At 43.1% G+C, this 144,179-nt stretch overlaps 1 protein-coding gene across 6 annotated transcripts; it reads right to left on the reverse strand.

The window, feature by feature from the left end:
- Nucleotides 1-15,009: 15,009 nt before the first annotated feature.
- TRPC4 (transient receptor potential cation channel subfamily C member 4) lies at nucleotides 15,010-85,276 on the reverse strand. Of its 6 annotated transcripts, none has more exons than XM_053371547.1 (11): nucleotides 85,116-85,276; nucleotides 70,369-70,773; nucleotides 48,783-49,301; nucleotides 33,517-33,685; nucleotides 29,614-29,753; nucleotides 26,650-26,963; nucleotides 23,642-23,837; nucleotides 21,929-22,123; nucleotides 20,018-20,059; nucleotides 18,038-18,127; nucleotides 15,010-17,148 (listed from the first exon to the last, which is right to left on the reverse strand). In XM_053371547.1, exons 2-11 carry the CDS (start codon nucleotides 70,744-70,746, stop codon nucleotides 16,453-16,455), a joined length of 2,739 nt encoding a protein of 912 aa, XP_053227522.1. In that variant the 5' UTR covers nucleotides 70,747-70,773; nucleotides 85,116-85,276; the 3' UTR covers nucleotides 15,010-16,452. The 6 variants fall into 6 exon arrangements, with proteins under 6 accessions (XP_053227522.1, XP_053227521.1, XP_053227520.1 ...); XM_053371546.1 differs by having other exon boundaries at nucleotides 26,650-26,819; nucleotides 33,349-33,685; XM_053371545.1 differs by having other exon boundaries at nucleotides 33,349-33,685.
- Between the last annotated feature and the right edge of the window lie 58,903 nt (nucleotides 85,277-144,179).

Raw genomic sequence — 144,179 nt, forward strand, 5'->3', positions numbered from 1 at the left:
CTGGAACAGCAATGGCAGGAATAATGGCAGCAGGGACTTGATGGACTTGGATAAGGATGCTGAAGAACATCTGGCCTGCAGTAGAAGAGAAGAAGAAGAAGAGTTTGGATTTGATATCCCGCTTTATCACTATCCAAAGGAGTCACAAAGTGGCTAACATTCTCCTTTCCCTTCCTCCCCCACAATAAACACTCTGTGAGGTAAGTGGGGCTGAGAGACTTCAGAGAAGTGTGACTAGCCCAAGGTCACCCAGCAGCTGTTTGTGGAGGAGCGGGGAAGCGAACCCGGTTCACCAGATTACGAGCCTACCGTTCTTAACCACTACACCACACAGCAGCTCTTTCACTACCACTGTATTTGAAGGGAAGCAGATTCTGGAGCCCAGGTTTGTTTGATACCATGAAAAGCATGTAGTCTTGAGAAGACACAGAGCTCAAAGAGGTGGCTCGTTCCTCTCATCTTGGGAATGTCCTCAGATCATCAGGATACCACTATTAGGAATGTAGCTTCTGAATACCAGAAGACATTTCACAGGATCTTTCACTGTGAGGGCAATATCACCCACCGATAAATCTGACTCAGTTATTGTGAATGGCTTCAATCGTTATGGTATATAAAAGTTGGGAATTGGACTCAAGAGGGCGAGACGGATGAGGAATGGTGGAGATGACCCTCCACTTCTCCTGATGCTGTGGTAGAAGAGGAATGCAGCATCAATTTACAGCAGGGGTTTGAGGAAGGTCACAGCTCAAAGATAGATGAACAAAAGAGTTGGGAAGTTTTAGAAGAAGGGAGGGGGGGAATTGCAACAGGGCAGCCAGCTGACACATTGTCACTGGACTATTTCTGATCCCCCTTCTCCCAGAACACGGCGTTCATTAAGGGTACAGGAGCAACGGAATCAGAGACATTTGACCATAAAGAAGGCCGATCGCCGAATAATTGGTGCTTTTGAATTATGGCGCTGGAGGAGACTCTTGAGAGTCCCATGGACTGCAAGAAGATCAAACCTATCCATTTTGAAGGAAATCCGCCCTGAGTGCTCACTGGAAGGACAGATCCTGAAGCTGAGGCTCCAATACTTTGGCCGCCCCATGAGAAGAGAAGACTGCCTGGAAAAGACCCTGATGTTGGGAAAGATGGAGGGCACAAGGAGAAGGGGACGACAGAGGACGAGATGGTTGGACAGTGTTCTCGAAGCTACAAACATGAGTTTGACCAAACTGCGGGAGGCAGTGGAAGACAGGAGTGCCTGGCGTGCTCTGGTCCATGGGGTCATGAACAGTCGGACACGACTAAACGACTAAACAACAACAACAACAGTCACCGTAAAGGGAGATGCTGTTGTTAGGAAAGAGGGAGGAGGAGCCCAGTTTGGAGCAACGCCATTGTTAAGGTTCGTTGCATTCTTTTGTCTCTCGCTATTAGGATTGACTAAAACTCATTAAATAGGACTCTGCCTTGTTTACTCGGCTCTTGCTGCAACGGGGGAGGAATAGCTGTCCCGAAGCCTTGGCAGAGCCTTGGCAATAAATTTCTGCATGATAAATCAAAAATGAATCCTCACCACGTCCAACCCAGCCTGTTGCTCTCCTTTCGCCATAAAGCCTTCTTGTGATTCTTTCAGCAGTCGTACTGATCGATCCACACCACTAATTCTCAGTTTGTGTGATGGACATGACAATACACCTGCCAAAAGAAATCAGTTACAAGATGCTGCAAGCTTCAGCGCTTGCCCACAATGGATGGCACCTGTTACATGTCTGAAGGAAGCTCTGTTCTGGCCTTCTTTCTTCCCGCACAGCCTTTGCCCTGGGCATGTGATTCTGCCTCATTTACTACATCTGGAATCACTGAATCATTTTTTAAAACAGCAGAACTATCTGCCCTCAGAAAATGTTGCCTGTCCCCTTTGTTCATAAGCCCCTGCTCCAGACTTGTTTTGTGGCTGATGCTTTTGTTTTTGTAAGAGTAACATCTGGGTGTAAGCAAATGGTTTACCTTCCATTGTAATTCCGGGTTGGGGGGGGGGGAGGATGGTGCCTCAGCTATCAGAAACCGGAGGTGTGTGTGCAGTGGGAGGTGCCCTTAGCAAAAGTGTGCCTCAGGATAAGAAAGGTTTCAGCTTAAGAACGGACCTCCAGAACGAATTAAGTTCGTAACCAGAGGTACCACTGTTTATATATATTTAGTGGTATTCACACAATCTAAAAAGCCAAGTTGTTCACGATATGTGACTATCTGTGGGCTAGAGGTCATTAATAGGCAACAAAGATAGAGTTTATTGAAGAGCCTCTACAGTCGTACCTTGGAAGTCGACTGGAATCAGTTCCGGAAGTCCATTCAATTTCCAAAATGTTTGGAAACCAAAGCACGGCTTCTGATTGGCTGCAGGAAACTCCTGCAGCCAATCAGAAGCCATGGGACGTTCAGCATCTAAAAATAGTTTGCAAACCAGAACAGTCACTTCCGGGTTTGCTGCGTTCAGGAGCCAAAATGTTCAAGAACCAAGCTGTTAAAAAACCAAGGTACGACTGTGTTTGTACACAGTGTTAGTGCAACTGTGTTAGTCCAAGCTAACGTTACCTGGATCGGGGCCTTTATAGGCTTACTGCATGATTTCAACAGCCTCACTTTACCTTACTATGAAATGCAAATATTGATGAGCTCAATGAATTATTTGCGAATCATATAATTGTAGGGTTGTAAGGGACTATCATCTAGTCCAACTCAATATGCAGCTGTCCCATATGCAGATTGAATCTGCAACCTTGGCATTAACCAACTGTACCAAGCTAAAGATTGCAAAGCCCTTCACTGCAGAATTTTGTCAGTCCTTCGGCATAGCAGAGGGGTGCACATGACACTCTTCACACAGGTGTGAGGGAATTGTGGGGTTGTATTTGGCAGGTTCCCCTCCTCCTGCGCAACGACGCATGTGCTAAGCCCTGCAGTTGGCACAAGTATGAACGGGTCCTTCGCACAACCACCACACGTCCATTGTTTGGAAGATAGCCCCAACAGCTGCCAAGCGTATGGTAGGTCATGAGAGCAGCCGATGAGCACATTGCCATGTGGGGTGAGACTAGCCCGCAAGATCCTATGAGCTGCCATACATGCTTTGCAAAGTACAAGACAGTTTCCTCTAGAAATGTCCCTGAATGCATCAACCTTAGCATCGGCAGAACATTGTGGGACCAAGCACGTAACTGCTGATTTTTAAGCCTACGCTAACCTATTTTGCAATGGTAATTTCAGATATACGTACATATACATGGAACAGCAACAATGCAAGCTTATTATTTTTAACCTTTGCCTTAGGAACCTTTAAACCTGTCCTATTTTGAAGCTAATCATTTATGAATTTAATTTAACTAGACTTAAGATCTTGCTTAGAAAACTTCGTGCCCTTTCTAAATATATTGCAAACCTAATTCTAAAGCAGGTTGTTTTCCTAAGGTGGGGATAGAACTATCACACATTCGTATTATTTTCAAAATTTTCAAAGAAACTTCCATCTGGAGCATTGCTGGGGAAAAGAACGTTGGAGAATTTTGAAAAAAGTGGGAAATGCTCCAGTTCTTGTGTTTGCATCTGGTGAGGAACAGAAATCAGTCAAGCCAATATGATTGATAGTTGTTGTTCACATCTCTGCAAATAATACATAATTTTCTTTTGGGTTTTTTACATTGTTTTGACATTCACTTTACAGCCATTGGAATGGATTTAAGTTAGCTAAATAGTTACATAGTGGGCAATGAGAGGAATAATGTAGTATCTGGCAGAAACTGAACTGCAGGCAAAGTGGAAAGAGCGCTGATTGTGATGAATACAGGTCAGAATGGAAATCTCTGCCTTCTTAACATCCCTAGCTGGGGATTCCACATTCTCATCCTATGAGAGGAGGGAAACCAAGGGAAATCAACTGCAGTCATCCATTCCTTACCATTTAGATCAGGGGTCAGCAACCTTTTTCAGCAGGGGACCGGTCCACCGTCCCTCAGACCATGTGGTGGGCCAGACTATATTTTGAAGGGGGGGGGGAGAACAAATTCCTATGCCCCACAAATCACCCAGAGATGCATTTTAAATAAAAGGACATATTCTACTCATGTAAAAACACGCTGATTCCCGGACATTCTTGCGGGCTGGATTTAGAAGGCAGTTGGGCCTGATCCGGCCCCCGGGCCTTAGGTTGCCTACCCTGATTTAGATTTTGCCCCCCAGCTGTCTTCCAACAAACGTCAAGCTTAGAGCTGGGCTCAATGGGCTACTCCAAATTTACTACCCCATTTTTCAGGAGGTGAATATGGGTACCCATTTCTGGCGATTTCTTCAGAGAAGAGGTTGGGCGGCTATTTTTGTGGAAGGGGTTTATGGGGAACAATGGTAGTGGCTTTTTCTTTTTTAACCTTCATTTCAAATAATTAAAGAAAAAGACCCTAGTTGTTTGCTAAGCACTGCAACCGTGAGGAAAATCAATGTCAGTCAACAGCAGACAAGTGACTGTAGGAGTTTTGAACTTCTTTTATTTTCTATTGTAAAGGCCTTTGAATGTATACAATCAAAAATGACTTGACTATAGGAGTGTCTTCACTGCTATTTGCAATGCCTGTTAAGTAAGAAACCAAAGTTTTTATAACCTATTAAAAAGTTTTTGTTTTGTTTTTTAAAGGAAAAGTTGCTACCTTCTCTCAAAAAATTGTAACCTCCTCCCGCAATTGGCCACTAATTTTCAAGCCCCCTTTTCACTGCCCCCAGTCTCCTTTAAAAGCTTATCTGAGGGGAAACAATCAGATCAGCACTCCTTTGGATAAAAAGTACTGCATCTTCTTTTGCATTTCTCTGGAGACCTCTAGTGGGGAAAATCTTGTAAACATTTTTGTTCACCTTTCTAAAAAGGTTTGCATCTATTGCGATACAAAGCCAGCTTGCTTGAGTTTTTTTAAGTTGAGTTTCAAGAAAAAAATACAATATAGTAAAAAAAGAAAAGAAAAGTGTGATACAGCATGTTTGCAAATGCTCAAACGTTTGCAGCAAGGATTCTCATACAGTATTGGATTCCAGTTTGGAATTATGGTGCTGGAGGAGACTCTTGCGAGTCCCATGGACTGCAAGAAGATCAAACCTATCCATTCTGAAGGAAATCAGCCCTGAGTGCTCACTGGAAAGACAGATCCTGAAGCTGAGGCTCCAATACTTTGGCCGCCCCATGAGAAGAGAAGACTGCCTGGAAAAGACCCTGATGTTGGGAAAGATGGAGGGCACAAGGAGAAGGGGACGACAGAGGACGAGATGGTTGGACAATATTCTTGAAGCTACCAGCATGAGTTTGACCAAACTGTGGGAGGCAGTGGAAGACAGGAGTGCCTGGCATGCTCTGGTCCATGGGGTCATGAAGAGTCGGACACGACTAAACGACTAAACAACAACATTGGATTCCAGACAAGAATACTCGTGTTTCAGTCAAGCAGCATGACTGGCCTCCTCTATCAACTCATGCAGCTTTAAGGAGTGATATGGAGTTTGACTGAGTTAATACCAGCCCAGCCTTTCTCTTCATGCTTGGCTAGCTGATGGTTCCCTGATTGCTTTGCTTAGTGTTTGTTTATCCATGTGTTATGGACTATATATTTGTGGGAGAATTCCCATTGCCTACTCATTTTGCTCATGAAAAAATGGATAGGTGCACACACTCTGAGGTTGTTGTTGTTGTTTATTTCCTTGCTTGCTTTCATTTGCTATGAAAAGTGTTATATATAGCCTCTTTCTAGTGTGCTTTCAAAATAGATTTATTATTCTTACCTTGTTGTCTGCTTACCTTGTTGTCTGTCTGGCTGGATCTACATTGACCTTTGTAACATTATTAGAATAGTATTAGATATATTGTTCTAAAACGTTGCATACTGGTAAATTGAAAACATTCCTTACCTTATTTTGTCCGTCAAAAGGCGGTTCCCCTATTGCCGGTTCCTGGTTGTTCTGCAGCACCCTATGGTGTCACGTTTTAATAACTAATAATAATAATAATAATTTTTATTTATACCGTGCCCTCCCCAGCCGAGACCTGGCTCAGGGCGGCTAACACCAAGTATAAAAACAATTGATTAAAATACAACTTAAAAACAAGATTAAAATACAACATTAAAATGCGCCTCATTTCAGTAGAACTCAAATAAAAAAACTTTTTGGGGATGAAAACGTCAAATCTACACCAAGGCCAGCTATCCAGACTGGTCCTACGTGGGCCAGAAAAAAGAACATTATGAACGTTAAAAGCGGGACGTAATGTGTCCATCCACGCTATGAAAACCCTTCCTTAACATTATAAACCATGCTGCATCGCACTCATGACGTCATGCATGTGCAATGCGCCCCTCCCCCAATCTTGGGCGCAAGACAGCACCTCTGTTCCATGCTAGAGATTCTCAGGAAAGAACTGAAAATAAAACTGTTGATATTATAATGCTGTTACATAAATCCATGGTGTGACTGAATTTGGAATATTGTGTACAGTCCTGGTCACCTCACCTCAGAAAGGATCTGGTGGAGATGGAAATGGTTCAGAAAAGATTTTAAATGATGAAGGGGATGGAGTGGAGGAAAGGTTGCAGTATTGTGAACTTTTTAGTTTAGAGAAAAGGTGATGACAAGTCGACATGATAGAAATGTTTGCAATTATGGATGACAGGCAGAAAATGGATAGAGAAAAGCGTTTCTCCCTCTTTCATAACACTAGAATTCAGGGACACCCATCAAAGCAAAATCTTGAACAATTCAGGAGAGATAAAAGAAAGTGCTTCTTTGTGCAAACTATGGAGGTTCTTTCCCACATAAAACTGTGGTGACTACCTGTCAGGGACTGGACATTGGAGGACAAATGGTGGAGACCTCCTCCCCCTTCTCCAAACATCTGACAGGGCTTCCGCAGCTTCAGGAGCTTCCGCAGCTTCAGGACCTTCCTGCAGCCAATCGGAAGCCGCGCTTTGGTTTCCGAATGTTTTGGAAGTCGAACGGACTTCCGGAATGGATTCCGTTCGACTTCCAAGGTACGACTGTCTTCTGCACCCCACATCCATGCACCTTCCAACCATGCATCTATCTCTGTTACAGGATTGATTAATTAATGCAACATTTTAATAGAATTTTGCCCCTCCGAATGCAGCTGCAAGTGGGAATTTTCTTTATATGGAATGGATCGGGGCAATAATTTGTAGAGAACTTCATGAAAACACACAGCCTGAATCTTGTGCTTCTGGAGGTGAATGTATGAGATCAAAAGAGCAATTTATATCTGGGGTTGGGGCAAAGGGTTTAGCATTTTTCTTCGAAATGGAATCTTACCGCATGTGTGCATTACAAGCAAGGAATGGAAGTACACGTGGTCCTGTTCCTTCTCCACTGGTGGCAGCCTGCTGTCCAAGGTAATTAGCGTTGCCATTTGTGTGCAGCACAGTGGCATTTTCAGCAGAGAGATCTTCAGGCCCAGGTTGCTTTCCCCAGCATGCCTCGGCATTAGAAAAAAACAACACCTGCTTTTAGGGAACTGCGAGGAGAGGAAAATGGGAAAATATTCTCGCTTTTATTGACAAGTTAAGTATTCTGCACTTAGATATGTTCAGAATCTGGATCATACAGTGTTCGAGCTCCTGTGGAGTTAATTGGGCTATTTCATTTGGATATGTTAAAAACAGCAGAAGGCAACTAAAATAAGTCCACTTTCTTTTTAGCATTACAAATGGCAATCATGCAGCGCAACTATTCAGAAGTCAATATTAAGAAGGTGTCATTGCAATTACTTTGCAACAGGGGCTGCTGGGGGGGGGGTTTCTTCCATAAGGAAGGGCTGAAATCTCTCCCACAAAAGTATATTTTAAAAAATGAAACAGAATAATCTGAACATTTACTTTCTCCTCATATATTGTGCATTGCCTGGACACAGATACTGTGACCTGTGCACTGGCAACCTCACAACTGGACTGCTGAAATCTCCTCAGTGTGGGGCTGCCCTTAAAGTTGGATTGGAAACTGCAGTTGGTGTATAATCCAGCTGCTATACATAAAGAAGTTGCACCGGCTGCCAATAAAAACAGGGTTAAGGTTTTTGTATTTACCTACAAAGCCCTAAAGGGACACGGGTGGCGCTGTGGGTTAAACCACAGAGCCTAGGACTTGCCAATCAGAAGATCGGCGGTTTGAATCCCCGCGACGGGGTGAGCTCCCATTGATCTGTCCCAGCCCCTGCCAACCTAGCAGTTCGAAAGCACGTCAAAGTGCAAGTAGATAAATAGGTACCGCTCCAGCAGGAAGGTAAACGGCGTTTCCGTGCGCTGCTCTGGCTCGCCAGAAGAGGCTTAGTCATGCTGGCCACATGACCCGGAAGCTGTACGCCGGCTCCCTCGGCCAGTAAAGCGAGATGAGCGCCGCAACCCCAGAGTCGGCCACGACTGGACCTAATGGTCAGGGCTCCCTTTACCCTTTACCTTACAAAGCCCTGAACAAATTTTGAACCATAATACCAAAGGCAGCCCTGTATGGGGAAGCTTTTTAAGCTTTAATGTTTTACTATGTTTTTATGTATTCTGGAAGCTGCATCATCACCATCATCATCATCATCATTATTATTATTATTATTATTATTATTACCTGAATGCACCTGTCTGTCTAGAAGTGTGTGTTCATGTGTGCTAAGCACCTGGCAGGCAAAACAAACATGACAAACTTCAGAAGTTACTACAGTGGTACCTCGGGTGCTGCCGCGCTGCCGGAGCACGATTTCTGTTCACATCCTGAAGTAAAGTTCTTAACCTGAGGTACCTCTTTTAATGGTGTCAACATGGCGCCCTCATCCAAGTGGCAGCCCACACACACACACACACACACACACCCTGCAGATAATCCGATAGCGGAAGAAAATAAAAAATAAAACCACAAATTAGCGGACCCTAGATGTACTGAACTGTATTGTGCTGATAGACTTTTTTACATGTGTGTTACATACCAGCCCAAAGGACAGGATGCAGCCTGCCCCTTTCCATCAGTTCTTGCTGTTTTGGCACTTGTATTTTTAAAACAGCAGAACTGCTCTTGCAGAAGACAGCTGTGTTTTAAGAGAAAATAAAACTTGCCCTTGCAGGTACAGGAGGTGTGAAAGGAAAAGGGAAGTACAGTGGTACCTCGGGTTAAGTACTTAATTCGTTCCAGAGGTCCGTACTTAACCTGAAACTGTTCTTAACCTGAAGCACCATTTTAGCTAATGGGGCCTCCTGCTGCCACTCCGCTGCCGGAGCACGATTTCTGTTCTCATCCTGAAGCAAAGTTCTTAACCTGAAGCACTATTTCTGGGTTAGCGGAGTCTGTAACCTGAAGCGTATGTAACCTGAAGCGTATGTAACCTGAGGTACCACTGTATTCTCAGTATGTGTAAGACGTACATCACAACCAGATTATCTTTGTAAAGTAGCTAAAAACACGGCTGTGAAACATTCCTGAGCCTGGTCACATTTTTTTTGTCATGTTTTCTGCATTATGCGCTCCCACAGTTGAACTGGTCAGGTTGCAGTAGGCATGTGTCAATCTGAATTTTTCTGTGTTTTCTTATTGTAGATGATGACATAGGGAAGAAAAGTAACATAACCTAATATAGCAAGAGATCCCCGCCCCACACTGGTACCAGTCAGACCCCAGCCTCATCTCCTGGAAGGCATTCAGGAAATTCTGAGTTCCTCACATTTTGCATAGAAGTCAGCACATGCAAATTTAGTTTCCAAGTGAAGTCTATTCACTCCCTGAATGGAGACCATCAAGAAGATAATGTTAGATGATTTGAAGGCAGAGAGCAGAGAAAATGTAACCAGTTCAGTCACAGCCGACTGGAATGCTAGACTTTCAAATGCTTAATTTGCAAGAAAGGCAAGGTGAGAAATGGGCAAGAACTCTGGAGGAAGACAACAGAAACTATAGGAACTGGTCATCTCAAAGCCCCCTACCTAAAATTTGTAGTCAGTGGCTCTCTTAGTTTTAACAAGGACCTTCATTCAGCTCAGAGTCACAAGGAATGAACACACACGTGCTTAAGGATAGCTATACTCTTCCTCCCTTGCCGTCCATTTCTTAGCTTACTATTATTGTGAGTCCTGCTCAGTGGCGTAGCGTGGGGGTGCAGGGGGGGCCGGCCGCACCGGGCGCAACATCTGGGGGGGGGCGCGAAGAAGAGACTCGAGTGCTAAAATCCACGGGTTAGAGGGCGCAAATTACTTGCCTTTCCCCGGGTGCTGACAACCCACGCTACGCCACTGGTCCTGCTGACAAAACTGCCACACTAACTTCTGTAGGCTTTTGAGACTAGATAGGGATTATTCCACTCTTTAGATCAATTTGCTGCTTGCTTAAATTGTAATTTCACTGTCTGAAACAGCATTTATGTCTTCTGCCATGTTCATTCATATAATAAACCAAGCTTCCTTTGTTGACGTGTTTCTTGAGAATCTAATAGTAAAACTATTTATTTGCCTTTAAACATTACTGGCTTGCCCAGCTGATAGTTAACAGGGTGTTAGGATCACCCACCCGGGACAAAAAATATATCAGGTGTCAGGAGTTTTACTTAGGCAGGAATAGAAGCAAACATATATTCATAAACAGTCACAAGTTATAGCTCTAGCAAAAGATCCCCAACCCCCTGATAGTGTGTGCATGGCTACATGTGAGTGCTGGACACATATGTGAGTTCAGACATGTACTGTGACAAATGTCATCCATTTGTTTATTTAAAACATTTTAATTCTGCCCTTAAGACGACTGATTCCTCAGCTTACAAGAGGAAAAAGAAAATACCTAAAATCAAGCAACAGCTAGCAGATCAAAGATCATCAATATGTTTCGATTGTTGCACTCAAATAGAACACGCTCTATGGATGTGGAGATCACGATAGTCCTTTTTAATCAGCATCAGTTTGCCATGTTCTCTGCAAGAATGCTGCAAGGTGAGAGTGATTCCTATGAAAATCAATTGGAGCTGCTTCCCCAGGTTCCAGCAGAACTCTTGTTAAGAGCAAGATAGGCTCTTAAAAGCTTAAAATAAAGAACAGAGTCCTCTGACAATGATCTGATTTACAAGATTGGGTGCATCATCCTTTTTGTGTGAAGCTTTCCAGACCCCTAATAATAAAGGAGGCCTGCTAAAAATTGTTTTCATTTTAACCACATTACTAAACATGTGGTGTTGCCAGATTTAGTTTCGTGCTATCATAGCTGTCAAGGGTAGGTGTTGGATTTTCGATGTGCTATAAACAAACAAAACAATATATAGTCTTCTGGATCAGGCATATTGCATTGAAAAGCAGGATTCCTGGTGTTCGGGTGAGATTATCTTAATGATGAGACATTAAGGTCTTCCTGGAAATTGAAACACACAGAGCTGTGATACTGTGAAAGCTCCATCTGTTTCTTCATCAAACCCAGAACACTTCAGTGCACCTTGAATGCAGTGCTAAACTGTTCTGAGAAATAGAGCAAAAAGGTTACTGGAAATGTGAGACAAAACTTGTAATGTGATACTGAAGTCTGTGAAGTGATAAGGCCCTCATTCAAGAAAAAGCTTTAGGTTCAACACACTTCTGGCCACCTAGTCAGTCCAACCCCAACCCCGCTTATAAGTTTTAGGATGAATGACATGCGGCTGTGCCAAACTGACAAGGACCATTTCTCAGACATTTCACCCCTTGGTTACCAGCTGTTTTGGAGGCAAAATCCCTCTGAGAATGAATAGAATCAGAATGACTACTATCCCCTGCTCCCCAAAAGCCCCCTTTGAATGCTGGGAAATTCAAAATGGCGGTCGCCATAAAAAACGGCCGCTCAGTGATGGCTGCCATTAGACTGGACAACAGCTGAATATAAAGGTCATGTTGAATTGCTGTTTTCGGGGTTGTTTTTAAAAGTCTGGAACGGATTAATCTGTTTTGCATTACTTTCTATGGGAAAGTGCACCTTGGTTTTGGAATGCTTTGGTTTTGGAATGGACTTCCGGAATGGATTGAGAACCAAGGTACCACTGTATTGATTTAGAAGAGTGGTTTGCAGAGGGGCATAGCCCAGAGGGGAAAAGCTGGGAAAGACTGGGTGAGGAACAGCTAGAAGAGAAAACACCAGGAGACAGCTGGCAGATTCATTGTCCTTGGACAACATTCCTGACCCCAACCCTTCTTCTTAAGACTAGACGGGCTTTGAGAGTGATAGAACAGAGAGCGCAACAGCAACAAGCTCAGATTACCCGACATAGGTGTGATGTAGATTAATGGGGATGGATTAACTGGGAGCAACACCATTTCTAGAGAGATATGCATTCCTTTGTCTCTCGCTGTGATCATTAAAGAAACTAACTGGTAAGAACACTCCTTTGATCTGCTCATTTACTGCCACCAGGGGAGGGATCCAATTTCCCTAAAAAGGAGAGAAACCCTTGGTACAGTTCAGTGCTGTGTTTCTATAACACGCCCTAACCTGTAGTCTTTTCAAAATATAGAAGAAACACCATCAGGAATGAGCTCTGGATTTAAATAATAGGTGCTGATGATTTGGTTTTTTTGTTGCAAGTACGAGCCATTCTGTACTCTGGAAGCTCCCCAAAGGACAAGCCTGCTGAGCCACATTGCAAGGTGTGTTGGTCAAGATCTGCAGCGCCACAGGTAACTGGGTGAGTCAGTGTAGTGGGAGGATGCAAAAGAACATGGCTCTTTCTCTTCCACCTCCAGTGAAATGGGCCCGTTTCATTCATTCACCGCCTTAGAGCTACATGCATATTATTCCATTTTTGTTCACACTGTGAAAAATATTAAGAGAGAGAGAGGAAAAAACCAACTACAATGTCCTTTCAATACAAAGCACAGTTGCAACTGATACAGCTGAAAAGCACTTTTTCCATTACAGGAACTGTAATTGTTACTTCATGTGGTTTTCGGATATGAAAAAAACTGTATCACTACCATGGGAATGTAAAATTAGTCTTTTAGAAATGCATTGTAAAAACATATTTCATTAGCGTGGATTCACACGGAACCTTTGAGGGTACAGTACATGATCCCAGGCGGGAGCACTAGACTTGCATACACTTCAACGTTTTCTACCCCAAACCCCAGCAGGCTGCTGCTGCCTGCCCACTGACACCCACCCACTTGCTGCCAGAGCCCAGGGGCACCTTCCCCCCAAATGGGGCTGTTCCACTTAATACAGGGCGCTTAGCACCTAGGTACAGGTGTTGGGGGGAAGAAAACGAGACATTATGATGCCCATAATGAGCTCCCCATCAAAACCACACTCATTGACTTTAAATGTGTGCTGAGTGTAGCATTTCTGTGAGTGTAGTAATGTGGCAGCTAGACTGGTGATTGGGAGGGGCCGCCGAGACCACATAACACCGGTTCTGAAAGACCTACATTGGCTCCCAGTACATTTCTGATCACAATTCAAAGTGTTGGTAAAAGGTAAAGGGACCCCTGACCATTAGGTCCAGTCGTGGACGACTCTGGGGTTACGGCGCTCATCTCGCTTTATTGGCCAAGGGAGCCGGCGTACAGCTTCCGGGTCATGGACTAAGCTGCTTCTGGCAAACCAGAGCAGCGCACGGAAACCCCGTTTACCTTTCCGTTGGAGCGGTACCTATTTATCTACTTGCACTTTGACGTGCTTTCAAACTGCTAGGTTGGCAGGAGCAGAGACCGAGCAACGGGAGCTCACGCCGTCACGGGGATTCGAACCGCCAACCTTCTGATCAGCAAGCCCTAGGCTCAGTGGTTTAGACCACAGTGCCACCCACGTGCTGACCTCTAAAGCCCTAAACAGCCTCGGCTCAGTATACCTGAAGGAGCGTCTCTACGCCCATCGTTCAGCCGGGACACTGAGGTCCAGCGCCGAGGGCCTTCTGGTGGTTCCCTCACTGTGAGAGGCGAGGTTACAGGGAACCAGGCAGAGGGCCTTCTCAGAAGTGGAACACCCTCCCACAACTACCTGCCCTGTTTAGGGAAGTTTTTAATGTTTGATGTTTTATTGTGTTTTTAATATTCTGTTGGGAGCAGCCCAGAGTGGCTAGGGAAACCCAGCCACATGGGTGGGGTGGAAAGAAAGAAAGATAGATTAGGTTTTGTTCTGAACAATTATCCATATAACACACACACACACTCCACCCTGGGATGTCCGCCACTGAAGAGACACAATATCCTATTTGGGCATATCAGAGGCTGGCAAGTGACACAGATTGGGAATCTCTTCTTGTTCAAGAGAGAACTATGGAGAGATAAACTTCAGTGCTCCCATTCTAAAAACAATTTAGATTATATGGGATTGTATTTCCGGATGTCTGGTGGAAGAGAAGTGTCTCCTCAGTATTTTTGAGCTGAGACCTAATGCCCTGTTACCAACCACTAACATGAGAAAATCAGATCATTGTGTGTTGCTATGGCAATCCCAGGCACAGAAAGCACAGTCATTTGCTACGCTGCCAATGAGGAAGACCTTCCTTCATCTAAGAGAGGGAGTCTGCAACAACAGCACAGAGCATCGTGCTACATGTGGTGTGGGCCTGGTAGCAGGTTAATCATAACATTCAGCATAGAAGGTGCTGCCTCAGGTGTAGTGCGGACCAGAACTACATGAACAGATTTCAGGAAGGGTTGCCAGATCAGGAGTCTAAACCTGAATCCTAGGGGCAGCCCCTGGTGATGTCATAGGATACGGCCCCCAGTGATGTCATAGGGTGGGCTCTCATGATGTCATTAAGAATGATGCATTAAGTGTTAACCACAATGTCTAACCAATGAGAAACTCATAGAATGGTATAATTTTAAAGTTGGAAGGAAACTCTACAACTCTGCAAGGGAACTTTTGCTTTCAGTTGTCTATGCTCTCTGCCTTACCACAGCCATGCTTTATCACATGGTCAATTTACTGGAACAGATGTTCAGATATGAATGTAGTGTATATTAGTCTTTTTATAACATAAAACACCAGTCGTTGATGAGAAAGAAACAGACTGTTTAATTTCAAAAATTATTTTGGCTGACAGTAAAACACTTGTTTATGAAAATACTCTCAGATTAATAATATTGTACATTTAAAAGCCAACGGGTGGCATTCAACTTAGTTTTAGTCAGAGTATACCTACTGAAATTAATGGGGATAACACAGTCATGTTCACTAACTCCAATATGTCTACTCTAAGTAAAACTTAGTTGAATACCAGCCATCGTATTTATTGTGCAAAGAGTCAGAAAGGAGGCCACCAACATCTCGGAAAGGAGACTGATTCTGTTCAGATTTGTCTTTAGAAGATTTTGAATGATTGTCATAATTTGATAGCACATCAATTAGATTATTCTGAAGCACTCTTGTGTTGCTAGTGAAATACACTGGGATTATGAATGCAGAAGTGAAAAGAGACTTCTCGAAAGAGTACGGCTCACAGATTAATTAATTAATTAATGTGGAGAGTCAGAACTGCTTCCAGGTTATCATTCAGAGACATTTCATAAAATATGCTCTCCCACCCCCCCAACCCAGACCACCGAGGGGTATGTGTGTGGCTTGGAGAGGCTAAGGATGGATTAACCCATTTTCCATCAAAATGCATGTGCAAAGTTGCTTTGATATGGGCATCTTCCACTAAAGAAGTCTTAGTATTTTATTTTGCTGCAGGGTTATATCTGAAGTTTTCAAATTTAAAAATTTGGTTGCAACATTTTTTAGGCATGGAAATGGTGGTCGCTAATAGGGTATACATAAATAACAAATTTACGCTATTTTACATAAATAGCAAAATGATTACTAGTAAATTATAGGCACTAACAATTTCAATAAATTATTTCACTGTTTAAAATTTAATTTATAAATAAGATTTCTAACTAGTTAAATAATTTTGGGTAAAGCCAGCTAAATCATATTCAGAGCAGACCCACCAAAATCAATTTATTTAAGTTGTCCATTGCTTTCAATGGGTCAGAGTAGATATCCGACATTAATCATAGAGTAATATTGGCTATCACCCTTTGACAGAAAGCACTGACGATTCTCTCTCGTCCATTTTTAGGAATCCTAAAAAAAGGTTCATAAAGGCTCGCACCTTTGTTAAGCTACATTTATTTGCATAGAAAAATATTTACCATAGGCAATTAACTATCACAGGAGAGAAATGGCATTTATTTCAAATTGAAAAAGATAGCTAAAAAGTATCTGTGGGTTATTGCAACAGTACAAGAATACAAGATGCTCCCATTTAATAAAAAATGTAAAAGAAGCTGTGAAAGCTAAAGCAGGCTACAAAACAGAAGGCTCCTCCATTTCCTCTTCTTCACTGAGCTATGTTACAGCTATGTTGCCTCTGAATGCTTTGATTCTTTATTTTCTGATTTAAGCATCACCATCACCAAGTGTGTTTCTATAGGCTTCTGCCTCCGCTCATCACAATCTTGTTGTCAGGTAATTGTCCTGAACAATTGTTTCTTGTTTCACAACAGAGTCACTACTACTGAAGTCCTGCTCATTGTCCGGAGAATCCTTTGGTGTGGGCAAATTAGCCTTCTTCATTTCAGAAGCAGCAACTTTCTCATCCACCTTTGAGTCCAGCGCCTCATTTCTGGCCTGATTATGAGTGCCTGCGGTGCAGCTTTCGCTGAGATCCCGAATGTTGAGTTCACAGTTCACAACCAATGCTTTCACTCCCATTTCAGGAGTTTTCTCACATTCGTCTGCTTGTTGGCGGGAAACTTCTTCAGAAATCGAGTAAATACTGGTCCTTTGCTCAGCACTTTTGGATTGTCTATGAAAGAACCCAAGCTTCTTCACGTCACTCACAAAATTCACTTTCCTCTGCTTTTCCTTGGAGGAAACTCTTGTCATCATGGCTGACCCATTGCTGTGGCTGTGGGCTTCAGAGGCTCTTGCCACTGCTTTGGGGTGAATCATTGAAGTTATGTCAAAAAGGCTAAGGTTTCTCTTCTTAATTTTCTCGTCTCCTCCATTTTCATTTCCTTCATCAGATTCCGGCAAAGAGGACTCTTCTCTGCTGACTTTTGAGGACTGTAAGTTAGACAGCTTGTTTCCTTTTAACAAACCCAGGACTTCAAAGCGGAAACTGGAAATATCTTGCTTTAACTCCTAAAACATTAGAAGAAAAATGCTATGCTTAACATGAAAGGAATTGTAAATAAATAAATAGCCACCCTTCATCCGATGATCTCAGGGCAGTTCACAAGATAAATGCTGGAATATCATTAAATTGCAATTTTAATAAGTATCTTGCTATTTACGAGTAGCAGAAATGTTTTCGGCTGCTGAGAATTGACTATAGGGATGTCAGAAAGAGAGATAGAAGGAAGTCTAAGCTCACTTTGAGCAAATAATATAAGCTGTGAATATGTGTATTGAATTAAATGAAATATGGGAAAATTTAATAAAAAATTATGTTTAAAAAAGAGAGAGAGAATTGAAACTTGGGTTTGGGGATGCAGTGTGGGTTTTGGAGGGGGAAGGGGGAAATAAATAAAAGTTCACTTGAGGCCATTTATAGTATTCTAAGTTCTCCACACCCCCACTTAGTGAATTGTTTCACGCAAGGTGAATACAGTCTGCCTATGGAAAGGTGAAAGAGACGTCATAAAGTTTAGCTCTCACGATTTTTTCACAAACCCCGGCTATGTTATGAGATCATTAAGTGACAGTGTGTGGATTCCTGTCATGTTTTCCTCACAAGGCATCCAGATTTCATGGGCTGGCTATGCTTCTAGGTCTTGGTTTATTTCTACATCCAGTAAACCCTACAGACTCTCTGTGTTTCTATTGTTAATGTTTCATATTTGATATTAGACACTGTATTTGAAAATTGAAAATAGTTGCATTACAATGTATTTCACGTACGTTTTTATGTGTAAATGCACTCAACTTTCAGTGGCAAATATCTTAGATTATTCCCCACCACCACTACCACGTGAAGCTATTTAATGTTTTGATTCATTGTTATTAAGGTGTCCAACATAAGAACAGTCACCTTAAAATTCTCTTCGGTCAACCCCTCTTCAGTTTTAGCATCTCTTATCATTGCAGCCACGTATCTCTTAACCAGATTTCTCATGACCTCCTGGAAGATAAGAACAGTCCAATTTTGACATCACTTCTAACTGTGCTGCTTGCCATTTGATGAATCAGAAATTTCATCACCTTTTGCTTTAAATTATGCCATTACAAAAAAGGACTAAAAAAATCATTGCGTGTCGAGGTCCCCAATCCACCCCCCAAAATAACTCACAACGGACATGTAATTTTTGTTTAAGATTTTTGGCATGATTTTGGCCACAACTTTATTAAAATACAAACAGTGAGTGGTTGTTTAGGCATTGGTTAAGACTATCTGTCCCCCCGCCTGGGGACAGAACTGACTTCGGGGCACCACCGAAAGACAGTGCGGGGGAAAGCAAGTCGGGGAGAAATGGAGCTGAGTCACAGACCCTCAATTCTCACCCGCCTGCTCCCCGAAGGCTTGCCGGCCCTAGTCCCATTCCAGGGATTGGACGAAAAGATGGCAAGCCCCAGGATTCCTTTAACAGAATTCCCTTTCCGCAGCAACCATGGAGGGGCAGGCCCAGCCTATCCTAACCCCTCCTCCACCAGATTTATAACCAATGCCTAACCACAACCTTACAAGTTGTGACGATTTGCTACGCAGTAGGCAAAAACCACCCAGCCAGCCAATTTGCCAGGTGGAAAAATTCCTACCAGGCCCCTGCTCAAAGGCAGACGACCCCATGACAGGCATAGCAAGTCAACGCAACAACCCCTTACTCTAGGGCGGGTGGGCGGGTGATCCGTTGCACGCAGCAAAAGAGAAAGTACAAGGCTGCGTGCAGAGTATTTAAACCTTTTACCCCTCCCACCAAAATTGCAACATAACTTTTGCCCCAGCAACTCAGCAATCCAATCATTGCCCCCTGGCCATCTTGGAGAACTTACCCAGCAACAAAGGGGGTGGCTCAGTAGACCCCACCGCAACACGTGCTCTCCCTGAAGGAGAACACGCTTTATATGTAGAGTAATTGCCAGCTGGTCACTTTTCTGGGAAACAGATTCTGCCACACAGGAATTGTAGGGATCCAGGGGAACCTGTCTTCATTTTGACCCTTGTTTATAGAAAAATTAAATTTGTGCAGGTGCCATGTTTTGAACTGAGCTGAAGGGCCACAACAGCCCTTAGCTTTGGCCCCGACTTGCTCTAGCACAAGTTGAGACATCGGCAAAAATGTCATTAATTCTCACAGTGAATGGCACTGCTCACTCCCATTTACTTGTGATCTGACAAATGCCAGGAGCTGAGATGCATAAGGGAGGCAATGTTACATAGACACAGTTGATCTTCACACTTTACTTGTGTTAACAGTTGGGAGAAAACAATTGAAGTAAATACATTTGAAAGTAGCTTGCATTAGCCCAAAGGTGGATGCTGTCCATTACTTTCCATGAGATGATCATCTGGCTGTACAACCAGATATTCAAGCAAGTGGGGATGCCTTACTGGCTTTCAATGAGATGTGCACCTGCATATACAGTGGTACCTTGGTTCTCAAACTTAATCCGTTCTGGGAGTCTGTTCGATTCCTGAAATGGTTCGAAAACCAAGGTACAGCTTCCGATTGGCTGCAGGAGCTCCCTGCACTGAATCAGAAGCCGTGTCGGATGTTCGGCTTCCAAAAAACGTTCGCAAACCAGAACATTTACTTCTGGGTTTGTGGCATACAGTACCAAGATACCACTGTATATTCATTTGCAAATTCCCCAGGCACTAAGGTTTGCAGCTGCAACTGGAAGCATTTATTCTTGGACAGCTTTGGGCAGAAGATAAGCTCGAATAATTGTATCCAACAATGGAATGGCAATATCTATGTTGGAAACTAAATCGGTATCCTATCTTGAGTGACATCCTGAGCAAAATGCTCAATTCCTTCTGGTAAAAAAAGTAAAAGATGAGATTGGTTACCTGATACTGATTATGCCTTCTCAAATTATCAGCTGCACGCCTCTGAAAATAAAGAACATAAATTAGCTGGAATGATATTTGAAAAGCAATTATGTCTGAATAGCAGAAATGTCCACCATGCCCAAAATCATCCACAAAAGGTCTGCCTCAAAATTAGGCTTAATTTGATGCAAACCTTTTGTTAAAAAGATAATATCCAAGGAAGAATATGAATGGTGTTACATCTTACTGTGAAGTCCATGTCAATTTTACAGGAAAGACCCATTCACAAGAGCTCCCAAATTAAACCTTTTACTTCAAGGAAAGTAATACTTGGCTAAGAGTGATGGCCAAAGAAGAAGAGAAGAAGAAGATTGATTGCTTAAGACAGCTGCAAAATGATGAGTAGAAGTGAACATGGATCAAATTGAGTATCCAGGAAAGGCATTAGGATTTTGAAAACAGAGGCCACATTCAGACTACAGTGATACCTCGGCTTAAGTACTTAATTCGTTCCGGAGGTCCGTCCTTAACCTGAAATTGTTCTTAACCTGAAGCACCACTTTAGCTAATGGGGCCTCCTGCTGCTGCCGCGCCACCGGAGTACGATTTCTGTTCTCATCCTGAAGCAAAGTTCTTAACCTGAAGCACTATTTCTGGGTTAGTGGAGTCTGTAACCTGAAGCATATGTAACCTGAAGCGTATGTAACCCGAGGTACCACTGTACTTCTTGGATCTAGCCCTGGCTCATGGAAATTGGACAGTGTAGGCAGAGCATATATGAGGCAGTCAATAAAGAGAAACTTTGACTGAAAATTTTGTGTGTGTGTGTGTTAGGGGTGACATAAGACCTTATGGAGAATGTGCATATAATCTGCCCATGAAGAAGGAATTGTGTTCATTTCCTGGTCAATATACATAAACCAGCATGCATGTATCAATTGCATTTTGTACATTCTCCAGTCAGTATGCATAGCCTCCAAGAAACATGCTCTTGTCTTTTTTAATCTATCTCTTGTTCAGAAGTGTGAAATCTGTGCTCCCCTGCCCTCTGCTTCTTGCCCACTGCCTAATCTTACATGGCTTACAACATGCCTTCCCTGTGACCAGCCAAGCATTGGAAAGAGGGGGTAGGTCTGCAGATAAATATTTATTCTGTTGGGGATTGTGCAGAATGGCCAGAGAGTGCACAAAATGCAGTTGGAGAGATTTAATTTTCCCAAAGGCCTATTGGGGTGGGGGGTGGGGTTGCATTTATTGACCAGGAAAGCTGCACAATTCCCTCTTCATGGGCAGATTCTTCAGGAGGTCTAGTGAATGAGCACAATGGCCAGTTCTTATGCATATTAACTGCTCATCTTACATTGCACCTAACATATACATTTAGGAAAAATATCCTTTATAATGGGGAAAAGAAAGTGGCAAAATAGTGACTTGGGAGACGCAGGACTACAGCTGTGCTGTGTGTGCATGCATGTGTGTGTGCAATTCCACACTTTATATGGCAATTAACTCAGGCTACTATTGAATGTCCAATCCTGATTCCCTAATGTGTGTATTGCTATGATACACATGCACAAACATTACTAATTCATCCATAGCTTTTTGGTAATTAAAACCATCATTGGGGATTGTTTGGGGGAAAGTTATTTTAAGATGTCAAAGTTACGGTATGTCTTTCCAAATTCGTAACACCTGACTCATTATTTTGGTGGTGATAGGCAACACTGATCAGTTCTGGTTTCCCTTAACCAGAAAAGGGAAGGGGCGGATATTTTCATTTTGTGCTTGTCTCCCAACAGTAGTATGAGCTAGATGAAAAATAGTAGTGCCCAGGCTGGCTTTTGCCCAACATGCTGGTGTCTAATATCTATGGTAACATCTAAACATAAAGAAAGGCAGGTGGCGAGGAAAATGGCAATTTTTGCTTACCCCAATTGTTCCAAAACTTTCAGGTTTCTTTCTGATTTTTTTCCTGAACACTTGTCTCCACAGCCATCTGATCAGGTACCAGAGAGATTTGGGACTTGGTATGACATTAAACGGAGTAGGCAGAGTCCCTCCTTCTTCAAAGTAACTCATCCAAAGTTTTGTTCGAGCAAATTTCCATTCAATGTCTGCATGATCCTGAATACAGGAAATATGGAAACATATTTTCATTTCTTATTGGAGAGTTCGGGAATTCTTCCTCTCTACCTGTTTTTACACAGGTGCTGAAAACCATTTTAGTCCATCAGGTATGTTGGACTACCTAATGGACTAAACGGTTTTTATGTTGTCTCCTTTGCTTTTAAAGCAAAAGTTTGAGTTATTTTTATTCTAGAAATTGGACCCAATTTGGATCACGGCTGTGTTACAATGGGAAAGGAACCTCCTCAAGTTGTTAAAGGTAAAGGTAAAGGTACCCCTGCCCGTACGGGCCAGTCTTGACAGACTCTAGGGTTGTGCGCCCATCTCACTCAAGAGGCCGTGGGCCAGCGCTGTCCGGAGACACTTCCGGGTCACGTGGCCAGCGTGACAAGCTGCATCTGGCGAGCCAGCGCAGCACACGGAACGCCGTTTACCTTCCCGCTAGTAAGCGGTCCCTATTTATCTACTTGCACCCGGGGGTGCTTTCGAACTGCTAGGTTGGCAGGCGCTGGGACCGAGCAGCGGGAGCGCACCCCGCCGCGGGGTTTCGAACCGCCGACCTTTCGATCGGCAAGCCCTAGGCGCTGAGGCTTTTACCCACAGCGCCACCCGCGTCCTGTCCCTCAAGTTGTTACTCTATACCAAATTAGAATCCCCAGTAGCTTTTTTAGGGGAAGCACAATTATGTGGGGAGATCAAATCATGGATTTTCCACATAACTTTTACTTTGGTTCTAGGGAAGGGGAAAATAGATCTTGAAGGCAGAGAATATCTTTTTCAAAACCTGATCTGTAAAGCTACTTGAGGAGCCTTTTCTGCTGAAGAGGAGGATGGGAAATAGTGAATAAACAAGGACACAGCAGTTAAAAGTAAAGAAAGAAGTAGGACAAAAGTAGGTGTGTTCAATGTACGATAAGTAAAGCAAACTGAATGGTATGGGGAAGAATGCAGGGGGAAAAGGAAAGAACAAATGAAGGAAAACAGAAATGAGAATAATGGGAAGAAGATAGAAAGACCCAGGCAGATTTGGTCTTCTCAGTACAAGGAAAAATTAAAGTATGAATGTAAGTTGATGAAACTGAGAAGTATCTAGAAGAGAATCAAATGTATATAAGAGAATATAGGTCTAATAAGATGGCTGGCTAGGAACAGCAAGTCAGTAACACTTTGGCATAATTTGGCAAAACTAGAAATCTCAACTTTCTTGCTTAGAAAAGTAGGTTCTTTATATGTCTGCCAATGTTGAATACTGATTGAAGTATGAGATGCCGGGTACTAAATACCAAATGGTATGCAAAGCCAGGCTTATTTAGTTTTGCACCTGGTGAAAAATTATTCCTGCTGGAATGCTCAGGTAGCTGATTTCTGCTTCTTTGGAGGCTAGAGCACATTCTAGGGAACCTAATTTTGTAAGCATACATAAGCACAGGGCTTATTGTTCTCAAACAGCTGGAATTTTGGTCAACTGACAGATACGGCTTTCAAAGTGAACAAGAATCAAACCAAGGAACTGACAGCAATGAGCTGATAGGAATTGTTCATCATGGCTATCAACATGTTGAGAAGGACGACCAGAGAGATGACATTGTAGGTCCCAAACATGGTGGCCCCAACAAACTCAGTGAATTCATGTCTTGCGTCTACATTGGTCACATAAAGGTTGATGAGCCCAAACACGGACCAAAACAGTGACTGGAGAGTTTCAAACAAACTGCAAAAAAAGAAAGAAAGAAAAGGAAAAGTCTTAAAGAAAACAGAAGCATCTCATTTGTTTTAAATACTACATCATCACCCCAAACTTTAATTAAAACCTTTAAACTTAAAACAGCAAATGAGACATTTAAATGCAATTAAGTTATAGCCCAGTTCTAGGCTGTGATCACTGGGATTCGAGCATTGATTAGCACATGGGGAAATCAGGTTCTCTTGCAAAACCTCAATGGATCATAAAGGGATTTTGGATAACAGGGAAATAGCGAAGAGGGAGGGTGGGGCAGGCTATCTATCGTCCCTGGCATAGCATCCTAAGGGCACATTGGTACCAGTGGAAACAGTGCAGCTATATAGGACTTGGTGGCTTTTACATGGCACTAGATTAGGTATTGAAATGCAAACTGGGGCTTGCAGTTCAGTACTGCAATTAGGGTGAAACTAGGTGTTACAAATAAACACTGAGCTGCCGCTGAAAAACATCACCCCCAACTGAAGTCCCCCCTCTGTACTTATATATGTGCTGACATCATCATGCTTTGTATCTCCCCAGCTACTGCAGCCAATTATGCTGCCTACATGCAGGAAAACGCACAGGACGAGAATGCATCTGTACATGATGTAAGTTTTGCTGCATGTTACAGAGAGGAATAACTTGAAACAATGCTGTCACTTTGGGTGGCAGCTCCTTTTCATCATAACGTCTAGATCTCCTATTACATTTCCTCAGTCAAATTTTTGGTACTGATTCTTTCACATCTGGGGTTTTTTTTAGCAGCATTAAAGGTATGAGTCATAAGAATATAAGCAAAGCCTGCTGGATCAGGCCCAACTTCCAAGAGACTGCGATCTACTCCCACTATAAAAAATCTGGCAGTGATCTACCCATCAAAGTTGTTCAGCTTTTTTTAGGGGGGCAATCGGGGTCCCAGGATTGACCAGGGACACTCCGCGATCGGCCAGTAAATCGCGATTGACCTGTTGGACACCCCTGGTCTACAGAATCCTGCTCTCACAGTGGTCAACCACATGCCTGTGGGGAGCCCACAAGAAGGATTTGAGGACAAGAACCCTCTCCCCTCATGTGGTATCCAGAAACTGGTATTCAAAAGCATTACTGCCTCTGGTCATGGAGGACAGCACAAACCATCGTGGCTAGTAGTCATCAATAGCCTTCTCCTCCAGGAATTTTTCTAATCTTTGTTTAAAGCCATCTAAATCAGTGACCATGACTGCCTCCCATTGAAGCGAGTTCCATAGTTTAACTATGTGTTGTATGAAGAAGTACAGTGGTACCTCGGTTTTCAAATGTCTCCGCTGACGAACATTTCGGTTTTCGAACATGCCTCGGAAGTCGAACATGTCACATGGCTTCCACTGAGTGCAAGATCCTGAGGCCTAGCTGTTGGCTATTGAGTTTTCAGTTTTTCAACGTTTCAGAACTCGAAAGGTCTTCCAAAACAGATTACGTTCAAAAATCGAAGTACCACTGTACCTTATTTTATCTGTCCTGAATTTTCCAGCATTCAGCTTCATGAGATTTCCATAGGTTTTAGTGAGATGACAGTGGGAGATTTCCCGCCCCCCTCTCTAGCCACTTTCTCCAAGCCATGCATAGTTGCATAAATTTCTATCATCTCACCTCTTGCTCTTCTTTTCTCTAAACTAAGAAGTCCTAAATGCTGTAACATTTATTCATAGGGAATCACTCTTGATCATTTTGGTTACCCTTTTCTGATGCTTTCCCAGACAGCATTTAATATAGTGCTATATTCTCCACAAGAATCCAAAAATGCCTATTCCTATGTAAGACTGAGCTGGAATTTCTCACTTGAACTCTTTTGGCTCAGATAGGCTTGTGGGTGCCTTCATCTTTTGTGTGTGTGTGTGTGTTTGGCAGCAGCAGCAGCAGCAGCAGCAGCAATATCCCTTCCTGTGGCTGTCATTCCCACCCATCCCAAGAAAATCTGCTGCACACTATGTCATGACCTAGTATCACATCAAGGAAATTTATGGGGCAGACTTTGCTTTTCTGGGGCAACTACCGTTTTTCTTCCAGAAGCCCTCATCCACAGTGTGACTCAGCATCATTCAACAGTGTCGTGGCAGCAAAACTGTGACCACATATTCCGAAACTTTTGTTTAGGAATATCTCTTACCCCCAAGTTACTGATCACTGAATTGGCAGTAATTAATCAAAATGAAAGGTAATCATTTTTGATTAATGCTTCCAGAGGTAAATTCCATCCCTTCCAGTCATAAAGTCATCCCAGTCCCTGAAATTTGCAGAAGTCCCTTTTGGTTCTAGAAAGTGTACTTATGGCCCCTTCTGTTTTCCACCAATGAAATGAAGAGTGGTTAAGCAGCAGCAATTATAGGAACGGAAAATGTGTTATGTTTCCTCTGCAACCTCATTGTGTCCAAAGGAAGACTAATTCATCATCTGTACAAGCTATCATAACATTTTAAAACATCCTTCCCCAACTCTGTGATCTCCAGGTGTTTCTAACTACAACCCCCATCATCCCTGACCACTGATCATATTGGTCTCTCCAGCAGAGAATTAACCACCAGACAGTTTTGACGTAGTCTAGCTCACATTATTATTGTTGTCAAACAATAGGTTTTGGTCAATTTTATGACCAAACCTTTAAGTATCAGTTTGTTGCCTTGTATGTTGTGCATTTAAATTCCTTCCTTAAAATGAAATCAGTTTGCCGCCCTAGACAACTCTTTAGCAACAAATCAACATGGAGCACTGTGCAATACAAAAAGAATACTATGAATCATTTAAGTAGGAAATGCTAACTTACGTTGAAAATGCATTATTTTGATTTTCACACCGAATCCCTTTACAGCGATTGGCATCATTTGTTTCATAATAGAAATATAGCTGGTTAAGTCCATTTGCAAAAGCTAGCAGCACAAGACAGTAGATGAAAAGAAACTTTAAAATGTCCAGTAACATTCTTCCAAGAGAGATCTGCAATGGTCCCAGATGAGAATTTGCAGTGAATAATGAGATCAGGCGCAGAGAACTAAAGATGTTTGCAATAGCAAACAGTGCCTCAGCCACCAGTGTTGGGTGCCACATATCCCAGCTCTGTCTTGGGAGCAGCCCACTGTACTGAAAACAATAGAGTTATGCAAAATTAGCAAAGTCTTTCCCCAACAATACAAAAACCATTATGTTCTGCAATCACTTTTCATATCAGCAAGACCATACTCTTCCAAGACAGACCCTCAATGAGTAATTGTTAGATATGACTCCTTTCATTTGCTGCTTCACAATCCTTTTGAGAATACAGCCTTGGTACTCAAACAACTTGGAACCCAAACACTGCAAACCCAGAAGTAAGGGTTCCGGTTTGCAAACTTTTTTCGGAAGCTGAACTTGGCTCCATTTTGAGTGTTATGCTTCCGATTTGAGTGCCACACATCCGTTTTGAGCGTTACACTGAGGTCTGTCAGTTATTGCTATTTATTTTGCGTGTTTGTTTCTGTGGCTTTTTGTTTTGTTTTTGTGACTGTGTGGAACCCAGTTCAGCTACTGATTGATTGTGTTACTGCAGTACATTGTTTCTTGCTTTCATTTTATGGATCAATGGTCTCGTTAGATAGTAAAATTCATGTTAAATTGCTGTTTTAGGGGCTGTTTTTAAAAGTCTGGAATGGATTAATCCATTTTGCATTACTTTCTATGGGAAAGCGCACCTTGGTTTTGGAACGCTTTGGTTTTGGAACGGACTTCTGGAACAGGTTAAGTTTGAGAACCAAGGTACCACTGTAATAATAATAATAATAATAATAATAATAATAATAATAATAATAATAAATTGGTACCCTGCCCATCTGACTGGGTTGCCCCAGCCACTGTGGGTGGCTTCCAACACATTTAAAAACAATATTTTGTGAGGTACCCTATATTCTGAACAGATGAACAGTCCTTCCCCTGTAACTGTGACCAGACCACTCCCCTGGAAATTCCCCACAGATAGTTACTCTGTGTTTTGTTTCTGAATATGCATCTTCCAGAATATACACCTTCTTCACAAAAGCTAACTGGCCAGAACTAGGTAGATATTTTGACATGTCACCCTACAGTCATTGAGAAAGAGAGAGCAGTCTCTAAATAAATTTCTAAAACATCACCTAGACTACGCTGCAAGATCGAAGTTAAAACATCACAAATCTCTTGCGATGATGGCAGTCCTGTGTTCAGGACACTCATTATCTGTGCTATCCAACAAAGTCTGTATAATCCATGTTCCAAAGTTCAATTGTCTTTTACGACCACTGGATGGTGACCCCACTGGGCGCAGTAATCCAGCCAGAGAAAAATGGTGGCAGACTATGTTTAGGGCACCTTTTCTAGCCCCTCCCTCTTTTTGGAGCCAGCAGAGTGGTTCCTAAATAGGACTGCTCAGTCATGGATACAGCTGCTGAGCTACTCAACTGCCTCATTCCTTGAGTCGGAACGAATGAATTTGTATTCACCGCCCATGTGCCGGTTCATGACGAGGGGCTTCCAGATTTCACAGTCCTGCCCCCGTTACCATTTGCTGATTGCCATGGGACTTCTTTGGGTCCGGGATGGGCTTTTGGAAGACACCTGTGTGTGAATTTGTTTTATGTTGCAGTATTCACAGTAAGGCTTTATTCCCATGGCATGAGTATCACAACGACCAGTAGGTTCATATCTGCTGCAGCCTTCATCCGCCTTCACAGCCATTGTAACATACCACTTGTTATCTTCTGCCTGTTCTGCTGCTGAGGACGTCTTGGATCATTCCTTGTCTCCCTTTGACCTTACTGCCTTGGGTGACCCTGCTGGGAATACGAGACTCCCAACGGCTTCGTTCAAAGGGTCATAGGAACGTGCAAGCCCAGTCACCACCACAAGGTGATGATCCAGCGAGTGAGACATCAGGAATGGAACTGAACTGGTACATAAAATAATTCATCTCCACAAGCAGGCTGGATTTTACTGGTCTCAGATACCTATGAAGTTTAACCTGAAATTGAATCCTGAAATATATTCAGAGTCGCGAAGTGATTTCATGCTCTTTATTCAGCTCATAGTGGTGAGGAGGAATGAATGAATGTCCCCTCAAAGTATCTGCTTTATATACATTATTTACACAATGGGCTGCACATGATTGGCTAATTCCGGAATTCTACTGTAAGCCAATCAGGTTGTGGATTCACTTCTATCTGGAGCATGATTGGGTAGTTCCTGCCAACCAATCATACTGCTGCATTGTTCTAGGACCAATCAGACTGCTGCATTCTGAATCCTATTGTTCTAGGACCAATCAGACTGCTGCCTTTTGGATCCTATTGTCTTGCAGGCTCTTGAGTTTGGGAAATGAGTAGCTTTCCTGTTCTTGTTGGGATTGCTCTCCCTTGGAGAGTTCAGGTATGTTGTTTGGGAGATACTCCCTGATCTGATTTTATTTCACTAATCAACAGAAATTATTCAGGAAATTGTGACATTTGAATTCCTTAACAGTGAATTTCCATTTTGCTTTTGTCCTATTTGTTCACTCCAAAAATTCTAATTCAGAATGGGCATTTTCCACAATGAGCCAAAACTTTTGTTTAGGATTATTTCTTATCCCCAAATTACTGATTACTGACTTGGCAGTTATTAATCAACAACGAAAGGCAATATAAAGAGAACAGATTTTGAAAAAGGGAAAACAACAATAAAATCACATTCAAAGTAAATGTCAAGTATACAGTATATTCACAATATGAATAGATGTCTTGATTACCTTTGAAAATGCAACAATTTTTAAAGATATTGTTGCCAGGTACAATGAGTTCATTACAAAATCCATCAGGTTCCACCAGTCATGAATATAATCCTGCAGGCCGCCATCCCACATTTGTTTAATTTCACCCCAGATAAACCCTGCAAATATAGAAAGCAGTGATATAAGTTAGTTGTATGAATTGCTTAAGCTGTTGTGTTTATTTGCTTAAAATGAAATAAAAGCACAATACATTTTAAGCATGCTCAACTACAACCGTAATAACCATTACAATCTATTAGTCACATATATTGTTATTTTTCATTTGTGATTCACGTTTTCAATATATATATATGGCATAATCAATGGGGAAATTTCCAGTGCAGTCCCACAGAAGAGAACAGGAGCTGCAGCAACAATGGTTACTATTCTGCTCACCATGTACTTTGGTTCCACTGACTGCAGCCTAAAGGCAATGGGGAGAAGAATTACTCTGAACTTGGCAGGCTGTGAATTCAGGTTCAAATTTATAACTGCTTTTCAAACTTTGATTTTTGACCTTTAAACAACAATTCCTGAAATTTAGCACCAGTGGTCACCTGCTGTTTAAATGGCACTTCAGAGGAACTGAATGTGAGGAAAAACTCAGTCACCTAAAGTGAAATTTATTGTTGGGAAATAATTGTTGTATTACTATTCATAGCAACGAACACCACCTTTTTGTTTTCCATAGCACTCGTAACTGATTTAACACACTCATTCTGAGAAACAGCTAATAGGAAACACTTATCAGATGTTATGCATACAGGTAGCTTTGCTTGAACTAATCAGGATATATTTCAAGCAGCTAATAAATTTCAGTGTGGCTGATATACCTTGGAAAATAATAGTTTTAGGGAGAGAACGTAAAGAGCCTTTTAGGGTATAATCCAGTACTGAACATCCTTCAGCTGAGGGGCTAAAGGATTTGGTGACAACCATGGTAGATGCACTACCTCTGCCACTCCAAAAATACAGGTGAAATGGCCAAAACAGGGCAGACATGGGTGAGATGTGGGTGGCACAGGAGAGTAAAATACTTGGATCAAATCCTATACCCTTAGAATTTTACAACAGCCACAGACCTGCTGCAAAGAACTATTCTCCTATTGCATTTTTTTTAAAGAATAGGCAACTTCCTGTGCCATCAGAAGAGTGTAGGATGTGAACTCAGCATCCAGTTACAGAATATTGCTGCCATATATAATTCCCCAAAAGAGATACGATAACTCAAGATGACAGGGTGAACATAACATGGGATTTGGTTATATATTTTTGTGCACATTTAGGAGTTCTCAAGGAGGAGCCCTTAAATTCCAGCTTTTTCTCCATTACATTCACACATCCCCAAAACATTGCTAATGGTCTTTTTGATTGTCATGAATAGCAGTAACTGGAATCATTGCAGCCAGGGCCAAAATAATAATGCCAAATGTATTCAGCAAAAGGACTTGGAAGTTAAGCGCATGCTTAAATCTCTTCTGTTGATTGAAATCAGTGGGTGAAAAAGAACATATGAGATGGTAAGCAGCCTGGAGGAGATTCTGATCAGAAAAAGGCCAGGAGTAAAGAGAGGTCAGCACTTCCTTCCATGTAACTACTTTGTTGAAAACTGCAACCAACTGGGGCTGATTTTAGTTGTTTTTTTATGTATAAAGAGAAACTTGCCAGGACCTTATTAATGTGCACTTGCATGAAAACACAGAGTTTGACAGTCTATCTTTTGCTCTACTGGTAATCCTCTCTCTCCCCTTCATCTCCAGTAATCTAGCAAAACCAATAAACATTAACCTATATTTTCTCAATACTAAGGTCAGTGACACAAGCAAATATTTTAGGGAAATGTCGCAAGATGTTTAGTGGTATTTACGAAGAAGAATGGTAGCATCTTTACTGGAAACAAACATTTTGAAACTGCTTTTAGAATAAAGTCAAGCTGTTCAAGATCTGACAAGAATCCCAGGAGCATAATGACAGGAATGATTAATATATTAGAGGCTGCATTCCTGCTCACTCAAGTCACAGGTTTCTTCACATAAACCCACTAGAGCTGCTGCTTCCTACCCCAGGCAACTGCTAAGCTCACTTTTCACCTTACCAACTCCATTTCTGCGACCACTTCTCCAACAGTCCTACAGCCCTGCTCTGCACCTGTTATCTACCTTTGCCCCCATGTCTGTGACTCCCTTTGCATCTTCCTCCTACCTTGCAACTACTAAACATCCTTATCATCTTCCACCCAGCTAAGAAGTCACCATCACCTCCCATATTTCAGACACTTTCATGTTCCTGCTTTCATCTTTAACCCCTTTCCCATGCCTTCTACTCCCTCGTTTTGTGCAACCCCCTTTGCACCCCACATTTTCACCTCCACTCGCTTTCCCCCTCTACCTTCCTCATTCTTCTTAAATCACCCCCATTTCCATGCCATCTCCTCTCTCCTATTGCACAGCCCAATTTGCACACATACACCACGCTGATGTATGTCCGTTGCTTTCAGATGACTATAATCCTAACAGCAAGCACGGCAGCTTGTTCTGTTAAGAGAATACTAAGTTCAGTTGACTGGTGTTTATTTATGGGTGTATGTTTGTTAATAAACGCATGATTGTGGGAAGCCACGATGGAATATTTGATGGCTTCACATACTTTGCAGTGCCAGTTCTAGGAGTGATGTAGCTGAGGGGGCCGAGAATCAGCCCCCTTGGGGGAATCTCTAGTGCCTTGCCTTGAAATGCCCTGTTTTGGGGATCTCCACTTGCTTCTGCTGGTAGCTTACTGAGATAGGGGCCCCGCCCCACATCAGTGGCACTCCTACCCATCATCAAAGGCCAGCAGAGAGGGGCCTGTACTGTAGTCTACCTTTCTGCTGATCAACATCAGGTGTTAGGATTGCAGCCTTGGTGTTCATTGCATGTACCCTGATATGTATGTGCACTAGGCACAAAATGCCACTGACTAAGGAAAAAATAGAGGGAACATAGAGATGTATCAAAACAGGGACAATTAGGTGTCCCAGAAAGCTGCCTGAAAACAGGGACTGTCCCTAATAAATTACAGCATATGCAGTAACAGTCTCAAGAAAATGGCCCAAAATGCAATGTCAAAAAATCAGACTTTGCCGCAAATCAGTCAGTTATTGGCTCTTCAGTGGAAAAAAATATGAGTTATGGGTGCAGATTCTTATTTATATGGTTTTCTATTAAGACTGAAGAACTTCCATTAAAATGGTGGAAGAAGCCCAGACCTTTGCTATGCAATTTACTGCTGGGCAATGAAGCATAATGATCTATTTTGTGTTTTCCCTACTGGAATGGTGGAACTTTGCTTCTGATTCCCCCTCTCCCCATATGGTTGGTTTTTTTTAAGCCACATCATTTCCAATTTTTAAAATCCAGAGCAAAAACGCTAGTTTAGCCTGTTTGTCCAAGTGGAGAAAAGCATCTGGATCTGACTGCCCACCATTCAACATATTAATTTTAAAGTAATTTTAATTCTGAAATCAAATTAAAGTTGAAATTCCTTTCCTTAAAAATTCCTTAATCTTAAATGGAATTTTCTGTTATTTACCTAGATGGGTTGCGGATAGATTACTGAACTAGTTTATAATAGAATCATAGAATAAACTACAATGCCCTGCTGTATATGCTAGGCAATGCTAGACAATTATGGAAGAGTTATGCAAGTCAACTGAATTTTCTTTACTAATACATTTACCCAGGACCCACGGTAATATCATCCATTCGACGATGGTTGGTGGAGGTCCCTGCATGTTCAGATCTGACCTGTCAATGTGCTGAGAGGCAAGCAGCAGAAGGAACAAGAAAGTCAAGTAGGATGCAGTATGGCAGATAAATTTGATGAATGGCTTCCTGATGAACAGACCCAGTGGGCTCTTGGGAGCTATCAGGTAGCAGATAGAGAAGACGGGGAAAAGAAATCCAATGATGACGCAAGTCAACATCTTCACGGCCCAGTGGCGCCTCCTCCAGCCAGGGAACTCATCATACCAGCGAGAGGCAAGCAGTTGTTGGCAGTTTGGCTGGGCAACAAACTAAAGCAAAAGAAAAAGAACAGTCAAATCTCTCCCACCTACTACATCATTACCTGTACATTGTACCATGGCGAAGGAATTTCAGCAGGTACCAAGATGTTTTGCCTGCCTGCCTGCCTAACAGTAATTATTTGTATGACAATCTGAAATGGGCTCCCTTTATGACCAAATATTAAAGGTACAAGAATACTGTCATCCATTGCATCCAGTCATATTAATGCATTTTCTTCTTATCTCAGTGGTACAGCCGTAGAAAAACCCACCTGGAGGAAATGTTCTCTTCAGTGCAACTTTTACTGGAACTCTCTCAAGGACTGGACTTAGCAACACTACTCAGCTGTCATTAGATCAACTTTCAAATTCAAATAAAAATTAAAAGAACACAAAAGTCCTAGTTGCTATGCAATTCATCTTGGGACTTAGAACACCAAATGTTCTGAACCTGCTGTGTGTGTCCATCAATAGGACCCTGGAACTGAATCCAAAGTGACTTAATTCGTGCAGATTTGGGTTTAGCCCAGAACTGCATACATGCACCTTTTAAGAACAAATGTTCTGTAATGGTATTAAATTAATATCACGTACTTGGGCATAGAGCTGGACACAGTTGCCCAATCATCCCGCTTACCTAAGGAGAAGATTGACACCCTTAAGGAAATAATTCATACTACCCTTGCACTAACAAAAATCACCCTCAGACAGATACAATCCCTGTTAGGTCATTTCAATTTTGCTTGTAGAGTGGTTTCCCCCGCCTAGCCAGGCTTTCAGTGGGTCTCAAGCACCCACACCACAGGGTCCGTCTTCCAAAGACAGTTAAGGCCGACCTAGAGGTTTGGGTGACATTTTTGGAACACTACAATGGAGTATCCCTATGGCAGGATGTTCTTAACTTGTCCTCAGATTTTCAGGTCCATTCAGATGCGGCAGGGTCCCTGGGCTTTGGCTTGTATTTCAGGGGCCGATGGTGCGCGCAACGTTGGCCAACGGGGTGGCAGGGCAAGGGCATCACGCGGGATCTCACTTTTCTCGAGTTTTTTCCAATAGTAGTGGCCGTGCATATCTGGACGGAGGAGTTTCGAAATCACCGGGTGTGCTTCAGAACCGACAACCTGGCAGTGGTGAACATACTGGCGAGACAGTCATCCCGATCTGCGAGGGTCTCCTCCCTTCTGCGGTCGTTTGTTCTCCGGTGCCTTGAGTACAATATAGTTTTTCAGCCAAATTCATACCGGGGATCAATAATGATATAGCCGATGCCTTGTCTCGCTTTCAGATGTCTCGCTTCCGGTCGCTGGCACCTGGAGCACAGCTGTTACCCAAACCCTTTCCGGAGCACCTGTGGAACGTTGTGATTAAGGGAGTATTAGCGTCTGTCGCACCCTCCACTCTCAGGTCTTACAAGAGGGCCTGGTGCGATTTCTTGGGCTTCAGGTCTGGGACATCTGGGCTTTCGCTTAACGTGCCGCCCACCACTGACTACGTTCTGCAATACCTTTCACACCTCGATGACTTAGGACGTGTGCCTAAAACCTTAAAATACATGCCATTAGCTGCCATTAGCTTCTTTGCTAGGGCCACGTTCTCCTCCGATCCATGCAGTGACTTCCTGATCCGCAGAGCTATCGAGGGCTGGGGCAGGTTACAACCCCCTAGGGCCGAGGGCCGTAAGCCAATTTCTTATGGGTTGCTCTCTCAGATACGCAAAAAGCTTAGGTCAACCTGTTGGTCCAAGTTTGAGGCCCGCCTCTTTTCCGCTGCATATGCTATCGCCTTTTTTGCCGCCCTGAGAGTAGGCGAGGTTGTAGTCGAAGGTGGCGCAAATGGCTTGATGCGTGGCCTCCTTATGGAAGACGTGCAGCTGTCCGAAACTAGTATGACGGTACGGATACGTCAATACAAAACTGATCAGGCCGGTAGGGGCGTTCTTCTTAAACTCACAGCATCTGGGGAGCAGGGCCCATGCCCGGTCAAGGATACTAGGCTGTATCTTTGCCTCAGACCGCCCGGCCCAGGTCCGCTTCTGGTTCACGAAGATGGGTCACCCTTATTGAGACACCAATCCACAAGGGTACTCCGCAAAGCTATTGAGGCTTGCGGTTTAGCTTCCTGGGATTATGCTGCACACTCTTTTAGGATCGGCGCTGCCTCAACAGCCGCGCGCTTGGGCCTGCCCGTGGATAAGATTAAGGAAATGGGCCGATGTAAATCCAATGCTTATAAAGGTTATATCCGTTAGCCATGTACCGGAATGACGGAGTTCATCTAACAGACATTGGGAATGACATCTGGTTGGATAGCATCATTAGTAGCATTAGGGATTGGTTGCAGCTGTGTGGGTATTGGCGGCGAGCCCCTTTGCGGCTCGGGTGGCGGTTAGGCATTGGATTCATGTGTGTCAAGGGCTAGGTGTGGCCATCGCCTATGCTATCTACCGTGGGTTATTCCGTTAAAGGAATCTGGCGGTCGTGTATTCCGTCCGATGCCTGCTTGGCGGGAGGCCATGGCACGACCCTCGGTGACATCAGGGGTGAGCCTATAGTTGGATTAGCATCAACAGGCTCCACCTACTGTTGAATAAACCCACCTCCTATAGTCATCCAATGCCTAAGCCAATACCTTTTCACTGCTGTAATCAATAAAGTTGTGGCCTTTTCTTGCCCATTAACCTTATATCACGTGTCCTTGTGTGTTTATTTCACATAGCGGGGGGTCGGGCCCTCGATCCACAAAGACTCTCCTCCCTGGAAGAGAGGGGAGTGGTTGTGGGCGGGAGCCCGAGCTCCACCCCTGGCCGGGGGCCTTAGCCCCCGCCCCTCCTCACCTGGCTGGCGCCCACACCCACCGGAGGCAGCCAACCAGGTGTCTCCGGGGGGCGTGTTTAGCAGCTTAATGCTGCGGCTCCAGCTCCGCCTCCTCCTCAGTCGTCGTCGTCCCGCAGCGAGTCACCCACCCTCCACTCCCATTTAGCTCAGGGTCTAGGTTTTTTGGCCTTGCTATGGACCTTAGGTTGGTCGCCCCGGTTGTCTGGGGGGCCTGGTAGGAATTTTTCCATTTGGCATTAGGCTTTTTGGTTTTTTCACCTACCTCGTAGCAATCGTCACAACTTTTGTGGTATTGGTGGGTAGGTTAGGCATTGGATTCATGTGTGTCAAGGGCTAGGTGTGGCCATCGCCTATGCTATCTACTGTGGGTTATTCCGTTAAAGGAATCTGGCGGTCGTGTATTCCGTCCGATGCCTGCTTGGCGGGAGGCCATGGCACGACCCTCGGTGACATCAGGGGTGAGCCTATAGTTGGATTAGCATCAACAGGCTCCACCTACTGTTGAATAAACCCACCTCCTATAGTCATCCAATGCCTAAGCCAATACCTTTTCACTGCTGTAATCAATAAAGTTGTGGCCTTTTCTTGCCCATTAACCTTATATCACGTGTCCTTGTGTGTTTATTTCACATAGCGGGGGTCGGGCCCTCGATCCACAACAAATGTTCTGTAATGGTATTAAGTTTGCCACTGTTTTATCAACTGCATCCAATGCAGAGAAATTAGGCAGGTGGAATTTCCCCTTTACATCAAACCAGCAAATGTTTAATCTTTATCATTTTTAGCTGCTAGTAAAGACACAGCAGCAGCAACTCTAAATGGAATATGCACTTACTGCACAAATACCTGCAATTTCCTCTGCAACATACAATAGCAGCCACTGATAAAGAAGCAGCAGAGAAACCATAGTTAGTGTCTTTTCTCCTGCCTAAGTCCTGCCCCCACTTCATAGACATAGAACAGGCATATCCACAATTAGGATATAATGTGAACAGAACAGGAATCATGAAGGTTATGACTAGCCACAGCTGAAAATAGAACATTAGACTAGATGGACCACCATTTCTGATGTTCAGGAGTGCTGAGAGGAAACTCTAATATTGTGACTATCTTAAAGTGCTTCTCTTGAGGATATACAAGACGATCTATTTCCAGTCTGTGTCACTTTTACACTAATTAACAAAAAAGAAAAGTATGAAAATTTGAATTTAAATACATATTTTAAAATGTCTTTTCTTCATTTTTAATTTCAAAAAATAAGGATTTTGATGCCTTCTAAGTCAAGAATTATGTTGCAATAGTCAGAAATTTTGATTTGCATATTAGTTTGGAAGGGGCGATTCAGGCCAGCTCATACTGGAATTTGTAAAAATTAAATCCAAACATCTCTAGTTTCTCTTCAGAAGATAATCATAGGAACATAGGAATCATAGAAACATGGGCAACTGCCTTATCAAACCACTGGTCCGTTTTGCTCAGTACTTCATTGTCTACGCGGGCAGCAACATTCCAGGATTTCAGGCAGAGAATATCTCCCAGAGTTTAGGGCAGGGGACAGCAAACTTTTTTCAGCAGAGGGCTGGTCCACTGTCCTTCAGACCTTGTGGGGGGCCGGACTATATTTGGGGGGGGGGAATGAACAAATTCCTATGTCCCACAAATAACCCAGAGATGCATTTTAAATAAAAGCACACATTCTACTCATGTAAAAACACCAGGCAGGCCCCACAAATAACTCAGAGATGCATTTTAAATAAAAGCACACATTCTACTTGTTATGTACTGAAGTTCTCACCCTGGGCCAGCAGGGGGATACTGTAGATAGTTATGCAAATGAAGGATTGAAAGTGACGTTCAGTGATTGGATAGTTTGTATGCAAATGAAGGATCGAAAGTGACGTTCAGTGATTGGATAGTTTTAGAAAATGGCAACAGTTACATTGTTCTGGAGCTCTATATAAGCAGGCTGACTGAGTTCCTCAGTCAGTTCTGTTCCAGCTTACAAATAAAGAGCTGCTTTGGAAGAATCGCTGTGTCGTCTGATATGTTTGCCCACAACTTAACACTACTCGTGTAAAAACACGCTGATTTACGGACCGTCCACCGACCGGATTTAGAAGGCGACTGGGCTGGATCCGGCCTTAGTTTGCCTACCCATGGTTTAGGGCAATAAAGCAAGCCCAGAGAAGGCTTGAATGCAAGTGGAAGGAAACTCCAGACAAATGGAACCAAATGCTAGTAAGCGCTCATTTTCATGTCGATTTGGTAGCATTGAAAGCAGTGGAGAAAGCATATTTTTCTGCTTTCATTGCATCTCCACTACTCCATCCATCTGCCTCTCTCCACATGAACCCTGCATTCATCATCTGAGGCCCTTCTCTGGGTGCCCCTCTGAAGGGAGGTGGGGAGAGCGATGACGTGATAACAGGCCTTTTTCAGTAGTGGCTCCCCACTGTGGAATGCTCTCCCCAAGGAGGCACAGCTGGCAACATCATTGCATTTTTAGCTGCCAGGCAAAACCATTTTTATTCTCTCAGGCCTTTGGCCCTAAAGGATAATTTGGTATGTCTGTGGCACCTTTTTGTGCTAATCGTTTTAGTGTGGTGGGTTGGATCGCAGTAGCATGTTATTTTTATTCTTACATTTTAAGTCACTTTGAGACACTCTAGTGAAGAAGTGCCAAATAACTGTAATAAATAGATAAATAAATAAATGGCAGCTCCAGTCATTGCACACAGTCAAAGCATGGCCAACAGAAGGAAACCATTAGCGTAATACTTAAGGCACTTTTCAGACTATTAAAACATGATGGATGGTTGAATTTAATTTAATCTACCGGATACTAATGTATTTTTAGAAACTCAATTATCTCTTCTAATTAAACATGTCAGTTGGTAGTTATTTAAATCCTACCAATTTATAATACATGATTCAATGTGCTAGAATATAAAATCTATAGAAAGCACGGAGTAGGTCCCAGAATGCTATTACCTGACCCCTAAGAGTTTTATCAGCATGGAATTATCATGGAATTATCATCCATACAATTGTTACTGGGTAACTATATAAGTGTCAGAAATAAAATAAGTAAATAAACTAGATTTTTTGGGCAAATCTGAAATCCCTACCTTATGCTTGAGGGGCTTATTTTCTTCTCATGCTGTTGGAATAAAAGAAATTGAGACTCCATAGTGTTGCAGGACAGTAGCAGACGTTGTGATGGTGCTTATCTGAACACATGGTTTAAATATCTATTTAGGCATATGGATTGCTTATATTAATCTGTATATTTAAATAAGAATTGATGGAATATTATTATTGTGGCTGGGGAAACCCAGCCAGATGGGTGGAGTAAAAATAATAAATTATTATTTTAAAAAATTATGATGTCAGCTGAAAAGGATGTTATTTCACCTACCTTTTTTCTTTTTGTATTCGCAGATAAACAGATTTACTTAAAAAGAAGTAAAAATAATGATTTATGCAAAGTACTGTTTTCACTGCCCTGGAGTGTGGAGAGCTTGAAATCCTGGTTGTGTGTGTCTTGTCTTTACATGTGTTTATTTGTGAGAATGCATGTTTGAGAAGACAGATACATGTGCAGATATTAAGTCTTGTATGCAGTCATCTACGTGACATCTAAACAAACTTATAAAGTCTTGTAAATTAGAGTATACTTCCATCTAAAGCATTAAGATAATTTATCTACTGGCTGCTGCGACTGAGACCAAAGGGAGGTTACTGTACTGTTAATAAACAATAATACATTGAAAACCAACCTAAGTGTTCCATATGTGCTATATTACACACATATCGGGTCCAAGTTTCTGTGGTGAGAGGGGGTGCTTATTACAATTGGAAGCAAATATTTGTCTCTTTATGTTTAACATTTGGGTTGGTATCATTTCCCATTGACAGCAGGGCTAACATGGGATCAGGTACAAGATGTTGCCCTATAATGGTGGGTGATTGTGGGGAAAAATGGGTGCAGAAATCTTTAAGAGAGACTCCCCCCACATGTGGAGGAATGTGCCTTTAAGTTTATATCCTTTCCAGCATAAGGGTGAGAGATTACCGTATTTTTCTGTCTATAAGACACCCCCATGTATAAAACATCCCCTATTTTGAGGGACTCAGATTTAAGAAAATGGGGGGAGACATTATCCGTGTATAAGATGCCCCCTAATTTTTGACATTAATTTTTAGGGAAAAAACCTAGTCTTATACAAGGAAAAATGCGGTAGTTAACTTCTTAAAAAGCGTAGGGGCATCCAGGGGCATCTTATAATGACTTCCTACAGTTTAGCCAAAATGGTATGCAGTGTTGGTTTAGATCATATAGAACCCCACTTGTGTTCATCAATTTGTTGGCCTAAATCTCCTTTCCACAACTCTTTTAAGATTCTGCCCATTGCCCATTTGTAGGTTCAATAGTGTCTTATAAAGTAGAGAAGCGCCATATTAGATCAAATTCCCAAAGCGTCAAACATTACTTTATTTATTAGGATCTCATGCATATCGATGACTAATTATTATTTTTCTTGTATTTTTGAATGCTTCAGTTCTTTTACTGAATATTGTCAATTGTGGTGTCATCCTGTTGTAAATGATTCGGAGTACCTGACATTGAGGCAGAAAAGTAAAACAGAAGGCCTTTAGATTAAATAAATAGTATATGAAGATGCTGAGGAATATAGTACTCTGATTTTGAGTTTGATGTCACCAAGATACTGATAATTCTAGCTCTCATTTCCATGGTATTCCAGGGAGACTAATGAGATTAGAGCTGTATAAAATTAGAGTTTGTGGTCAGAAATGACTGGGTAGGGACAAACAAACTAGAGCTCTGTACAGAACGGGCAGATGTTTAAGACTATGCATTCGCCTCAGATAATGTGGCTAAAATGAGAATACTTGCCCTGGAGATATTCCGAATACCTCAGAATGCAGGGTGGCTGTGATCCAAGGAAATCCAAGAAACAGGCCAAAGCTTCAGAATTGCTTGTTTTCTAGTTTGATATGTTTTTGTAATCTCCCCAAACGTCTCCATAAATGGAAACCATCAGGCAGTCAGGAGGAGAAAAGCAGAGGATGTGAGTGTAGGTCTGTGATTAATAGCTCTAGTTTCCAATCAGGGAATGTCTTTACTTGGGGTCTCATTTAATTTCCAGTCACATTGCTAGTTCTACTTTGCCTCATGAGTCATGCCCACATCCACCTCTGTCCTAATTAGATCTGCACTATCTGTGTCATTAATGCGAATGAGTAGTGTGTGTGTGTGTGTGTGTGTGTGCGTGTGTGTGTGTGTGTATCCCCTTTTGTACATGCTCCAGAACTGTAGTTTATAAATATAAACAACCAATTCAAAAATAAGCTGGGGACGTCTATCTGAAAGGCCTGGTTTAAGAATCACAAGTCATTCTTAAACCATCTCATGCTGAAATTAATTTAGGTACTGAATCAGGTACTGAAAGGAGGGGGGATGAGGCTGACCAGTTAACTTGCCTCAATGTTTTCTGCTTGTATATAATGAAATACATACTTAAAGATTCTACTTCTGATGTTCCAGCAAAACTAGGACCCTGGTTTGAACAAATTAACACACAACCCTTATGTAATATTTTTGAAAAACTCCAACTTGTCATCATGCTCCGCAGTTCTCGCATTCAGTAGGGAGTCACACCAACTGCGGCATTAGCCCTGGTGATTATCTAATGCTTATCAGATGGATTTCCCCTAAATTGATTTCTGAACTTTGAATATTATTGTTATTCATGTTTTTATACTGCATTTTATGCTGCTTTTACAATTAAGTGTTTGAAATTTGTTGTTAGCTGCCCCGAGCCCGGATTTGGAACCGGGAAGGGCAGGGTATAAATAAAAAAATATTATTATTATAATTTGTTATAGGTACAGTTGGCTGGCCCAGGTGAGCTGTTTAATGGAGGGGAGGTACTGCGAAGCCCTACCCCCTCCATTAAACGTGGCTACAGGAGGGTTTAATGGAAGAGGAGGCATTTCACACAGCAGTTTAGCAAGCTGCTTTGTGAAGCACCTCCCCATTCTTTGATGGGGGGGCAGGGTGGGAGGCGTGCAACTCAAGAGGGAAAAGGAAGGGCTTGGAGCAAACTCTGGGGGGATAGGGGGTGGCTGGGGGCACTGGCGGAGGAAGAGGAGTGCGTGGGGAGCACACCGCCCCCGGCAGCGCGATCCCAGTGGGATGCCATCGTGGCTGCCCCCACCGCCTGCACTGGGTGCCACATCCCCAGGATGTGCGCCACGCCCCCAGGATGCACACCAGCCCCGCCCCCGCCTGTTCTCTACCCCCCCCCCCCCGGTGCCGGAGCATGAAGCTCTGCCACTGCCTGGAGGGTGGAGGAAGGGATGGGGGAAGGGTAAAGGACTAGGTGAGGGTGGCAAGCAGAGCTGCAGCATCTAGTTACAGTGGTACCTCAGGTTACAGACACTTCAGGTTACAGACTCCGCTAACCCAGAAATAGTACCTCGGGTTAAGAGCTTTGCTTCAGGATGAGAACAGAAATCGTGCTCCGGCGGCGTGGCGGCAGCGGGAGGCCCCATTAGCTAAAGTCGTACTTCAGTTTAAGAAGAGTTTCAGGTTAAGAACGGACCTCCAGAATGAATTAAGTTCTTCACCCGAGGTACCACTGTATTAATATTTTGTCAAATAATTCCCACCTCTAATCACATTTTTAGCTTGGCTTAGTGTCAAATTCTGAGAAACTCAGCCATGCATAGGCTTCTGGCAAATGATAAAGAATGTGCTAATGCAGTCCTTGAGGTTAGCTATTTACAAGTATCTCCTGCTTTGCTGAATCCTCTGGTAATTAAATATTGTATCTCCTACACAGCATTATTTTCTCTTTAGGCTTTTGTTGAATAAAAAGAACATTGATCCACATTTCCGGCAAGTCAGCATTAATTTCACCGCTGTTAGCAGTGGGATGGCTATTTAGACTCTGCTCAAGTTGCACAGATGCATGCCTGCTCTAGAAAGATGTGGATGGCAAGTGGCTATTTCTTATGCACATTTGGCTATGTGTTTTCCCAGTTCCTTTGGGTAAAGTCTGCAAGCTGAAAAGAGTTCCCTCAATAATTGAGAAGCAGCTTGGCACGGGCAAGGCATTTTCAAGACCACAATGCAGCCAGCCTTCTAAAAAGGAAAAAAAAAAGTTTAAAATAGAGAGGGGTAGGCAGGCAGCGTTTGTGTTTATTTTATGCATTTTATATCTCTCATTATGAAATGATACAACAAAAAGTAATTTGTGCACAATATAAAGTAAAAGGTGAACATGTATGCATACTGCAACTGATCCTTCTTATCAGGGCTCCCAGAAGAAGTCTCCCAGTTGCTCAGGGCCTGGAGTAGCTAACACAGTCAATCTTATTGCCGCTGTGCTCTTTCAATAGAACAGAACATTGCCCTGGGATCAACAGGGCTTGATGCTCCACCGCTCTTCTAAAGTGGACTTGTGATCCAATCTGGATACACATTAGTCAGATCGGGTGAGTCCATTTTGGAATCCAAGTTCTGCAGATCCCTCCTCCACAATTTCCCATCACTATGCAAGTCGGGGAAGGGGATTAATGGATTGTCTTTGTTCTTGTTTTTATTATGTATTTTGTTTCATTTTTAATCTCATATTTTTATGTTGTGATCCGCCCTGAGAGCCACGGATGAAGGGCAGTAGACAAATTTAATAAATGAAATGAAATAAAATTCCAGCCCACTACCAAGTAAGAACTGGATTTAAATGCCTTCCAAACCAGTTGTTACAAACTTGGCAACCACTAGAAAAGAGGAGTTCAGCTCAGTCTTCTCCTCAGGAACTGTTTCTTAACTGTTGCCCTCAATGACAGGTTTTCCTCAATTTGCATCTTGATTCTGCTCCTTAAATGGGAGACCTTTGTATTTATGGGGTTGCTGGATAATCCACATCAGTTGCACTCTAGAATGAAAACTCAATCCTTTGCTGTAAATGCAATATAAAATTTCTGGATTTTTATTGGCAATATGCTGTTTCCATGTCGACAGTCACTTTGAAAATTCATTGAAGACACTTTTCTATATTTATTGGAATATGAACCATCCTTACAATTTTTTCCCTAACTTGTCAACTTTTAACTCCTTCCTAATTGCCACATATGGTGAAACTGTTGGCTCTGACTCATTTGCTGCTGCTTTTTATCTACCGGTATATTGATTTTTCTTCTAGTAGGTGTTGTTAAAATCATAATTCTCTTTGTGCAGACAACATGTTGGAGACAAGGAGAGCAAATCAATCCTAGGTCAAGTTATTACATCTTGTTAGTATCCCACAAAAACAATGGGGCTGGAAATAGAAAGGCATACAGCAAAAAGCCAAAAATGCGAAATAATTGGCACGGAGGAGGTCAACCCTGTTCCACCATACCCTGGGACAGACTCATAGACTTTGGGCACTTCCAGATTAACTATTTTCTGGTGGGATTCCATCACATACTGTTATATCTAGCCCTGACCTGGTACCAGACATGAGGTCCTTGAAGGATCAACCAGACACCCCACAGGTCAAGAACTTTTAGCAGGGTCCTGTGAAACCAATGCTGAGTATCCCCTTGAGGGGTCCTCCAGGTTGGGACCTGCTGGAGAACCCCTGGAGCTATCAGAGGAGGAGGTAGCACCACCCATCAGTTCTCAAGAACACTGGTGCTAAAATATTTGGGTCAAGGCTAAAGAAAACATTACAGTATGCATCTGTGGACCCAAAGTCAGTGGTCTACTGATGAGTAAGGGGTATACACATGAGTATGCAACTAACATCAACTGTGGTCAGGCTGTGGTCCAGGAGGCCAGAGTACATAATGTCTCCTTCCCGAGTCTTTCATTTGCTGGAAACAACACAACCTTGTTTCTAAGTCTAGTTCCCACGGCTTGATGAACTTATGATACTGATCTTGGACTGTTTCCTAGACCGATTCCCTGTGCTTGACCTTGGTTTGTTTGGACTGTGCTGCACCACCAACCCTGACTATTCTGTTGACTAATTTGGTGAAAGGCTTATGCCTCCTGGGATTGGGACCTTAGCCCCTGAGGATACGCACTGTTTTTACTGATGTCATTGTTACTGAGGATTTGTCCTCTTAATGGTGTTGCATTAGTCATAAGTGCTCCCACATTAAAGTTGATTTGTACTTTTAAAACTGATTAGATGGTCACATGGCATCAGTAGCAATCTGTGCGTGATCCACAACTTTTGGCACATATCATTAAACTTTTCATACCAGAAATGTTCCCTTTTTTCTTTTTTAACTACTGATGTGCTATGGTACTATGGCAATATGCCGAATTGAAGTTGCTTCTTTGTGAAATAGCTACTCCCACATGCTTCCTGTTGATGCTGTTTTTGTGGAAGCTAGTGAAGGTTTAGCACAGTAATCACAGCCTGAATATTAAAACTGTAAAAGTGGAAGTATGGTGCTGGCATGCTGCCATTCTGCAAATAACTTGTACTTAAAAGGGGGATGGGGGAGAGATAAAATTGCTGCCCACCTGCTCTTTTTTGCTGCTTGCTGGCAGCTATGGTGGTTCCACTTGTGTCGGGGGGGGGGTCAAAGGGAAACTTTGTGACTGGCTCAGCCTCTTAAGGTTCTGTTTTGCTCAGAGATGGGTGTATGCTTAAACGCAGAACAATGTGATGGCTGTGTGTGTGCAGAGCAAGAGAGAAACTAGAGAGGTGACTGTGTGCCACTGCAACACAGAGGCAACTGACGATTTATGTATTTTCCTCCTTCTTTCCCAGCTCCCATCCTTCCAGATGTCAGATCTTTGCCCAGCTACAGGGCACAGGGAGGGAAGAAGAGATCAGACTTCTTGCTGCAGACTGAGAGAATAGAACAGCTGTGCTACTGCTGGTGCTTGGAAAAAGCACAGTGATATGGCAGCATCGTATCATACAGCACATCTAACTTCTACTTTTGTAGAGGGGGAGGGTCAATAGAGTGGATGGTGAGGGTGCAAAAAATGGCCTTGGAATTGCTGGAGGATGCCAGTGCAGAGTTAATAATGCAGGAGTATTGGAAAACATTAATGTAGCAGGAGGAGGATCAGATAAATACATTATAAATCCACATTGAAAGTGTATAATGCTTATTGCTGCATAAACCTGGTATAAGACATCTGTTTGGAGTTGCTCAGACTGGCAAATTCAGGTTGTGCAACTCAAGCTGTTTGGGAGGTTGCATGCAACAAGTCTGCTTCCCCCCAAATTCAGACTTCTCGCGAAAAGAAAAATAATGGAAAGTTGCACTGGGAAGCAATGGGATGGCACTTGCTTTGACACAACATCATCAAACCTCCCCGCAAGCCAATTGGAATGAATACTCATTAAATGGCCAATATCATCTATTCCTGCAAAAAAATCAGGATGTATGTTCAATAAACAGATATTCTGGAAGTGCCCTTACAAAAGAGAGGAAATCATTTTTTTTAAAAAAAAAATATGGCTGAATGAGTTGGATAGCAGTGTTTCATTGCACAAATCAAGCTTTATGAATTAAATTTTTCATATGCTACATTAAAGGCAGATGGAATGGACTCCACAAAAAATAATCTAGGATTCTTCTAGAATTCTCATGTGATGAGATTCTGTGCAAGCAGAAAATGGCTACATATTCATAACTGATCTACAAATTGTTGCAACAGATGAGCTGTTTGGATAGAAACAGGCAGGTTAATCCAAACAGAGATGCAGGCTGAGATTCACTTAGACAGTCACCCCTCCTGCCTTGTGTGTTTCTCTTTGGAGCTTTTTACACTCCCTCCACACATACTTTTGAACAGTCTCTTCCCACTACGGGTTAATCACAGACTGCTGTGAGAATATGCCTCAGTTTTAAAGGAATTTTATTGCTTGGGATGATGGAGCGGCATTAGATAAGTACAATTCTAAAAGCCCACTTGGGGCTGCAGAATTGGTAGTCATGTGGTTCTTGGAATCTTAGCCATAATTAGTTTCCTCCTCCCTACAGTCTGATTTCAGGTAACAGCTAATTAAAAGGCAAAGGATGCCATCTGTTAAAATGGAGCTTGAGGAAATTGCTCAGCTTTGACGAAGTATCAAAGACCAAATGAAACCTCTGCAATATCACAGTTGTTATGATGGCTTTCTAACTTGGTCATACTTTTGTTATAAAGCATAAAATGTTAAGGTGGCACAACCAAATAAGCAATGAACACACATAACTAAATATCATCTTAGGACTGTTTCTTTAAATGAACTCTGCTTTAAAAATATTTGTATTTATGTTAGCTATTTGCAATGTCTGAAAATCTTAAAATATAATATAAAAAATATTCTCATGTTACACAATAAATTATCTGAGTAGAACCATGTGCTATGAGGCAAACAGGATACCCTAACCCTGTGTTTACATTGTAATGCTGAAGCTCCATGATATGCAAACAGTATCTTCCTGCACCTATCTTCACATGACTTTCCAGTTATAAAGAATTATTTTTACTTAGTTATTAAAAATTATATACCAAAAACAAACAGACCTCGAAGTGGTTTACAATTATTTCAACGTCGTTTTGTTCTCATTGAATTACTGGACCATTGTGGCTCAACCAAGAGGAACGTAACCCTTCTAAGTAGTTGTTCATGACCAGCACCTGATGTGAAGGCTGGAGTCAGAGTGGTAGATGAAGCAGAGGCTAAGCCAGGAACCTCTAGGGCTGAGCCAGGGAGTTCCAGAACAGGACAGAGGGAGCTGGAAGAACATTAATGAGCTCAAAAGGGAGCAGTTAACCTAACAAAGGTTCAGAGAAGACCCAAAGAATTGCACAGTCACCACCAGCTCCTCCTCTAACAGGTTCTTTGCTGGGTCATTCCTTGAAGCTGGATTCTCATTTACAGGAAGCAACTATTTGCAGTAATGCACATTGCTGCTTGTGGAGGAATTCTAGGCTGTAAAATGAACCAGAAAATACTTCTGTCTTTCCACAGAGCTTAACGTCAGGCAGATCTACTAACAGGATCTTTTTTTCAGGAGAGAACATGAGCAGCAGTACTTCTGGATTTCTTATATGCTGAAGTATTTCAGTTTCTTGTATCACAAGAGCCTAATAACCGAATGTGCCCATTATTATTTTTTAAATGAGACAATATGGAGAACAAAAGACCTTGACAGCAATTTGTCTCATTTGATGGGTATATCATCTATCTCATACATTATTTCAATTAAATCAGAAAAATATTCTTCTATACACTTACCTCTTTTTGACGGTACTTAATTGCCAGTTTGAGTCTTGCAAGTTCATTACCATTCTGCTCTTCTATTAGACTGTTATCATCTCTGTAGTTAAGAATAATTTCAAGTTCCCTGGAACTCCGTGTCTGATCCAAGAGGTCTTTTGCAAATTGCTTGCATTGCTGTGATAGTTCTTCATATTCAGATTTAAACTCATTCTCCACTTTGCTCAGTTCCTGAAGTTCCCAACTTAATTGGAAAGCTGTAAGAAAAGGATCCTCGCTTGACAGGGAAATCAAAGATGGACTTGAAAGAGCTCTGTAGATATTGAGCCTGGATCGGGAATGGCGAAGGCTGTCCACATCTGAGCTAGAGACACACTCCACACAGTTACAGCGGACTTCATGCGGTCTGGGAACAGAAACACCTTTCTGTACTAAAAGTTTTACGATCTCATAATTGTTTGTATGGGCAGCCAGGATAATGGGTGTGATGTCTGGTGTAAACTCTGAGAATTGTTTATCCAAAAGGATGGGTGGTACCTGTGGGAAGGAAAGCGAATACAGTTATATTGGATAGGTGTTATCTGTGGCTCAAGGTACAAGATATCAAGGTATAATCATACGAGGACTTATCCTTTTGGGTAGTACAAACCCATCCAGAACACAACTGAACTGGATAGATTACCTACCTGCCAACAACATCTCCATCTTATCTGACCTACACTTTATTTGCTGCCCTCCAGTGACTCAGCCATTGATTAAGCTCTTCCAATGTACTGCCTGAATCTGATGAAAATGAGAAATACAGCTGGGTGCTATCCACATGCAGATGATACCAAACCTTGCGCAATCTGGTTTCCTGACCACATGGAAGCCTATGTCCACACATCTCTATGTAAGGAGGCTTCCTCTTTGCAGACATCTTCAGTCAAATGTGTGGCAGGATCTATGGCCCTGAGGTTGGGATGTCCTGCTTCCCCTCTTCATATATTGCTAACATCTAAAAGGCTTGCTTTCACTGGAGAGAATCTATCCCAGTCTTAAATGAAACAAGAGAGTGAGGGGAAAGACGCTAGGCTGGCTGCTCTTTTATTCCTCAGTTTCAATATTTTTGCATTCCCTGTTTGTTCACCTTCTTAGTGTCGCCGTAATTATTTCTGAGATATCATTACCTTCCTCCCCCAAAAAGACAAATGCTTGTTTTGTACTTCTTATTTACCTGCTGTAATACTGTATATAGTCTGGAAACAAGTATTGTCTCCTGGTAATGCGCCTACCATTTCTATAAGGAAGAATAGAACCTGGCTTTGTCTTTTTACAGTAATTGCTCCCAACAAGTGATGAGAGAAATAAAACAGTGTGAGGAGGGTTTTTGTTTTGTCAGTAAATACAGAACAGAGGAGACTTGATACGTTTTAGAAGCAGCTATTTATAGTGCACAGGTGCTATTTTTAAATCACTTACTGATGGTGTGAATATGAAATGATTCTCATAGATACAATCCTGCATTTCCCTCACTATTTGTTTGAATGGACCTCTGCCCAGTCATGACAGAATTCCTTTCATTCCTTTTCCATACCTGAAAATCCCCCAACCACTCCCAATTAAACTTAGGCTGGTTCTTAGATAAATTCACTTTAAATTCAGCTATTTCTCCATATTTGTAAGCATTTGCTTCCATTCAGGACCTTCAACTTATAGTTTCTTCTTGTCTCACTACTGTTACTATTGGTTCAAGAAATACTATCAATGAACTAGGGCGGGAGTAGCTTTGCCCTGTTCCTCCTTCTATCTTGGAAATTTCCCTTTTATTAGGAACATTGGTGCTGGCATGGTGCATATCATATCCACCCATTTACATAGGATAAATCTTTTAAATCTGACTTAAACTTTCCTTGTATCTAAAAGAAAATGCAGGCAGCTGCCATATATTTTCAATTGCATAAAAGATAAATAACTGTTCGTATTTGTTTGCCTTTTAAAAAGGTTTGTTTTGTCTTTTTGAATATATTTTTTAACACTTTAGAAGGAGGTGGATTTGCCCTGCCAGACCTTAAACTTTGTTGTGAATCAGTTGCTTTTTGCTGGCTGAGAGAATGGCTGACTCTTGAAAACACTGAAGTGTTGGATAATGGCAGATGAAGTTGATGGACTATATGGAATTGGCAGAAATGACTGGCAGAATCCGAGACCAGGGAGAAGAGTCGGTGGAAGAAGATTGGAAAAAGTTTAAAGATTATTTATAGAAATACTGTAAAATTAATGAATGTTAGAAGAATGTTGGAATGAAGTTATATGGCTTTAGTAGAAATGTTATAAGGAATTAAGTATAAATAGATTAATAGAATATTAAAGGAAAAAATAAGGCTAGAATGTGTTAAGATAATTTTAGGATAGAAAACAGAGGAAGATGGAAAGGAATTGCTGAAACAATTAACAGAAGTGGAATACAAAAAGGGAGGTGTGAGGAGGTCGTTGAAATAAGTGAATGAAAGATAAGATATTGAAAATGCTTGAGGTGTTTTAAACTGTTTTTGTTTTGTTTTTGTTCTGTTTTGTTAGTTTAATGTGTTAGTGTTTGTAGTGTTTTTGTATTGTATTGTATTGTTCTTTTTCTTTTTGTAGTGTTTAAATGGTTGGAAAAGTAATAAATATTAATAAAAAATATTTTTAACACTTTAATCATCTTGTTAATACTGACATTAGTGTTTTATAGTCAAAATGTGAAAGCGTTTTTATTCCCCCCCCCCCCCCCCGTTGTGAAGAGAGGGAGGCACTGTGGCTTCCTCGGAGCTCTGGCGGGCAAATGGGGCATCTAGATGTGCAGATGAGTATTCTGGAAGTGGGTGGACTAAGAATGCCAATGGAGAATTGGTGACTGATTGGCAGAGAAATAAAGCAACAGAAGCTTGCATAGGCAGTGGGGTCCCGAGCAGGAAACAAAAGAAGCCAAAATGGAAGACAAAGGCACAGGAAAGCAAGAGAGAGAGAGATCAGCAGAAGGAAAGCAAGCAAGCGAGTGAGGACAAGGGTTGGGGACAAAGACAAAGAAGAGGTATGCTGGGGTTCTGAAGGTACTTGGCATCCTCAAGCTTTGGGGAAGAACGAGAAAATGCCTCACACCCTTTTTGCATGAATGAATTGTCCACTCCTGTGGTATAACACCCACCCATCTAGATCATTAGTTAATGGTTCTCCTATTCATTCTACAAAGCTCTTAGAGTGTTCAGTTATTAATCAGTCTGGGTCTGGTGCTTTGGTTGCTTTTAATTCTTTAATTGTCTGTACAATTTGTTGGCATCCAGCATCCAGCAGTCTCAAAAGACAGTGGAGTGCACCTCCAGGGATGAAGTCAAACTGTTGTGTTAGCAGCACCAAAGTGAGTATGGAGATACTGGCCTGCCCAGACAACAACTCCCCTCTTGGCCTTGCTGATGTGGTCCAAAGGAAAGTAGAAAAATACGTTTGGCACAAGCTTAGTGGCAGGAGTTGCTGGAAGGAGGCATACAAGGCACCATCAAACCATCTTAGGGGCTACACTCTGGATTGGTGTAGGGTTTACTCCTTAGTCTTTTCTTCTCCCAAAGATGTCCCACAAGGCAGCAGAGATTTAGGGTCAGAGCTTTGCTTCTCCTAGAAGGGCTACCTTCCCAGGTTGACAAGCCCCATCTGCCTCTCACTTTCCTCTACAGTTTGTGTAGAAACCACCTTCTTGACCATTGCGCCCACTATTGGTCTTGTCCACTCAATCCACCCAAGCCTGTCTTCGAATGCAGAGGAAGTCCTTAACTCACCAAGGATTTAAGACTCATCAACTGCCCTAACATGGTTTAGCAGGCCAGTTGAAGCCATTTCCTGGGGTGTGGCCGCTGTCACATGCTGACAGCTTCTAGGAGCCACAGGTGAGAGCTGAGTGGAGAGTGGGGACCAAAGGTGAGCAAACTACCCCCCCCCCCAAAGGTACTACCCCTCCTCTAACATCCCATGCATCCCATTGCCTGTACAGGCATGTTTTATTAGGAGAACTTTGAACTGAGATGCTGGTAAACTTTCATGGGGACTTCTTTTAAAATGCAAACTGATGAGGGCATGTGGAGAATTGTGTTTAAGATTAGGAAAAAATGATCAAGTGAGAGAAACCGACATTGACATATTCTCTTATTCTTACTCACATTCTAAGATTCTGACCTCTTATCATTGAACTCAAACTTCTCCTGTTTGTTTATCTTGTGCATAAGAGTGTCCAATACAACCCAGGTTACTTTGAGGGCTATACAAAACAGTCTTACCATTATGTAGGCTGGGCAGAGCTTTAAAGGTCTGAGATAACAGATTTTGAAATTAGCAGCTGTCCTGCAGTTACATTTACCCTCCATACAGGTTCAATAGCTTTGAAAAGAAGTAATGGAGCTAAATAAAAATAGGTTTTCCATTTCTGTTATCACTTCTTGCACCATAACAAAGGGTCCTATTTTTCTTAATACCATAGAATTGTAGAGTTGGAAGGGACCTGGAGGATCATCTATTCCCCTGCAATGCAAGAATATGCAGCTGTCCCTTTTGAGGATCAGACCTGCAAACTTGGTGTTATGAGCACCAGACTCTAATCAACTAAGCTAGGTTTCCTACACTGGGCTGTTCTTGCCAAGAAAATATCTCCAAAGCTGTGGATCATTTTACATCCTCTCCCTGGCCTGAGTTTTGGTTGCCCCTGATTTCCTTGATGCCTCTATAGTCTTGCAATGAGTTAAGTCTTCCATCAGGTGCATATCACTGTATACTGTGTCTCCATGAGGAGCTCCTTGGGGAAAAAATAAAGGTCTCTTATGAACGGCTCAACTGTTTCTCTAGACTTCTGAGCTCTTTGATAAAAGCAGGCCCTCTCAAAGAAGACTGTTGGCTCATAGTCAGCAAAAGTAAATTTTTATAATTTATAAATGTTGCTGGCTTTTTGCCTGTAACATAAAGAAATGAACTTCGGTTCAAAATTCCTTTGCTGTGAGGCAAAAAGAAGCATTCCCCCCCCCCCCCCCCGTTCATGGCATACTGCAGGGTTACTAAAGCTGAAGGTGTCTGACACACTGCATGTGATTTGGCTTGTTTTTCAAAGCTCTACAAGTTTGAAACTTAACTTCTCTGGCACCATACCAGTGAAGGTCATAGAACATCAATCAGCCATGTTCTTCACTGTCTCAAAGGAACAGGGACAAAAGAACAAAAGGAAATTCTCATCTCAGTCAAAACTGCACCTTGACCAAGCCATAGAATGGTAATTTCTCCTCTCAGTTAACAATGCAAGTCTTTCTCCTCATTATATTTGCCTTTGAAACAATGCAGATTAGAGAAATGTTTTTGGGAAACTGTGAGTGAGGACTGTGTCAACTCTCATGCTCTGTAAGTTGTCAGAAAGTTGTTGTGGCATTTCAGAAATCATGGTAAAAAGAACCAATGTGTTCAACCTAAATGTAAAGATGTAGGGAAAAGAACACACTCCCCCTAGTGGTGGAAGAAAGTACAGAGCAAAGTAGCATCTGAACCCAGCATGCCACACTTACTTGAATGGATAGAGTTGAACTCTATGTTTTAACGTAACTACTAGAATAAAGTTGTTGTTAATTTATATACAGTACAGTCGTACCTCGGGATAAATATGCTTCAGGATAAGTATTTTCAGGTTGCGCTCCGCGGCGACCTGGAAGCAATGGAGCACGTTACTTCCGGGTTTTGCTGCTCGTGCATGCGCAGATGGTCAAAATGACATCACGCGCATGCACGGAAGCGGCGAAACGCAACCCGCGCACATGCAGACACACAGTTGCATCTTACGTTCTGTTCAGGATGCGAACAGGGCTCCGGAACGGATCCCTTTCGCATCCCGAGGTTCCACTGTACTGCCCTTCATCCAAAGATCTCAGGGCAGCTCACAACATAAAAATACAGGATAAAAGCACAAAATAAATAGTAGTGGACCATAGCCCATGGTTTGAGAAACACTATTCTTGGGGTTTTGTGATAGTGGCATAAGCGGTAGGGGTGACAGTGAAGCCTGCATATTGGAGAGGTTGGGGAGCCAGAAAGGCCTTGGGTTGTCATTGGCTCAGCTGCTCTAATTCTAGAGAAGGTCAGGGCAGGCAGAAAATCCTTAAGCAAAGAGGAGGAGTAGAAGAGGCAGAAGCCTAGAAAAGAAAGAATGAAAGGGGAAGGATGTAGAAACATGAGTGGGAAGAGAAACTGGGAGAAAAAACAAGCTGAGGAGGGATGCACAAGGCTGGGTACCACAGAGTTCAGCACATTGCTTCACAGATTTGAAGTATCGGGCTGCAATACTTCTAGTCAGGTTGTAACATGTTTGGCAACAGCTTATGATGGGATTCTTCTCCCTCTTGCTTTTGCCTTTTAGGACAGATGTTTCCATTTGTAAGGTTAAGGGTCAATTAATGTTTTAGACTCAATATAGGAGCAGAAATGAACCCTGAGACTAGTTTGGAATAACATTCTAAGTTGGGAACCAAAACATTCCATGTTGGTTTACAAGTTTAGAACTCACCATCTGATATTTGTGTGATGCCTTAGTTGAAAATTTAAGACCTTAGGATTGTAAAAATATAGACTTCTAGTGTATTATGCCTGCTGTAACTTTGCAAATCATAATACTGACAAGTGATTGAATCACTCAGTATTTGCACAGCAAACCATTATAAGCAGTATATAAACCTTGATAAACTACTGTAAATGCCATTTGTCAATTGTATTCCTAATTATTTTCTTCTTTACCTTGCTCCATTTCAGTGTATTGTTATTTCAAGCAGTATGAACATAAAATATTCCTTTCTCCCTTCTGGTCATAATAATGCATTAAATTACAGACTGGTCAGCACATTGCAATGTGAGTTGGTATACTGTGGTTGCCATGGGTGTAAGCAAGAAAGTCCTGGGTTGAAATGTCAGTTGATGTAGTAGTAGAAGAAAAGTCTCCAAACTTTTTTCTATGGACACATTTAGAAATCTAAGGAACTGTTGCAGGCACACCACAAAATAGTAGCAAATGTCATCCACCTCTCCTAAAAAGCCCTGGGCACCACCCAAAAGCAAAACTGAATAAATTCCAGATTTTAAAAAATGAAAGGGTCACCATAGTCACCATATTGGGGATTCCAGAATTATAAACTCACTAGTGAACTGCCATGAGATCTTATGATGAAGGGCAGTATATATAACAACAACAAACAACAACAACAACAACAATAGCAGCCCCCACTCTCAGCCCCCACTCCCACCTTTAGTATTGAGTTAATATAGGTTTTTTCTAAAGTTAATTTTTAGCATATATTTAATGTGTACATTCTCCTAGGAGCTTACAGCAGCATACAGGTCTTACTCTCTTTTATCTTAACAATATCCTTGTGTGCTAGATTTAGGCTGAGATAGTGCTGCTGACCAAAGATCACTCAGTATTTTTGTTTCACATTTAGCCTGAGGGTGGTTTTGTGCAAATTAGTTTCCCTCACTGTGGTGTTTGGTTGGTTCTAATAAATCAAAGGTATTGTGTGAGTTCTGCTTTCAGGATATGCAGATCATCAAGGAGATTATGACAGCAGAGAACAAAGTGGACCCACATGAACCAAGCAAAGGCAACATTGGGACAAGCAATCTGGTTAGTACAACCAATCCAATTTATTCAAAGAAGTGAATCACACCACACTAGACAGGGCAGCAGAAAAACTAGCCGACAGCAAGAACCAGAGTAGTCCATCAGTATTTCTAACTACGGTAACATCTGCATGATGAACTAGTGCTATGGGGAAAGGGAGGGGAATTATCCCCTTTGACAATCCATCTTTAGTCACAAAGTGATAGCTGGGTTCTCAAACCTTTACTTGAAGTAGACAAGAACCACAGGCACAGTTTAGCCCTAAATTAGTTTGAGGTGCTCAGTTTGTTGAATTGTTTGCATAGATATCTTAGGAAGTAATTCTGGCAGGCAACTGACTACACTGAGAACTAGAGTACTAATCTGATTGGCTTCAGGTTTATGCATGTGTTTTTTTTCCCATACAGAGAAACTTGTTAGGTTTAGCAATTCTTGCAAGTCCACCCGCCTCGCAAAATTTACATAGACCCTGGAGCTCTCATTATCTTGGAAATTTCAGGAAAGCAGCTACAGGCAGCTAAAGGTATATTTGAGTGCAGAATGAAGACTGAAAACAGTTTCCCTTCTCCCTGTCTGAGTAATGTTGCTAAACAGTTTGACATCTCTGCCTTTGTCACTTGCAGCAGAGTAATTCCACAAGCAAGGGAAATACAAGTTCTGAACCATGCGCTTTAATTCTGTGCATAGTAGACATTTAAATAATTCAAGCTTCAGGAGGTCAAATTTCTAGAGAAGAGGTGCTGTAGAAATGTAGAGTCATGATTTGCCCAGGAGATTGTGATGCAATATATAGCATATAGACTGTTCCCAAAGTCTTATAGGAGGAGCATAGTGAAGGAAGGCAAATACATCATCATTATTTATGTGTCCATGTTCATACATCTGCTGAATTTAAATGGATCTGTATATCTGGATGTGACTCACAGTCTCCTCAATTATGATTGTTTCCCTGGCATAACATCATAAATAAAGACCTATCTGTCTTAGTGTGAAGGGGGAACGTTATTGACATTCCAGAGAGCATTCTCAGATAGGTTTGTCAGAATGAAGTGTTCTTGTTTTGCTTACAATATTTGCAGTCACATTCTTCTAAAAAGGAAGGCTGAATTGAAATACAGAGTGGAGCAGCAAATAAACCCTGTTTGGTATTCATGATAAGGGAGATCAGGGGCACAGAGTTATGCCCCAGTCCCTCTGGTGCATCCCTTTTGCCCTGTTTATAGCCCTCCGTGAGCTGGAGGGCAAACCTCTAAAGCAGGGCTTCTAAACTGTGGAGGGAACCTCTAAGAATATAGGAGGTGCCCCATTTCACAATTCTGCCCTCAAGCACATGGAGGGCTGAAAACAAGAACATGACATGGTGGAGGGAGGTGGAGCTTCAAAATGTTGTCCCAGTTCTCCCTCATGCCATTATTCCTGCAGAAGCACACATATAAGGCTTTAGTCTTTCACCCCAAGGTGTCTGCGGCTGTCTGCAATTTTTCTAGCAATTTCCAAGATGGTTGTGGAAGCTGATTTGAGGGTAATCCCAATTATGGAAGGAGCCTGTGTGGGCATCTATATTATGTGTGCATCAGGTAACATGCTCAACAGCAATTTCTCATGGTAGTTAGGAAAAATGCCATTAAGATTAAAGCAATCATTGCTGACCATATGCATAATTGTCCAGTCTACATCTGCATTTATTCAGTTTCAACTATATACTGTAGCTGATTCATGTAGCCAAAAATATACAGTGGTACCTTGGGTTAAGAACTTAATTTGTTCTGGAGGTCTGTTCTTAACCTGAAACTGTTCTTAACCTGAGGTACCACTTTAGCTAATGAGGCCTCCCACTGCCGCTGCGCCACCGCCGCATGATTTCTGTTGTCATCCTGAAGCAAAGTTCTTAACCCGAGGTACTATTTCTGGGTTAGCGGAGTCTGTAACCTGAAGCGTCTGTAACCTGAAGCGTCTGTAACCTGAAGCGACCGAGGTACCACTGTATTGTGCAAATCAGCCTTTAATTGATTAGCAAATGTAGGGCTCTTTTGGAAGAAAATTCTCTTTGTTTGCTGTGCCTATACAATAATAATAATCATCTTAAATTTCTTCATTTCTATTTTTTTTCAAAATATTTTCCTCTGGTAATCATCCTCAAAAGTAGCACCAGAGGTATACTGTTTCTGAGCATATTGATTCATTTAGATTCTCTGGCAGTAGCCACTAACTACTAACTGTCCTCCACCTGCTTTTTAAATTATTAATGTGGCTATGTTTTTGGACATGACTTTAAAAAAAGGCTAAGGCAAGATAAATTTGCAGAAGGTTGGCAGATATCTAATGAATATAGGAAGGGGTTAAGTTTAATTCATAAACCTGACAGTTCAGAAGTCAGGTTTGAGGAGGATAGGTAAATTTTTATTTAATACTAGAGATCGCACGCCTGTCAACTCCACGTGCCAATCCTCTTGCTGTTCCTCATCACGTTAAACCCCTAGAGCTTGCCCTTCTTACCCCATGCAACTGTAATGCTTGCTTTTCACCTTCTTAAGCCCATTTGTGAAGCCATGTCTATTTTATTGCCCCACCAACCCATCCCTCCTTCTTCCTCAGCTTTTGTGCAACACCCCCACCTCCTTGTACACAAGCCACTTTCATGGTGACCTCCTGCATCTTCCTCTTCTTGCACACTGCAATGAATACTAACCAACCTTTCCACCTTCTGCCCAATTATGAAGTCACCATCCCCTCCTATTCTGCAGACCCTTTCATGCCCCTGATTTCATCTCCACCCCCATTCTTGTGTCTTCTACTCCCTTTTTCCAACCTTCTTTGCACCCCCATTTTCACCCCTTTCCCTTCTCCCCCCTCTACTAGCTTTTCTCAACTCTTCCTTCCACATAGATCATCCCCGTTTCTATGCCTTCTCTCTCCTGTTCTGCTACCCCTTTGCTCACGTACAGCATGATCTATATTACTGTATCTGTAAGATTAATAGAATCTTAAAAGCAAGGCTGTTTGTTAGCTTGTTCAGTTAGAGGTTAAGTTCAGTTGATGGATGTTGTACATCAGAGGCACCGAGCTCCAACCGACATTGGGGGCCTTGTCATGTGCATATGATGTCAGGGGCAGACTTTGGTAATATGGGGTCCTGAGCAAGGACAAAATCTTGTGCACTCGCACCCAAATATTTCTTATTTTCACAATAATTCCTTTGGTAGCGTTGCTTTTTTATGGATCTTCTCAGTAGGTCCCCATGTAAATATAGGCAATATTGTTATTTTTGTTTTGTGCCCCCTCGGCTCGGTGCCCTGTGAGAGGGAATTGCCTGAACTGTTCTAAATCCACTGCTGGCAGAGCACCCATTTCATGTATATTTCCTGGTACTAGGGAATGATCCTTCTTGTTATCAGACAGCAACAGCATCTGTGTGTGCACGCGCTCATGGGTTTGTGTGTGAAATCCATATTGTGTGATCTCCCCAATCAGGACCAGCAGAACACAGCTAACTTTCTACAGTAAACATTAGGCTGTCTGTAGGTTAGTGAAGCAGGAGGAGTAAGTGCACTCTAATTTTATGTCACATCACATTCCCATGACAGCCATTTTGTGTTATGCCATGCCTCTGACAGCCACTTGGTGACTTACAACATTTTGACAAAATTCGCTGTCCTACGGCTGTAATAAAGATTCTTCTTGTTGTTGTCAAAATTCCTAATGTGCCCTTTTGCCCAGAAAAAGTTGGCAACCCCTGTTCCAGGTAATTGGGCATGACTTTCAACAGCAGTCTAGCATATTCTACAGCTTTTTCAGATTCCTGGCATGCACTCATCTCACTTACTTACTTACTTATTCAAACCTTTATTAGGCATTATACAAATAAAACGATAAAAGAGAAAGTAACATATAAAAGCCTTGAGATATATACAGAAAGGCAGCAGTTGGCTACATACATATATATATATATACATATAAAATCAGTGGTTTTCCTTGCTAACCCGCTCCTTGGAGGGCTACTACCAAAAACTCGGCTACCCCCGCCGTTACCCTTTGGTCAACGTCGGATAGGCAGAATCCCACACATTCACCTTGTTGGGGCTCCAGGCCACCCAAAAGAGGGGACAGCACGCGTTGACGGAGCGTACTGTACAATGGGCACTGAAAGAGAATGTGCTCTACCGTGTCCGGGACATTCATAAAACATCTGCAGAATCTCTTGTTTCTGGGGATGTTTTGATATCTTCCCCTGACAAATGCTGAGGGAAAAACATTCAAACGGGCCAGCATAAAGGCCCTACGTTGGGCTGGAATTATTAATTTGGTGACGTAATTGGCTCTGTTATCTAAGATATTTAAATCATAGAATATGGGCGAACAAATTTTGTTTACAGCTGCCATAATATTTTGCCTCTCGACATCCTTTAGTCTAGTTAGGATATTATGGAAAATGTATTGCTCATTAGAATTGTACAGGGGCTCCAGCTCGATGCCTAAAGATTCAATCTTTTTTTCGAGGTACTGATACCATCTTGATTTGTAGGAGTCTTTGAGCAAATCAGCGAGCAGACTTGATGGAGGGCAGCGAAAATGGCAGCGTAACCAGTACTGCCATGCACTCATCTCATCTTTTACATGTGAATATACACATCCCTCATTTTCTCTTTAAAAATAAAAAATAAATAAACCCTGCTACTGCAGACATGTTGGTATATGCCCTAAGTTTGCTGTTTTTGCCACATGAAACAGATTCTGTCAAGGGAAAAATAATGTGTGATCAGCTGGGCAATATTTGACATGCAAAGTAGCTAATTTCTTACATTATCACAACTCCAGTTGCCAGCAGGATGTGCGAAAAGCATAACAAAGAGAAGATAATTGAATTCCAAAAATAATACATATTCATCAGGAGGCCAACTAGTGGATAATCTTCATCATAGCTGTGCTTTTCACCACTATAGAAACCATTGTTATGTTGCCCTTGAATAAGGAATCTGTTTAATTTGTAATGAGGACTGGCTGCAAAGTTGCTAATTTTCTATTTAATGTTGTTCACCCATCTTCAAAAATAAGAACAGTAGGTCAAGGGATTTAGCAGGGATTTTACAAATGGATGTAACATTATCTTCCTGCTATATGGATTTGAATTTTACATGGTTTTTGTTGTTATTGTGATGGGTTTGTGGGTGCTTTGACTCCCCTAAATGCCTGTGTCTAATAGCTGCTGGGTCTAATTGGTGTTGGGAGTTCAAATAATGCTTGGAGTATTGAAATGGGCTGCCAGATGCTGGATTTAGGAAAAATACAGGCCAAACTAGCTTTCCCATTCAGGAAATCACCCGGGAGAAGAACCATCAGGGAGAAAAAAGGGAAGGTGAAGAGCCATTAGGAAGATATAGGCTGTGCCAGACAGCAAGGGGACGGAGCCCCTCGTTCCATGGAGTGATAGATAGCAAAGTTGAGTTCAGGACTGCAGGGGTGATTATGTGACCTGGGGGAAAGCGGTTGCAGTCTGTTAAATGCGGCAATTTGAAGGGGGGGCGGTCAGAACACAATATGAACTGACAGTTTGAATCCAAGGCTGCAGCAATGGGAGACACAGGACCCTCTTAAAGTGTAATGCTGGAAACCCCCTCCCAACCCACATCATAGCCTCAGGTTGTATATATGTATAAACCATATATATATATATATGCGCCATATATCAAAAGGACACCACAAAGTCTCTGCTGTGTCTCATTTCCAAAGGAAATACAGACCCTGGACCCCTGGAATCTTGCACCACCCAGAGACTGGGGTAGTGTGTAACATTATGTAGATATTTATTGTGAGCAGCTTGGAGGGCCTTAGTGGCTGGGAGAAAGAGAGGTAGATTTAAAAGTAAAGTAATAAAGAAGGCCAGTTGGGAATACTTCAGTAAAGTAATGGACAACTGAAGAAAATAGAGGCATCTGAATACAATATTCTGAACCAGCTTGTTTGAACCTTTTCTTCTGTGTCAATCCAGAACTGACTCCAACCATGCCTGCAGGACATGAGTCACTAATTTTAATGGCACAGTGCGATTCTAAGGGTCTATAACTCAATGACTGAGCATAAACTCTGAATGCAAAAGACCCGAGGTTGACGCCCTGCTATTTCTGCCTAAATGGATCTTGGCTGGCAGACATGTGGGGGCAAGCTACACATTTTAACGCAATGAAGTGTGGCCAAGATGGGATTAAAATTTTGAACCACTTGGGCATTGCCCAAATTGCTGTACTCTCACCTATCAAAGAGGGCTAACAAGTCATTGCTAGTGGCAGTTTTGTGTAGCAAAGTGTTACAATATTGCAGGTGTTAATGTAGTGTTGCAGCTTGGGCAACATATGAAGTGATAATTTAAGAGAATAGATGCAGGAGTCATCTGTGCTGTGATAACAAACTAGATGGAAAACCATCCAGGGCCTTCAGAATAGAACTTCTAATGCTACTGCAGAAAAAACTGGGCTCTGTCATACTAAAAACTTCATAGAGATCCAAAATAATAAAACCAGGTCATATGGCAAAGTACTTATCATAAATAGTGGCTTATTGGCTAAAAAAAGGTAATTAATGCTACAGGGCAAAATAATCGCAATCATAAACTGTAAAATAGGTTGTAATTGAAATAGCTGCAAAATACATTATAAAGATTAGCCTTAGTGACTTGGATTTAAATTGTACAAAGATCTTTTCAAAAATGAAATGCCTCATTTAAACACTAGATGGCATTTAAACTATAGTAAAATCAATACAAAGTTAGATTGTTCGCTGAAAATACGAACACTAATTGATAGCTAGATCTTCTAGCACCTTATAACTTGTTCATTTTGTTCGACAATAAAACAGTCCAGAAAGTAAAAACAACCAGAGATGCAGACTATAAAAGAGCCATTCCTTCTACCTCTCTCTCTGTGGCTTCTTCCATGAACATTAATAATGAGCTAAGAGGCTAATCATGTCAGCTTTTTCAGCTTCCTTACAGCTGATGTAAGGCAGAGGTGGTTTTAGGGCAGCGCCACTGGTTCCCAGTAAAGGTCTTGGAGTCCTCCTGCTTCCTTTCCCAAAGCTGTGCAAAAACTTACTGAGCTTTGAGAAGGAAGCAAGAGGGCTCTAGGACCCTGTAAGAGTCTTACACCCGCTTCCCAAAGCCTGGCACAGAACTTCAGCTCAGGTTCTGTGTCAGGGCCTGATGCTGGGTTCAGCATCTTCACTGCTTGCATGACTGGTCTTCTTGATCCAGCTCCTTCCTCCTCCTTTGTGCCAGGGTTCTGGCTGTTGTTCAGGTTCAGGGTCATGAAATCCAGGATCATGTGCACTAAATATAAATAATAAATCTGGGCTTGAGCAATCTGGGAAGGTTTGGACAGTGTTTCCATGAAAGATGAGTGCCTTTGAAATTCTCCATAGAAATAACACTCCGTAGAAGCAAGTGACTGGAAAACATCCCCAGAACAGTTGATCCATTGCAGCAGCACAGCCAAAGATGGAACAGTCCATGGGAGTACAGACCACTGCAAAGTAGTGCAGCACCTTAATCACTGCAAATGCTGCTGAGTTTTGTTTGTTCTCTCTCCATCTTGCACCCACCCAGGGGAATAAATAGTAGCTATTATTAGAACAAGAAAGGGGGCTGCTTTTGCCCATTTTGAAGGAAGTATAATTATAATTCATGTCTACAAAGTCTGTGGCGTCTATCAGAGCAAAGCTGTAGGTCAGAGGTGGTACAAAACATTGAATGTCTGCATAGGCGCCGACTCCATGGGGCTTGAGGGGGCCCGAGCCCCCTCAAAAATTCGTTTGGGGGGGCTCCGCCCCCCCAATAATCTCCGGCGCCCCTCCAGCAGAGCGCCATCGCCGCCCCTCCCCCAGCCCAAAATGCACAGGGGGGGCGGGCTGCATGCCTCCTGCCCTCCCTCCCGAGCAAAAGCTCCACCCAATTTCCTTTGGAGCTGATTAATAGGCGCAGCACGCTCTCCCCTATTCGCTCACGAGGAGGCGGCGCCACTTTATTTGCATATTCATGAGCTTATTTATTATTCATGAGCTTTCCCGGGCCCCCCCAATATTTTTTATAAGTCCGCGTCGCTGAATGTCTGTCTGAGGCAGGTAGCATCGATGCCATCACCCTGTTTATTCACACACACTCTGGAACGTTTAGTGCTTTGCTGTGGCTAATGTGGCATTTGTGCTGGCTGTACCTTGGCCCCAAGCTCCCTCTTCCCTCTGTCTCACTGAGAAAGGGCCAGGAGTCCTTCAGAGCAAGGAATTTGGGGCAAGGTGCCTCTGTGGTGGACAGAAATCTTTTTTTAAATGGTTAAAAGTTTTCAATAATAAAATACAAAACAGTAATGCAGTGTGTATTTAACCCATTGTGGCATTAACCTCTTTTATTTAATCCCTGATTGGTAGTGGTCCTTTGTGTGAGCAATATAGGAAAGCGAATGAAGCAGCCAAGGAGTAAAATGGTACCAAAGCAACAGCAGCAGCAGCAAGGGAGAAACCGTAGTGCTAAAAGAGAGTTAATTATTCTGTCCCCCTTCCACTGCACTCCCATTCATAATTTTCTCCTCCCCACATTGCAACTTATGAGGTAGTTGATTACAATGGCTATAAAGGCAATGCTATTTGAAAAGAGCAATAGAATCATAGAATTATAGAGTTGTAAGGGACCCTAAGGGTCATCTAGTCCAACCCCCTGCAATGTAGGAATATGTAGGTGGTCCATATGGGGATCAAACCCATGACCTTGGCATTATCAGCACTACGCTCAAATGGGAGGGTTAAAGTGCAAAAGTTGATTTCTAGAAGGGAGCTATAAGTCACCGAGAAGGAAATGATCAGAGCAATGTTATGGGCCAAGAAAACAGTGCAATAGTTTATCTACATATAAATAAATTTTGTATCTATTTTGGAGCTGTTAAGCAGATGCTCCATGAAAAGTGAATGGGGAAAAAGTGGCTATTCTACTCCAAATATTTTTTGGGATGGTGTCTTTCTTTTGGCAGAAATTGAAACTTAATAACATTCAGCCCAGCTCTCTATGGAGTGCAAGGTTTTATTTTGTGTTGTTTTGTTTTGTTTACCTACACATATCCATAATGTATCCAGAACCAAACAGTCACTTAAAAGTGAGTTAACCTCTTCAACACTTGTTCATGTTCCTAGCCCAATTCACTACTGTTTCCTAGGGTTTGCAACAAATCAAATGATTTTGTTCAGTGTAAGTAGTGGGGAACCTTTTTGGCTTGAAGGGCCTGATCCTTATCAGTATCAACATTGCAGGTCAAAGTTGACAGGTAGGTGGAGCTGCCCACTTGTCAAAATCCCTTGTACAGTATGGGGTTTGCACTTGGGAACCACACAACAAAGGACAACTGGGCATATGGAGAACAAAGTGGTTGTTTTTCCCTAACCCACCATTAATAAGGACGGGACAAACAAGGCTGAAATTTGCAAGTGACAGCAGCAAGTAGGACTTCTAGGCTTTGTTGCTTGATTGGGAAGAGAGAAGCTTAACACTGGGTTCAGGAGTGCCAGACAGCCCTCTTCAGGCACTCAAACCCAACACTGAAAAGTATATATGATATATGGAAATATGTATCTCACTTCATAGTTAGGATTTACTGCAGTATTTTGATGTAGCCTGATATCCTTTTTTTGGCTTTGATTTACATAGCTTCCTTCTTTCATTTAGTTGTGCTAGCCAGCAATCAACTCTGAACATAAATAAGGATATGTGTAATAAATCAGACATTCTTGTACACATCAAACTGTGCAATATATATATCACATTTGAACACATTTTTAGCTCTCTGCGTAACTCAAAACTTGTTTGCACTCAGATAGGTAAGCTGTTGTAAAGATCAAGTGTCTCAGTTCTGCAAAGCCTTGTTCTGTGTTGTTTATATGCTGCGATTTGATATATTGCTACTATTTGCATGTCATTCTTTGTGCTGGAACTCTGAGTTATTCTTGCTTGTGAAGGGAAGTATTTTAACTTATTTTGGTCTTGGATGTTTGTTCCCGAGTCCATTTCTATGTGCACTTGCTATGAACCAGTTCTAATTTTTCTAGAGCAGCATTTGTTACAACTTTAGCATGCTTCTTTAATTATCTAGCTACATACCAGAGACATTATAGAATCAAACTCCAAACAAAGCATTATTTGGCCATATAGAAAACTAACTGAGATGGTCCCTTGATGGAAGTATATCTATTTAACATTGACCAATGAAGTTTGGAGGATGACACACATATCCTGTGAGGGGAGTTGCTGATATGAATTAGGTGTGTACGAGTCATGTTACTCTCAGGTAGAAGGAAAGTGTGTTCAGGAGGCATTCAGGGTCATGTGCTTAGCCCCATGCTCAAACTCATACTGCTTTTCCTGCTCCCATCATTGCTGTCATTGCATTCAGCATAATGCCTGAAACAGGGAGCCTTCTCTATGCATAGAGAAACTGCATGACTTTGAGTGCGAGACTAAATCAGAGCTGGATTATAATGGTGCAACTACAGCAGCTGCTCCAAGATCCATGCCACAAGGAGCCTCAGACCCTCTCATGCACACTCACTACTCACATACAGACCACAGATGTATCCATGCCTCACTCAGTCATATATATACACTTCACGCATACATTTCTCCCTTTCTCTCTGCCCAAGTGCATATCTCCCACACAGACCACACACACACAACTAACATACAGTGGTACCTCAGGTTACATACGCTTCAGGTTACATACGCTTCAGGTTACAGACTCTGCTAACCCAGAAATATTACCTCAGGTTAAGAACTTTGCTTCAGGATGAGAACAGAAATTGGGCTCTGGTGGCGCAGCAGCAGCAGGAGGCCCCATTAGCTAAAGTGGTGCTTCAGGTTAAGAACAGTTTCAGGTTAAGTACGGACCTCCGGAACGAATTAAGTACTTAACCTGAGGTACCACTGTATTCATATTTATTTTGTACACACACACCTCCTACAGACCATAGGTACAAACAAACGCTTCCCCCTTTTCACTCACACATTCACACAAGTAGGACTTATGCATCCAAAACATGCCCTATTCAGGCAAGATTAAGATTGGTTGAAACCTTGGAGCTGTACTAATTTTCAGGGATGAAAATATATAGAGAGAGTGGCCCATCCTTTATAAGGATTGTGGAGTTGAGAATGCATTTCATACGAGAGAAGTTTCATAGTTTGTTTCCATCCTACTAAAAAAAAATGGGCATAAGCCAGACAAATACAAGCATTTATATGTCAGTCTGAAGTCAATGGAAGACATGTAAGCACACATTAATGCACCAACTGGAAGGATTTAAATGTGCTTAACTGTGGCTGAGTTGCGCTATGTGCTTTGTCCTAAGTTTAATTATCTGCCGTTTCTGTGTACCGAGAAGTATGTAACTCAGTATTTTAAAAATTAACTTTCTGCAATCCAAACTGTGCCCCAAGGAAAGTTGGATTTTATATTATGTATTAAATAAGCAAATTAATATATTTGTATATTTTCTCTTATGCATAATGTATTCTGCAATGTTTGCTGTTTTTACATAATTCAAGCCCTCTTCCATCTACTGGAATTATTATTCAGATTGGTCCTTCCTCCTGGCTTCTGAGATTTCATAAAGAAATTATATGTTCAATGTCATGTTCTGAGCTCTTCCTGTACTCCTGCGGAATTGTGGCATATACAGAGCCCATTCATAACTCCAGAGCAAAGTAAAAAGTAAAAGACAGTTAAAAACAACAACAACAACAACAACAACAACAACAACAACAACGTGTTTCAGGAATTTTGCAGCTTTGGTAAGGTTCATTCTGGGTTCTTTCTTAGGGAGAGGTTTTACTTATGTAGAATTATTACTGGAATTTTGAGTCACAGAAGAATATATGAGGTCTGAAATTACAGGATACAAAACAAGCAATGTAGTATTCTGTATGAATAATATTTAGAAGAGGATACAGAGATTTTTCCTGTTCTCTCTTCCAAAAAAATGGAAAGATAATAAAGGGGGGGGGGAGAATTCCAAAGGGGAATTGATTATTCCCTTCCATTCAGACTGCATAGCATTGCAGCAGTGCAAAAACAGGGATGATACATTGAATGCTTTCACAATACAACAATGAGCTCTTATTATGCTATTGAAGAAATGAATTATACGTTTTACTCCTCTTTCACTACTGAATCCACAATGAGAACAAGATAGTGTAATTAAATGATACCTTATGCATTGTGAAATGCCCCCAGACATTTCAATATGCTGTTCATTTCAATATTTTAACAGTGCCTGATAATGTATGAAAATTAAAGCAGACAAGAAAAGACCAGAAACTTACATCTATTTCTAATCTCTACACAAAAATGTTCTAGCACATCATTCAGGGATGCAGGTCTTATATTATCTCTCTTGCCTTCTATACATGCTTGGATTTTCTATTTGCTAGGACTCTTCCCAGTGTTTCTGACTGACACAGAGCAGCATTTGCTGCAACCTCAGAGCTACTTTTTGCAGTAATCTCACTTACCAATCTGCCTTCACCACACCTTTCTCAACATTTCAGGGAGTAGAGCACCTATCAGCTTTGCATAGCACTTTACTATAATCCTCCACTCTTCTCCTATGGTATTACTGCCATTCTGGATACACACATTGTGGCACAGCAGGCTGTCCACTTCTGCATATTAAGCCACTTCTCTCCTCCTGCCTCATTGGCTGACTCTCACCCAAGGGCTCTGACATTCAAACTACCGTATTCTCATCAGAAGCAGGAACAGAGAGGCACAAGAGGACCTTGACAAATGTTGGATACTGGATACTCTAAAGCAGGGCTTGGGAACTGCTGGTAGCAAGGGAAAATATAGGTACAGTGGTACCTTGATTTAAGAACAGCCCTGTTTACGAACTATTTGGTTTATGAATTCCACAAAACCAGAAGTAGTGTCCCAGTTTGGGAACTTTACCTCTGTCTAAGAATGGAAGCCGAATGGTAAAATGACACCAGCGGCAAGAGGCCTCATTAGGGAAAGTGCGCCTCAGTTTAAGAACGGTTTCGGTTTAAGAATGGACTTCCAGAACGGATTAAGTTCGTAAACCGAGGTACCACTGTATATACAAAGGAGACTTTCTGGTTGCCAAGATCCAAGTTTGGGGCAAGTACACTTTGGTGAGAGAACCCAAAAAGAGATTTAAAAACACAAAATATGCAGCGAAGCAAATGATGGAAATAGACCTTTAAAATATGGCCTTGGGAGTTCCAAAATTCTTGCCTTAACATAGAAAAGGTAAGTTAAAAATTATTTACTTACAAACTCTCCAAAGGTCAGATTCATGTGTTTTTCCATACAGCATTCAGAAAGAGTTGCACAGGCAGTAAAATTTGGCTTAGTTACAGTGGTGTAGGTTCCTAATTGTTGGTATTGGAACACAGTAATGGCTTGTACGAGCCATGTGGTCTCAGCTATAGCAACCTGCTCAAAACCTCTTCTTCTTAGGTAGGCTGGGAGAGAACAGTAGGCTTGCTAACCTAGCTCCTCCAAAGGTGAGCTGAGCCGGGCAGGACAGCTTACTCTTTGGTCTAAAACCTTTCATGCATTAATTAGACAAGTATGTCAGTTATGTGTCAGATGCATCCCTCTGGGTGCTTTTCAGTTACTGCACAGCTGTCTCCCACTAAGGGTTAGGATCTTTACAACTGGTCTTTTGGGAACAGTTTAGGAATACAAACCTTTCAAAGGCCTAACCATTTGATGCATCCACATGAGGTAATTGGGTAAAAAAAAAAAAAATACATTCGAGGCACAGTCTCCCTTAATTTCCTTCAGCATGAGAGGAGGTTTAAGCCTTTCTACACCAACCATGATCCTGAAAAGGATCGCCCCCTCTCCACACATAGAGAGACTTAGAGCAGCAATTATCAACAGACAAAAAGCTTCCATTGGAAAATACCTGTTTCTCCCCACTGGGCCTCTTGTGGTTTAGCAGCAGCTCAACAGCTCCAACTACCTCTTTCCTGATGGCATGTAGCAAAGCATCCCCAACATAGACGTTAAAGCTCAAAAGTAGCTCTATGAGCTCCAGGTTCTCATTTTCTATTGCAATAAGAAGAGCCGTTCTTCCAAGGGGGTCAATGCAATTAATATTGATCTTGAAATATATCTCTGCTTCTTCCAGGGCTTGCTTCACACTGGCATAATCTCCTTTTTCCACAGCATTCAAATAGGCTTTCTCAGGAGGTGAGAGTTCAGACTCAGCTCGTACAATGCGTAGCGGGATTCGATCTCGGTAAGGGGCACTGACGCTTCTTCTATAATAGAACTGGGCCATAGTTCACACCAGCCTAACCATGTCTTTCTGCAATAGAAAAGAGAACGCACATCAGTTGAACATTCCTGGAGCACAATATAGCGAGTACACCATTATTATAGCAATGGAATTTCACAGAAATGGCTGTGTTCATGTTTAGCAACAGGAAGACAAAAAAACTGCATAAATACTTAGATCAAAGAAGCTTAACTGGTTTTATGAATTTATGTACATAGCATTTTGTATTATCTTAATATTATTGAAAAACAATAGATGAATTAATATGATTTAATTGAATGTACATAATAGACCAAAGACAGCCAGAGAGCTTAACCAAGAACAGTATTTGATAAGTATTATACAAAGAGTTAACTCAGGTGGCCTTTGCCTGAAAATTTTTGCAAAGAAAAATTCAGAACCAAACAAAAGCCCAAATGTTACACCATGTAGTCAATATTTGTTGGGACTGCAGCATAAGGTTTGCGTTTAGGTCCTGAAGCATTGCAAGGTTGCTCCATATTGCAGTTTAGGATTCTGTTGGGAGGCACTTGAAATCATTTCATTAATGTACTGAAATATCTACTGACTGGTACTGATGCTGTTGCTCTAAATTTATATCCTTTAAAGTTGGCCTTGTTAAAAGGAAAGCACCTGGCCATTACCACAGTAACCTTTCTTTCCTCAAATTCTGTGTAGTCTCGGGGCAATATTTTTACCTCCGAAAAATAAAGACTGAAAATAAAATAATTCTGAAACATTTCGCTTGCATCTCAAAAGCAAAGGAAGCTTGTTATGATTTTGCTCTCCTTTGTTCCCTCAGGTGTCATTTTTTAAATGAGGCCAGAAACTACAGAATGAAGTTGAAAGACTAATATAATAGAAAAATGGGACTAAACTCAAACCAAACTCCACAATAATAATTTTTCTTGTTTAGAATGAAAAACAGGGGTGTGTGCAGCAGGGATATCTGAACTGTGCAATGTTTTAAATGAAAAGATTACTATTGCTCTTGTTTTTGAATGATCAATCTTACACATTTTCAAAAACATTATGGGCCATTTAAAACAAAACAATTTGGGACTCTTAGGTGGCCATGATATCTTGCAGAACATCTGTTGAAAGGGTGAGAGAGACTGTGCAGTAAGGTGAATCCCTGGTAATGTTAATGCAAGGAAATACTATAGCTTAGAAAATGTCCTCTTTACTGTGAGTTCCTTCTGCAGCCTCTTCCATCACATTTCTTGCTTACCACTATGCATTCTCTTACAGCTTTCAGAATACCCAGTACTAATCACAATTACAGCATAGTTTTCCATGATACCCCAACTTTTTTTCTTGAACCCTTTAGACTACATTGCACATCCTCATAGAATCATAGAGTTGGAATAGACCACAAGGGCCATCGAGTCCAACCCCCTGCCAAGCAGGAAACACCATCAGAGCACTCCTGACATATGGTTGTCAAGCCTCTGCTTAAAGACCTCCAAAGAAGGAGACTCCACCACACTCCTTGGCAGCAAATTCCACTGTCGAACAGCTCTTACTGTCAGGAAGTTCTTCCTAATGTTTAGGTGGAATCTTCTTTCTTGTAGTTTGGATCCATTGCTCCGTGTCCGCTTCTCTGGAGCAGCAGAAAACAACCTTTCTCCCTCCTCTATATGACATCCTTTTATATATTTGAACATGGCTATCATATCACCCCTTAACCTCCTCTTCTCCAGGCTAAACATGCCCAGCTGCCTTAGCCGTTCCTCATAAGGCATCGTTTCCAGGCCTTTGACCATTTTGGTTGCCATCCTCTGGACACGTTCCAGTTTGTCAGTGTCCTTCTTGAACTGTGGTGCCCAGAACTGGACACAGTACTCCAGGTGAGGTCTGACCAGAGCAGAATACAGTGGCACTATTACTTCCCTTGATCTAGATGCTATACTCCTATTGATGCAGCCCAGAATTGCATTGGCTTTTTTAGCTGCCGCGTCACACTGTTGGCTCATGTCAAGTTTGTGGTCAACCAAGACTCCTAGACCCTTTTCACATGTACTGCTCTCAAGCCAGGTGTCCCCCATCTTGTATTTGTGCCTCTCATTTTTTTTGCCCAAGTACAATACTTTACATTTCTCCCTGTTAAAGTTCATCTTGTTTGTTTTGGCCCAGTTCTCTAATCTGTCAAGGTCGTTTTGAAGTGTGATCCTGTCCTCTGGAGTGTTAGCCACCCCTCCCAGTTTGGTGTCATCTGCAAATTTGATTAGGATGCCCTTGAGTCCATCATCCAAGTCGTTGATAAAGATGTTGAATAAGACCGGGCCCAAGACAGAACCCTGTGGCACCCCACTAGTCACTCTTCTCCAGGATGAAGAGGAACCATTGATGAGCACCCTTTGGGTTCGGTCAGTCAGCCAGTTACAAATCCACTGAGTGGTAGCATAGTCAAGACCGCATTTTACCAGCTTCTTTACAAGAATATCATGGGGCACCTTGTCGAATGCCTTGCTGAAATCAAGGTAGGCTACATACACTGCATTCCCTTCATCTACCAGGCTTGTAATTCTGTCAAAAAACGAGAGCAGGTTAGTCTGACATGACTTATTTTTCAGAAATCCATGCTGACTATTGGTGATCACAGCATTCCTTTCTAGGTGCTCACAGACTGTTTGCTTAATGATCTGCTCCAGAATCTTCCCTGGTATTGATGTCAGACTGACTGGGTGATAATTATTTGGGTCCTCTCTTTTCCCCTTTTTGAAAATAGGGACAACATTTGCCCTCCTCCAGCCTGCCGGGACTTCGCCTGTTCTCCAGGAATTCTCAAAGATGACAGCCAGTGGTTCTGAGATCACATCTGCCAGTTCTTTTAATACTCTTGGATGCAGTTCATCTGGCCCTGGAGACTTGAATACATCTAAACTAGCCAAGTATTCTTGTACTATCTCCTTAGTTATTCTGGGCTGTGTTTCCTCTGCTGAATCATTTGCTCCAAATTCTTCAGGTCGGGCATTGTTTTCTTTATCGGAGAAGACTGAGGCAAAGAAGGCATTGAGGAGTTCAGCCCTTTCTGTGTCCCCTGTTTGCATTTCACCATCTTCTCCTCTGAGTGACCCCACTGTTTCTTTGTTCTTCCTTTTGCTACGGACATACCCATAAAAGCCTTTTTTGTTGCTTTTAACCTCTCTAGCAAGCCTGAGTTCATTCTGTGCTTTAGCTTTTCTAACTTTGTGTCTACATGTGCTGGCTATTTGTTTGAATTCCTCTTTGGTGGTTTCCCCCCTTTTCCATTTTTTGTACACATCCTTTTTTAATCTTAACTCAGTTAAAAGTTCTTTATACCCTCATACACTATTACTGTATACTGATCTCTTCCTTTCATCCATCGATTCCCTTTGTTATCTCCCTTCTTTCAATATTCAAAACACCGCACACACTGATGATACTGTATAATAACAAACACTTGCATTGCATTAGGAAGGACTGTAGTTTGGGACTAATGCAGACCATTTCAGATAAGGAAATAAGTCTATGAGGAAGACCCTGTGAATGACATGCCCCCACAATTATTCCATTTTGAATTTAATGCTAAAAGGGTGGCAAGTTCATATCAGTAGAGAGAGGCATGAGCCTGCAATGACCTTTATAGAACACAACTGAATACACCATGTTCATTACCAAGGAAGCAGTCTGAGTTTGGTGTAAGGCTCCTTAAAGGCAAGCCGCCTAGATCATTCATCCCCCTGCACTGGAGCTACAACCTGAATCCATTTCTGTCATACAGCTATGTAAAGGGATTTATTCTTGCCCCCTACACCATGTAAGAAGACTCAAAAGACACCATATTGGTGAAATGTTATACAGTATTTAATGTTGTATGACAATCAGAATATCTGCAAAGTAACAAGCCAATTAAGTAAGTGTGGGCAGGTGTTGTTAACTCACAAATCTGAGAGAAACATCTGTATTTTGTGGCTTCCCATCAATGACTGGGATAAATATCCCTTCTTGCTAACAGAACCCTGGAAACATGATCTGAGCCCAATGTAGCTTGCATTTCTTTATTAGACCCTAACTTATACACACATGTAGAATGACACCAAAATGTTCTAGGCACGAGAGGAAAATTCCCTTTGAGTCTTGACTCAGGAATGACTCAGAGGGGTGGGAATTGGAGGCACTGTATCACATTGGTTCCACTCCTACCTGCAGGGTCATCACCAGAAAATAGTACTAGGAGATTGTTGCTTGGTTCTGTGCCTTTTGAGCTGTGGGCTCCCACAAGGGTCCATTTTCTCTCCTATGCTATTCAACAGCTATATGAAACTGTTATCTGTCATCTGTGGAGTTGGAACATGGCGCCATCAACATGCTGACATGTAGCTCTTTCTCTCTCCATTCAATCTGAATCAGGAGAGGCTTGGAAGGTGTTGGACCAGTGCCTGGAAGCAGTGAAGCGCTGGAAGTGGACCAATAAAATGAGGCTGAATCCTGGTCCTGTGGGTGGTTCCCATGTCTGAGAATTAGATGTACAACCTACATTGGGAGAAGCTGCACTTCCTCTGAAGGAACAGGATCATAGTACTCCTGGATTCCAGTTAGTCACTGGAGTCTCAAGTGGCTTCTGTGGTCAGGAGTGCTTATGCCAGCTTAGGCTGTTTCCCCAGTTTTGGTTGTTCCTAGACCAGTATAGGCTGGCCTCAGCTGTCCACACTCTAGTGACTTCTTGATTAGGCTACTTCAATGTGCTCTATGTGAAGCCACCCTCTTAGACAGTCTGGAGGCTGCCTCTTGTGCAGAATGTGGCTGCTAGGTGGGTAAGCATGGCAACCCAATGGGACCATGTGTCACCTTTCAGTTTAGTAAGGTGCTAACATGCTCTACAGGGAGCTGGCTTCTGGCACCAGGCCAATTGGCAGACCAACTCTGCGCCACAAAGATGTCTGCAAATGTGACATGAAGGTGGGCAACCTTCATCAACCCTGCCATGTGGGAATTCCTTGCAGAAGACCACAGTGCCTGGAAACAGGCAGTCAAGTCATGTATTCATAGCAGTGACCAGAGGAGGAATGACCGCTGGGAGGAGCTCAGAGAGAAGAAACACCAGAGTGCATCTACAGCAGCACAAACGGATGCCTTCATCTGCCCCAGCCATAACACAACTTGTCTCTTCCCATAGTGGTCTCTACAGCCACAGTAGGTGCTGCAACCTTCCAAAGCCTGACCTTACCCACAAAGGTGCACTCCTTCACTGTGTCCCAAGACAGACAGATGCCAACAACGTAACAGTTTGTAAAACTGCAATGTTTAAGTGTCTACAGTATCTTTGCAAGGGAAAAGGATAGGGAGAAAACCAGAACTTGGTCACACCCCTGTGACCTCCTAGCAGCCCCACTAGCTGTCACTAGTCATATGACATCTCCATTTTAATTGTGCTTTAGATAATGGCAGAAAAGCAAGGCCTCAGCTTCACTAAAGGGCTTTATTATAGAAGCACTTATAAAGTAACAAAATCTAAAAGACAGTGATTGCATTGTACAAAATGATAGTTTGCACATACAGTGTTGCAAAATACAATGGCTTTGTAAATCCTGGCAGACCTCATTAAATCAAGCATTAAATTGCAAGCAAGTCCCTCAGCTGCAGTAAACAGAATTCATACAACAGGGTGGAGTGCGGAGTTCTTACTAGGTAAATAAACAAATTAATAATAATTTGGAAGTTTTCAAAAGTGGTTACATTTTAACTCTGTGAAAGAATCAGTCTGGAAAAAAGTATTTTTGTCTAAATGTGTTATGTGTGTGTGTGCACGCACACATGCAAAAGGAATTTAGTGTATTTGATTTTATCATTAGTGAAAATGATCTATTTTAACAGTTGGTCAAAGTTTTCAGTGCCAAAATTTTAATGACAAATTGTGACATTTTCTTTCAAATATTATATGCATTTTTCCAGCTTTGCAGATGGTTAGTAACTGCATAATACACAAATCATTAAATCATTCTAACCAGCATTTGAAACCTGTTAAAATATGCTAAAATGGCAAACTTTCAAAAGATACTCATCTCTTATTAAATATACACTCTCAGGTCCAAAGAGATTTATCACTATTATTCTAAACCAACTAATTTGCTGGAAAGTAACCCAATGCCACTGAACTTCACATGATAACATGTACTAGTAATTTCCCCCTGCTATGTGTTTAAGTCTCTTTTCCACATGCAGTTCTTAATTCTTTCAGCTCAGTTCTACTAGCTACATGGCCAAGACTTGCTATTGAGGACAAATAAACTGAAGCAGTGCTCACTCGAAGGACAGATCCTGAAGCCGAGGCTCCAATACTTTGGCCACTTCATGAGAAGAGAAGACTCCCTGGAAAAGACCCTGATGTTGGAAAGATTGATGGCACAAGCAGAAGGGGACGACAGAGGACAAGATGGTTGGACAGTGTTCTCAAAGCTATGAACATGAGTTTGAACAAGCTGTGGGAGGCAGTGGAAGACAGGAGTGCCTGGCGTGCTCTGGTCCATGGGGTTACGAAGAGCCGGACATGACTAAATGACTAAACAACAACAACAAACTGAAGCAAAACTAGCCTTGTGGGTAGATGGTTTCCAGGTCTGAGACAGGTCAGCTACCTGTTCTGGAGAGGCTTGCACTCTCCCTGAAGGACCAGACATGTTGCTTGAGTGTGCTCCTGGATTAATCTTTGTTGCCTGAGGTCCAGGTGGCTTCAACTGCTTAGAGTGCCTTTTACCAGCTTTGTTTGGTATGCCAGCAATTACCATTTATGAATAGGGCTCACTCAGCCACAGTGGTTCATACACTGGTGACCCTTATAAAGAGTATTAGGAGCTGATAAAAAGGCTCCCATTTTGAAATAGCTTTCTTTTTCCCTGCAATGAGATTTCCTTTTTGTTTGTTCGCCCTTGCTTTTTTGTTCTGGATGTAATTACCTATTCTCCACAAAGGCTCAGTTGGCAGAGGCTAGCACAGTTGCCTTCAAAAAAGTGTACCTGGGATCCCTACAGTGCTCCTATGTATAAGGAACCTGACTGCATTTTGAAAGGTTTAGGCCTTTTCTCAGGCACCGGGGCCTTTTTTTGGACTAAGGAACCACTTGCCACTTAGGAGCTGTGAGATAGTGGGGTAACTAACAACAGTTGTGTAAAATGGGCTGTATCACAACTTCTGCTCAGCTAGCCACTTCACTCTTTAATTTATGAATACTGCTTTGAAACTTGTGTTATCTTACAGGCTATTTCGGGTTTTGCCCCTCTGAAGCTATGTGGGAATTGCTGCATGCTTTGCTTATTCGAGGGGGTCTTATACACTCCAGGCATCTGCCTTGATTCACTGGAATATTTTAATTGAATTTTGTGTTCAACTGCTCCATTTTTTTCACAGGGCAAAAGTTAGTGCCTCTTAATGATTAGATTTTAGCCAGCTCATCCAAGACTGGGATAGATTGACCTTCTACCCTGCTGTTGAGGTTTCGTTCTTTTTGCTGCTGCAGAGAGTCAATAATGAACCCTTCTGTTACCTGTGGATTTCATTTCTGCTTTCTCCTAAATTTCTAGCTTTTTATCAAAGTGGGAAGAACCATCTGGCTTTGACCACCCATTTTTTACCACCCTAAAACCTGGTTTCAAAAGCAAAATTTATTTATTTATTTAGTTGTGTTTGTTTGTTTGTTTGTTTGTTTATGTATTTATGCCTTTCATAAAATTTACATATTGTTTAATTTTTTAAAACCCCAACCAGAAAGTGGCTTACAAAAATATTGAATTTGCAGTTCCTTTCCTCCCCACTCCAAAGCTTTCTTGACCTATAATTAAACTGTCCCTCTCTGATATCTAAGTAAGGAAAATGTGATAGGATGACAAGTATATACTGAACTGTGAAACCAAAGTAGCAAGAGTGGCTGCAATCCCAACCTCACTTATCTAGGAGTAAACCCCACTAAATGCAATAGGACTTAATTCTGAGTAGACATAGTTAGGTTGCAGCCATAGTTAGATTTGTGATGGGCTATTAGCCACTTTATGAACTCTGAAAGGGAACATGCCAGGAAGTTAATCCAAATATCTGTTAATGGCTGAGACAAGCTGTCTGTTATAACTATTCATTAAGTAGACATATATTTCTGCATCAGCAAATGATGAAACAAAACATGGACTTGTGCAAATTAAGCCAACTGCAGCGGAGTAGAAAATACCAGATGAAAGTGCAAATGAATATCATAATGGATTGAGGCTTGTCCGTACCTCCCTAAATTCAGCAGAACAAAGAATATAACCATATTTTTAAAACAAATGAAAATCTGAAGTAGCAAATAACAAGCAGGCTAGGATATGTTTTATCTAACTAGAGTCATCCTCCACCCACCCACAGAAAACCTCCATGAAATAAAATATTAGTGTTGATTTCACAAGAGTGCTGCTGGTGGTGGGTGGGAAGAAGAGAGATGAATATGTTTTTATGTCTATGTGCTAGTTTTGTCACATGTGGTTCTTTTCTGTTGTTGTCTTTATAGTATAAGATAATTGTTTTTGTGTGGCACCACTTAATCTTCTTTTGCACATGTCGTGGTATAAGTGCATTTTGGAATTGAAATCAAGCTCCCATCCTCAAACAGCATTCTCAGCCCAAGTTTGGTCCTTTAGTGACTGGGTCGTGGGAGATAAGCAGGATTTCAGAGTGGTGGCACACAGTAGAGCCAATACTGAGCAAATGCTTTCCTACAAATTATTGTCCCAATTCAGCATGAAGCTTTCCAATGCAAGCCACTTTAAAATGAACAGGAGCTACACATGAGCACAGCATAGTTCTAAATAGTTTAAGTAGAGTTGGTGCAGAAGTATTTCCAGTTAGATTGTGTTCTTTGACAAATGGCAAGCTATAATGAATCACAACTTTTTCTTATAAGCAAGTTTGGGCTGGTGTCAAGATTATATTTGCTTTGAATAAATAAGAAGCACAGAAAAAGAACTCCTGCAATGAAAATAATACTTTACATCTAAACAATCTTTATCCCCACCACTGTTAATGAATGCACCCTGAACCTATTTTCTTACAGTCAGAAAAATATTCTCTGGGCCTGAAGCCCTATTCTAATTCTGGGGAATAACTCAGACGTACCAAGAGCTTCCCGCAAGTCACTGCAGGTGCTGCTTTCTTCCAAAGAAGCCTGTCTTAACTCTCTGTCAGGGCTGGCCTGACTTCACAAGCAATACAGGTTTTTTGTTTGGAGAGCAGGGATTCTAATGGAATAGGATGAAATACAAGAAGTTTACCCAGGATCTACTGAATTCATCAGATGAGTAGTACAATGCCCAGCCTCTTCTGCAACCTTCTACTTTCATTCTGCAAGTGGTTGTCATCAGCAAGGAAAGTTTGCTCACTCTGCAACTACTCAACTGCTATTTAGCAGCAATTCCACAGAGCTGCAAAATGTAAGGTTCTGTTTCAAGATCAGTTAAAGTCTAGTCCATTTTTGGTGGGGGGAACCTAAAGAAGCAGCCCCTTGCTTCAACTGCCCACAACCCCATTCAATCATCCTCAACTGTCCACTCTGCTGACAAAAATCCTCATTCCTAGAGGCCTAAACTGACCTAAATCCCTTCTTCAAAATTCTGGTAAATGGACTTTGGTGCAGCCCAGTAGTAGAGCCACACATTCTTAAATCGCATAAATCCCCAGGCCCTGATGGGTTTACAAGTGAAGTTTACATATATTTTCGTGATGTTGCCTTATATCCGGTACACCTCCTAAATGGGATCCAGGACAGTGTCCAATTTTCTGATTTGTGGACACACTCGAGGATCACCCCCTGAGGATAGAATCCTCAGTATTAAATGTTTTTTATTGCTTTGACTGTTTTTTGTGTTATCTTTTGCAGTCCTCTGCATCTAATCCAAACTCTTCTAGACATTATAATGTGGACTTGAATGGACTTCAGCTTTGGATGCAGACTTCATCTCTTGCTGTGTGTGGGGGGTAATTTTTCTTTTTAATTTTCCATTTATTTTGTAATATACTAATGAAATGTTTTTTTAAAAAACAACAACAATAACCTCAGGGAACCACTTTGTTCCCTCAAGGGCAAGATAGTTTACCTGGAGAACCTGAGCAAGAAAAAGAGATTGGTGGGTCCCCTTCAGGGATGTAGAGTTCCCCCAAAGTTCTGTATTGGCACCTGGGCTTATTAACTTATTAATAAATGATCTGTAGTTAGGGGTGAGTAGTGAAGTGGCCAAGGTTATGGCAGGCACCAAATAATTCACAATGGCAAGAACAAAATGGAATTGCCAGGTACTCCAAAAGGACCTCTCTAAACGGGACGGATGGAGTGTAAAGTGACACACATCAGAGCAAAGAATCCTATACATATGCCTTCCTTCAAATATACTCTAATCTAATGGGGTTCAAACTAGAAATGACCAACCAGGAACAAGCCTTTGGTGTTAGCATGAATAGCTTGATGAAAATGTTGACCCAAAGTTTAGAAGATCAATAGGAACAGAGTTTAAAATAAAACTGCCAATATCATAAGGCCATTAATCTATGGTGCAAACTCACCTGGAATGCTGTGTACAGTTCTCATTGCTTTGTTTTAAGATACCACTCCCCACACCTGCTGTGTTTTGCCCCCCTGTCCACTATACTCAACCCTCTGTCACTTTTCTCCTTGGTTTTTCTCCACCCCTGCTTTACTCAAACATCACCTGTTGCTTAAAAGCCCTTTTCCCATTTCGGTGTTCTTCCCTTCTCAACGTACTCAAACTTCTCCCTCTTCCATCCCTCAGCTGCCCAATTTGAGATATGGAGGCTGCAGAACCCTCAAATATTCCAGTTTTTTACTCAAACTTTTGTCATTGTTTAGAACTATTTTCTTCTCACTTTTCTCCATATCTGCTTTACTTAAACCACCTCTTTCTCCCCTCTCAGTGTCTGTCCTTCCTCACTACTATTCCATGGCCACTGCTGTTGAGCAAGATGAATTTTTATTTTGCTCCCCCCACCCCGACATCATGCAAATCCAGGATTCCTATGAGACATTGCAAATCCCCCAATGGGGGCTGCATGATGACAGCATTATATTTTTATGCATTATAAGAAGAAACATTTTGCAAGAAATAAACATACATCTAGAAGTACTACGATTAGAGAAACAGTATCTTCCAGTACCAGGAAACCTAAGTCTGCCCTTGCCATAGCCTCAGCATACTTATGCCTTGCCGATCTAAGATAGCAACCAAAACCTTGCTCTACCACCACAGAGTTATCCCACTCCACATCCCACTGCTTTCTGCTATGCCTATCCTTCTGTGGACTGGGCTCATAGTCTCTCTTTGTTCTGCGGTTTGCTAACTTCCCTGGGGTAAATGTGTCTCTGATTTAGTTTTAGTATACATTTGAGCCTTCAGATGTGCTGGGCATGTTCCCTCCATGGGGAAGGAATTCTTGGATGAGGGAAGAGCTTCTGAGATTATCTACACCCTAGGGAGCCCAAGAGGCTTCCTGGAGTGCCACACACATCTTACTTTGTGGTGTGTATGATAAGCACTCTCTGTACTTTCTTACTTTCTCTTCCTTTAATATCCCTGTCTGGCATAAGAAGTTTATTCTGGAGTGGCCATTTTTAAATACTGAGCATTTTTTCACAGTCTCATTTAAATATATTTTGGTTGCCAGGTGTGCTGGGAATCGACCGAGGAGATGTTGGGGAAGGCCGTGCTTGTAAAAATCAAAATTGCCCAGTAGTGTATTCCATAGTTCTGAAATTCATCTTGTCCAGATTTATCCTATTTTATGGCGTGCCAGCTACTTCTTTTTCGATTCATGGTGCCTGTAATTTAGCCAGACCATCTAGGAGCTTACAAAAGTGAACACAATGCACAGATGAATTCCTTCAGTCACTAGGTTAACCATATAAGTCTGTCTGTTGCTCCTCTCACCACAGTTCTTTGCCATATAACCAACCTCTCACTTTCTTCTCTTCCCTGACTCCTTCTCTGTGCTTGCAGACTTCTGTAGCACTTGGCTTTATATGCAAACTGAAAAAGAACAAGCCTAGAGGGCTGAATGCTGCAATATTCTGCTTAAGATCTGTTGCATGTTTAACTGGCTCCTACCAACTTTGATTTTTCAGAACTGAAAAAGATTTTTTTACCTGTAATCTCAAAGTTCACAAGAAGAACAAGATTCTTTGGAGGGACCTTTGAAAATTTGCACGTCTTTCTGTTTAACCTTGAAAAGCAGTCTCAAACTGCAGGTGATAGTAGCAGAACCATTTTTAAAGCCATGATAAATAAAATGTGAGGGCTCAGTTTTAAGATTGTAAGGGGCAGCTGAGTGCCCCCTTTGCCCATGGCAGTTCTTCCAGCAGAGACAGATTTAGGGTAGTTCCGCCGCAATGGGCACTGAGCCAAGGGGGATGCCAAAGGGTTTAGCAACTATGATGTAGTGCATGTGTAGAATGGAAAGGGATGCCAAATTTTGGCGTGCCACTAAAATTTGGAAGACTGAAGTTCGCCCCTGCCTCTAGGCACTGCCAGGATCATTTTTGGTATCAGAGACCAACTGTGGAAGGGAGTAGGAACATAAGCTGCAGGAGGGAAGGGGAGTTCAGAACCCCTCACCTATATGGCCACCTGCACTTAAAAGCACCTCCCCCTCCCAAGTCTTGCATTATGTGATTAGAACAGGCCCAGGTTTAAACAAATGAATCGCCAGCTTCGTGTAGAAAGGGCTAAGAAAGAAAGGTGAATTTCACAGGGCTCTGAACCGCATTCTCTCATTTATTCTACAAAACAAGGTTTCAATCGGATCAGTTTTTAAAAAATCAACATCTGATTGAAATAATTATGATTAAATTTCATGTTAACTCAATACAGCATAATATTTTTCTGTTGGTCCTCACTTCTCCAAAATTCTTTCCACATATCACTGCATGTTTCCACTCTCCTTTTCTAATGAACGTATTGCCTCATAAACCAATTCAGATTAATGCTTTTGTACCATACTTTGAGTATTTCCCCCTCATTTCTCATCCATTTCCAGACAGAAAAAATGTCAAGCAAAAGTTGAAATTCTACAGAACAGGACTGTATTTCTTCTGCATAATCAATAACACCGAACCAATCTATTCAAATTCATCCAATGATAATGTGGGTAAAATCAAAAGGAGCATCATTGGTCACCAAGGCTACTCATCTGTACAATAGGGTAATGTTCTCCCTTTAGTGCTACTGCTGTGCTCATATCTAGCAAGTAGATTTGAGAAACAAATCATTTTTTTTTTATTGACAGGATAGAACTGCAAAGTTATAGATGGCTGGTTTTTTTTAAAAAAAAAACAGGAACTGACAAGTTAGTAGTGAAATACCAAGACACATCTTGGTTCTGTGTGAGATTTAAAAAAAACAGCCTTGAGTACAGTTCACACATGTTCAAGCGATGTACACACATATGCATGAACCGGCTCTTGACCGTACACATCACTGTCTTACAACCTCAGTCCTACATCTGAAAAAACGGGAAGAACTTCTCTCACTGGCAGCATTATAAACAGGATTAAAAGTGCTGTCGTTATTTTTTTATCCTTTGCCACCTAGCAAAACCGATGACCCTCTCTCCTATGTTCCATTCTATAGTGTTTAAAAGGCGCTCCTATGTCTGGGGTGAAAAAACACAAGAGAATTGGCTGAGGCACAGAGGCCGGTGTTTTCTTGGACCCGTTCACAAACACAGAAATAATTTGACAGAAACGAGGCAGCCCGGAAAGGGGAGACACAGGCCTGGGTCTTTTTGCTGCAACGTGTGAAGTGAGCCTTCTGCAAGCCTTCAAAGAGAGCAATAACAATGCCTCCCTCTCTACCCCACAACCCACCTTCTTATTTGGTGAGGATTTTAAGTTCCTCTGGATCTCAGCATTGGGAGGATTGGGGGGGGGGGGAGAAATCATGTTTGCCCCTCCAAGTTATGGGTCTCCCTAACCCACACCATCTTTTTCACACACACACACACACACCCCTTCTTGGGGAGAAATAGCCCCTTTCTAAAGCTTATAAGCGCCTCTCATGAAGGGGAAGGAAAAAGTTCCCCCTGGTGCTAAGTGATGGAAAACCTATACAGTACTTCCCATTTGACTTTCCTCTGGCAATGTTTCGTTCCGGATTGTTTTAAAACCGCTTCGAGGTGGTGGTTGCCCCCCCCCCCAATAATCTACGATTATGAATAAACACCACAGAAGAGTTGGAAAGGGACCCCCAAGGGTCATCTAGTCCAACCCCCCTGCAATGCAGGAATCTTTTCCCCCTAAGAATAATAAAAAACCGTTCTAGAGATACAAAATAAAACAACAACAACCCGTACGGTCCTCAAGCGAGCCGGGGAGAACTTACTGGGCGTGAGAAGGAAAGGCAGGCTCGGCGAGGCAGCCGCATTTTCCCGAAGACGGCGAAGGTCTCTCTCTCTTTCTCTCCCTCAAGTCCTCTCGCCGGCCACCCCGAGGCGCCTTCGCCCGGCGCTTCTCTCAGGATCTCCTCAGGATTCCCCCCGGCGGAGGTGCGCAACAGATGAGTCCGGGCGGGGTGGGGGACCGGGAGAGAGCAGCGGCTTCTCCGGGGTTGGCGAAGCGGGAGGTGGGCGTGCGTGGGGGATCCTTCCCACCCACCCACGCCGGCTCCGGCAGGGCGGGCAGCGTCGTCGGAGAAGCTCCTCTTCGGCTCCCCTCACACAAGGAACGCCGCTCGCCTCAGACGGAGGAGGGTTTCTCCCCGACTGGCTCCCTCAGTCTGCCGATACCAGCAAGAGCGCGCGCGGGCACGAATACACACACACACATAAACACCTGGGAAAGGCGGGAATTGGCGCCTCGCCTCCGCGCGCCCCCTCTAGGTTCCTGAGGGAACGCAGGCTTTACAACCGGTAGTAGCTGACAGGGCGATCCGGCGAGGGCTCCGCCGTTCTTAAGTCAGGGCCTTTCACCCACATACCCTTACAGTGGTACCTTGCTTCTCAAGCTTAATCTGTTCCAAAACCAAAGCGTTCCGAAACCAAGGCACGCTTTCCCATAGAAAGTAATGCAAAATGGATTATTCCGTTCCAGACTTTGGAAAACCACCCCTAAAACAGCAATTGAACATGAATTTTACTATCTAACGAGACCCTTGATCCATAAAATGGAAGCAATAAACAATGTACTGCACTCACACAAGCAAAAGACTCACACAGTCTCAAAAGAAAAAAGGAGCCGCAAAAACAAAAACGCAAAATAAATAGCAAAAACAGACAGACCTCAGCATAACACTCAAAACGGAAGTGTGGCACTCAAAATGGAGCATGTTCGGCATCCGAAAAAAGATTCACAAAACAGAACACTTACTTCCAGGCTGGCAGTGTTTGAGTTCCAAGTTAATAATAATAATAATAATAATAATAATAATAATAATAATAATAATAATTTATTATTTATGGCCCAGCCACTATGGGCGGTTCCGAATCGAGTGTTAAAAACAATACAGCATTAAATATTAAAAACATCCCTAAACAGGGCTGCCTTCAGATGTCTTTTAAAAATAGGATGGCTGCTTATTTCCTTGACATCTGATGGGAGGGTGTTCCACAGGTAGGGCGCCACTACCGAGAAGGCCCTCTGTCTGGTTCCCTGTAACCTCACTTCTCACAATGAGGGAACCGCCAGAAGGCCCTCGGCGCTGGATCTCAGTGTCCGAGCTGAGTGATGGGGGTGGAGACGCTCCTTCAGGTATACTGGACCGAGGCCGTTTAGGGCTTTAAAGGTCAGCACCAACACTTTGAATTGTGCTCTGAAACGTACTGGGAGCCAATGCAGATCTCTCACGACCGGTGTTATGTGGTCCCGGCAGCCACTCCCAGTCACCAGTCTAGCTGCCGCATTCTGGATTAATTGCAGTTTCCGGGTCACCTTCAAAGGTAGCCCCACGTAGAGCGCATTGCAGTAGTCCAAGTGAGAGATAACTAGAGCATGCACCACTCTGGCGAGACAGTCCGCGAGCAGATAGGGTCTCAGCCTGTGTACGAGATGGAGCTGGTAGACACAGAATTAACCTGTGCCTCCATGGACAGCTGTGAGTCCAAAATGACTCCCAGGTTGCGCACCTGGTCCTTCAGGGGTACAGTTACCCCATTCAGGACCAGGAAGTCCCCCACACCCGCCCGCCCCCTGTCCCCCAAAAACAGTACTTCTGTCTTGTCAGGATTCAACCTCAATCTGTTAGCCGCCATCCATCCTCCAACCGCCTCCAGGCACTCACACAGGACACTCACCGCCTTCACTGGTTCTGATTTAAAAGAGAGGTAGAGCTGGGTGTCTCTCTAACCAAAAGCGTTTGAGTACCAAAGCGTTTGAGAACCAAGGTACCACTGTACTGTGGTGGCTGGCTACCTTGGCAAGGTTCAACGATGCCACTCCGCAGGAACTTCTCAGTTCCTGGCCAGTGGCGTGGTTGTGGGAGACACCAGCTTTGTTGCCCCCAGAGGCTGAAGGGTGCCAGCTCTCTGCCCATGAGCCTGGCATCGCTGTCGGGCTGCCAGAGCTGGTGGTGCCAGGGGCCGGCCCACCCGTGAGGCAAGGCGAGGCGACCGCCTAATTGGCCTCTTGGCAAACAGGAGGTGCTGCTGGTTCCACCACCCCTTATTCCTCGATGTAGGTCTTTACCCACCCACCCCTTTGTTTCTGAGGAAGATCTTAGCTCACCCCTTCTTCCATGGCTGGCAGGAGGTGGTGCCATTTGGCGGCTCACCTCAGGTGCCAAAATTTATTGAGCGGGCCATAGTTGTTGTTAATGTTATTACTTTATATCCCGCCTTTTCCCCCTGACAGGGGCTCAAGGTGGCTTACAGATGAAAATAAGACCCACTGAAAACATAAAGGGGAGGGAGGCGCACTTAAAAAGCAATGGAAGCAGTGCTTTTCTTCTAAAAAAAATGTTTAGGGGCACATACCTCATGTTACGGACACTTCAGGTTATGTGTTTTCGGGTTGCAGACCGCGGCAAAACCGGAAGTACCAGAATGGGTTACTTCCAGGTTTTGCCGCTCGCGCATGCACAGAAGTGCCAAATTGCGCCGGCACAGACGCGACACTTCAGGATGCGAACGCTGTGGGTTTTTGCGGACGTGCCTCCATCACAGATTATGTTCACAACCCGAGGTTCCACTGTACTCTCATTTTCCTACTCATATTGAAATACTGCCCCTCAATGAGGCCAAACTTAGATTCACAAAATGTTTAGGCGTATGCGTACCCCTGTGCCCCCCCCCCAGAAAAAAAGCACTGAATGGAACATTGATAGGATCAAAATGCACATCTGCACACACTCTCCACGTAGGTAAAAAGGTAAAGGACCCCTGGACAGTTAAGTCCAGTCAAAGGCGACTATGGGGTTGCAGCGCTTTCAGGCCAAGGGAGCCGGCATTTGTCCACAGACAGGCTTTCTGGGTTATGTGGCCAGCATGCTTAAACCGCTTCTGGTGCAATGGAACACCGTGACAGAAACTGGAGCGCACGGAAACGCCATTTACCTTCCCGCCACAACAGTACCTATTTATCTACTCATACTGGGATGTTTTCGAACTGCTAGGTTGGCAGGAGCTGGGACAAAGCAATGGGAGCTCACTCAGTTGCGGGGATTCAAACCGCCGACCTTCTGATTAGCAAACCCAAGAGGCTCAGTGGCTTAGACCACAGCGCCACCCACAAACACACAAGAAATTGTTTAAGATCGTACAGATAATTACGATGAGATAATTACGGCTCCAGCTCTTTCATTAAAAGCAGTCAGTTTGCAAAAGTCTGTCGGAACAAGAAAGTCTTCGCCTGCTGGTGGAAGGACAACAAGCCGGGAGCCAGCCTAACTTCTCCAAGGAGGAAGCTCCAGAGTCTGGGAGCAGCCACTGAGAAGGCCCTTTCCCACCTCCCCACCAAGCGTGCCTGTGATGGTGGTGGGGCCAAGAGAAGGGCTTCCCCTGAAGATCTCAGAACCTGGGCAGGTTCATAAGAGGGAATACAGTCTTTCAGGTACCTTGGACCTAAGCCATGCAGGGCTTTATAGGTCATAACAGCCAGTGGAACTATTGTAACAAGGCAGTCATATGCACTCTATAACCAGCCCTGGTCAACTGTCTCAGTGTTAGAAGCTGAGCTATGAAAGCTAGGAGCTAAATGGCACCTTAAACCTAGATTATGAGCACAACAACGGAATGCCTAGGTGTGTTTCTTTTATAAGGAGGACACATAGGTGAAAATGAATTATGTCCACAACCCGAGGTTCCACTGTACTCTCAAACTGCAGCTAAAATACTATGTTCAATTTTCACATGATCTAGTCCTTCCGCTGCCCACCCCCCTAATTTCTCAAGAGGGTCTCTTTTCCAATCTTCAGAGAGTAGCTGGAAGTGGGGAGGCAGAAAAAGGTCCTCCTTTCCTTCCACTCTGAAGTTTTAATCTCAAATCTGAGGTGCAGTACTGCGTCCAGAGCTCAGAAACTGCTCAAGCTAATGAAATTCCTTGTCGCAAAGTGCACCTAGAACAATGGGAGTTTCAAACATTGGTCTGGCTGCAGCTGTTTGAGCCAGCTGAAGTTTCTGAGAACTTTTCAAAGGCAGCCCCATGTTGTGTTTACTTGCTTATAATTTGCTTTTTCCCCATTTTGTATTTTTCTCCCAAGAGCAGCTAGGAGGGGGGAGGCCTCAGGATACATCACCAGCCAAGTACAAACTGTAAAAGGGGCTGTAATTGTGGGAATTGAACTAACTCAGGGGCGCCATGCACATGTGATGTTGGGGGCAACTTGGCGCACCTGAGCTATGTATTTGTATGTGTGTGTATGGAAATTCATTCTTCAGCAGTGGAAAATGGAACTGAAGAATTAAGTTCCTCTAGTGGGCACCACAGAGCTGTTTTAAGTGTCACCAAGGCATTACATTAGTACCATCATCTCACAATTATGACGTGCACTCTGGTTATTTAAAATGGTCTATCCTATTTTTTCTTCTAAACCAAAGAACCCAAACATAGACATAAAACAAAAACATAAAACAACAAAATCAATATTAATGCTGAATCTATGATTTAAAAAATGCAAAAGAAAGGGCCAGGGCTGGCTCAAGACATTTTGCTACCTGAAAAAGGACAAGATGGTTACCTCTCTTATTCAGTGTACAGAAAGTGACCGTACTGACGGCTGAATTTTTCTTCCAGCACTGGGTGGGATATTGTCTACCACTATACCTGAAAGCAGAAGTCTAGCAAAGGGCAGGCCAATATAGCCAAGGGTTTTCTGGGCCCAGTCTACACTTGCCAAATAACACCCACATTTGCATAAAATTGCATATACTTTATGTCACAGGCAAATTTGTACCCTCTTCCACAAGTGGGAAAATAAAAAAATAAATCAGGAGTCACACACAAGTCATAAGATGCCCAACAGATAGAATATCAGCAGCTGAAGCTTTCCCCATAATTGTAGTTCCATACTACAAAGGGCTTACTCTGATTAATATCTGGCTGCCACATAGCTGTTAAAGGCACAAAAGCCATCCTCTCTTCCAGAGCCAACTCATGCAAGGAACTCAAGTTTCATGAGGTTTAACTTGTAAATGAGTTACATTACTGCATGTCTTTCACCTTATATTGTTAGGCAAGCAATACTACATTCATTGCAAGACCAGGCATGGTATTTCAGGTGGGGGGGTGTAAAAAAATGACTTAGGATTTACAGCATGTCTGTTTAGAATGCTTGGATAAATTCAAGATTTAAAAAGTTAAAAAGCAAGCAGTGTAATCATTTAAAAGCAAAAACATTTTGTTTTCTTTTTCTCTTGAAAAAAAAAAGGATTTGAGATCCCCACCCAGCCATGAAGCTTTATCACTTGCATGCCAAGGCTTCGTGCCTCCCACCACCCTGACTGCGTAGAATAAGGATGCCACACACTTGACTTTGGATCGAATAAGGCCACAACTTTATTGAATACAGATGAAAGAGGTTTGGCATAGGCATTGGGTAACCATTAATTTTAGCCCGCCTGCCGGAAGTGACGCCATAGGTCAATCCAAGCACCGGAGTGCCTAAAACTTACATCGAAAAGGGGGACTCCTGCAGAGATCGCTGCCTTGAGAAATGCTATAAGCCCCAGCCCTCATCTGAGCATATGGACATAGGCAACTCCTGGATCCCTTTAACGGGATCCCTTAGGTTTGGAGGGGCAGGTAGAAACTACAACCTCCCCGCACCATGCTTTGATTGCCATGTTCCATTTCTGTTTCTTTTACAGCAAACAAAAGCAAAAACCAGTTTGCTATATAAACAGACAATCTATATTTCCCACAGGCATCTGGTTAGCTAATGTGAGAACAGGATGCTGGACTAGATCGGCCATTGGCCTGATCCAGCAGGCTCTTCTTGTGTTCTCATGAACTATACCTACATTAACACATGCACTATGACGCAGGTGGCGCTGTGGTCTAAACCACTGAGCCTCTTGGGCTTGCTGATCAGAAGGTCGGCAGTTCAAATCCCTGCGATGAGGTGAGCTCCCGTTGCTCTGCCCCAGCTCCTGCCAACCTAGCAGTTCGAAAGCACACCAGTGCAAGTAGATAAATAGGTACCACTGTGGCGGGAAGGTAAACAGTGTTTCCATGCGCTCTGGTTTCCGTCATGGTGCTCCGTTGTGTCAGAAACAGTTTAGTCATGCTGGCCACATGACCCAGAAAGCTGTCTGTGACAAACGCTGGCTCCCTCAGCCTAATAGCAAGATGGGCGCCACAACCCCATAGTTGCCTTTAACTGGACTTAACTGTCCAGGGGTCCTTTACCTTTATGAACATGAGCAGTTTCACATTTTAAATTCACTTAACTCATCATTGTCTTTTCCTTACTTTCTATCTTGGTCCAGTCAACAATTCTCAGTCAAACCTACCTGACATCCAGGCTTTACGTTAGGGGGTGGGCAAGACACCCACCTGTCACCATAATCTGTTTGGCTCTGTCTAGCAGATTCGGAATGAAATGTCTCAACAGCAGTTGTTTTAAATTACTTTCTTTTGACCCCAAGTGTTCAAGTGCTCAGAAAAATCTGTCAAAATCTCCAGTCATTTGAAAACTATTTATTTTTAAATAAAAACATTAGCATCCATCCACACTTCATAATAGAATCTGCAGAAAAGAATTTATAGGGAGTATCTGATCTCAAACAGAGATTACAAAGAGACAGAAACCACTAGCCAGAAAGAAAACGGCAGAGAAGGGGAGCACAATGCCTCTTTAGGACTTCAGGGATTCCTGTTGTCCAAACAACTCACTTCTCACAGACACACCCTAGCCCAGTGATGGCGAAACTTTTAGAGACCAAGTGCCCAAACTGCAACCCAAAACCCACTTATTTATTGCAAAGTGCCAACATGGCAATTTAACCTGTATATCTCATTTTTTCTGTGTGTTTCACATTTCTTCTTTATGACTGCTGCTGTAATACATAATCCTCCATAAAAGTTATTGCACTACATTCTTCATTAAATTATCTTTCCATTGATATATGATCTTATGGTATAACTCAGTGCTTTTTTTCTAAAATAATGTTTATGGGTACTCTCATTTTGACTCAAGAAAATCACCACTGGGGGTAGGGTGGATAAATACAGTTCAATCGCGGAAAATAAATACAGTTCAAATTGGGAAAAACAAATACCTTCAGGTGGTGCAGGGGCTCTCAGATGCAGCTTCTGGCGATGGTGTGCGTGCCCACAGAGAGGGCTCTGAGTGCCCTCTCTGGCACCGGTGCCATAGGTTTGCCACCACTGCCCTAGCCCCTGTATCTACCAACAAAAGCAGCCACCTCACTCTACCTAGTGCTTGGAAAAGATGACACACTTCCATTGATACTGGATTTTAAGAAAGGCAAGTCTGATTCTGAGACCCATAGGCTGTGTCCACAGTTGGGTGTTAATATGGGGGTGCTTTTTCTGTGTGTTTATCTGCACCCTTTTGTCCACATGAGAGCACTTCCAATTTTATCCCGCCCAAATGTGACTTGGTGTTTCTGCCCACACAAGTGGGTGGTGCCAGAGGGGATACATTCACAGTGTGTGTTGTTTTCTTCTCCCTTCAATTAGCACTTCCTAACCCACCATAGGGACGCGGGTGGCGCTGTGGGTTAAACCACAGAGCCTAGGACTTGCCGATCAGAAGGTCAGCGGTTTGAATCCCCGTAATGGGGTGAGCTCCCATTGCTCGGTCCCTTCTCCTGCCAACCTAGCAGTTTGAAAGCATGTCAAAGTGCAAGTAGATAAATAGGTACCACTCTGGCGGGAAGGTAAATGGCGTTTCCGTGCGCTGCTCTGGTTCACCAGAAGCGGCTTAGTCATGCTGGCCACATGACCCAGAAGCTGTACGCCGGCTCCCTCGGCCAATAAATCGAGATGAGCGCCGCAACCCCAGAGTCGGCCACGACTGGACCTAATGGTCAGGGGTCCCTTTACCTTTACCTTTAACCCACCATAGCTTCCAGAAACCTGAGATTCATTATGAGCATGCCTGCAGGTATTTATTTCCCTGTGCATGAATACTTAGATGGCGGGGGGGGGGCTCATTCTTTTTTTTTACAAAAACCCAGATTTACACAAAAGAGCAAGCAACAGCAACAATGTGTGTGTCGCTCCAAGCCACGAAACAAGAGGTCCGTTTTGACATGCATCCCTTTGCTGGAGGGGAGCAAGTTCAGTTTCACTAGACTGTGAACAGAGACGTCAGCATTTCTTGGTAAGTTTTGGCAGAATATCACATCAAAACACGGCAAATTGACGTTTCTGTTTCAGAAAATATGCAATCAAAGGGGAGTGAATATGCTTGGTTTAGCATGTTTCACTAGTATTCTCGGTCACGTATAAAGGTTCAGGAGAGGTAGAAGCATCCAGTGTATATATTGCATCTAAACAATAAGCAGCTGCATTAGACAATGAAGTGTGGGGCTATTTAATTTTCCTGTCTGCAGAGGAAGTGAACCAGAAAGCAGCTGCAGTGATGTTGTTTACTGTTATTTGTGGAGCGTAACTTGTCACTGGCAACAGCAGCAGCCTCTGCAGTTTCTGTCAGTGTGCACGATTCACTGCCATTTCATTATCCTTAAGCAAAAGAGCAACGGATGTTTTTATTCTTAGTTCCACTGACATTGCCCTAAAACTGCCCTTGTCGTATCACTGTAAACATGACACTTTTCCTAGAGAGAATCGCCATGTTGGAGAAACACATGTAGGTCAACAGTGGGAGAGGATTTTTATTCTTTGGTCTAGAAAATTCAAATACCAAGAAAGAAAATGAAAAAATGAAAAACAGAACAAGTCATGGAAAATACATATGTTAAGAAACAGAAACACCAATGGATGTATGATGTAGACAAAGAGAAATAAAAAGACTAATCATTTTGCTATATTGTTTGAACCGTGGTTTTTTTTTTCAATACACACGTGCACACACACACACTTCAATAAAGCAGTGCATGAAAACATTTTTAAGGTAGATGTTTACTAGAACATTAGAAGAAAATTGCAAAACATTGTGCAGAACAGGACAATCAAAAGAAAACAAAGACCAAACATCTGGTGTATTCTGGCATTATCACCCCACTGATACCTATTTGTTGGTGTCGACGGAGTTCAAAAAGCATTAATCCATAATTTGGCTTGCTGTTCATATACAATTTGAATGGGAACTATGTTACAGTAATTAAAACAGCTTTATGATCTTCCAACATTTAATTCCCCCCCTCATATTCGTTCTGTCCATCTTCCTCCTGCGAGATCTCAGACAACCTTCCAGAAATGTTGCCACTTTCATTTTGTTGAGATCCTTATGTAGTAAGTTCTCACTGCAATCCTCAAAGATGGTTAAGAGTCTGTGAAGGCTCAATTTTCTGCAGAGTTATGTCAGGCACGATAACAAAGACTTGCTTCCAAAGCTATCTATCCCATTCAAAATGCTGCCACATATCTGCTAGTGTCCTCCTTTCTTTACATCCTAGCAGTACAGAAAGAATAAGTTATTGATTTTGTGAAGATGTAGCAGAGTATAGTACCACCTGTAAATCAGCTACTTTGATCTAGAGTGAAATTGTTTTGATGATTTCGAGACCCACAGTGAACTCCATTGCTGCTCTGAGATTGCAGGAACTGTAACTCAACAGTTTAACTTAACTCACAAAGCCACACTCTTCCACTGTCTTCCGAGACAGACGGATGCCATTCATTTTTGGAATTTATGACTTCTGCTGGTTGTGGGATGTGATCAACAAATTCACTAAACCACTCATCCACAAATTGATCGATCTTGTGCCTTACCTTATCGATTTGCACTCCCTCTGTGTCTTCTAGGCACCGGATTTCATCTGCTGGAATAGGTTTTGTAGTTATTAGAATAATAAGTGTAACCCCATGTGACTTGATACAGCTGCCTCCATGATCACACTGAGACTATGCAAGTCCAGTGTGTACAAGGCAGTCAAACTCTGATTTGAGCTGTCTCTCTCTCTCTCTCTCTCTTTTTTTATTTGAAAACATAATTTAACCCATGTATTAAAATATCAGTTTTCTAAACAATTTTAATTTTTCTCAAGCATCTCAGCAAAAAAATGCTTCTAGTCATTCAGGTAGTAAGAAGAGCCTAAGGTAAGACGCAAACACCTCCTCCCCTTGTTACTTCCATTGAGATTATGACAGGTTGTTTATAGTACATTTGTTGACTAATCATATGCCTACTTCCCTATGCTGTAGGTGTGCCTGCTGTACAGATTTGTCCTCTGAACCCAGATAATTTCAATTGACATGTGAGCTCATTGCTTCAGGTACATTCCTTGGAGCAGCATTCTGTCTATATGTCCCTTCATACAGCCATTTCTGTCCATCTTTTAATGATATCATAGAACCACAAGGATGCAGGTGGCGCTGTGGTCTAAACCACCGAGCCTCTTGGGCTTGCCGATCAAAGGTTGGCGGTTCGAATCCGCACAATGGGGTGAGCTCCTGTTGCTCGGTCCCAGCTCCTGCCTCCCTAGCAGTTTGAAAGCACACCAATGCAACTGGATAAATAGGTACCACTGTAGCGGGGAGGTAAACGGCATTTCCATGAGCTCTGGCACGCATCACGGTCCTCCATGTGCCAGAAGCGGTTTAGTCCTGCTGGCCACATGTCCCAGAAAGCTGTCTGTGGACAAACGGCGGTTCCCTCGGCTTGAAAGCAAAATGAGCCCCACAACCCCATAGTTGCCTTTGACTGGACTTAACAGCCCAGGGGTCCTTTACCTTACCTTTTCTAACCTAGAACCACAGAACTGTATACAGTCATACCTCGTGTTGCTTTAGGTTCATGTTGCGTCTTTTCAGCTTGCGAATGCAGCAAATCCGGAAGTGTATACTTCCGGGTTTCACCCCATGCGCACGCGCAGAAGCATTCTGTGTGCTTCAGGCATGCACAAAAGCGATCTGTGTGCTTTGGGAATGCGCAAAAGTGATCTGCATGCTTCAGGCATGCGCAGAAGCGCTCGATCGCACCGTGCACATGTGCAGAAGAGGCGCTCTAGTTGTGGACTTTTCAGGGTGCAAACAGCACCCCGAAATGGATCATGGCCGCAACTAGAGGTACCACTGTAGTTTTAAGGTACTCCCAAGGGTCATCTAGGGGTGCAATGCAGCAAGCACAGCTAAAGCATCCCTGACAGGTGGCCACCCAATCTCTGCTTTGAAATCTCCCATACATCACCTTCTGAGATGGTCTGGAGCTGCTATTTTCCCAGCTCATTTACCTTGTGGCGTAATCTGCAATTTAGCTATGGCTACAAAACGCAATTCAATTTCTTAAGGCAGGGCTCTGTTGATCTAACTGTGGAGCGAAGGACAACAGATTATTTGCAAATGCAAAAGGTCACAGACCAGCATAAAACAGTTAACCAGGAAAGAGTCCCGGATAATGGGCTCCTTGTGACAAGGTTTGCATGGTCTCTTCATCCCAAGGGAGCCTGCGGGGAGGAAAGATTGTACATTATACCAGAAATTATAATTAAGTCCAGCATATTGGCATTAAATCCTTATAAAGGTTAAACTGAAACCCTTTGATATTCTTATAATGAGCCACAGAGAGTCGGAATAAGCACTGAAAATGGCCATTTTATCTTGTAGGTGACAGTTTTTCAGCGGGGGACAACGGGTGTGGGATGCTGATCGCTTCTCTTTCCCGTTCCCCAGGCCTTGGAGTGCAGCTGAGCAGAATGAGTCCCATGGTTGTCAAGTAACAGCAGAGCAGATAAACGCTGATTAAAGGGTGCCTGCTTCCTTCTCAAGCCTTTCTTAGATATTGGGCATCTGAATTCAGGCGCAAGATGCAGATCGGCAGTTCCTGTATTGCCTTGCTGAAGCCGTTTCGCAATGTCTATTCTGCCACTTTCTGGCAGCTGCATTTAATTCTCCATAAGCTTTCCTTCCTCCAAAGACACCAAACTACCTTGTTTAAAAGCATGTTTTTCCCAGATAAATCAGCGGAAGCAAAAAAAAAACCTGTTCATCAATCACAGACCTTGATTTATTTGGGAGAGAGAAGGTTAGTTTAGTAAATGGTTTAAAATGATTTGTGAACACAAAAGAAGTTGGAATCAGTCAAAGTTATACGATCTTTCAAAGTTCTCTTAATCTAAATTACTCTCATGATTTTTGAGTCTCAATTCTGCAAGAGCACATTGAAAGCGCATGGAGAAAAGGCATTCTGTTAGTGTAGAGAATACATGTTTATAAATAAAAACTCATTTATTTACAAACAGGAGTCGATATGAGGGTGAATCCATATCAGGAAATGTCAAGGTACAGTGGTAACTCGGGTTAAGAACTTAATTTGTTCCAGAGGTCCGTTCTTAACCTAAAACTGTTCTTAACCTGAGGTATCACTTTTGCTAATGGGTCTCCCGCTGCCGCCACCGTGCAATTTCTGTTCTCATCCTGAAGCAAAGTTCTTAACCCGAGGTACTATTTCTGGGTTAGCGGAGTCTGTAACCTGAAGCGTCTGTAACCCGAGGTACCACTGTATTATCACAGTGTGTGTTTATGACAAGTTTGATGCTTTCAATCCAAATGCGCGCAAGACTGAAACTTTGCTATTGAACTCTTGATTCAGAGCGAAAATGGCTTAGTGGCTTTCTTTTTAAAAATGTGAAATGGCAAGACATCACAACTTAAAAAGAAAAGAAAAGAAACAGCTTACTGTTATGCTACTACAACTGTGTGCTGCTTCAGTGTGGGAGAATCTGGATCAGGGGTCAGCAAACTTTTTCAGCAGGGGGCCAGTCCACTGTCCCTCAGACCTTGTGGGGGGCCAGGCTATATTTTTTAGGGGGAAATGAACAAATTCCTATGCCCCACAAATAACCCAGAGATGAATTTTAAATAAAAGCACACATTCTAATATTGTAAAAACACCAGGCTGGCCCCACAAATAACCCAGAGATGCATCTTAAATAAAAGCACACATTCTACTCATGTAAAAACACGCTGATTCCCAAACTATCCGCGGGCCGGATCTAGAAGGTGATTGGGCTGGATCCGGCCCCCGGGCCTTAGTTTGCCTACCCATGACCTGGGGAGTTCTTTTAAACTTCTCACTAAGGGGCAACAGATTTGTTGTTGTTTAGTTGTTTAGCTTTAACTATACGGACCTTTCTTGGCAAGGTGATGTCTCTGCTTTTTAAGATGCTGTCGAGGTGGGCAACAGATAACAACTGCTAACTATATTAGGTTCTTGGGGGATGAAACTTCCCCAGATTTCCTGTTCATTTTTATTTAGGAGGTAGCAAGAGTCACAGAGCAAGAGTTAAAGTGGCATAGAAAGTGACACAAAGTGGAAGGAAGAGAGCAAAATGAAGTAATTTCGTTGTCCCTGAGAGGGGGCAATGACAATAAAGATATTTCTATTTCTATTTCTATTTCTATTTCTATACTTCTGACTGCAAAATACCCTCTTGTACCAAGAGTGGATTTTTTCAGCAGGGGAATGCTTTGCATCCCTTCCATCTGATTGCTGAGCAACAGTGATTCAATGATTCTGCAATCTTAGCAACAGTGGTGCCTCTGTTGCTGTCTTATAATGTTGCTTCCACATTTTGCTTTCTAACTTTCTTTATAGATGCCCAATTGCCTTACTTTTTGAGAGAGAGAGAGGGAGAGAGAGTGCTAAGATTCTGCCCCGATGCTGTGTAAGAGAGAAGGAATAAGCATGAAGGTTAACTAGAATTTTTTTTAAGTTCCCAGAGTTTCCCAGGGTACTTTGCCCCCTCCCTTTCCTTCTTCTTCACTCTGGGTGCCACACCTTACCAATTTTCTCTCTGCTTCTTTAGAGTTCTTGAATATTTCTATCCACCACCACCCCTCCACCTTATTCTACTTCCTTTCACCTGCTAGTATTACCTTTTTGTCTCCCTCTCACCATTTCATTTTGCTCTCTTCCTTCCACAATGGGTGGGAGTGGTACCTGGTACTATGTCACAGAAGGTGCACTTAAATGTGTACAGTTTAACAATAGCCAATCAGCTATAGAACCGGTTAGCTAGCCAGAGATGCAGGTGTTCCTGTAGTCTACAACAAATAAGGGAAGGAAGACTGATCCCAGACTCTGTGAATCCTGTGTAGGGACCAAGGCCATATTAAAGAGGTTGGGGGGTCTTGGTGCAGTCCCAAAAATAGCCCCTACCCCACCCTCAAAGGAACACATGAAATAAGGGATACCAAAATATTTTTGTGTTAACTCCCTTTTGTCAGCCAGCAACAGTGTAATTGTGTTTGTGTTTGTGTGTGTGTAAAAGAGAGCATACCCTTCAACATTTCTCTGATGAAAATAAGGACACCCTATTCCATCTCATATATAAAAGATATAATATATAAAATATATTAAAAACATAATTAAACATTAAAAACAACTTCCATATACAGGGTTGCTTTCAGGTGTCTTCTAAAGGTTGTATAGTTACTTATCTCCTCAGCTCAGGGGTAGTGTAACTCCATATCCTCCAACATTTCTCTGATGAAAATAGTAGTAGTAGTGGTAGTAATAATTTTATTATTTATATCCCGCCCATCTGGCTGGGTTTTCCCAGCCACTCCTGGCGGCTTACAGCACATAAAAAAATTGTAAAATGTTAGACATAAAAATTTCTCAACACAGGGTTGCCTTCAGATGTTTTCTAAAAGTCAGATAGTTGTTTATATCGTTGACATCTGATGGGAAGGACATCCTAAGGGAAAGCGGGACATTCCGGGATCAAATCAGAAACCAAGACAGCTTCTGTAAATCTGGGACTCTCCCTGGAAAACAGGGACACTTAGAGAGCCTTAGAGAGAAATCAGTATTGTGTGATCTCCACAGTGAGGACCAGCAGGACATAGCTGGTTTCCCACTGTAAGCTTGAGGTTGTCTGGGATGGATGGGGGGGAAACTGGCAATGACTGTACTCTCTCTAATTCTATGTTACGCTAATGGCAGCCATTTTGTGATTGGTGCCCACACAGCACTCCATCAAATTTCAAATGTACCTGCTGATCCAAAAAAGTTGATGATCCCTGCTGCTATTTATATGGTAAAAGGTAAAGGTAAAGGGACCCCTGACCATTAGGTCCAGTCGTGGCCGATACAGGGGTTGTGGCGCTCATCTCGCTTTATTGGCCGAGGGAGCTGGCGTACAGCTTCCGGGTCATGTGGCCAGCATGACTAAACCGCTTCTGGCGTGGCGGAAATGACTGGCAGAATCCGAGACCAGGGAGAAGAGTCGGTGGAAGAAGATTGGAAGAAATTTAAAGATTATCTACAAAAATATTGTAAAATTAATGAATATTAGAAAGATGTTGGAATGAAGTTATATGGCTTTAGCAGAAATGTTATAAAGAATTAAGTACAAATAGATTGTTAATGGATCAAAGGGAAAAATAAGGTCAGAATGTGTTAAGATAAATTATAGGACAGAAAACTGAGGAAGACGGAAAGGATTTGCTGAAACAGTTAATTTAAGTGGAATACAAAAAAGGGAGGTGCGAGGAGGTCGCTGAAACAAGTAAATGAAAAGATAAGATATTGAAAGTATTGGATGTGTTTTTAATTGTTTTTATTTTGTTTTGTTATGTATATGTAGTCTTTTTGTTTCTGTATTGTATTGTATTAATTCTTTTTCTTTTTATTCTGTAATCTTTAAACTCTTAATAAATATTATTTTAAATAAAAAATAATAATAAACTGCTTCTGGCGAACCAGAGCAGCGCAAGGAAATGCCGTTTACCTTCCCGCCGGAGCGGTACCTATTTATCTACTTGCACTTTGAGGTGCTTTCGAACTGCTAGGTTGGCAGGAGCAGGGACCGAGCAACGGGAGCTCACCCCGTCGCGGGGATTCAAACTGCGACCTTCTGATCGGCAAGTCCTAGGCTCTGTGGTGTAACCCACAGCGCCACCAGCGTCCCTATTTATATGGTAGTAAGGCTAACTAAACACAAAAGACTTACTTCTGAGTGGAGCTGGATCTACACTAATCTAAAAAGGAAAAAAACACATTATATAGCGCTCAACGCAATTTTCCATTGACTGCTCTACAGTGCCCCCTGGTGTCTCATTTATAACATTATAACCCACCAGTATAGATCAGTCCCTATAATTTTACTGTAAATTGATGATACGGTGCCTGCATAGCAGGAGACACGCCTATACCTCTTTGCAAAGTTTCCACATTTTGCCTTTGCCTTGGAGTGGTCTTTAGCAAATGGATATATTTGTCCTGCAATGCAAAGCATCTCACTGAGAAAGTCCTGGCACAATTTAAAGGGATCCCAGGTCCCTCAGAGAAACATCACTTAAAAACCTAGCACAGTGACAAACCAAGTCTGTACAGACGTCCTCGGAATTATGCTGGGTTTGACTGACTAGCACTAGGAATTGCCATCTGAAACCATTTGATAATGTTTTTAAAGTTTTATTTAACAAAATGTGCATAATGCTTAACTGTAAACAAAACCTCTAAGCGGTTTACAAAGATAACATCATATAAAATTGTACGTAAAAAAAATAATCAGAGTTGAAAACAAGATTATATAAAAATGGGTTAGTTTAGGAAGGGTAGTGGAGAATTCAACTTTTGCCTGGGTTTGGAAGTAAATACCAGCCAATTTCAATTCTGATTGACTTCCGTTCTTGTCCATAGATGAGCATGTGAACTGCAACAATTTCCACGTTTTCTGTTAGTGGTAGAATTCTCCAACATCCTTAGGTGGGAAGGGGGGATTTTTCAAAATTGGGCAGGAGTTTACATGATTTGGGGATATTCTGCCTCTCCCAACAACAGCCCCCCAATCTGTATCCCACATTGTTGCATGAATAGGGCTACTCAGGGCTGCTTTTTTCCTGGCCAGAGCTCACTGGAACTCAGTTCCGGTGCCATTGCCATTCTAAGAGAACAAGGGAGGTGTTCATGGTGAGTTCCAGCACCTCTTTTTATAGAAAAAGAGCACTGGGGCTACTCAAAACAAAAGTAAATAAATGTACTGATGTTCCTGTAGTCTCAAAAATAGGCTGGATTATATATAAATAAACAGTCCAAGGAAAACATACTCCCCAGAGAAAAAGTAGTTCCTTCATCATCAGTCTTTGAGATGTTGGGCTTCAACCCAGCAGAAAGCTAAGCATGCCTTAGCCATTCACTTCACCGGACTTAAACGTTCCTCGTGTTGTTTCAGATTGCAGTCAGAATATGTAAATAATAATAATAATAATAATAATTTATTTATTTATTTATTTATTTATACCCCGCCCATCCGGCTGGGCTTCCCCAGCCACTCTGGGCGGCTTTCAACAAAATATTAAAATACAGTAATGCATCAAACATTAAAAGCTTCCCTAAACAGGACTGCCTTCAGATGTCTTCTAAAAGTCTGGTAGTTGTTGTTCTCTTTGACATCTGGTGGGAGGATGTTCCACAGGGCAGGTGCCACTACTGAGAAGGCCCTCTGCCTGGTTCCCTGTAACTTGGCTTCTTGCAGTGAGGGAACTGCCAGAAGGCCCTTGGTGCTGGACCTCAGTGTCCAGGCAGAACGATGGAGGTGGAGACGCTCCTTCAGGTATACTGGGCTGAGGCCGTTTAGGGCTTTAAAGGTCAACACCAACACTTTGAATTGTGCTCGGAAACGTAAAATATGAGTCAGCAGCTGGAGGCCTCGGGGGCCCTTTTTGGTCTGTATTGGAATGCCTGACTGGATTGGTGAGGTGGGGGGAATTTAAAAGCATCAAATGATAAGGCATGGGTTGACAAATCCTCTTCTTTTTCCTCATAGAAGAGGCTGGGAATATGGGGGTAAGCAAATCGTTAGAGCAGCCAGGAGTCTTTTGCTCTGCATTTCACAGCCTGAAATGAATTAGGTAGGAGAGCTGCTGCTCCTTGCTCCTTGCCTTCACAGCAAGCTTACAAAATAAAACCATAGAAGTGGAAAAGATCCTATGAGAATGAGATAAACAGCACTCCGCTGCGGTTTCAGAGGGTGTACTTATTATTCCGCATAATCATAATACATCTATTATCTCTCTGTTTTCACTTGTATGGAAACAAAGAACAGGCAGGGAGGCCTACCTACTTTCTCCCCCGGAGCCGAGTTAAAACACATTTTATTCGGCGCCAGCACTACCAACAAAAACACCAAAAAAAGAACCACACACCCCTACCCAACATAATTCATTTCATTATACAATAAATCTCCATTTTGTCAGAAGTCAACACAAGCAGGTTTCTCATCATCCTGCAAGTGGGGTTGAAACACAGAAGTTGGAGTCAGATCTACTTTTTATTGTAGCCTCATTTATACATTCCACCTACACATCCTCAAGCAAACAGTAGGTGTATCTTTCCCAGTCCTTTCTTCCTCATCTGCAAAGGGGAAATAAGGAGTTTCAGATGATACACTGGACCCAGCTTCTTTAGCCTTCTGCATTTATTGATTTCTTATCCCTGTTGCAACTCACTCTTCTTTCAAGGAGCTCAGTGCAATGGGGAAGTGGGTTAAGGTCCTGCCATTTTGTCCTCAAAACTGTGAGTTAGGCTAAATTAAAGGATAATGATCAAGGTCATATATATATATACAGTTGGACCTCTGGATGCGAACGGGATCCGTTCCGGAGCCCTGTTCGCATCCTGAAGTGAACGTAAGACGTGACTGCGCGTCTGCATATGCACGGGTCGCATTTTGCCGCTACCGCGCATGCGCGTGACATCATTTCGAGCCTCTGCGCATGCGCGAACGACAAAACCCGGAAGTAATGCGCTTATACACACACACACACACACACACACACAGTGGTACCTTGGGTTACATATGCTTCAAGTTACATATGCTTCAGGTTACAGATCCCGCTAACCCAGAAATAGTACTTCGGGTTAAGAACTTTGCTTCAGGATGAGAACAGAAATCGAGCAGCGGCAGCAGGAGGCCCCATTAGCTAAAGTGGTACCTCAGGTTAAGAACAGTTTCAGGTTAAGAACAGACCTCTAGAATGAATTAAGTACTTAACCCGAGATGCCACTGTATAACATACATTATTATTCAATATCTTTGTAGGGGTTCTTCTGACCCCTGGACTTCCCCCCACTCCTCTCCTCTGTTTTCAGTAATTATCTCTTCTCTTTTCTGTGTCTAAATACTTTTATCCAATCTATTAAGTAGATGCATTATAAATTGTCCTCTGCACTCCCCCTCCCCTGGAACATCAGCCCCAAGCAGCGAAGCTGTGTCATGCGAAACATCTGGGAAACAGCAGGCTGAGAAAAGCCACACTTTCTCGGCTGTATGTTGAAATAATGAATATGAAGTCTTTTGAACACTCAAAACAGTGCTATGGAAGTTCTCAACGTTATTACAGTACTTGCTGTGAACAGCTTCCAAATACAATTGCCTCTTTAATTAATACCGTTTCTCCTGGAATATTCAGGTCTACTATCTAGTCTTCTGCTGGAAATGAAGGGCTTATCCATGCTTCCTCTTGACCCTCTGCTTTCCCTCAGGAAAAACTGTTCTTTAGTGCTCAATCAAACCAAACAGCAATTCAGGTTTTCCTTGGAATTTCCATTTGTTCCGATCTATCGCCAAAGAGTGGGTTTTCCCTGGGAAAGTAGTGGGGCAATCGGAAAACAGCTTGGATCCATACTTTCTAGGCACGGGAGAAGTGGAAGTGTGGATGAGCTCTAAAGCTGCAATCACATCCCACCTACTTGGGAGTAAGCCCCAAGGAACTCAATGGGACCTATTCTGAGTAGGCATGCATAGACTTGCTTGCTGGCTATTATTGAGGGCATGTGAACTTTACAGGGGGACACAGAGAAAAACACAGGCAGTGATAGTTATTTCAAGCGATGAAACGATGCTGAGAAGGCACTCTAAAGAGTCAAATATTTAAATCTTGCAGAGAGTGCTGTGGAAAAACAAACTGCATCCAGTCAATGGCTTGGATTAAGGAATGCTGAAAGGGGCTGAAAATAGAGATCCTACTTCTTCACCCTTGGCTTCCCTACTTTCCATCAATAACAATTTGAACACACCCAATTTCTGTGAGAAGCAAGGATGTTAAATCAATATAACTCTTGCATTACAACCCTAAAGTATCCAAGATTACCAACATTTGATTGAAATGTGCGCCAGAAATGGTAAAATATTTCAGAGAATATACCCCACTAAGCAACTGAGAAAGCCAATTTAAACCAGCGTTTCTTGGTTCCAATGAAGAAAATAAAGAATCTTAGATTTTGTCAGCCTTTGTTGAGAAAAAAATTAATTATTGCATTCTTCATGTTTTAAAATTACTGCTGGCCCTGCCACGCACAAGTGCAACCAATGTTAAGTTCAGTTCCATCAGTAATTATTGGCTTTTTCAACAAGCCCTTCCAGAGGACAGAATCTGCTTTTTCAATATTTGTATTGATTTGTATTGCTTTTTTATTGATTGGGGGGCAGCTGCCTCCTTCCCACCCCCTGCTGTGCCTGTGGGGTGGGAAAAGGGTGTCAGAACTTAGCAGAGGGGGAAAGTTAATGGTCAGAGGAATGGAAAGGAGCAAAGTTGGGGATCTTTGCTGTGCTGAGAGGCAAAAAGAGATACACTTATGCACACTGATATTAACAGACAGGATGCCCCTTACATTCCCAGCTCTTTGTTCCTGCAAGTACAGTGCACAGTCTAATGGAAAATAAAGGCTATAGTTCAATGACTGCTGAACAGTGGAACAAATGTTGCAGAAGACATATTAATTCTGCCAGCTTGAGAATAGTTCAAGGGTCCAATGAGGTGACCTGTGGATCAGGAGATGGAACTTGAAGAATGTTGAATGTTATAAATTACCACATTTACTTGAGTCTAATGTGCCATTGAATCTTAACGTGCACCTCAATTTTCAGAACCTTGAAACAAAAAAAAAGTATTTGCTGGCAAATGTAAATGTGCCATCGAATCTAATGTGCACCTTAATTTTTGCAACATAATACAGTCATACCTTGGTTTTCGAACAGCTTAGTTCTCGAACGTTTTGGCTCCCGAATGCTGCAAACCTGGAAGTGACTGTTCCAGTTTGCGAACTATTTTTGGAAGCTGAACGTCTGACGGGGCTTCCGTGGCTTCCGATTGGCTGCAGGAGCTTCACAAGCCGCGCTTTGGTTTCCGAACGTTTTGGAAGCTGAACAGACTTCCAGAATGGATTCCAAGATATGACAGTGTGGCCAAAAAAAGTGAGCATTAGATACGAGTAAATACGGTATTATTCCCCAGGTTCTGTTTCTGAAAACAGATCTTCTTGTCTATGGTTAAATAAAAACAAGTAGCACAGCATGCAAACGATGTAGACTGGTGGTGGCAAATGGACTACTAAAAGATAATTTCTTGAAGCGGCCATCCAGAAATGCAGTAGGCATAACACGAAGTCTTAATTCTGGGAAAGCAGTTGTACACAATTCTGCATGGAGCCAAAGCAATTAACTCCCAACAGCTTCCTGGTGGTCTGTCTTAATACATGGATGCAGCCCAGAAAATCTTGAGGAATTAAGTTTTAACACATCAGTCAGAGAGGCTCTCTCACACACAATAAAACTTTACCTGCAATTTAGACATTGACTGGATTGTATTCGGCTCACTGTCAAGTTCTCTAGGAAGGCTATCTAAAGCAGTCGCTTGCTTTTGATAATTCAGTAGTAAGCCATACACTATGGAAACCAGAGATGAAGATGGTTGGCTGCCGTGGGGACAAGATCCTGGGCTGTATGGTCCATTGGCCAGATCCAGCAGGCTCTTCTTGTGTTCTTACACATGAGCCGCCCACCATTTCCCCTCCCAGCCACGCAAAAATAAATGCAAAATGATTACATAAAAAATAGGGATTAATTATAGAAAGAGACAGCATCGCCGAGTGCCTGTCACATGTACTCCTCCTTTTCCCTATTGAGAGGTGGCAGATGTCAGGTGGGAGCCAAGGATCCAGATGGATGTTATCCACGTGTGGTGGGCATTATAGTTGTAGCAGGAGGTGGCTCTGATAATTCACAGATACTTGCTATAATTTGTGAAGAGTGAGCAGGGATATATCTGTGATGGCTGGTTGGTTTGTTTTTGCTTGTGTTTTTGTTGTAAGCTGCCCATAGTGACTGGAGCAACCCAGTCAGGGGGGTATAAGAAATTAAATTGTTACTGTTGTTGTTGTTGTTGTTGTTTCTATTACAGTGGTACCTCGGGTTAAGAACTTACCGTATTTTTCGCTCTGTAAGACGCACCTTTTCCCTCCTAAAAAGTAAGGGGAAATGTGTGTGCGTCTTATGGAGCGAATGCAGGCTGCGCAGCTATCGCTGAAGCCAGAACAGCAAAAGGGATTGCTGCGCAGCAATCCCTCTTGCTGTTCTGGCTTCAGCGATAGCCGTGCAAAGCCTCTTCAACAACATTTGAATATTTCCCCCCCTGTTTTCCTCCTCTAAAAACTATGTGCATCTTATGGTCGGGTGTGTCTTATAGAGCGAAAAATACGGTAATTTGTTCCGGAGGTCTGTTCTTAACCTGAAACTGTTCTTAATCTGAGGTACATACATTACTGTCAGGGAACTGCCATCGGAGAAACAGGAGGTGAAAGGGCTCACAGAGGCTGAGAGAGACTTATCAGCTGAGGAGGGAACCAGCAGGGGGAGAGGAAGAGCTCCAAGGGAAAGTGAGTCGGAGGGAGGGCTCAGAGACACTTCCAGCGAAAATAGCGGGGAGGTTTCAGGACCTCCCATAGGGACACCCACTCCTCGCCGGAAACTGTCACGCCGAGAGTCCAGAAGACGCGTTTCCGTTAAGGAACTTTTATGCTGGAAGAAGTTCCGTAAACGCCCACTGTCCGATTCTACAAGCGACTGACGGAGCCATGCTTAAGGAGCTCCGTCACAGACAGAGGTTTGTGGACTTAGCCAAACTCTGAGGGACTAGGACTTTATGCACAAGCAGCTCATCATCCCGTCACAATTACATTTCATTTATTACGGCCATAGGCCCATACAATCTGAGGTACCACTTTAGCTAATGGGGCCTCCCACTGCCGCCAAGCAATTTCTGTTCTCATCCTGAGGTAAAGTTCTTAACCTGAGGTACTACTTCCAGGTTAGCGGAGTCTGTAACCTGAAGTGTCTGTAACCCAAGGTGTCTGTAACCCGAGGTACCACTGTTTTATCCTTCAGATCACCAGCTACCATGTTAAGCTGTGTTCTTTTCTTTCCCCTGTTTTAAGGGAACACAGAAAAAAAGGTTTTGTATCATGCTGGTGCCCCAGCCCACCTCTTTCCCCCACCCTAGCTGCAAGGAAAAATACATTTTGGGTTGAAGTAGGTTGTATTTTTTGCTTGCTGTCAGCACCTCACATTTCTGACTGAGGGAACAAAGCACTTTAAACCAGCAAGACTCTGCCTCCCAGAGAACAGAAGTCAAAGATTTCCACTGGAGGGTTGTGGTGGCGGCAGGTAATGTGTAGGTATACGCATCAGAACAGTCTTAAAAGTATGAAATTAGTATCCTATTATGAAATTTCCCCTGCAGACTGAAGGTGGATACCGTGATGATGAATTAGATATGAAAGCCAGAGAGAAATGTAAACAGTGAGAAATGATGTGCATGCCTGTGTCAATTTCTCTCTCTCAGTCCTTAGAACAGGGCCTTGGAAGTTGATGCTTTCTGCTCTTCTAAAATAATTCCCCTCAATTTCCTTTAATGGTATAGTTGATTACTAAGATCAGGCTGTATACATGCCTGTTGGATAAGAGCGCTCCTTCCTCTGCCCCACTCTTTCAGAAAGGGAACACAAGCCGCAGAACTGGCAGGCAACCGTGTGGAATGACGTGAAGAGAGGCCGGCGAGGAGAATATATTTAAGACTTCTTTCCCCCACACTCCCATTGGACTGCCAGTGGTGCCAAGTGGTAAGTGAAGAAGAGCAGCCTGTGCCAAATGGCTTTCATAACTGGCCTGCTCAGTGTTTGGGGAGTCTTGGAAGGGTCAGGCAGGAGTGGCATAGGTGAGCAAGAGGTTGAGTGGACCATGGAGCAGACAGGAGGTGGAGAGAGAAATTCTGCCCCACAGTTTATTGGCGCCTCTAAAGGTCATCTAAAGGCCCCCAAGAGCAGTTGGATCATTGAGGGCAAGGCAGCAGTACCCAAGATAGGGGTTGGCTTTTAGGTCCCAAGCGCCCCCAAAGGCACTGATTGCACCACTCCATCGTTCTGCCTGGACACTGAGGTCCAGCCCCAAGGGCCTTCTGGCGGTTCCCTCGCTACGAGAAGCCAAGTTACAGGGAACCAAGCAGAGGGCCTTCTCGGTAGTGGCACCTGCCCTGTGGAACACCCTCCCATCAGATGTCAAAGAGAAAAATAACTACCAAACTTTAAGAATACATCTGAAGGCAGCCCTATTTAGGGAAGCTTTTAATGTTTAATAGGTTATTGTATTTTAGTGTTTTGTTGGAAGCCACCCAGAGTGGCTGGGGAAACCCAGCCAGGTGGGCGGGGTAAAAATAATAAATTATTATTATTATTACCACTAGGAAGATGTCACAAGCCACAGGGCTGAAATCTTTGTCCCTGGCCTTGGAAGAGTCTGTTGACAAGGAGCAACTTGGACCATTGAAAGAGCAAGAGAATCAGAACACATTACTATCAAATGGTGGCTGTGGAGGATGAGTCCTCAAGTCATGTGGTTGTGGGGGCTACAGTTTGGGATCAAACTGATGTATTGATATAGGGCTGGTCCCATTAACTGGTGCAGAGAGCAGGACTTTTCTGTCCAGGCAATACCACTAGGTCAGATTAGGGAAGTGCTGCTGCAGCTGGGATTTCTGCTAGCAGGTCCAGATGGGCAGTCCCGCACCACCCAATCTTTGTTGGCAGTAAGGTTTTGAAACTAAGCAAGGAAGGGCACCCCTTCATGGATCACTGCCTTGCCGTGGCGAAGGGGCTTGAATAACTCAGAGAAGCTATGAACTATGCTGAGCAGGGCACCCAAGATGAACAGGTCATAGTGGAGAGTTTTGACCAAACGTGATCCACCTGGAGGAGGAACCGGCAAGCCACTCCAGTATCCCTGCCAAGAAAACTCCATGGACAAAGACAACAGGCATATAAAAGTTATGACGCTGGAAGATGAGCCCCTCAGGTCGGAAGGTGTCCAACATGCTACTGGGGAAGAGCGGAGGACAAGTACAAGTAGATCCAGAGCTGATGAAGCGGCTGGGCCAAAGCCGAAAGGACGCTCAGCTGCGGATATGCCTGGAAGCGAAAGGAAAGTCCAATGCTGTAAAGAAAAATATTGCATAGGGCAAGATACTTGTATTCAGGATCATAGGTGAAGGACATGCTTTATGACCTCCTTATCTGATGAGATCCTTGGAGCAATAGAGACGCTTGAAAGAGTCAAAATGACAGCAGGAAAAATCCCTTTATTTTGTCATGACAAAATTGGTACAGACACGCGTTTGCCCGATGTCTGCCCCCGAATTCTGAGTGAGCCAGCTTTTTATACATTTGCAGAATACAATACCACCTGATTTCTTGTAAACCACCTGATTTCTGGGAAATCAAAAGTTATAGTAAGTTCCTATTACCATGTAAGGCCTTGGTTTCCCTCCTTCCTGCAATCTTCCTCCTCCCTGCCATCTCCCACATCACCACGGCCACGTGCATTCCTGAGTTTGCTTATCTCTTTACAACCTTCAATAATAAACATTTGAGCCTGTTCCATCAATGCCAGCCTTGCTCTCCTGACGGAACTCTCCTTTCTAAGAAAGGCCTTTGGGGGGTTTGCTATGGCCCTACATAGGGAAGTGTCCCTTCTCCTTGACAATTACATGCTGCTGGATATGAGAGAAATGTGGAACAAGATTTTCTCTTATGCTTCCTTCTGGGACCTGAACTGCCAGGCTTTCATCTTGGATCATTGAGAAGTGACCCACACACCACTTATAATTTAGGGCAGAGGACAGTCCTGACCATGAGCTTAAGGGCTCATAAGGATCCATAACTGGAAAGATGTTGGGTACCAGGCACGGCCATCTTCTGATTGGACCTTTTACAGCACAGAGAAAGCAGGAAGGGACCAGGAAGCCTAGGAAAATTGATAGGGCTGGAAGGAAAGTTAACTCACACAGTATGCCTGTGTTAATTGCATGAGTATTTACTCGGGCATCAGTTTTGTTTCTTCACCTGTATAGAGATGGGAAAGATGTGGTGTGTTTCTGAACTCTGCAATATGGCCATCATGGCTTCAGGGAGGGTTGTTCAAGGCAGGGTACATTGGCGCTGTGGTCTAAATCACTGAGCCTCTTGGATTTGCCAATCAGATCAATTCACTATCCAGGGCAGCTGTTTACCAGCTCCATCTGGTACACAGGCTGAGACCCTACCTGCTCGCAGACTGTCTCGCCAGAGTGGGGCATGCTCTAGTTATCTCTTGCTTGGACTACTGAAATGCGCTCTACGTGGGGCTACATTTGAAGGTGTCCCGGAAACTACAACTAATCCAGAATGCGGCAGCTAGACTGGAGACTGGTAGCGGCCGCTGAGACCACATAACACCAGTCTTGAAAGATCTACATTGGCTCCCAGTACATTTCCGAGCACAATTCAAAGTGTTGGTGCTGACCTTTAATACACTAAACGGCCTCGGTCCAGTATACCTAAAGGAGCATCTCTACCCCCATCGTTCTGCCCAAACACTGAGGTCCAGCTCTGAGGGCCTTCTGTTGGTTCCCTCGCTGCGAGAAGCTAAGTTACAGGGAACCAGGCAGAGGGCCTTCTCGATAGTGCAACCCGCCCTTTGGAACGCTCTCCCACCAGAATGTCAAAGAGAAAAACAGCTACCAGACTTTTAGAAGACATCTGAAGGCAGCCCTGTTTAGGGAAGCTTTTAATGTTTAAAAGACTATTGTATTTTAATATTCTGCTGGGAGCCGCCCAGACTGGCTGTGGAAACCCAGCCAGATGGGCAGGGAATGAATGAATGAATGAATAAATAAATAAATAAATAAATAAATAAATAAATAATAATATTTATCAGAAGGTTGGCAGTTCAAATCCCCATGACGGGGTGAGCTCCCATTGCTCTGTCCCAGCTCCTGCCAACCTAGCAGTTCGAAAGCACACCAGTGCAAGTAGATAAATAGGTACTGCTGCGGTGGGAAGGTAAACGGTGTTTCTATGCACTCTGGTTTCTGTCACATGACCCAGAAAGCTGTCTGTGGACAAACGCCGGTTCCCTCGGCCTGAAAGCGAGATGAGCGCCACAACCCCATAGTTGCCTTTGACTGGGCTTAACCGTCCAGGGGTCCTTTAGCTTTTACCTTTTTACATTAGAGAGCATGGCCTACCCAAAGCAACCTTTCTAAGGCCTGAGGGGATCTGGCATGGGAAGCAACCTTGGGTACTTCTTCCTTCCATGGAAACCCCCCCCCCACCAAAAAGCTTAAAAGTTTGGTAATGCAGGATGCTGCCAAGCACTTCCTCAACCTTTCCCCACCATCGATCCACAGGAACTGCAGATTTATTTGGGATTCTTCTCCATAGCTGCAAAGATGCGATAGCTGCTTTGAGAATAGAAAAGCACAGATGTTCGATGCATCACTCATCACATTCTGCCTAGAAGGTGGTAGCAAAGACAGCTCTCTCCATCGCTTCTGTCTCATCATGTGTAACACCCCTGCAGCTGGGAGTGCTGGCTGTAGCAACAGATGGGATCCTGAATTGGACCCAGCCCTTGTGCAATTGCACTTGGACTTGCATGACAGTTATAAATATCAAAACCAACAGCCTGCCAAATGGTCCGGTGCTAAAGAGAGTCCCAGTCGTAGTCAAAACTTTTCAACCACATGAACACAGTGGGTGGTGTCGGGCTGAGCTGGCGGCTGCTGCTATTCCTTTGCCCTTTCATTAGATGCTCCAGCCTTCCATTTCTCTATTACAACCCCATTCCCAGTCCTGTCACCCTCATTTCTCACAAAACAGCCAGCCAAGTGGAAGCAAGGGATGTTCCACGTAGAGCAAGAAGGATGGGAAAAGAGCAGACATTGGGTACAAGTCAGCGGCTGTGGGGTAGAGAGCAGATTTGCATATTGTGCCCTTGCTTTTTCTCACCTAAGTTGTTGTTGTTGTTGTTTAGTCGTTTAGTCGTGTCTGATTCTTCGTAACCCCATGGACCAGAGCACGCCAGGCACTCCTGTCTTCCACTGCCTCCCGCAGTTTGGTCAAACTCATGCTGGCACCTTCGAGAACACTGTCCAACCATCTCGTCCTCTGTCGTCCCCTTCTCCTTGTGCCCTCCATCTTTCCCAACATCAGGGTCTTTTCCAGGGTCTTTTCTCTTCTCCTGAGGTGGCCAAAGTATTGGAGCCTCTGCTTCATGATCTGTCCTTCCAGTGAGCACTCAGGGCTGATTTCCTTAAGAATGGATACGTTTGATCTTCTTGCAGTCCATGGGACTCTCAAGAGTCTCCTCCAGCACCATAATTCTAAAGCATCAATTCTTCGGTGATCAGCCTTCTTTATGGTCCAGCTCTCACTTCCATACATCACTACTGGGAAAACCATAGCTTTTGCAATACGGACCTTTGTTGGCAAGGTGATGCCTCTGTTTTTTAAGATGCTGTCTAGGTTTGTCATTGCTTTTCTCCCAAGAAGCAGGCGTCTTTTAATTTCGTGGCTGCTGTCACCATCTGCAGTGATTATGGAGCCCAAGAAAGTAAAATCTCTCACTGCCTGTATTTCTTCCCCTTCTATTTGCCAGGAGGTGATGGGCCCAGTGGCCATGATCTTTGTTTTTTTGATGTTGAGCTTCAGACCATATTTTGCACTCTCCTCTTTCACCCTCATTAAAAGGTTCTTTAATTCCTCCTCACTTTCTGCCATCAAGGTTGTGTCCTCTGCATATCTGAGGTTGTTGATATTTCTTCCGGCGATCTTAATTCCGGCTTGGGATTCATCCAGCCCAGCTTTTCGCATGATGAATTCTGCATATAAGTTAAATAAGCAGGGAGACACCTAAGTAGTAGGCATGAAATATACTAGGAGTTGAGTGTGGATTTCATGCTCTTTATTCAGCTCATAGTATTGAGGAATGCCAGTTCCCCCAAAATGTCTGCTTTATATACATTATTTACACAATGGGCCCCACGTGATTGGCTAATTCCGGGATTCTCCTGTAGGCCAATCAGGTTGAGGATTCACTTCCACCTGGAGCTGGATTGGGTGGCTCCTGCGGACCAATCAGACTGCTGCATTCTGTATCCTATTGTTCTAGAACCAATCAGACTGCTGCATTTTGGATCCTATTGTTCTAGGACCAATCAGGCTGCTGCATTTTGGATCCTATTCAACTCAGTACATAACAGGCAGTTGGGGTTAGAATATGAACTTGTGTTTATATTGAACAAAAGTGGTTGGTGCCACATTAGAGGTATAACCTAGTACTGGAAGTAGGGATGAAGCCTTTCCTCAAACAGACCCAGATTCAAGTTTGCCCCCAACCCCCAGCCCTTGGCATTGCGAGTAGGTGAATGCTATGGGGGAGTCCTTTGTTACTTACAGGTACTATCAGTCACCTTGGCTAATTTTTAAGCCGCCTAATTAATATTAATGCAATCAAATATATTCATTAGCATCCCTTTGGGAGCATATACATTTATACTTCCTTTGCTGGTTGACAAACAAGCTAAATAGGCTCCAGAATAAAATTAAATCCATGAGACCAAGCAGCCACAAGGACATCTTCTTAACATCATTATACAAGTTTGGACCAGCAGACCCTTAACAATTCCATTTTCACATTTTCCAGAAGCAGTGGCTTTGTGGTGTGGTGTTAGGGACGGGCTGGATGAGGAGGAGTGGTGGGAGCCGCCAGCCCAAGAGTCCCCCAGGGAGGGCTCTGGAGATGACACCTTAGAGACTGGAGCCTGGTGGTAGGACACTGAGCAGAGTTCAGCAGAAGGGCATTTCCCTAGAGTGGACACAGGCAGGGGGATGTTACTCCAGCCAGTATAACTTCCTGTTCCACTGGTCTGGAGCATCCTCCCCCTGCATGTGACCAGGCAGATGGGCGTGACCCTGGCTGACTCCATAAAAGAGCCGAGTCACGCAGCCATCTTTCTCTTGATGCCATGCTGCTCTCCTGCAGCCATTTTGTTCTCTTGGTGCTGTTCTCTTAATGTATTTTGCTGTCTGCTGGCTCTCAGCCAGCAGCACATGGGCCCAATCCCCATCTGGGAGGAACTCACACTTAGTTATGCAATTACAAGCTAAAGCTCGCCTTCAGGGATCATACCGTGAACTGAATGTGAGTAAACTTCTTGTTACTTTTAAGGAAAGACTCTTGTGTCTTTATTCTTTAAAGAGGGATAAAAGGGGACACCAGGACTAATCCATCTGGGCAAGCCATATTGGATTGCATAACTAAAGAGATTCAAATGAATCTGCAAACTAGCCTCCTGCTATATTGAGAGGAATCTGCTCTGCTACATGACTCACTAGCATGAGTGAAGGAAGGATAATATTTAATCAATATATCCTCTCCTACTATCCTTAACATCCCCACAAGTCTACCACCTGAGCAGGAAAGGGACCAATCTGAAAGGGTAGATTCCATGAACCAAGACATAAGTGGAATCAAGGCCAATGACTCACACCAAAATTCTATAGCAGCTAGGTTTATTAAGATAGCAAAAGTGCAGCAAGACAAAGATCCTGTAACCCAATGAAGAGATTTTTTATTTAAAGATAAGTTATAATTACAATTTTAGGAACATTTGACTCACAGCACATGCACAGCCAGAAAAGAACAAAAGGCTAGCTTAGGTTGCAAAGCTTTTTACCACCAAACCTCCGAACCCCCAAAGAGAATTTGGCTTGAGGAGACTGGTCCTCAAACAGAGCTGAGGGGAATTCAGGCAAAGACAAAGAGGCAGCAGTAACTTCACGTTAGCAAGGGTGCTAAGGGGTAGCAGGTGACAGAGGACCTGCAAGGTAGAGATGTTTCAGACCTCTTTGTCCAAAGAGAGCATATCTTGTCCTCAAACAATCCCAGGGCAGGGTTGCTGGAACTTTCCAGAAACTAGTCAGGAGAAGGACCCCTGTGGTGGGCCAGGCTGCAAGACATTATTAATAGAGACTCAGGAATGGACAGTGACCTTGGGACTGTGGTACCAGCCACAGGATAAGGGCTGTTAATCCCAGGCAGCTAGTAGCCACTAAGAGAGGAACTGGATTCTCTCCTCCCCCCAATATAATTTTAATTGAATTTCCTTTCCCCCGCAATTAACTTCAAATTAAATAGTTTCATTGTTTCATGTATTGACTTCCCACCCCCCACCGCCACAGGTTTTTATTCAAACTCTTTTTTACTGCATTATATATCAAATTCTCGTCTATTACCAAAATCCTTCTAATACAATTACGTTATCATTTTTCTGCTGCTGCTCCTGTCTTGAATCCTGCCTATAATTTCATTTTTTGTAGTGCTTTTCCAAATAGTCCAAAAAAGCCTCCATTCTTCTATAAAATATTCATCTTTTGATCTCTTAATATTGCTGTCCGCTTTGCCATTTCTGCATAGTCTATAACTTTTAAAAGCCACTCCTCTTCCATTGGAATCTTCTCCTCTTTCCATTTCTGTACATATAGAATTCTAGCTGCTGTTATCATATACATAAATAAACTGATCATTTTATTCGGGATGTCCGTCCCTAATATCCCTATAAGAAAAGCTTCGGGTCTTTTGGGAATAACCCATTTAAACATCTTCTTCATTTCATTATATATCATTTCCCAAATGCCTTTAGCTTTTTTTTTACATTACCACCACATATGAAGAATAACCCAAGAGAAACTGGATTCTCGGAGGCCCTGGAGCCTAGCTGCCAACAAGCCAAAGTTTGCTCAACAGTCCCAATTTGCCCCCAAAGTGCCCAATTACGAAACGTAACAGATCTAATTAATAATTAGTTCATCACCAGGTTGGGAAAACCCTGACACCCCAAACCATTTTGATACTGTCATCCACATCCTTTCAGTCTGAAACTGCTTTAAGATTAAAGGTAAAGGTAAAGGTACCCCTGCCCGTACGGGCCAGTCTTGACAGACTCTGGGGTTGTGCGCCCATCTCACTCAAGAGGCCGGGGGCCAGCGCTGTCCAGAGACACTTCCGGGTCACGTGGCCAGCGTGACAAGCTGCATCTGGCGAGCCAGCGCAGCACACGGAAACGCCCTTTACCTTCCCGCTGGTAAGCGGTCCCTATTTATCTACTTGCACCCGGGGGTGCTTTCGAACTGCTAGGTTGGCAGGCGCTGGGACCGAGCAACGGGAGCGCACCCCGCCGCGGGGATTCGAACCGCCGACCTTTCGATCGGCAAGCCCTAGGCACTGAGGCTTTTACCCACAGCGCCACCCGCGTCCCTTGCTTTAAGATTACATTGTAAGAAAGGAAGAAATGGTCTGGTATCAATAAGCCAATGAAAGCAGCAAGGGTTTGGGCTGAGGGGGCTTGGCCTGCTATTCCAGTTCTTTCATTGGCCCAACAATCCAAAGTGGGTGTGTAAATTAGGTATTGAAGAAGGGGAGCAATTTCTATTCCAATCTGCATTGTTCACAATGAGTGCTCTTTCTGTTCTGCTGCAGTTCAGATTCTGCCAAATACCACATTATTCATTTCACCATCCTCTGTTTGATGCAAATTATATACTCATTCATATAACTTATCTAACTTGCATTCATATAAATGTAAAGGAAACATCAAAACGAGGTAAAACAAGTCAGTAGTTACAAAGAGTTTGCAGGCTTAAAAATAACAATGTCATATTCACTTGACTGATTTCCATTCCTGACCATAGACAAACATTCAAACTGTAGCAATTTCCACCTTCTTTTCTATTTTCAGTAGAATTCTTTGACATCCCTGCTTAGAATATTTATACGGCGTACCTAATGCTTTATCGCTTTTTTGACTATGACCGTGGCAAATAGAGGAACATATCTAATGTAAAATTATGCATTATATTCCAAGAATTGCACTCTGCTGCACTGGAGATACACTTCTTTTTCCTGGTGTGGTATTTTTGAAATAGATAACAGATATTCAAAGCAATATGGATGATGGATGAGCTCTCCCGGGCTCAGGTTAGGATCAGCTCGCTGCAATCACAAATTAAGCTTGTTTAACCTCAGTCTCATTCTTTGCTAAGGCCTCTCCTGATTATTCTACCCATAGTACAATGGAAGCTTTCCACAGCCCATTGAAGCTGCTTCTGCTGTCCTTTTACCTTTCTCAGAAACCTACCTGATGGTAGTGCCAAAGCCACACACAGAGAGGTTTTCCCTGATGCCCATTACGGTCTCCTCTCCATGGTGAAATCACACTTAAAAGAAGTATTCTATATATGGCCTTTGAGATCCCTTCCAACTGGACCCTGCGATTTATTTATTTTTTTAAGCCAAAAGGCTCGGTTGCGGTATGTGCTTGTTTGTGTGCTGTTTGTGCTTGTTTGTGTGCTGTTAATGGTGCCCACTGCGGTTTATATGGTTTGGAAATGTGTCTAAAAAGATTGGCGACCCCTAAGGAGATCAGCCCTGAGTGCTCACTGGAAGGACAGATCCTGAAGCTGAGACTCCAATACTTTGGCCACCTCATGAGAAGAGAAGACTCCCTGGAAAAGACCCTGATGTTGGGAAAGATGGAGGGCACAAGGAGAAGGGGACGACAGAGGAGGAGATGGTTGGACAGTGTTCTCGAAGCTACCAGCCTGAGTTTGACCAAACTGCGGGAGGCAGTGGAAGACAGGAGTGCCTGGCGTGCTCTGGTCCATGGGGTCACGAAGAGTCGGACACGAATAAACGACTAAACAACAACAAGGCTGTGATGGGTCAAGACTGTGTCGGACGAGGGCTGAGAAGCCCGGTCCCTCTCTCTCTTATGAATTCAGTGGTCTGTGTTTGCCTGAGCTTGAGTCTGGACTAAGGATTCTGAGCTCCTGTGTTCTGGTGATATCCAATCACAGAACATTTCAGGATTTGGGCCTCTGCCATTGGCCCTTAAACTCTGAGTCATGATTCACAGCTTGGAAGTTTAGACAGCCAATCACGTTGGGAGTGGGAGTGGCCCAGGCCTTCAGAAATGCATATAAGCAGTTGCTTTGCCCCTGTTGTCCAGTTCTGTTAGTTCAATAAAAGTCTGTGCTGTTATCACTGTGTCTTGCCTTGTGGGAACCCACCTAAACTTCACAATCTACCTCACAGGGTTCTTGTGAAGATCCAAAGGTAGGATACTTCTGCTAAAAGATCTCCCATGGATCATTGTGCTTGGGATGCTGCTATGGCAGCTCTCATGATCTGATGGAAGAGCCATAGCAAGACCTGTGCAGCACAGACACCCAGTAGGCTTGATGGGAAAGGAAAGACTGCTGTGCCTGGTATGGCCATAGTTGGCCGAGTCCAAGTTTGGAGGGGGTTTGCACTTGGCTCTGAATTTCCAAACCCCTCAAATTCTAAACTTTTGGTCCTATGAATAATAACCAGAAGTGTTTTGAAACACTGCCACACCCCAAATGTCATCCCTAACCTTAGCATGAGACTGCTTGGGGAATACAGCCCAAAGTGGGTGGTGAACCCCCAACTTTAACGACATTATAAAATCTTGCAAAAAGAAAAAATAATAACCCTCCTTTCTCCTCTAAGAGAACTACATTTCAGTCAAGTCTTTAATACTATAATTGCAACTCATCACTTTGTTAATCTGATATTACTAAAAGGCAGAGAATTGCTTTATTGAAGCTCTAATTTCAGTCACAAATATATTTTTGAACTACTTACAGCAATTTTGTTAAAATGTGATGACTTTCCTGCCTTTGCCTTTCACACTCTGTATTTTCTGATACTTATCGGCATGCAATTTTGGAGAGAAAAAGACAGCTGTCTCCAGAGCAATAACACGAATATGAATATATTAAAGCAGCAATATCCAGACTCCTTTAAAATTACAGGATTTCTTCTTCTTCTTCTGTATGTACGAAGCAGATTTATCAGCAGCCCTTCAAACATTTCGGTAACTCAGACGTATAAAATTTGTAAGCACTCTCTGATAATTGCTCTAAGAGAGAGAAAGGGTGGTTACATTGTGCATGGTAAATGTTGTGCTACAACAAGGCAGCTGATTTTATGATGAGTTATATTCATTCAGCCCATCATGGGAGTCTGAGGAACAGAGGTAAATAGTGGTAACCATAACAAGAGATGAAGTTATTCATGGAACTTTGAAGTGTCAGGCATAGCTCTAATGGCTTTAGCCCAAACGTAGCAGAGTTTTCCTGCACAGCGAAGAAGCTAGTTGAGGTGGAAATGACTAGCCAGCTAGACTCAGAATAACTATTTACAGGATTTATTAAAAAAGGAAAAATAAAACCAGCAGAGTTTCTGCATACAAAACAAAGCAAAATAAATCCTTTCTTTCTCTCTCTCTCAACCATACACAGCACTCCTACTCCTAACACACCCCACATCACACTGTGCTAGCAATCCCTAGATAACAGAGTTGAGTGCTGGTCGTTAACCAATCAGAGTAAGTAGTTTCTAGGTCAAGCTGACCTTGGCTTTCTGCCAAGAGTAAATTGACACTGCCTTGAGTTAATTGTGTGAAGCCAGAATCTGTAAGTTTCCCATGAGAACCAATTAACAGAAACTCAACACCCCCTCACAGATTCTGCTGGACAATTAACATCAAATACACCTATGTAGGAGATTATTTTTCCAGCAAACTTAAACCCTTGCACATTCGCTTGTTCTTTACCTTTGCCAATGGTTTAGTTAACACATCTGCTACATTTTCTTCACTTGATACATAAGTACAGGTGATTACATTGTCTTGTACACAGCAACGCACATTGTGGTATTTTACAGAGATATGTTTGGAACGCGATTTGAAACCCTCTGTTTTACTTAAGGTTATACAAGCTTGATTATCAATGTAAACTTGTACTGGTTCTCCACAATTTACATTTAAATCTGTTAACAAATGCTTGAAATAAATCACCTCGTTGCACAATTCACTCAACGCGGCGTACTCTGATTCCGTTGATGACACACTTACAACGTCTTGCTTGCGTGACCGCCAGCTGATTAAAGCTCCACCGACCATTATGACTAGTCCTGTGACAGATTTTCTATCTGGCAAATTTCCCCAGTCACTATCACAGTAGCAACTCAACATTTCATCCTCTGAAGAATTTAATTGTAACATATAGCCAATTGTCTGTTTGAGGTATCTCAGAACTTGTTTTACCCCTTTCCAGGCATTTAGGGTGGGTTTTGAGACCAATCTACTTAATATGCCTACTGCATAGCTAATATCAGGTCTGGACCATTGTGCTAGATACAATAAACTTCCAATTACAGAATGATATACATCAGGATGTTCAAATTCAGGACTCTCGTCTGTATGAAGTGTTTTTATGAAACCTGGATCCATAGGCACCACTGCCCCTTTGCAATCCTGCATCCTGTATGTAGTCAGTAGTTGTTTAACTTTGTTCTGCTGACTAATTAGGCAGCTGCCATCTTGGGCCCAGCACACTTCCAACCCTAGATATGTCCTAACCGGGCCTAAGTCTTTCACTTTGAACTTACTGGACAATTGCTTGGCAAACCTTTTAGTTTGTTTATCTGTTTTGCAAGCATACAATACATCATCTACATAAATCAGACAAAACTCTTGATCACTGCCTGTACCACGTACATAAACACAATTGTCAGCTGTACTCTGCTTGAAACCAAATGACACTAAGGCCTCATGGAAACATTTGTTCCAAGATCTTGCAGCCTGTTTAAGACCATATAGAGCTTTGTTTAATTTCAACACTCTATTGGAACCTGTCTCATAACCAGGCGGTTCGGCTAGATACAGGTCTTCTGATATTGATGCATGTAAATATGCAGTCTGGATATCAAAATGGTTTAACAGGAGTTTTCTCTTTGCTCCAAGCGTTAAAATCAGCCTTACACTGTCCCCCTTAGCAGTAGGGGAAAAAGTCTCGTCATAATCTTTTCCAGGCCTCTGAGAGTATCCTTGAGCCACTAAACGAGCTTTGTATTTGTACTCTCCTGTCACCAGAGGTTTAAGTTTGTACACCCACCTGCAGCCTACAATCTTTGCCCCCTCAGGCGCTGCTACTGGTGTAAAAACCTTGTGCTCATTCAGAGAGGACATCTCTTCCTCCATTGCCTCTTTCCAGAGCTCTGCCTCCTCTTTTGGTAACTTTAACACCTCCTGAAAACTCTTGGGCTCTGCAATTACACTAAACACATTTGCAGTATCTGGAGAAAAACGCACTGGAGGCACTCCTTTGTTTTGTCTTTTAGATCTTCTGGGAGAAAATTTTTCTTCTGACCCACTTTCCTCCTCAGAACTACGACCTCTCTTTTGTTGCTTAACAACTGGTCTTTGGGCAACTCCACTTTCTTGAGAGCTCTTATCTGAACTTTCCTCCCCCTCAGACTCTGATTCTCTATGTTTACCTTCAGAGTCATGAAGCTCCTGGGAAGGTTCAAACCAAACCTCAGTATTGGCATGTAGTCTCTCCCAGCCACTATGTTCACAAAAACTGGCATTCCTGGAGATCACAATGCCATTTGTCCCTTCAGCAAAGCGGAAACCTTTTCCCAGCTCCTGGTAACCCACAAACACTAACTGTTTGGTCTTAGGATCTCCCTTCTTTCTCATTTGTTTTGGAATTAACACCCAGGCTTTTGATCCAAACACATGCAAATGGTCAATTTTGGGTTTTTTCTGAAACAATTTAAAGTACGGGGTTGTACCTATTGTTTGATGAAAGAGCCTATTTTGGAGATAACACGCGGTGAGCATGCTCTCCCCCCAATAAGACATGGGCAAATCAGCATCATCAAGCATGGCAAACATCATGTCTTGTAAAGATCTGTTTTTTCGCTCTGCAACGCCATTCTCCTCTGGGGAAAAAGCGTTCGTTTTTCTATGCCCAATGCCACGCTTTTGTAACCAATCTCTAAAAGCATTTGACATAAATTCGCCACCTCTGTCCGTCTGAATCCTTCTGAGTTTAATGGACAGAAATCTTTCCACAGATGCCACCCAGCCTTTAAACTTAGTGAACACGTCACCCTTATTCTTCATGGGAAAAACCCAAGAATAACGCGTGGCGTCATCCACAATTGTTAATGAAAAACGCGATCCACCCCTGCTTACAGCAAATGGACCAATTACGTCCATGTGAACCAGCTGTAGCGGTGACTCACTAACTCTGTCACTTCTGGGGTAAGAGACTCTGTGGGTTTTAACCTTTTTACAAACATTACAATCAAGGTACTTGTTACAACTCTTTAAATTACCCCCATCAGCCAATTCAGACATTTTTAGTATACTTTTCCAGCCAGCATGCCCCATTTTCCTATGCAATAAGTGCACACAGTTGTCATGTATAGCTTTGTTATTCACTGCAGGCTGAGATTTACTGACTACTGCTGCAACTTGAGATCCTGCTTTAAGCCAAAACAAGCCTCCCTCTGACTTAGCAGTGCCTAAAATCTCACCAGCCTTCTTAATAATGCAACTGTCTCCTTCAAAATACACTTTAAACCCAGCTTTTAGCAAACAATCTACAGACATCAGATTGCTCCTTAATGATGGCACACAAAGTACATTTTGCAGGCATTCACGAAGACAAGGAACAAAAACTGCACCCCCCGAAATCACTTCGGAAGTACTTCCGTCTGCTAGAGCCACCTGGCTGCGCTGTGCTGAGTTCTTGGAAACAAACAATTCATCTGAATTTACGATGTGCCGAGATGCTCCCGAATCGACCACCCAGACAGCTTGTTTCTCATCAGCAATCTTGACCTTGGCGGTCACCAGTTGAGCCGACTGTTTTCGTTTGAAGAACTTCTTTTTACGCTGCTGCTGCTGCTGATCTCGTCTCTGCTCCTGCACCGGCAACTGAGACTTGACCAACTCAGGACATTGTCGTTTTAGATGCGCTGAAGACCCACATCGAAAACAACGCCTAACAGCAAACGCAGACTCCTCACCGGCACGCTGCTCTTGCTTCACCCCTGGCACGGCATGAGAACTCCTTCCAAACCGCCCGCCTGTAGAAGCCTCTGCAGCCAACGACCTTTCTTGCCTCTTCTGCCATTCTTCAATCAAACGCCCAGTAACGTAACTGATTGATAAATCACGCTCCTGTATGCCTTCTAGAGACAAAACTAAATTATCCCAGCTTTCCGGGAGAGAACTCAAAATAATAGCCACCTTCTCCTGCTGATCTAACGCACAGTCTCTTTCCTGTAGCGCAGCAAACTTTAACTGTAAACTGTGTAGGTGTTCCTGCATTGTAACCCCAGGCTGTAACATTGCCTTGTACAATGCCTTGCGAATGAACAGCTTGGAAACCGCTGTCTCACGCACATGGAGTTCTTTAAGTGCTTGCCACACATCTCTAGCTGTCTTGATTCCCCTCACATACGGCAACTGGGAATCTTCCAGCCCCAAGACAATTGTGGCCCTTGCTCTTTGGTCTTTATCGAGATCCTCATCATCAGGCTTCACAGGAAACTTACTCACCACTTGCCAGAGACGATCCCTCTGCAGCACTGCCTGCATGCGTTCCGACCACAGCAAGTAATTGGAGTCATTCAGACGCTCAAAAGCCATCTGAACTGGTTGTGAGGCCATCTTGAGAGCGATGTCCCTGGAACCCGGAACCAGCTACTCACGACCACCGAGAGAGAAAACAGGAACCACAGCACCCAGCACTCACACGCTGCAGCTGTTGTCCTTGTGTCTGCTGCGTCACCAGCTCACAACAGTCAGGAACCAGCCAGTGTCCATCTGCTGCACCAACAGGAACAACACCTTCTGGAACTACTGGAACCAACGCCGTTGATGCTGACACCACCACAACTCAGGCTGGCAGCACAATACCCATAACCTCATGGAACTTTGAAGTGTCAGGCATAGCTCTAATGGCTTTAGCCCAAACGTAGCAGAGTTTTCCTGCACAGCGAAGAAGCTAGTTGAGGTGGAAATGACTAGCCAGCTAGACTCAGAATAACTATTTACAGGATTTATTAAAAAAGGAAAAAATAAAACCAGCAGAGTTTCTGCATACAAAACAAAGCAAAATAAATCCTTTCTTTCTCTCTCTCTCAACCATACACAGCACTCCTACTCCTAACACACCCCACATCACACTGTGCTAGCAATCCCTAGATAACAGAGTTGAGTGCTGGTCGTTAACCAATCAGAGTAAGTAGTTTCTAGGTCAAGCTGACCTTGGCTTTCTGCCAAGAGTAAATTGACACTGCCTTGAGTTAATTGTGTGAAGCCAGAATCTGTAAGTTTCCCATGAGAACCAATTAACAGAAACTCAACAGTTATGGGCTTTATAAACAAGTTACAAACTAATAAAACACCAGGACTGGTGGCATCAGCCCAAGAGCTCTTAAAGATATCCAGTATAAAACTCCTTATCTTCTCAGAGTCTCACCCAGACCCAGCAGTGAAGTGCACATTTTACTGGTAATAATAATAATAATAAATTTTATTTATACCCCGCCCTCCCCGGCCAGAGCCGGGCTCAGGGCGGCTAATACCAGTAAAATTACAGTAAAAACATAATAGGAGGGGAAAAAACCAATTTAAAATATAGGTTAAAATGCAATTTAAAATGCAGCCTCATTTTAAAAGTAGCCCATAGATCAAAACCATAAGGGGAGGGAAACATAAGGGTCAGACTGAGTCCAAGCCAAAGGCCAGGTGGAACAGCTCTGTCTTGCAGGCCCTGTGGAAAGATGTCAAGTCCCACAGGGCCTTAGTCTCTTGTGACAGAGCATTCCACCAAGTTGGGGCCAGTACTGAAAAGGCCCTGGCCCTAGTTGACACCAATCTAACAAACCTTGTGACTTGGGACCTCCAAAATGTTGTCATTTGCAGACCTTAAGGTCCTCCGTGGGGCACACCAGGAGAGGTGGTCCCATAGGTACGTGGGTCTTAGGCCGCATAGGGCTTTAAAGGTCAAAACCAGCACCTTAAACCTGACCCTGTACTTCACCGGGAGCCAGTGTATGTTTTGACAGCTGCCTGTCCTGACCTTCCTCAGATCCACCTCATTATTTTTCCTGTCATGTGTTCCTTCTGGTGTCCTGAAGCGAAATGGGCAATTTGTGCTGTACTGTGCCACTGCACAGGGCCTTCCCACTTCCCCCAGTCAAAAATCCCCGCCTGCTTCTCCTTGTGGTCATACATGGTGTTCAATACTCTTTTTTGAAAGAAGGATTGTGTTGCATCTGGTTGACTGTCTTTGTTTTACTTGATACACATGGCTTAGTGCAGTGGTTTTCAAACAGTGTGCCGTGGCACCCTGGGGTGCCATGAATGATGGTCGGGGTGGGGTGGGGGCCCTACGGGCAACACTCCCCCCCCCAGTTTATACATTTCATTAGTTTTACAATCAATTTAACTTTTCAAAGTTTGACTTCCTGCCCCCTCTTTCTGCGATTCCTCAAATTTATTTTTTAAGATCTTCTGCATATTCAAATTCATTTAGTTTGCTCGTTTTAATATCTACTTTAAATATATACAGTGGTACATACGCTTCAGGTTACATACGCTTCAGGTTATAGACTCCACTAACCCAGAAATAGTGCTTCAGGTTAAGAACTTTGCTTCAGAATGAGAACAGAAATCGTGCTCCGGTGGTGCGGCGGCAGCAGGAGGCCCCATTAGCTAAAGTGGTGCTTCAGGTTAAGAACAGTTTCTTTCTTTTTTTTCAAATAATTTTTATTAACAGGCCAATCAAATCACATTAATTCCAAATCACATTAATTCCAAATTACACCGCCAAATTTTTAAATTTTGTTGGGGGTACCCATGCTTCGAGCTCAGAAAGGGATCCAAACATCTCTCTTGCTGCTGCTTTAATGTACACAGTTCTGTCAAGATAATATTCACAGTTCTGTTCAATCTTCTCTTTGTTATTTTCCTCATCTTCTTGTTGTTATCATATATTCCTTTCTTTGTGATCTCTGGTAGTCTCCACAAGCGGGTTGAAAACAAACGTTGTTAATCCTGTGTGGATTTTACACTCCTCCAAGAGCCATATCAAGATAGACAGACCTGCACCTCCGTACAAAACATTCCCAAAGTCTGTCTGTTAATTTCCACAGGCCTGCCAGTCTCTCCTCAATTTTCTCAGGGGGCCCTGCCAGGTCAAACTCACAGTCCAGTATAATAACAAGCCATGGTCCTCCTCCCCCTCAATGATCCTGTGGCCAGGCCTGTCATAACAAATCTCTTTTTCATAACTGCGTCACAAAGAGCTTTCATTCCTTTCTTGATGTTCCCACACGCCATGTCTTTGCTTAGTAATTTATTTCCACACAGTTCTTAATCATCCTGCTTGTAATCAGTAATTGCAACGATTCTTTCTTGGGGGGAGGATTGTTAGGTACTCACATAAAATAAAAAGAGAAAAGTCCCCCTCCTTTTCAGTCCCACTCTGACATACCGATCCTTTGATGAATCTTCTTCTTAATTTATTGTTGAGTCCAGCCCGTCACTCCACTTCACAGAGATCACTTTAATTAGCAGTCTTATCTCCCGATCTTCACCCGAGATATGTGCATTTGCTTCTCTCTAATTGTTTATTTTGAGCTCCTGCAACCAGAACTCGCAATCAGAGACAGCTTCAGGGAGAGCCGTCTCCCACGAGGGCTGTGTGCCTAGTGCCCTCACCCCCTTCTTTTGAATCTGGGGGTGATTTATGGCAACTGCACGGAAGGCAGTGTTCCCCATTCCCTTGGGGTAACAAGGGAGGCGGCATACTCCCATATCCCATGGTATTGTTGGCCATCTTCCAATGCGCCCCTGGCGGCCCCCCGGTTAAGAACAGTTCCAGGTTAAGTACGGACCTCCGGAACGAGTTAAGTACTTAACCTGAGGTACCACTGTACTCTTATGAAACTGCAGGTTATTACAATAATCCCGCCAATGTTTTTATCTGTTTGCAATTTATCTGTAAATATTCAATAAACCATTTCCATTCATATATATATATATAGTTTGTTATCTTGATTTTTTCATTCTTCCGGGAAGTTTCGCCATTTCTGCATTTTCCAGAAGTTTTTATATCCATTCTTCCTTTTCTGGGATTTCTGCTTCTTGCTGCTGTGGCAGCATGCATAAATAAACTTCTATACAATTTAGGTAGTTCTGTCCCTATAATTCCCCAAAGAAGAGCTTCTGGTGTTTTTTTTACAAAAGTTATTTTGAATATCCTTTTCAATTGGCCGTGAGCAACACTGGCCTCTGTCCCTCTCTCCTTCCCTCCCTCCCTCCCTCTTCTGATGCCCTCTTGTGGCTGTTTGTTGCAGTAGCCTTGGCTACAAGTTTCCCAAGCTAATGGTGCCTTCTAGAGGCACCTCTCTTTGGGGCTGAGAGACCAGGGGCAGCAACAGCTGCCTGGAGGACTCCCAAGGAGAGGGGAGAGGAGGCTGAGGGAACCCCCCACAAGGGAGGGTGTTTGAAAAAGGGTGAGAGGCTGCCAGCTCTGCAGGAAAGGAGTGACATAACTGGGCTCCTGAGCCCCACAGGGGTGCCACAGAAAAAAAGTAGTTGGTTAAGGGAGCCATGGACTCAAAAAGGTTGAAAACCTCTGGGTTAGTCATAGAGAGTCTGTGTCATGGATTGGCACAAGAGTGATGGAAGGCAGGAATGGCAGATGAAGATGATGGACTTTTCGGAGCTTAGCCAACCTGACTGGAAGAGTCCGCGACTAGAAGGAGGAGGAGTATCAGAACGATTGGATGAAATTCAAAGACTTAACTTAACTTCTTTCTTCCTTTTCATTTTAACTTTAAACATTTTATTCTCTAACATCACATATTTAAATCCTAAGCCTATCTGGTATTTGCAAGTTTTTCCAGTTAAATTATATTAGCATAGTTAACTAAATAGTCTTTGAATTAAGTTAATTTTTATGAGAAAATTGGTTTTGGAAAACTGTTGCAATGGTATACAGTGGTACCTCAGGTTACATACACTTCAGGTTACATATGCTTCAGGTTACAGACTCCGCTAACCCAGAAATAGTGCTTCAGGTTAAGAACTTTGCTTCAGGATGAGAACAGAAATCGTGCAGCGGCGGCGCGGTGGCTGCGGGAGGCAGTGGTACCACTGTACTCTTCTCAAGGATTCAGTCTATTGGGTCACAAAGTATCCCACTGTACCAAATCCTATTGCCTTTGCAGCTCCAGCTTTAAGATACCATCGCACAGTGGAGTCTGATGCTGCCGAAAGAGGCAGGAGTCCTAGATGCTCTTCTATTCTCTTCTGCACTCTGCTGCTACTTTTGTGGGAAGGATAAATGCACAAGTCAGAGGAGAAAAGAACACACAGATGATCAAAGCGAGCAAAAAGGCTTGTTTTTCCGACAGCGGTTAAGACTAATAGACACAAGCAAAATTTCAGTGTTGTTCCTTAGAAGCAAAACGCAAATTACCAGGCTGGAGGAGAAGTAGATTTCTGTTGATCTCAAAGCAGATATTGTACTGCTATTAGTCCATTTATAATGAGACCACACTCCCGCAAGCAGATGTTGGTTCTCTAGCAACATTTAATGTAATGATTAAGTAATTTTCCTCTGACATTGGTGCTGTGTGAAGATAGCATGGGCAGATTAGAACACTAAGTACATAAAAGGTTTTTAACTGTCTGCCTTTACATCCATTATGGTACTGCTGTGTTCTCTCAGAGAGAGGGGCAGGGGGGGAGAGATGGAGAGAAGGGGTGTCCCACCTATTTTTTTCCTTTGACCCTGCTTCCTGTCACCAGTATGTGACCCTCAACCACTTTCCCTAAGACTGAAAACGAGACACTGGAGTTGAGGGATTTAATTAATGTGTCTCTGATGAAGGTATTAATAGAACCCATTTGCCCTCTGGAAGATCAAGTTGTCACATCTACTGGAAATAATTAGTTTCTGAAAGGAACAGCACACGTAAACTTGCTTCATGATAGAGAGCTGGGTGTGTTAAAATGGCACAACTGCAGAATGAATGGCTCTTTATTTGCGTCAGCCATCGGCCATAGCAATAAAACAACAATACGATACACAAAGAATAGAAATAAAAAGTCAATTATACAAAATACATTTTAGGGTTTTGAACCAATAGTCAAATAGTGGATCTTTTTCTGATTGCCCCAGCTAAAAACCTTGCAACCTTTGCTGTCACCTGCTCATCTTGATATGCCAAAAGAAAGGACACTGTGGTAGTGGTTGGGCAACCCAGAATGGACAATAAAAGAAGGGTGATAATCTCATTCCTCAAATCTTGACAACTGTAGATGTGCAAATCGATGTTATAATCTTTCGTATACAATGTAGGAGAAACATAAACTTTTGTTCTGACATAATCTGTGCTCAGATATTCTCTCCTTCTTTAGCTCATAGCATCATGTATAATAAAGGTAAAGGTAAAGGTACCCCTGCCCGTACGGGCCAGTCGTGTCCGACTCTAGGGTTGCGCGCTCATCTCGCTTAAGAGGCCGGGAGCCATCGCTGTCCGAAGACAGTTCCAGGTCACGTGGCCAGCGTAGCGAAGCTGCAACTAGCAAGCCAGCACCAGCGCCGCACACGGAAACGCCGTTTACCTTCCCGCTAGAAAGCGGTACCTATTTATCTACTTGCACTTAGGGGTGCTTTCGAACTGCTAGGTGGGCAGGAGCTGGGACCGAAAGACGGGAGCTCACCCCGCCGCGGGGATTCAAACCGCCGACCTTATGATCAGCAAGCCCTAGGCACTGAGGTTTTACCCACAGCACCACCCGCGTCCCATCATGTATAATAAGTTCATTAAAAGTGAAGTGTCATGAAGCTAAACTCAAAAACATTATGTTTTGCTTCTTTACCTTCTTGATATACTGCACTGGTGAAATCTTACCTGGTTTCATTATGAAAACAGGTGAGATCTGTTTATTGTTTAATCACCCTCATCTATAGATCAATGGCACCTTGGGACTTCTGTCTCTGGACCAGGCTGAAATTAGGTTAAAAACAAGCCCAGGCCAAGTCCTAGAGCCAATTGCTAGTGCTTTTTTCTCCTTCTTGACATTTTTGTAAAAGAATAGCAGTGATTCCATGTATCGTGCTGCTGGCTGAGTACTGAAGTGCATCCTATACAGTTGTCCCAAGACAGAAATTTTGTTTGCTAGAATAAATGCAGCAGCATTTACAGCAACAGATGTGTTATGACATCATCTTTGAATAGATGAAAGGACCCATTTCAGGAAATTCTCCTCCATAAGCCCCACTGAGATGAAAAAAACAAACATTTTCTTCATTCAGCACTTAAATGTTTTCTGCAACAGTTCCGCTACAGCCAGTCATGCTCTAGAACGTCTTTCCTAGGTCTGCCCATGAATTAGCTTTTTCCCCTTAATCGACCTAATGAGAAAACACTGCAAATGCCACTAATGTTCAATTTAAATTCAGTAACTGGATGTAGATGGCGACAAAAATCCTACCAAGATAACAAGGTCTCTTTAATGATACACAAGGTTAAAATGATTCACATAATAATTTTTTTTGTAAAATCAAGTTTTACAATGGCTATGCTAACCCCACACCTGAATAAGTGAGGGCATTTTATGATTTGCAGCATGTTTGGGGTTGCCATATTTCAAAAAGTAAACCCCAAATTTGCTGAGCTTTTTTTTTTACGGAGATGCCAAAAAACACAATTCTTTGATCCAGGACAAACCATGGCCAATTGAGGGCGCAAGGAGAAGGGGACGACAAAGGACGAGATGGTTGGACAGTGTTCTCAAAGCTACTAGCATGAGTTTGACCAAACTGTGGGAGGCAGTGGAAGACAGGAGTGCCTGGCGTGCTCTGGTCCAGGGGGGTCACAAAGAGTCGGACATGACCAAATGACTAAACAACATGTTACATAGTTTTGGGCTAACAAATGACTAAACAACATGTTACATAGTTTTGGGCTCCTAAGCAGAGGCTTCGATTCAAAGGTGCTCTTTGCCTTGTAGAAAACAGCTGTTGATGGAATGGTATTTCTGACCTGGTGAAGGAGCATTGCGTGGACAGGCGGAGTCCCCAGATCCCCCGCGGTCCCCCCAGCATGCGGAATAACGACTCAAGACAACGTGCCATGGGATTAAATTGGCCACAACTTTATTGAATTTCAAATGTGGGTAGACCTTGGCTCAGGCATTGGGCATTCTCCCTCCCCAGTCCCCAGCCGGGGACCTATGGAGTATCAGGGTTATCCAGTGTGTGTGTGGGGGATGGGCCGGCTCTGGAGAACATATGTTCAAGCAGAGATAGCCGCCCCTGTTACGCCGCCGCCGCTGCAGGGGAGAGCAATGACGACCTTTCGGCGCACGGCCAAAGCCTCCCTTCAGAAACCCCTTTAACGGGGAACCCTGGTATCGCCACCGCAAAGAGGAAGATGGACAAAAGGATTCCGCCCAAGGCCTGATACCGCCAAAGTTGTGACGTTTTGCTACGGGAAAGGCGAAACCTGCCAATGCAGGGAAATTCCTTTCCGGCCCTTTAACAGCGACCTTACGTAGCAGTGCCCGCATACCTGTGAAGAAAAGTTAACCTGCGAAACCTGTGAAGAAAAGTTAACCTTCAAAATAAGACATTAACTGAGGGTGGGTAGGGTGGGAGAAGCTCTGGAGCCAAGTGAGGATTCCCAGGTAAGATCCTCCCTCTATTGTGTGGGCAGGTAATCCCTCCCCTACCTGGACTGGTCTCCTTGGCAACGCTTCCCCCAGGCAGGATTGGACAACTGACTGAGGTAGGCGGAGACCCCACGTATCCCACCTGAGGGAAGGCAAGGCCAAGCCTAAGTTATTGGAGCCGCTCCAGATCCAGGGGCTGCACGCGTCCACGCAAAGGGCGCCCCCCGTTTTTAAGCGGGGAGCGGTCATTGCATGAGAAACAAAAATCCAGAGAAGTACTTCTATTTGTTAAAGCTCTTTCTGTAGGCCTTGTGGCCCACTAGCTCTTGCTAACTGGCTGAGCTACTTGAACATAGGAAACAACTCCTAGGGGCCTTGGAGGCTTTGGCCTCCACAATACAATATTTGAGAGGGCTGGGGGGGCCCCCTAAAGTTAATCGGCATTCCCATTCAAATGGTGTGTGTGCACTGCGTCATGTGATTATGTGGGGCGGGGCTTACCTGGGCCCCCACAATATTTTATTCAGGTTGCCCCCCTGTAGTTAAGTATATCGCTCTTACCCCCTGGGAAAGGTAGGGAGAGCTAGAAAGCCACTACTGTTTGCTGCTAAGTTGTGGGCAGTGTTAGGAGGAGAGTCAGAAGTCAAGAGCTATAAGACAAAGCCAGTATTCAGGACCTAAGAGCTGTACCATAAAGAAGGCTGATTGCCAATGAATTGATGCTTTTGAATTATGGTGCTGGAGGAGACTCTTCAGAGTCCCATGGACTGCAAGAAGGTCAAACCTATCCATTCTGAAGGAAATCAGCCCTGAGTGCTCACTGGAAGGACAGATCCTGAAGCTGAGGCTCCAATACTTTGGCCACCTCATGAGAAGAGAAGACTCCCTGGAAAAGACCCTGATGCTGGGAAAGATTGAGGGCACAAAGAGAAGGTGACAACAGAGGACAAGATGGTTGGACAGTGTTCTCGAAGCTACAAATAAGCTGTGGGAGACAGTGGAAGACAGGAGTGCCTGGCGTGCTCTGGTCCATGGGGTCACAAAGAGTCGGATATGACTAAACAACAACAAGAACAAAGGCAATCAAGGAGGCAGGACTGAGGCCAAATGAAAACCAAAAAGCAGGACAAAAGAACATCTAATGGGAACAGGAACATTCTAGAGCTCAGGAAGACCTTGTTACTCAAGCAAGGCTCAGCAGGAAAAGGGGGGGGGGGAGACTCCGTCCCTATCCAGGAAGATGCAGTGGTCACTCTTGGAGGGGAGGTGCTAAGCTGATGCAACACACACACTCCAGTGGCTGACCACATGAGGTAGCTGCATACTGGTTCCCAGTCCAAGCCCTGACAGCTCCATGCTATATAAAAATGCAAACCAAACACACAGCGTTCCCTTTCCCCGCATAAGCTACTGCATTATCCCCACCCGACCCATCTCTTAAAATTGGTGAAATGCTCCTGATTTTGTCTCAGGCAATTTTTCTTTAAAAGATAAAGTACAAAAAAATTATTAAGGTTGCTATCCTACAGCCAGTTATAAGCCAGCTGAGGAACTTTTCTACTCCTCTGCTGGCACCTGGGCCGGCCCACCCATGAGGCAGACTGAAGCAGCTGCCTTGGGCAGTGGAATCCTGCAGGACAGCACCCCCACCAGAGTTGCATGATGCAGCTTCCAATGAGATCTCTCCAGAAGTCACCATGTGACCCCAGGAAGAGAAATTTCAGGGGGAGGGAGGCACCTTACTGTTCTGCCTCAGGCGGCAAAATGGGACAGGCCACCCCTGGCTATCAGAGAGGGAGTTCCATACACATAATGACAGTTACACAACTTGAGGCCTCCGAGAAAGTTCTTCCAGTATAGATCTCTGACCTGTGGTGTTTGATCAGCAGTGGGGGCAAAAGAGAACATTCTGGAGATGTGTCTGGGCAGCTGCAGCTTAACAGGATTCAGACCCACCTTCTCCCAACATGCCCACAAAGCTGGTCTGAAAATACACCGGACCTGATACAGTGGTACCTCGGGTTACATACGCTTCAGGTTACATATGCTTCAGGTTACAGACTCTGCTAACCCAGAAATAGTGCTTCAGGTTAAGAACTTTGCTTCAGGATGAGAACAGAAATTGTGCTCCAGTGGCCTGGCAGCAGCAGGAGGCCCCATTAGCTAAAGTAGTGCTTCAGGTTAAGAACAGTTTCAGGTTAAGTACGGACCTCCGGAACGAATTAAGTTCTTAACCCGAGGTACCACTGTATAGTTATTTCTCACTGGAGTCAGGAAGAGAAAAAATATTTTAAAATTGTGTCATGGTCGTCTTTCTGTCCTGGTCACAAGCATGCTGGTAGGGGGATGAGTGGGTGGTTGCTTGCCACAGAATCTCTCCCTTCCCAAGGGGAGCACCGCATGTGTTTCAATTGTACGTTGATTGGTTCACATATATCATTTATTTACCTCTCAAACGAAAATGTCAAGTACATGAAATAATCACAAGTCTAACGAGGTTGCTCCTGCGTTTCAAAATCCCACTTGAAAAGCTTTTCTCCAATCTCGGGTATTCAGAAGTCACGCCCAGTTCAGTCCAGTTTTTCTCATTATGCTAGTTTGCCCGCAGTATTCCTTCTCGCAGTCAGTTAATGTGAGCAGATCTCTAAAAATTGTCACTCTTCACGAGGAAACATGAAGGCAGCAGTTACCTTAGCAACAAGAGCCATGTGAAACTTCTCTCACCACAGTTCCTTTGACATTCAGATTTTCCCTAGCAGAAAAATGGTTAAAATAACAAAAAAGGAAACAAATTGTGTCCAGAGCACTGAGAGCAATATTTGATGGGAAGAACTGCAGATGTGCAGCTATTGTCCGCAAAAAGTCGGGGATCTTCTCCCCTCAAATGCTATGCTGGCACCACAGCAGAACTAGTCTACGCATCTCTTTATTAGCTGCGGCCAGCAAAATTCTTGCAAGGATCTTAGCAAACCGTCTCTTAACAATATCCGAGGCGACTCTTCCAGAATCCCAAAATGGTTTTAGACCTTCTAGGGCAGGTATGTCCAAAGTCCGTTTCGAGGGCCCGCTGGTCAGTTTAATCCAGCCCCTGTGGCAGTTTATTTCCTGGGGTAAAATCCTAAAAAGCTCAACAACTTCAAACTAAAAAAAGCTCAATAACTTCAATCCTAACAAAAGGTTGGCCCTTTGGTTGGTCCTCACAGCCCTTCATTTCATCAAATCTGGCCCTCTTTGGAAAAAGTTTGGACACCACTATTCTAGGGGGGACAGTGGACATGATTTTCACCACTCAACAGCTTCAAGAAAAATGCAGAGAGCAAAACAACCCTTGCATATGGCGCCTATTGACCTGACTAAGGCCTTCGACACTGTAAATCATAATGCCCTGTGGACTGTCCTTCTGAAAATTGGCTGCCCAGATAAATTTGTGGACATCATTCAGCTCCTCCATGATAATATGACAGCAACAATCGCAGATAACAATGGCTCTCAAAGTGAGCCATTCACAGTGGGATCAGGTGTTAAACAGGGTTCTGTTATCACCCAAACTCTATTCATTATTTTCATTGCCATGATCCTACACTTTGTCAAAGGGAAACTCCCTTTCGGAGTAGACATCATGTATCAAACAGATGGAAAGCTCTTTAATGTGAGCAGGCTGAAAGCAAAGAGTAAGGTTACTGTAACTTCCGCCATAGGGCTTCAGTATGCTGATGACAATGTAGTGTGCGCACGCTCAGAGGATGACCTCCAAACCATCCAAAATATCTTTGCAGAAGCTTACGAAAAGCTTGGCCTATCGCTCAACATCCAAAAAAACCAAAGTGCTGCACCAAGTACAAAATAACCCCTCTGCAGCGCCAAAATCCAACTCAATGGTGTAACGTTGGAAAATGTCAATCACTTCTCCTACCTGGGCAGTTATCTTTCCACAAGGGCCGAGACTGATGCCCAAATCCAGCATTGCCTGAGCTCTGCGAGTGCAGCTTTCTTCCGATTAAAGTGCAGAGTGTTTGAGGACCAGGACATTCACAGGGAAACCAAAATGCTTGTTTACAAGGCTATTGTACTACCAACCTTACTGTATGCTTGTGAAACATGGACCACTTATAAGCGCCATCTCCAACTCCTCGAAAGATTCCATCAACAGTGTCTCCAAAAAATTGTACACATCACTTGGGAAGACAGTGTACTGGAAGAAGCAAAGATCACCAGTGTCAAAGCAATGGTTCTTCAACATCAACTTTGTTGGACTGGTCATGTTGTGCGGATGACTGATTATCTTTTTTTTTTAAAAAAAGATATTTATTGGGAATTTAAAGTTACAGAGAAAAAAGAAGAAGGAAAAGCAAAGAAAAAAAAGAGATTAAACAATACAAATCAATAAAAAGAAAATAAAAAGTACAAAACATACAATACACCAAAATCAAAAACAAGAGCAAAAAAATATTCCCATACCCTTATCTTCATTATCTTATTCCCTCAACCTCCTCACACCTCCCTTTTTTGTATTCTAGTTATTAATTATCTCAGCAAATCCTTTCCATCTTTCACTGTATTCTGTCCTTTAGTTGTCTTAATTTATTTTAGCCTTATCTTACCATAAAAAACCCTAGAACTTAAAAACTTATTTATACATACGGATGACCGATTATCGTCCTCCAAATCATCCTCCTGTATTCCGAACTTAAAAATGGAAAGCGTAATGCTGGTGGTCAACAAAAGAGGTTTAATGACTCGAGAGAGGCAAATCTTTAAAAATGTAGTATAAACACTGACAACTGGGAAACACTGGCATGTGAGCGCTCCAGTTGGAGAACAGCCTTTACCAAAGGTGTCATGGGCTTTGAAGACACTCAAACTCAGGACGAAAGGGAGAAACATGCTAAGAGGAAGGCACACTTGGCAAACCCTCACCATGATCAACTCCTACCCGGAAACCAATGTCCCCACTGTGGAAGGACATGTGGATCCAGAATTGGCCTCCACAGTCACTTACGGACTCACTGCTAAGACCGTGTTTATGGAAGACAATCTTACTCGGCTACGAGTGATCGCCAAAGAAGAAGAGTCTATACCAGGGCACCTGGGGATGGTGCTTGCAAAGTGGGTGCCAAGTGGAAAGTACAACTGGATTTGGAGGAAGGGGAGTCTTCTGTGGAGCAGGCTGTCAGACCAATGATTGTACCGTGGTACTTAAAAGAGGGAGGGGCAGTGCTTTTTTCTGGGGGTACGCAGGGGTACTCATACCCCTAAACATTTTGTGAATCTTTGTACTTTTGTCCATTTACTGTATTTATTTTCCCTGATTTGAACTATAAAATGGTGATTTTCTTGAGTCAAAATTAGAGTAACCCTAAACATTATTTAAGAAAAAAAAGCAGGGGGGGAGAGTTTTGATTAGGCTTTCTGGGACCTCTGCCACCAGCCTGATGGGACAAGCTGCTTGTGAAAGCCAAAATAATTTCACAGTTGCAAAAAGGGGAAAGCGGGGGGGGGGGGGAATGGTAAGCATGTAGACCAAGCCTGGAGTGCACAATAATTACTCCTTGTTTGTGAAATTTTGTTTATTTTTTAGATGGAGAAATCCTAGACCAGTGTTTCTCAAAAAGTGAACTGGGAGCCACCAGTGGGCCTTAATGTCACGCTTGCTTCCTGTATCCTTACTTGCCTGCTCTGCCTGCTAGTTATACTATAGCCTTTTCGATGGACCGATGCCAGGAATCCCTAGAATGCTGAGTAATAGTAGCTGGAAGACAGAGACACCAGGAGGAGCAGATGGAAAGAAAGTCTCCCTCCCCTAAGGGGAAAGGGCCAGAGATGGTGAAGGAAATACCGTATTTTTCGCTCTATAGGACGCACCTTTTCCCCTTCAAAAATTAAGGGGAAATGTCTGTGCGTCTTATGGAGCGAATGCAGGCTCCTTGGCTTCAGCGATAGCAACGTGAAGCCTCCGAAGCGCAGAGGGAGAGCTCCCCCCGCACTCCGGAGGCTTTGCGTTGCTTTCGCTGAAGCCGCCTGAAGCCCCCGGAGCGCAGCAGGAACTCCAGCTGCTCTCTGGAGGCTTCCGGTGGCTATCCACAAGCCTTTGGAGTGCAGCAGGAGTTCCCACTGCACTCCAAAGGCTTGCAGATAGCCGCCGGAAGCCTGGAGAGCGAGAGGGGTCGGTGCACACCGATCCCTCTTGCTCTCCAGGCTTCACTTCGCTGGAGAGGCGCTGCACAGTTTTCCCTCTCTGCGCAGCGCCCCTTCAGCGAAGCGGGAGGAGAAATGGAAGGGGCTCCGTTTCTCCTGCCGCTTCGCTGAAGGGGCGCTGCACAGAGAGGGGGAGAATTTTTTTCCCCTGTTCTCCCCCTCCTATAGTCCGGTGCGTCCTATAGAGCGAAAAATATGGCAGGTGGGGAGATGACATTTTTGTGCCTGGTTCTGCTCCCACATCAGCATTTTGTGACCGGTGCTGTCCTAAACATCATCTAACCAATGTAATTTGGAACATCCATATCCTGTAGTATTCCAAATTACAGGTATTACCTTTGTTGGCACTCTTTTTATGATGTTATTTGTTTTCACAGAGAATTCTGCACTGCTCTCAGGACTCGCCAGCACCCAAAAGCAGCATATAGTTCTAAGTAAGTAAATAAAATCCATGGGGATGATTCAGATGATGAAAATTTTGCTGTAATGATCTCTGGCAGGCAAGCAAGCCCAGATAAGAAGTAATGACTCTCCGGCAGTTTTATGTACTTTTATTTACAACAAACCACATGCAGAGCACTGGCTTCTCGCCTGCTCACATTGACGATTGTTGGTCAGTCTGAATCTTTGCCCCTCCCACAGCAGGAAGGACGCCAAACTCCCACCCCTTCCCTCCCCTCTTGCCCTTCTGTTGTCGTCTGATCTTATCCAGCCTCCTAGAACAGGGACTGAGAGGCTGGCCTTCCCCCTCCCCACTTTCACTTGACACAGTCTCAGTCCTCTGCTTATCTGCTGATTGTCTAGCAACGCTCTGGCTGCCTTCCAACTCTTCCTCTTCTTGAGAGCTAACAGTGTCTTTCTTGAGAAGGGGGGTCAAACTAGCTTTTCTCGATTCTGTCAGCCAGCTCTCATCTGCAGAGTCGGTCCCTCTTTCACTTAGCTCAATTTCTGAGTCTGTCTCTTCCCTTGCGTTCTGGTGAGCCACGTTCCTGACAATTGCTGTCTTATTCCCTAATGACTAGGGCATCATGGGGGAGGGGCGAAGCAGGTAAAAGCTGCTTTCTCCTTTCCCTTTTGTAAAGTCTTAGCCCCTTTGGTTCCATTTTCTCATTCTTTCACAAATCTTCCTTTCCATCCACCCTTTATGATTCCTGAATATTGATTACAGTTGAACAAGGCAAAACTTTTTCCATAAAAATATTATCACCTGTTATATCAGCAATTTTTGGTTTCCATAAACGTATTTGTGTACCCATTCTGTATGTGTTGATGATGAATGGGTGCCAACTGATCACCTGGGGATTTGCTTCCCTCTCTTATCATGTTCCAACCCTCTGCAGCTTGCTGTCTCTCGATAAGGTTCCTGATTCTTGATGGTTATCTTTGGGATTGAATGTCTGTGCTTGCAGTTTGTAACCCTTACAAAATAAGACCTTGCTGTTCTGATGCTGAGTTGGTTTTGCAAGGTGTGGATGTCCAATCGAATCCTGCAAGGTGTGGATGTCCAATTGAATCCTGCATTCTTTTGATTTTGCTCATTCATACTTACTTATTTACTTGGAATACAGTGGTACATCTGGTTACGTACTTACCGTATATTTTGCCCTATAGGACGCACCGTCCCATAAGGCGCACCTAGTTTTTTTGGGGGGAAATAAAGGGGAAAAAATTATTTCCCCCCCAGGGAAGCCCAAGCTTCCCCCGACCCCAGCCCCCAGAACAGGCAACTCTCCGCAAGCCGTGGGAGCCCAGCACCGGGCTCCCACGCCTTGTGGAGAGCTGCGCGAAGCCTGGAGAGCGAGAGGGGTCGGTGCGCACCAACCCCTCTCGCTCTCCAGGCTTCAGCGAAAGCCTGCATTCGCCCCATAGGACACACACACATTTCCCCTTCATTTTTGGAGGGGAAAAAGTGCGTCCTATAGGGCAAAAAATACGGTAATTCGTTCCGGAGGTCCGTTCTTAACCTGAAACTGTTCTTAATCTGAAGCACCACTTTAGCTAATGGGGTCTCCCGCTGCTGCTGCGCTGCCGCTGTGTGATTTCTGTTCTCATCCTGAAGCAAAGTTCTTAACCCGAGGTACTATTTCTGGGTAAGCGGAGTCTGTAACCTGAAGTGTATGTAACCTGAAGCGTATGTAACCTGAGGTACCACTGTAATCATATGTCACCCAACAGAATATTTTCTGTGGGTAGTTTCCAACCCAGTGATATCTTGGTGTGAGGCAGGGGTGCTCCCTCTGTTAGTCCCTCAAATCTTTATTTGAATGATATCTCTCCCAAATTATAATCTCAGAAACATCACTTACCCAGACTGGCCAAACGGATATCCCATTGGTATTACATGCTGATAATGCTGTACTACTTTCACAATCCCCATATGGATTTAAATGATGCATGACTAAATTCTCCAGCTACTGCAAGACATAATGGTTGACAATGAACTGATGATAAAACTAAAGAGTTGATTTTTACAACAGAATGTAAGAAATAGAAATAGGCCATGATTCAGTAGCACAATTCAGTACTTTTAAATACCTGGAAATTACTGTCCTCTGTTCAGATTCAAAATACAATGTTGGGATCACTGAATAGTTTCTATTATACAAATGGACAGATTATACAGTCTGCTCCAAAGGCATACATGTATATTTATTAAATATAGGCAATCTGCTTTGCTGGACAATTATGCTTGCTTCTGGCAAAAATGTGTTGATCATGAAGTTAACTGCATTGGTTCTTTATGGCCCCATCTTCTACCACTTAGGTTACAAAAAAGGAACCAGCTGCATTAAAAAAACAGAGACTTGTACATCTTGATTAGCTCTACCAAAAGGATTTTGCTCACTAGTGTATCTTGGTCTACAACCAAGTCATCCTGCCATGTATTTAGAAACATTAAATATTAGGGCTGTGCAATGGCTTCAGACAAATCCCAAATCCCAAATTGAATTGATTTTAAAGTAATTTTAAAGTGGGCCCAGTCCAAAATGGATTGAGACACCTCTGGATTGCTTTGAAAAGGATTGACTGAATTTGCCGCACTTCCAACCAATCCAGAGCTTAAAACACGAAGAAAGCTAGGAAGCTTGTCTCCAAAGTCTTGCAAAACAACACCATATAAGGAAAATGCCAGGGTGGGGCATTGGGAAAAGGAGGTGAACTTTGCTCATTGGCACCTTTACCTTCCAATCCAGAGCTATAAGAATCTCCAATCACAATGTTTGAGGGGAGGGAGAGTGAAGTGTTAAAATTAGAAGCTCACACTGTCTTTTACTCATTTGTCAGTTCTCTGAATGTTAAAAAGAGTTTGGTAGCATTGTTCAGTTTGTCTTTTGTTTATCCTTGAATTCATACCAGTACCCAAACTTCTTTACAAACCTGTTTGAAAAAGGACTGGAAAACCTTATCAATTCCAGTCCAATCCTTACTCAAAAATAAATAAAAATAGTTGTTATCCGTGTCTTAGTTGCTTAGTGTCCTTTTCCTTATCCTATAACTCATTTGAAATGTTAGCCCGAGTTCTTGATTTATGAGTTCTTGATTTATCTCCCTGGTACTTACCTTACATTTCCAGTTTAATGGCAGACTGCAACTCTAAGCTTACTGAAAATACAGCCTCACTATAGCCATCAAACTAGGACACAACAGTTAAAAGGAAGATGAGTTCTGAATAAAAAAATTCTGTACAAGCAGCAACCATTTTATGCGCGTCCAATATGTGCATGACTGTGCATGCATGCATTGTGCCAAACCCAGAAGTGACCTGAAAATGTCAGAAAAACATCACAGAAAGGGGCGGAAGTGGAATAGGGTGTTTGCAGCCTTTTTCAATGGAGTTTCAAACATACACAATTTCACTTAAAGGTACGGCGCCTTGCAACATAACCCTTTGGAGTTGCCTTTATTTTATTTTATTTTATTTTATTTATTATTATTATTAATAATAATAATAATAATAATAATAATAATAATAATAATAATAATAATTTATTATTTGTACCCCACCCATCTGGCTGGGTTTCCCCAGCCACTCTGGGTGGCTTCCAAGATTAAATATTAAAAGATTAAATAGACATTAAAATTAAATCAAATTAAATTAAAATTAAAGATTAATAGACATTAAACCGTCACACATTAAAATCTTCCTTGAACAGGGCTGCCTTCAGGTGTCTTCTGAATGTCAGGTAGTTGTTTATCTTTTTGACATCTGATGGGAGGGCGTTCCACAGGGCGGGCGCCACTACCGAAAAGGCCCTCTGCCTGGTTCCCTGTAGCTTTGCTTCTTGCAGTGAGGGAGCCACCAGAAGACCCTCGGCGCTGGACCTCAGTGTCTGGGCAGAACAATGGGGGTGGAGATGCTCCTTCAGGTATACTGGGCAGAGGCCGTTTAGGGCTTTAAAGGTCAACACCAACACTTTGAATTGTGCTCGGAAACGTACTGGGAGCCAATGTCGGTCTTTCAAATGATTGTGGATTTTGTTATACTCATTTTAAAAGGCACAATCTGTATGTATGCTTTTTGTCTTGAAAACTCAATACAGTATTTGATATTTGTGGTCTGTAGAAGAAATGATCTTATGATTGCTGAATTCTCAAGTTTCCAATAAAATATAACTCCAATACAGTGGTGCATACGCTTCAGGTTACAGACGCCACTAACCCAGAAATAGTGCTTCAGGTTAAGAACTTTGCTTCAGGATGAGAACAGAAATTGTGCTCCGGCGGCGCAGCAGCAGCAGGAGGCCTCATTAGCTAAAGTGGTGCTTCAGGTTAAGAACAGTTTCAGGTTAAGTACGGACCTCCAGAACAAATTAAGTACTTAACCTGAGGTAAGGTAAAGGTAAAGGTACCCCTGCCCGTACAGGCCAGTCTTGACAGACTCTAGGGTTGTGCGCCCATCTCACTCTATAGGCCGGGGGCCAGCGCTGTC

Source organism: Podarcis raffonei, chromosome 17, assembly GCF_027172205.1.
Source record: "Podarcis raffonei isolate rPodRaf1 chromosome 17, rPodRaf1.pri, whole genome shotgun sequence".
In the NCBI taxonomy this organism is placed as follows: Eukaryota; Metazoa; Chordata; class Lepidosauria; order Squamata; family Lacertidae; genus Podarcis; species Podarcis raffonei.

Bases quoted from the DNA above. Each gene is read 5' to 3' on its own strand.
- TRPC4 (XM_053371545.1), bottom strand. From the start codon at position 70,746: ATGGCCCAGTTCTATTATAGAAGAAGCGTCAGTGCCCCTTACCGAGAT. The intron at 23,838-26,649 runs GTAAGTTAGCAT...CTTTTTTTGCAG, and splicing joins CAAAATAATGCATTTTCAAC to TTTGTTTGAAACTCTCCAGT. The intron at 22,124-23,641 runs GTCAGTTCCTTG...TCCTGTATTCAG, and splicing joins ATTCCTATCAGCTCATTGCT to GATCATGCAGACATTGAATG.